This window comes from Bidens hawaiensis, unplaced genomic scaffold, assembly GCF_021521415.1.
Source record: "Bidens hawaiensis isolate Kalapana, Puna unplaced genomic scaffold, B.hawaiensis_p1.1 tig00018048_1, whole genome shotgun sequence".
Classification (NCBI taxonomy): Eukaryota; Viridiplantae; Streptophyta; class Magnoliopsida; order Asterales; family Asteraceae; genus Bidens; species Bidens hawaiensis.
The window spans coordinates 272,262-416,440 of NW_027492727.1; the positions used below are offsets into that span (position 1 = coordinate 272,262).

Genomic DNA, 144,179 nt, shown 5'->3' on the forward strand with positions numbered 1-144,179 from the left:
CTTTTGTAACCTCACAACGGTATGTGCGTAACCCGAAGGTGATATGCATTTAACGTGGCTTCGGATGGGTAACCAATGCTAGTAAGCGCGCCACATAATGCCTATACGTGAGAAACCCGGTATGTATAAACAATGTCTCCAATATAACTGATGCTTGAACGCACGTAACTGGTGGCGACAAGCAAGAAACAAAGATGAAATGTACAGTAATTTCAAAACCCAGTTTGTTTTGATGAGCCTGTTCCAACCCGAAACGTTCCCGAAGCCCGTTTTGACATGAACCCTTTCGATCTATACTCATCCAGACATGAACTACATTAACCCTTCTTGTATTAACATGTTCCAACCCTAACTCGTTCCAACACCATTAGCCGAACATGCCCGACCCGTTGTCAGTAATAACTGATCACATAACATGTTAGTTTATTAAAAATTAATAAACTATAGCAATACTATACTCAAATTAAAGAGAACAAAATGCTCATTTTTGGTGTAATTTTTTAGAAAAAATATTAACGTATAAAAAAGTTACGACCTTTTAAATGTTGTGGGGTAGTTGGTTAATAATTAAGGGGAAAATATTTAACTATCTAATATATTAACAAAACCTTATTGAAGTTAAATGACCATTATTGTAGATTATTTTGAAATAAGAAAAGACTATTTTACCCTTACATTTTTAAAATTATATGCATTTTTCCTTGTACTATATGCAACAAGAGTGGTACCTCTTAAAAGTTAAGAGTCCCTCACTCCTATATTATATATAGTATAGATATTAATACAATTATATGTGTTATTTTTAGATGTTATGACCGGAAACAAAACACCAAAAGAATCTACCGTTGATGGTGATGAAGATTATGGAGATTATGAAGATGATGAAGATTGGAAGTAGCTTTGAAGATGAACAATGAAGATTGAAACTAAACTTTTAGTGTTTTTTTATTAAAAACGTTGTTAAGTTTAAACTCTAGTATTGTTTCAAGTTTGTATTTGTTTGGTTCCACGTAACAAATGCCTATTTTTGTGTTTTGAATCTATTACGCATTTTCATTTTTTTAATTTTTTTGCAATGCCTACCGAAAAACCAAAACCGACTTTTCAGTTTCGGTTTCGGTTTCACCTAAAAACCGAACCGAACCGAACCGTGCTACGAGTATGGTTGTGGTTTCAGGTTTTTCTCGTTTCAAGTTTTTTATGCACCTCTAGTTTAAGTGAACGAAACTACGAACTGACGGGTTGGATCGGGTATATTCACAAACTGGGTGAAGTTTATAACCCGGATAGTATACCAAAAGCTTGACTACTTGTTAACATACACAAACCAACACCTTTTGCAATCGATAAATCAGAAAACTTTATTGCTCAAGACTCAAGAGTTAAATCCATTAAGTAAGTCTCAGTAAACAATTAGGTTATAAATATTTAAATAAAATGATCCAATTACAATTAGGTTATAAGCGGGCAACAATCTGCGCCGCCACTAGTTGAAAATAGTTAATATTATGCTCACTGTTCCACAAATCAATCATGTATAGCTTTGAATCGCATGATTATATTTCAGAAACATTGGATTTAAAGCAACTTACAAGCATGAATGTCAAAATGTTAAAATTTTACAGTAATTTATCTCCCCGTGTCTTCATTTATGTTGCACGTAAGGTGTTCGATGAAATGTTTGGTAACAGTTTCGTAATGTTCGTATGTAGATTGCACATAAGGTGTTCGATGAAATGTTTCGTAGCCGTTTCGTAATGTTTGTATGTAGATTGTACATAAGGTGTTCGATGAAATGTTTAGTAGCGGTCTTGTAATGGTCGCACACATATTGCACATAAGGTGTTCAATGAAATGTTTTTTAGAGGTCTCGTCATGTTAGTATGTGACTTAAGGTGTTCGATGAAATGTTTTTTAGCGGTCTTGTAATGTTCGCGTGCATATTGCACATAAGGTGTTCGTTGAAATGTTATTTGGCGGTCTTGTAATGCTCGCGTGCACATTGCACATAAGGTCAGCGGTCTTTTAATGTTCGCAAGTAAGGTGTTAGATGAAATGTTTTGTAGAGATTTTGTCATGTTCGTATGTGTATTGCACATAAGGTGTTCGATGAAATGTTTTGTAACTGTCTTGTAATGCTCGCATGCATATTGCGCATAAGGTGTTTGATCTGTCTTGTAATGTTCGCACGTATATTGAACATAAAGTGTTGAATAAAATGTTTTGTAGTGGTCTCATCACGTTTGCTTGCATATTGCACGTAAGGTGTTTGATGAAATGTTAGGTAGCGTGTGAACTCAGAGCGGTGTAGTATACCTGATTGGGAAGTTAATCTAGAACATAAGTTTGATCCATTATAGTTTAATGCCATTTCATTTAAGTAGAACAGTAATCACTACCGGTGAAAATAAAATAATTGTTTAGAGTGTAATTGCATTGACCTGTTGACCAATGTGAATCATAATACTCATCAAACAAGTTAGGAGGTGCGGGGTGTACGCTTGTTTGAGTTTATTATGGCATTCGGTATTAGAACCTCACTGGTTCTTAGAGGTGAAGACCCTAAGCAATGAGGGATCCAATGGTCGCTACTTTAAAGTTTCATGTATCCGGAATTGTTACATATGAAATTCGTAATTAAAATTAGGCGCAATTTTAATTAAATTTGGATTTCAAAAAGATAGCCGCATAAGGCCCTAATCCCGTACATACGATTTCTTCATCACTTTTGGTTATTTTCTTAAAAGCCTATGGTTTACGAAAATTTACACAAATTCACATACTTGTTCTTGTCTCATTCCGAGTTTTATCCAATTGAGAATTCGGAGAGCCTCCGAATTATTTTTAATCTAAAAGTGGAATCCCCAAGAAAGATGTGTTAATGATACTTTTATGAATACCAAAATTCTTATTTAAGCAAAAGCACTCTGTTTAACAGTATGATTTGCAGTATTATGTTTAGATTAAATTGTTTAAATAAATAATTCTTGTTGGGAATTGCAGGATTACTAGTTTACCGATCGTCTAGTCTTTCTTCATATTCTGCTATGCCAAGAATCATAGTGAGAAAAATCCCCATACTTAAATCTTATGCAGTTTCTCCATCTGAAAAGTCTGCTCATCACCGTTTGAAATCGTTCAAATTCACCAGCAATGCACTTGCCAATCAAGAAACATACAGTACCGATTCATCTGAACACATCAACGTTATTGTTTCAAAAGTTAAATCTGGAAGAAGCCATGATGAAGTTTTTAACTCTCTCATGCAAGATCAAGCTTGTAACACCATACCGATATCTCATAATCTTGTTTCTCAGTTACTGCATAGATTCAAAGACGATTGGAAATCCGCATTAGGCATATTCAAATGGGCAGAATCACGTAACACGTACACGCCATCGTGACACTCGTACGAAACAATGCTGGACATATTAGGAAAAATGAAACAAATGGATAAGATGATGTCATTAATCGAGCAGATGAGTCATCATCGTGAAGTAACACTTGGCAGTATAGCTAAGGTCATGAGACGGTTTTGTGGGGCGGGAAAATGGGAAGAAGCCGTAATAATATTCGATGATTTGCATAGATTTGGGCTGGAAAAGAACACGGAAACTATGAATCTGTTACTCGACACGCTCTGCAAAGAAAGTAAAGTCGAGCAGGCCCGCAAGATTTTCTTGGAGTTGAAATCACACATACTGCCTTCTGCTTATACGTTTAACATATTTGTGCATGGTTGGTGTAAAGTCAACCGGGTCAATGCGGCACATTGGACTACACAGGAAATGAAAGGGTACGGGTTTACCCCGTCTGTTATAACGTATTCGATTATTATCGAATCATACTGTCGCAATTCGAGTTTCGATAAAGCATATGAACTCCTCGATGAAATGCAAGCTCAAAACTGCCCTCCTAATATTATAACCTTCACCACCATCATGTGTTATTTGATTAAAAATGATAACTTTAATGAAGCATTACAAATACCTGAGAAAATGAAGTTATTTGGAATTAAGCCCGACGTGTTATTCTACAACGCGTTGATTCATACACTAGCGAAAGCGGGTCGGGTTCAAGAAGCGGTTGATGTATTTGAAGTCGAAATGCCAAGTTCCGGTATTATTCCAACCACATCTACATATAATTCAATGATTGCAATGTTTTGTCATAACAAGTTGGATCAAGAAGCGTTAAATGTTTTAAAAAGTATGGAAAGTTCCGAGCTTTGTCGGCCCGATATCCAGACGTTTAGTCCGTTACTCAAGATGTGTTTTAGAAAGGGTAAAACAGATGTTTTGTTGGGTAGTTTGTTGGATGAAATGATTAATAAGTATCATATTAGCTTTGATTTGGCTACATACACTCTTTTGATTCACGGGCTGTGTCGGGCTAATAAGTGCGAGTGGGCGTATGAGTTCTTTAAGGAGATGGTGGATAAAGATATTGTACCAAGATATCATACATGTGGTTTGCTTGTTGATGAACTCAAGCAGAAGTATAATTATGTTGCTGCTGATCATGTTGAAGGTTATATGAATCAGATGAAGTGATCTTGAATATTGAAGATTTTATGCATTTACGGTGACACAGAATGGTAAGTATGTGCATTACCGTAAATATTATTTTGTTGTTTTTGGGGTGTTTACTGCCTGGTTGGCCGGTTGGTTTCGGTGGAAATTATGGGTCGAACCACGAACTATAGTTTTGGGGAACGTCTGTTTTTACTGGTTTGACGGTTTGAATATATTTTTTATTTTTACCAAAATATTAGTTTGTAAATGATAAAGCTGGTTCTTTGTTAAGACATATACATAACTACATATTTCAAAATTGTAAAGAAAAAAAGAACATATTTTGTGTTGCATATCTAACCCTTAATAAAAAACGGGTCGTGTTCAGCTGTTCAGGTTAACTTGTTTGGTTGGTTTAGTTAAACAGGCTGGCCCGCCAGGTCGACCCACAAACGTGTTTATGGCTCATTTTAACTATTTTTGACAATTCACCAACCCGATTTATACATTTTCAACTTTATTATTACCCGTCAACTCGTATGACACGTTTAGATAAATGGGTCGTGTTCGGGTTACATGAATATAAGTGTGTGCAGGTTAGCCGTTAGCATTGATGCTTTTGACACGGATAAAATCATGGGCCGTGTTCGGGTTGGTAAATTTAACCTGCCAACCCAACACGCTTAGTACCCATAAGTTAAATGTCCGGTTTGGTTTACACAGACGGTTCCAAGTAGGCCTGTAAACGAACCGAACGTTCGGTGAACTGTTCATGAACCGTTCGGCGGGAAGTTCGTTTATTTATGTCCATTTACATACTAATAGAAAATAACTAAATATTATCTTGAAGAGTCATCTACTTAATGATGTTATATATGATCATTTGTGTTCATTTAAGTTTGTTCATTTATGTTCGTGTGTGTTTGTTTGTGTTCATTTGCATTTGTTCATATATGTTCATTTATGTATTCGATTAAGTGTTCGTGTTCGTATAAAGTTTTCGAACGAACGCGAACATGCCCTTGTTCGTGTCCGTTCGGTTCGTTTACAGGCCTAGTTCCAAGTCCCAAACCGGACCGTTAAACTGAACTGTTTGGATCACAAACCGACCGTCTTGGTTTTAGTTTAGATGGTCCGGTTGGTTTCAACGATTTATGAACACGGTACTGATCATGAACAAATTTTGATGTTGCAGGAACCAATATTCAGAAGGTTTGTTTTGGGTAAAGTGCAGATCTTATCTGTATGTTATTATTATTATTATTATTATTTTCAACTGATCATTAAAGAAGAGTCATGGAGACAACCACCATGTGTATTTTTATAAAATCAATAGAATTAATGTCTCTCAAATTTAGACTAAGGGGTGTGGGGGCTCTAGTGGGGGCTCCAGCAGAGCCAAGAACCAATAATATTATGACGTGTGGCAGAGAGAGAAACTGGATAAGGGGGGTGTTGGAGCCCCTGGTGGAGCCTCTGGCCCCTGGTGTGGGTAGCGCCCCTCTAGCGCCCATATTAAAGCCCCACATCCTCTCTCTCTTCTCCCGCTACCATGCTCACGGGTGGTGTTTGCGCCTCGGTAGCGCCCCCTCTAGCGCCCATTTGGTGTGGTATTAGCGCCTGGGGGCGCGAGCGGAGGGGCTCTAGCGCCCCCTTTGAAGCCCCCACACCCCTCAGTCTTAGTACATCTAAATGGTTGCAGCTGTCACGAGGCTGCATCTATAAATGTTGTGAATATTTCTACTTTTGGTAAGTTTTCAAGATAATACGACACCTTTTTTTTTGGCAAAACGTGTCGTGTGGTGTTAAACTGGTAGTGTTCAACAATCAACACGACACGTTTAATCCAACTATTGTCACTTAACAGTCTAACATGTGCATGTTTAATAAATAATAAGTGAGTTAAACGACACGGCAGATTGAACATGGATATAATTTGTCAAATAACATGAATGACACGGCATGACCCGTGTAACAGTGTTATTAACGTGTTGACTTGTTTATAACCGGTTTAAGACAATTATAAATTCATAATATTTATGAAAATCATATAAGAAAACATAGGTTATATGCTATTGATGATGAAAATTCAAATTTAAAAATGAAATGTGAAGTTGAGATATCCTCCGATTGTGGCCCAATGGTACGAGATTTGGGTTATCCAAGAGATCCAAGTTCGATCCCCATTTGTGACACTTTGGGTGGATATTGACAATGATATATTTGAGTTATTTCTTGCGAGGTTGTCAGTTCGAATCCCGAGCTCACCCGATGTTAGTCCACTGTGGGTTACGCTGGAGAGTTCTGTTATTGTTGGTAGCCGATTGTATGGTTTCCCGAGAGAACGCCCAAGTCAAACTCTAAAGCCAATGTGAGCTCGATTACAACAACATAGTCCGGCCAGTGTGGGGCAAAAGGGCTCTTCAAATTGGAGAATGCAATGGCCTAACACACAAGAAAATCGTCGTTATAAAAAGAATAAGAAAAATGTGAAGTTGAGAATAAGATGTCTTGTCTTACTACCTAAATTGTGTTAAGTAATTTATGTGAATTAATGAAAAGGCCAAGTGGCCAAATGTCATCATTCATATTGCCAACATAAACCAAAAAGTAATTTTTACATCTCCATCTATTTTTATTTAGTTGTTTTATAAAATGTTTTGACGACAAATTCAAAGGTTCAACTTGTTCCATAAATAGTTGGCCAACAATTTTTAACTTGTATTCCTACTTTCATAGGTTTTGCTTTGTGTTAATCCTTATTTTTATCTGTATAATTTAATTGCAAAACACCTCAAACATGTACATTCAATTCCTTAAACTGATCTTTATTCAACTAAATATCTGGAGTCCATATATACCACGCGTTCTCCTTTCTCGTATTTTATTTTTCTTCTACTAACAAAAAAGTATCTGAAGTCCATACAGAGTCACTTTTCAATTCATATACCAATGACATATTTTATAGAATAGGTTGCATTGCAAAATTTGTTAAAAAACCATACATTTTTTCTTAAATTATATGGTTTGAAATTATATAGGATTCCAATGTGATTATATATTTGTGTGTTATAATTGTATGTAGAATAAAATATTGTTATGTTATGTATTTAGTTAAGCTTTTAATACAAAATTTAGAATTTAAATAAATTATAACACGCAAATATATAAATTACCGTAGAGGGCGGTAAGGGTGGGGTGGTGTAGTGAAGATGGGCGGTGAAGGGGGGAAGTGGTGGGCCATGCGTTTTTTTCCTCTTTCTCTCCCTTCCTCGCAAACAAACACATACATATATAAATATATATAACATGGTAAATGAGCATTAAACTACAACGGAACGTTACGGGGAGGGGCTTTGAAAGCCCCGTTTCTTCTGTGGTGATGATGTAAAGGAGCGACGAAGCCCTCCAAAATGAACAGCCTTACAAGATTATAAGTGTTTGTTGTTAAAAAAATTAGTTTCAAATTATCTATACAGAAACAGAAGTCAATGTTTCTTCATTACTCATATAAAATTAATTAAATAGTGGCAATAACATATTAAAATACACAAGTAGCTAGAAGCCGCGTGAATGTTACAAATAATTTAATACTTAATATTTGTTTTTTTTTTTAAATATTCAACTTCTTCCAAATAAGTGCACCGCCCCCTTTCCTTGATTTTAATTTTGCTCTTATGTTTTATATTTTTTGGACATGTTAAAAGGACATATAACTCTATTATTATTATTATTATTATTATTATTATTGAGTAAACTGTGGTTTTTGTTTATGTGGTTTGTCCAAATCTACGGTTTAGTATAATACTTTCAAATTTGCAATTTTCGTCCATGTAGTTTCATTTCACTTGTAATTAAACCCGAATTCATTAACCCTGTTAAGTCGGGTCGTTAAAACCATCAGCATACCTCTCATGTGAGGGGCATTTTTGTCATTTTCACCCCAAATAAACCTCAGTCCTAATTCACAAGTCCTCTCATGTGAGGGGTCGGGGTGTATTTAGGGGGGAAAGAACAAAACTACCCCTCACGTGAAGGGCACGCTGATGGGTTTAACGACCAGACTTAACGAGATTAGTGAATTCGGGTTTAATTGCAAGTGAAATGAAACCACAGGGACGGAAAATGCAAATTTGAAACTATTGGATTAAAAACGCAGATTTGGACAAACCACAATAACAAAAACCGTAGTTTACTTTTATTATTATTATTATTGTTGTTGTTGTTGTTGTTAGGGATGAGCATGGGATGGCACCGATCCCGATTTTCCCGATCCCGAAAATCGGAAATTCTCGGTACCGGTAGCGGTACCGAAATATTCGGTTCGGTACCGGTACCGGGATAATACCGGTACCGAGAGTAAAAAATCGGGAAATATCGGTACCGTATAGTATCGTACCGTACCGGTACCGGTATCGTACCGATCCTGAAACTTAAAACTTTGGTACCGATTCGGTACCGACGGTACCAAATCGGTACCGATTTCGGTTTGTACCAATTTTGCTCATCCCTAGTTGTTGTTATTGTTGTTGTTGTTATCCAAGCTATGTAACAAAACCCGTCATGTTCCGACCACGTAACGTGAATTTGGTTGCCATCTACAACACATATTATTGGTCATTCTTATTTGGGTGGGATGGTAATGTGGGTTATAGTATATACTAGGAGGACAAGAGGTTTAATCCCTATAAAGTGTAACATTTAATCAGTAAAATAAAGGCATATAGTCGGGCCTAGCGAAACCAAGCAATTATTTTAAGCCTACACTTGATTAAGGTCTCGAAATTCAAAACAGACCACTAAATGTGGATATATTATAATAAGCAGAGTAAATTCAATATTAAGTATTGGTTTTGTAGTAAACTTGTGTGCTTCTTCACTACATGTCAAGAGTTCAAGTCCGGTTTTTAGCAATTTATTTGTTTTGTTTTTATCCACAATTGTTTGATATTTCAATTTAGTTCTTTAAAACTGTTGAGCCGACCTTTCAAAAAATAAATAATGATTTTAACGTGAGTTCACTAAATATTTAATTCGGTTATTTATTAAACTATAGTTGTAACCGAACCATAAAAAGCATTAAATGAATGTGAGTTAATGTTTATGGTGAATTGATTGTGCTGTTCACCATAAAATACATGATGTTGAATTTAAGAGATGATATAACATTAAATAAATGTGAGTTTTTTTTTCTCCAAAAATAAGAAGATTGGATGATTATTTTGGATTTTTCTAGGAAAAAAAGAAGACAAATATGCATTTATAAAATGGGAAAGTACTCAAAATCAAAATAAACATTTGATTTTATTAACTTTTCACCTAATTTAACGTATCAGAAGTTGACACTTGACGTCTTAGACACCGTGTACAATAAAAACAAACCACACATGTGTCTTTACAAGTAAAAAGCCCAAAAATCAAAAGGCGTCAACGAATTTCCCCAGATTAAAATTCAGCAGCCTATAGATAGCTAAGATCTCAATCCGTCGACAAAATTATTTACGCAACACGGTTTTATTGGTTCGTGTTATTGGCTAATGTCGCACTCGTCACTCATTCCTATTCGAGTTAGGTGTCAAGATGTCTAACATTAACGTTTATAAACAAAAATCAAAATATCAAATATTTATTTTGTTAAATTAACAAGTGAAATATCCATTTTATCTTTTAACAAAATTCCTTTAAAAATTTAGTCTTTGGTGTGTGTATGGTTCTATTTGGGTATGTTTTGGGTTAAAACTTAAAACCGGAATCGGATTCGTTTTTGTCATTTGAGCTTGAGAATTTTGAGACGAAAAGAAATTGACCCAAAATATATTAATATCTAACTGATTATTATACACTTAAGCTAAAATATTTTTGTTGCATACTTACTAAATTCTCATAGATTACTTAAAACAAATAGTAAAAAATAAAATTATATAAATTCGGTTAGCTTGGTTTTTATTATGCAAAACCGACCCAAAGTTGAACCATAAGCTTGGTTGATCTGTTCTAACAAAAACATAAATCTAAACCGTTAGTTTTTGTTTCGGCTCGAAATTTTTAGTTTTCTTCATTTTCGGATCATTTTTGTAGGTTTAATGCACACCATATATATAGGGGAAAGTTAACGTGCAAATAAAATTAACGTGCTAAACATAATAATCAAATAAAGTAATTATATATACAAGTAGAGTAATTATGTAATTATATCATAGAGTAACTAGACTCTCTTTTAAACGACAAACCGATACTACTGAAAACAACGAACCGAATTTGCATTTAAGATATTTCTTTCACACATAGATACATAATATTATCACCGGCAATGACGTGTGTGATCACAAGCACAAAAGAATCTCCTTTCCAACTCTGCAAAAGTCATCTTTTTTTATTCACCATGAATAATAATAATAATATGTTCATCAAGAAAACAAGAAACTTATATGTGGCTTTACTCCTTTTGTTTCCATCTGTCTAATTTTGTCTCTTTTCCCTCCATTTCTGTGATTCTGATCATACCTTCATCTTCAACCCTTTAAAATAAAAATAAAATTTTTGTCAAATAAATATTTATGTTATTATTATCATCATACCTTTGATACCTCTAAATTTGCTCAATTTTACTTTTTATTCCAAAAAACTCAAAATCTTGGTTTTCTTCAAAAACTTGATAAAGTTTGAATCTTTAATCAGTTTTCACTTAAAATCTCAAAAGAAATCAGCGTCTGGTTTTGGGTTTTTCTTGAATTTTAATAAAGTTTTCATCTTTCTAAAATTAATCTTTTTTTGCTCAATTTTTTAAAAAAAAAATCCAAAATCCTCATTTGGGTTTTTCTTGAATTTTAATAAAGTTATCATCTATAAATCTTTCCAAAATTAATATTTTTATTGCTCAATTTTATTAATTTTCAAAAAAAAAAATCCTAAATCCTCATTTGGGGTTGTTCTAAATCAGTTTCTGGTTTTGGGTTTTTATTGAATGTTAATAAAGTTGTCTTTTTTTGCTTAATTTTATTAATTTTCAAAAAAAAAAATCCTAAATCCTCATTTGGGTTTGTTGAAAATCAATTTCTGGTTTTGGGTTTTTATTGAATGTTAATAAAGTTTTCATCTTTCTTGTAAACCTTTACAAAAAAACTCTTTTTGCTCTTTTAGTCATCTTGTTTTAATAGCTTGTGTGTGTGTGTGTGTGTTTGATCATAATCTTGAAGCATAAAGACTCATTTTTTTTATCATAATTCTCAAAAAAATCCCAAATTCTCATTAGGGTTTTGTGTAAATCAATTTCTGTATTTGGGATTTTATTGAATTATAATAAAGTTTAATAAAGTTATCATCTTTTATGTAAATCTTTCCAAATTTACTCTTTTTTGTTTTTTTAATCTTCTTGTGTTAAAAACTTAAGGTTATTGTTTTCCAATGCCTCCTTCATTATTCCCATTAAGGTGGGAAAGCACAGGTGATCAATGGTGGTACGCGTCTCCGATCGATCTAGCGGCTGCAAACGGCCACTACGATCTAGTCCGAGAGCTTCTCCATTTTGACACCAATTTGCTGATCAAATTAACCTCCCTGCGCCGCATCCGTCGCCTTGAAACCGTGTGGGACGACGAAGAACAGTTCGCTGATGTGGCGAAAAACCGATCAAAAGTGGCTAAAAAGTTGCTTCTTGAAGGTGAGCCCAAAAATGGTCATGGTCATAATTCGTTGATTCGGGCCGGTTACGGCGGGTGGCTGCTTTACACAGCTGCATCAGCTGGTGATTTAGGGTTTGTTGAAAATTTGTTAAAGCGGGACCTGCTTTTGGTTTTCGGTGAGGGGGAGTATGGTGTGACTGATATATTGTATGCAGCTGCAAGAAGTAAAAACAGTGAGGTTTTTCGGGTTTTGATTGACTTTTCGCTGTGGTCAACGGTCGAAAATGTTGGGTCTGTTTTTAAGTTGGAGATGATGAATAGGGCGGTTCATGCGGCTGCTCGCGGCGGAAGCCTCGAAATCTTGAAGCAGTTTCTTGATGAGTGTGATGATGTTTTGATGTTTAGAGATTTGCAGGGGAATACTTTGTTGCATTCGGCTTCCAGGAGAGGTCAAACCGAGGTATTTTGGCTCATCAATCGGTTTTCGTTTATTAATTTTGTGTTTTGATTGTTAAGTTTGTGGAGTTAGGTTTAGTCTGAATCGGTTCGGGCCGGTTTTGGGTCAACCAACGAACATATTTAGCTAAACAGGTTGGGTTCAGGTTGACCCTTTTAACCTGTTTATTTGTAGTACTTTATTAAAATATATTGTGTATCAATATATCATAATTTCATAACTTTTAGAGTAATACAGAGTTTTTTTTAATTTATTTGTAATTTTTTTTCCACTACATATTTGTAATTTTTTTTTCTCTCTAAATTTGTAATTTTAGAGTAATATAGTGTTTTTTTTAAATAAATGATTGGAAGAAGAAATATTGGCCTCAACTACATATTTATAATTAATTTTTTTTCCTCTAAATTTGTAATTTTAGAGTAATATAGAGTTTTTTATAAAAAAAATAATTGGAAGAAGAAATAACCTATTTTGGATTAAACGGGCCGTGTTTAAAAGTTTTATGTCAGTTTGTGAATATTCATGTCTAAAACAATTTTATAAAAATGTGTTTGTATATTATATGCTGTTGCTATTTGTAACAAGTAGTTTTGTTGGTTGGATAACTGGTCACATTTTTTTCATGAAGTATATTGTTCTTAAATAAAAAAAATGATTTTTTACGCTAAAATTCAAAAACTAAAATGATATTAACCTCTTTTATAATTTAAATTTAAGTGTTTTTTATACACATTTGTATTTTTTTTTTTCAATTTGTAATTTTTGAGTATTAATATGGAAAAGATAGGAAGTGAACCTTTACCGAGCGTGTTAGTGTCAACCTGGGAATATTCATGTCGTGTTCGGTTGCACGTATCTGCAAGATTTTCAGGTTCATGTCGGGTTGACCCGTTCAGCGCGCTAGTTATCAGTAGGGGTGTGCGTGGTGCCGTTCGGTGCGATTTTAGGCTAAAATCAAACCGAAAACCTAAACTTCGGTTTTTGGATTTTTTGAAACCGTTCGGTTTCTGTTTTTTTTTGTTTTGGTTTTTCGGTTTTCATTTTCGTTTCGGTTTTTGTCATTTTAGGCCGAAAAAAAAAGTTAGCAAAAAATAATGAATTTAAGTATAAATAATTGTGTTAGTTGTTAACTTATAGACTATTATACATATGACCAAAAATATTTGAGTTACATATTTATTAAATTCTTATAAATTAATTAAAATAAAAAATAAAAAAATAAAAATTTAGGAATTCGATTCGGTTTGTTTTTTTCGGGTTTTATTACATGGAAAACCAAAACCGAACCGTTAGTTCGGTTTTTAGAAAAACATAAAACCAAACCGTCGGTTTTTGTTTCGGTTCGGTTTTTTCAGTTTGGATTTTTCGGTTTTTCCGGTTTCGGAATGGTTTTTATTGTTTCTTGCACACCCCTAGTTATCAGTTATGTGTGTGTGATTATTAATCCTGACAGTAACCTTAACATTTGCAGGTTGTGAAGTATTTACTCGAGTCATACGATATAGTCAACTCAACCGATAGTCAAGGCAACACAGCGCTGCACGATGCTGCATATAACGGTCACTTACACGTTGTCAAGCTTCTAATCTCATCGTCACCGTCGTTAATCACCTCAACAAACAACTACGGCGACACATTCCTTCACACCGCCGTCGCAGGGTTCCGAACACCGGGCTTCCGACGCGTTGACCAGCAGGTTGACCTCATGAAACACCTCGTGAGCGGAAAGATAGTAAACTTCGAGGATATTGTTAACATTAAAAACAACGACGGTCGGACGGCTCTTCACATTGCGATATTTGAAAACATCCATTCGGACTTGGTCGAGCTTCTTATGACCGTTCGATACATTGACTTGAATATCCGAGACGTTGACCAGATGACCCCACTTGATATTTTGAAACAGCAGCCGGTATCAGCCTCTTCCGAGATTCTCATCAAGAGGCTGATATCGGCTGGTGGGATATCGAATTATAACGATTATATGACGAGGACTGCCCTCGCGTCCCATTTAAGAACACATGGGATCGCGGGCAGTCCCGGAACTTGTTTCAGAGTTCCGGACGCCGAGATCATATTTTACATATGCGCCGATAATGACCAGGAGTCGATGTACTCGGGTGAGTTGACTCGGTTCAGCTCACCTGTCCGGTCAAACTCGGGCCCACTTTACCGGGAGCATGGAACGAGCGCGTCTGCGTCTGCGTCTGCGTCTGCAGCGTCTCGATGGTTAAAGCTTCTTTTCGGGTGGGCCCACAGGAAAAAAGACGATGATCGGGAATCTCTAGATTCTTTTCATTTAAGAAAAACTAAGCCCGAAAACCGGCCCGTTTCAATTCGAGAAAGGTATATGAAAGCAAACAGTAAACGGGTTTTCGGGCCCAGCCCGTCAACAAAGAAAAAGTTTTAGCCGGGCTAACGCAAGGCGTGTTACAAGTCGGTTCACCCTCGAGCCAGTTTTCTGGGTCGTCTTGGTCTTCGGGCTCAGGAGACGATGATGACGAGCTTAGGCCCGCGAACGTTGTAACCAAGGACTATGCACGGTCTAGCTCGGGCCCGTTGTTTAGCAATGGGAAACCAAAGCTCCATAGACGACAGTCTTCGTTGAGCAAGGTTATGATGAACCAGGTGTTCTGCTTCGGTGCGCATGGTATAGCCGTTGAAGAATCAGTTAAGCGATACAACCCGTCGAAGTTACGTTAGTTCAGCTGCTTGAACTGTTTTTAACTTTATATATATATATATACAAACTGCTTATATATGTGTATTCGGATCGGTCTCGGTGTTTGGACTTAAGTTCGTTGTCGTCCGGCCCGTTGGGCCTAACCCGGCCCGGATCCGTTTTTTCTGATATAAAAATGAGTATATTTTATATAACTCTCGAGTACGATATATTTCCTATATTCTTGAACACGATGACCTGAACACGACATGTATATTAGCAGGTTAACCCGAACGCGACTCGTATATTCGTGGGTTGATCAGAACACGACTCGTTTGACCCGAAAGTTCTTATTTTTATACTTTTATCACATATTAATACTTTAAATTTCATTTTTTTAACACAAAATATATAGAACAGTTATATTTTAATTATAAAATTTTAGGTTAATATCTTTTTAGTTTTACAATCATGCATAAAATATAAAATACCCAACCCGCGAACCCGTTGGGTTAATCTGAGCCCAACCGTTTAGCTATACAGGTTCAATCTGCGAATTTTGTGTTAGGTTTGTGTCGTTTCAGAAATTCACACCCCAATAAAAAAACAAGTCTGGTAAAAAAATAAGTGAGATGAGAATAAGTCATTTACAAACACTTATATTAAATGGTATGAGACATAAGATATAGTATTTGAGGGTTTACTAATTCAACCAAGCATCCAAACCTAATAGTTTGATTCAAAAAGGCAACTTGCGAATAAGTTGTTAGGTTGTTAGGTAGTAAACAATCGAGGGAGTCAATTGTAATAATAGCATAATATGAGGGAGTCAATTGTTATAATGGCATAATATGGAGAATGTGAATGTAAGTAGTGAATTGTACTTAAACGAAGAGATGATACGTAATGAATAAGCTTAATGATTTGAGAGTTTAATCTCCTTCTTTATGTGATTTCTTCTACTTCTCCGTCCTTAGCTCGTTTACACGTTTTGATATGTAACATAGCATAGGTTGAGAACCATCATTTTAATGTCTTTGCTATTTTAGTTTACATAAGAGTTAATATAATGATATTCAGTGTTGCAAAAATCCTGATTAGTCATCGATTAATCCCCGATTAATCGCTAGTCCTCACTTCACTCATTAATTTTAGGCTATTCGGCTAATTAATCAGTCAATGGTCAAATCCAGCCAAAATCAACGGTTTCCAGTCTAATCCGGCCAAAATCGGTGGTTTCTGGCAAGATTCTGACCAAAATTAGTGGTTCCGCGTGAGATTCCAACCAAAAATGGCGATTCCGCGTGAGATTTCCGAAAAAACCAGCGGTTTCAAGAGAGATTCCAGCCAAAATATGCTTGTGTATGTATAAAACTGAAAATTACATATAAAAATGTGCGCGTGTATAGATAAAACTGAAAAATATACATTAAGTCCGATCCGATTAATCGCTAGTCCCCACCCCACCGCCCAATTACCGACTCACGATTTTTACAACATTGTATACACCAATATCATACAAATAAATATATTTATACACAAAACAATATAAATTTCTAAAGAATTTTTATATTCTTTTCTATATTTCTATATCTAACTTAATTTACTTATCTTACTTATTTCTTTAAAATAATCTAACCAAAGACAAGAGACCCACAACATACTAACCAAAATAGCACTCACAATCACAAGTCACAACCATCCAAGAAGCCCAAGCCCACATAGGAACTAGCCCAACACCACCACCATTCAAGTAAAACACCATCAACTTATACACAAACAATGGCCCCAACACCCCTCTAACCATAGTGTAAACCCCATAAAAACAAGGAGACACCACCCGATACAACCGAGCTGTCGCGGCCACCTCATCCTTCTGGTAACTAGCAAGACTCCACGCGTTTTGAAGCGGGCTAGTGACCTCTGCTAGCATGAGGAGGATCAGTATTGCAAAACCGCCATAACCAACCACAAACCGACATGTTGTGAACACGTAGAGGACCGCCATGTGGTGGGCGATGAATAGATGGTCATTTGGGGTGGATATTAAGTAATGTGATGTGTCTATGATGAAGTACGCAATGTGGTAATCAAAAGCTAGGTTTTGGAGTGGTGTGTTTTGGGATGCAAAATGGTGTGGTGTTTTTGTGTGTAGGAAATTTGCATATATTGATAGAATGATTGATGGTATGCCATGAGCTATAGATATTAGACAACTTGATGCATCTAGTCTTTTTTTGGTATCCCATTTTTTAAAAAGTATAAAATAGCCTAAAAATATATAAAAGTATACATGAGAGTGAATATTGGTATTGATGAGCCACCAAGATTTGGAATTTCCATGGTAGTGGTATTTGCTTAAAAAACGCGTAGCTGATTTTGGACGTCAGCAGCACTGCAAGAAAAAAAAAACCGGTGTGAAGCAGCCTGGACGGTATTGTTAAGTTGCACAGTCGGAACCCTGGGCTTGTCTGGCACAGGCCAAAACCTAGTGGACCAAGCTGAGAAGCGTGAGCAAGGGTGTTTACGGTGGTTCGAGTCTTGTTTGATTCAAAAGGTGAAGATGGTTCGTAGAAGTTGACTTGTTTGACTGATTTAACCTGAAAAGTGGAGGAGAACGAGAGTTTGATCTTGAACCTTTAGCCAGAAAGTGGCTAAGCGGGTCTGGTTTGGTTCGGTTTGGTTTGGTTTGATAACTTTTTAAAACCAATGGTTGAAGGAGAATTAAAACTATATGACAAAAATATGGGTTTGTGGATGTTATTAAAGATTGTGTATAGCAAATATAACACGCATTAGGATTTTGCAATCTATAAGTTATACCATGTGCTCATGGAATATTCTTTGTCTTAAAATTTAATCAACTCTTTATCATAAGTCATAATATAATTTTGGACTTTATAGAAATAAAATACGTCGAACAAATGTTACGTATAGAAATAAAATGCGACGAACAAACGTTACGTATCCCCCGAAGTTATATCAACGAAAAACCAACTGGGTTAGACTATGTTTGGAAAAAAAATACTTAGTACAGGAAAATAGGTTAAAAGTTGGGACTGTGCTGCTATGTTTATTAAACTGGGTTTAGCGCCAGCCAATTGGTCAAAGTTGAAACTTTTAATTTAACCAATTTATGTGTCAACCATTGAATTTTATAAAGTTATCATACGACCCCTAGACTCTAATAATTTTTTCTCGATAAACAAATTACATTACTAGTTTCCATGGTTCAAACCCCCATCCCCCGTTTCCTTTTTTTATTATTATTTTCGTTATTTTTTCATATTTTTTAGGTTTATTTTATTCAAACTTTTTTATCTGCCTAACGATTCCTACAAAATTTTCACGTCCCCGTCACAGCGAGTGGGTTAGTCACTAGTTTATAACGAAAAGTAAACTTAAAATAAATATACTAGACAATTTTACGCGTTTAATTCATATAAAGATAAAACTATAAATGCATATAAATTAATTGCTAAAAAATAAATATATAATAGCTAAGCTCAAGCTTGAAAAATTATTCACGAGTCAAGCTCGATCTTTAGAAATAAAGCTTTAAACGAGTTGATTTCATGCTTAGACAAGCTTGACTCATTATTCTTTAATATTCTATAAATTTATTTTATGAATGCATAAAATATACTTAAAAACTAAATATTCAAAAAACATTTTTTTGATGATGATTGTGAGTTAAGTACTTGAGTACTTAACTTAGATGTTCTAGTGGAACATCGTAGACATCTTTTTAGTTAATTGGGCATACTTAGTATATTGTTGGTCCACACATGTGATGGGTGGCATTTGCACCCCACGAGTCCATGTGAAAGAAAAGAAGAGTAAATGAAGAGTAAATATATTTAGTACAATGTACATGAAGAAGCAAACCTTCTTCACGGTACCACCATAATAATGAGACGAGTATATTGATAATCTCAGTTCTATATCTGATTATAAAATCGTATCTTATATTTAGGCCAATATCTAATGAGTACCTTACTGCTAATTACCTATTGCCTATTGGGTATCATCGTGTTGTAAAAATCACTAGTCGTTAGTCTAGCGGTGGAGTGGGGACTGACGATTAATCAGGATTAATCGAATCAAATGTTAATGTATAACTTTCAGTTTTATATATACATACACGCATTTTTATATGTAATTTTCAGTTTTATATATACACAAACATATTTTTGCTGGAATCTCGCTTGAAACCGATGGTTTTTGCTGAAATCTCGCGCGGAACCGCCGATTTTGGTTGGAATTTCGTCGGAAACCGCTGATTTTGATCGGAATCTTGCCGGAAACCGCTGATTTTGGCCGGATTTGACCATTGACTGATTAACTGGCTGACTAGCCCAAAATTAATTAGTAAAATGGGGACTAGTGATTAATCGAGGATTAATCGGTGACTGGTCGGGATTTTTGCAACACTACTATCATGTATACTCAGGAATATTAAGTATATTTGTTAGTTTGTTAAAATTACTTTTATTGTTATTCTAGATTTCATGTATATGAAAAATATATTAAAATTCATCTCATAACAAAGTGTATCAAACTATATTACACAAGAATAAAGGAAGATGAAAAATACAGAACAAGGTATAACTTGGGTAATTGGATCGATATCACTTATATTATACCGTCTCATATCCGCAAAATTATTAAAACTCATCTTATCGCGTATCCGAATACGTTTCCTACTACCACTCTTAAATTTTCTCGGGTTTAATTTCTTTTGTTAGCTTTCTCTTTCTTTTTTCTGAACGACAAAATATTGCATTATACACAGTTTTTCTTTTTTCTGAACGACAAAATATTGCATTATACACGGTTTAAACCCTTAACCTCCTGTTATCTATGTATAGCCAAACATATTAAAAAATGTCACAAAAATTCATTATTTCTTTTAATAATTGTAAAATGCTAAACATGTCTTCTAATAATTTCTAACACATATTACTACAACAAAAAATAAAACAAAAAATCTATTTTAAACAATCACAATTCTAAATGGCCTACTACATACTTTACAAGCTATACAACAATACTTAAAATAACCAAATAATATTATTCAATCATAATTTTAAATGACCTAAAAACAATATGCAACTTGATAACATCCTAAACAACACCATCCACTATTTTACAAAATGAGATAACCTCTAGATACCAACCACAAGCATCACAACATAAAACTTCTTCCTCCTCTTCAAACTTTCTTTTTCTCATACCAAACATGTTTCTTTCTTGACACTTGCATGTAACCTCATTTAGCGAAATCGAATTATTAATCCACATTTCGCGTATAATTGTTTTGATTTTAGCTCGGCATTCGCGTAACTTCAAGTAATTAGATCTTGTCACCTTCATTGAATTTAGAATGTTCAAACCTTGTTGACCCGATTGACCGCCTCGAGAGAGTAAGATCATGCCATACACGTATGTCGCCTCCACATGTCCTTTCTCGGTTGCCCGTTTTAGGTACTCGAGTCATGTTTCGATTCTCGCACGGCTAAAGAACTCAATCTATAAAATTTGAATGTAAAAGTAAATTATATGGATGACTAACATTTTCTTAATTGGTAAACGGGTCGAGCCAAGTCATGTGTACTCAATAACGGCTCGTTAAAAGCTTAATCCGAGCTCAGCTTAAACGAGCTCGGCCTAAATTGTAGTTTGATTAATAAACCAACCCGGGCTTCACACATAAGCCTTTTATATATATACATAATTGATATTTTTATGCGTATGATTATGATATAATTTAACTAAATAATATATATATACTATGTATAAAAAGTTATATTATAAATATATAAAAATAATTGTATGTCTATAAATAAGGGGAACAAATAACTAATAAATAATAAATGAGTTGAGCCATAGCTTGAAAAGTTATTTACGAGCCAAGCTTTGAGCTTTGGATACAAAGATCCAAATAAGTCAAGCTCGAGCTTGACTGGGCTCATATACATCACTACAAAATTTAATGCCACAAACGGTTAACAATACAAAATTAAAAATCATTTCGTACCATTCCTTGTCTGAACATTGTCTCCGGGTTCCCTTTGTCAACACATCGATTCAAGAACAAAAGCAATTCCTCACTTGGAGGAAACCAATGAATAACCGGAAATTTGTCGATTGAAACATGTTCAAAGATGAACTCGTCTTCCGCTGCACCTAGAAAATCCCTACAACTAAACAACGACGACAACAGCGCGTTAACTTTTCAATCCCAACACTATTTAAAAAAAACAAACAAGTTGAACAAGTTGACTCATTGTCTAATGAAACCAATGTCACAACCCAAAAAGTATCTAGGACACTTCCTAGTTCCTAACATGTTAGAACCTCAAAACACATGTTCTGTCATTCATGTCATGTTTCTATTGATGGCCCCACAAGAACACTAAAATAAAAAAAAAAGGTTAAAGGAAGCTCTATATTAGGATAACATTATTAATTGTCCCACAACAATTAATTAGTTGGATGGATAGCACACCTATACCAAAATAATAATGCATCACAAAGTTTTTAGTTTTCTCAGGTCCCAAATCTAAATCTAACAATCTCAAATTTCTTTATCAATAGCACTTATAATATCTTTTTATAATTATTCATAATAATTATTATTATGAAAATATACTTAAGCTTATTTCAAATAAACTTTTTGTGGCTTGTAAAGGTGGCCCGTGGGTGTTGTGTTGTTGTATGGTGTCTGTGTTTATAAAAGTTTACAGTTCAAATAAAAAAAACTTTTTTTTACTTTATCATTAGTAGCTTAAAGGGTCGCCAATAGAAGCGTGTTTACATTCACTTAAATTACTTTCCCCACCAAATATTTGGTGCCAAATCACCACAAATACCTTTGTTAATCGAAAATTCGGTTGATCAACAATTGAATTCCTCTTGTTATGCCCATGATTACCATATATGGAGTATCAATTCTTTATAATCCATTTATAGTAATAGTTAAAAGTTTTTAGAGTTTTCTAAACGTGCCAACGTGCATTAAAAACATCATTCGAAATAGAATATTACGAAACCATAAACTACGTGATTTTGATATTATACGACGTCATCCATATGTACCATATATGGATGTACGGTTTCTTTTTCTTTAACCAAAATGTACCGTTTATGGATATATGATTTCTTTAACCACAGAAAAACGTTACAATGAGGGCTTTGCCCAAACTTTTTCAATAATGATATGGGAATAAATTGTTGTATCTCAAATCCAAATGGAAACTAGATCAAACCTATAAAACTGAAAGCTTTTGGAAAATTTGTAACCGAACTAACAATTTTCGAGATTTAAGTCCGATCATACTAGAAATCCGGGTTTTTTTTAAATAAAAATAAAAATTACTACTAGTTCTCTTTATGTTTCTCCAAAAATCTCCACTTTTCCAAAAATTTCCAAAATTGGCATTAATACTTTCATGATTTGTACTAATTCAAGGAAATATACTTATTAAAACTAGCGCTACGCTGTGCATGAAACCGAGAAAACTGATCCCAGCCCCCAAACCGAAGAAAACAAACTGATATAACCAAACTGAAACAAAATCAGACGGTTACCTTTCCTTTTGGTTTTGCATGTAATTAATTAAATACATTATAGCCCAAATGTATATTAATCAAATGAATTATTAACTAACAATAAAAATTAAGGCCTAAATTTATTCATATTGCCCCACTTTTTACCGCCAGAAATTTTCAAGCCCAAATTGCAAAACCAAAACCCAACCCAACTAAAAAACGAAAAACCCAAAACCAAAATTTCGGCCCAAAACTGAACCAAACAGACCCATGCACACCCGTATTTAAAACTACGGATATAAATTTAACTAAAAAAACGAAAACCCAAAACCAAAATTTTGGTTTTTGTCACAATACCGAACCAAACAGACCCATGCACACCCGTATTTAAAACTACCGATATAAATTTAACTAAAAAAACGAAAACCCAAAACCAAAATTTCGGTTTTTGTCACAAAACCGAACCAAACAGACCCATGCACACTCGTATTTAAAACTACCGATATAAATTTAACTAAAAAACGAAAAACCCAAAACCAAAATTTCGGTTTTTGTCACAAAACCGAACCAAACAGACCCATGCACACCTTTATTTAAAACTACCGAAATAAATTTAACTAAAAAAACGAAAAACCCAAAACCAGAATTTCAGTTTTTGTCAATTTCGGCCCAAAACCGAACCAAACAGACCCATGCATACCCGTAATTAAAACTACCAATACACAAAAGACAAAAATTACCTTAATTTAGCATTAAAAAGATCCGTAAACGAAGATGATGCAACACGAGCAAGAACATCAATCAACAAATCACCCGGAAGATCAATTTTTCGGGTCGAAGAAATCGAAGAAGCCGATGAATTACAATCTGTATCCATACTCTCCATATCTCCGATCAATCAAAATGATCAAAATTTATAATAAAATGATTAAAATATGTTACAAAAATAATTAATTAACTTGTTGCATGTAACAACAAGTGTTACAAAATTAATTAACTGTTTGTAACAGATTGTATAAATGGAAAATGAAGATATGAATATATGAATTTGGTATGTGTGTAGATACAGAGATGATATTGATATAATATATGTATATGTGGATGGTAAGAGAGTCTTGAATGGCAACCATGTTATGTTGTGTTCCACCGCTTAATGTTGACCAACTAAACGGTGACGTGTCTGGTTACTTTGGTATATTATTATAAAATAGTTTTTTTAACTTTTAAAGCCCAAATAAAATTGGGCCTATTAAAGCAAAGTGTATCGTAAGTTTGTAACGATCAACAAAGTCTGGTCACTCGGTAGTCAGTATATTCGATGGTAAAAGGTTATTCACGTTCGTGATTGCAGACAGTTTGGTGACGTTAGAGGTGCATAAATCGGGGTTTTCTAATAGTTGGTTTTGGGTTTGGAACTGGGTTTGTGTATGACTGGTATTGGAAAATCAAGTATTGGTCATTCTCGGGTCCGGTATTTTACCTATTTTTGGGTATTGAAAAAACAATATTTTTTTGTTTTTTCCGGTTATTTTTCGAAATTGATCGGGTTTTTTAAGGGGTTACACTTTTTTGGAGTATTTTTTCGGTATTTTTTAGGTGTTTTTCGGGTATAGATTGGGTTTTTGAAAAACCCGGTTTCGGGTTTGGAACCAGTTCCGATTTTTAGGTATTAGCGGTTGGATAGGTAGGACAAATAGGGTCTGCATCCAGGTACGGGTTCAGGGAGTAAAAACCCATGTATGAAAAAACTGGTCCTGGGTTCGGGGTTTTTTTTTTGCACCTCTAGGTGACATGGCCCGTCACCAATTATTTGGGAAACCTACTACTTAAAGCCCACTATGGTAAAACTCTGGCTTGCGCACGACATTTTGTCACGAACGATACTGGAGCCAACTAGCTTCCTTAAAAAAAGTCGTTGGGTTACCGTTAGAGCATTGCTTCTTTAATGCGGTGTATTTTTTATTAACGCGAAAATTTGTATGTAGAAAAAAGAAGGAATTATATATCTCTCTAAACTTGCAAAGTTACATACTTTCTTAAATCATGCATCATATATTATGCATTAAAAACTTGTGTTTTAAAAAATATGCAATACTGACATACGTTAGAAATATAACGAAACTCGGAGAACACACTAAGAAATATAAACACAAAAATAAATACAGATGCAACAGGTAAAACTACTGAGGTGGTTCTAATCCGCATCTTACATGTTTGCACGAATTAAAAACTCAACGACTATTTTGATATGTGTATGGATCAAATACAAATGACTTTTATCATAAGAAATTTATAAATAACTAAAGTAATTATGTTAACACTAATGTTATTATTATTTCTATGTAACTTTTGAACTATAGTAATTATTATTACACTATTTTATTTTTTAAAACATAATTATTCTAGTTTAAAATTGTTACATTAGTTATTTGCATATTTAGTAGATTAATTTTATTTGTACCGAATCTCATTTTTATATTTGTAATCTTAACATGTATAAAAATAAAACAAATAAAGTATAAGTTTCTAGTGATAGCTAAATCACTATATGAGATTAGATATATCTTTTAAATATGGTCCAACAACCTATCTAATTTACCGGTTCAACTAACATACTTTATCATCGGCCAACTAAATACGAGATTAACGTTTTAACTAAACTAACAGCTCGTCATTATAAACCAAGAGTTAACATCTCATATGAAAACTATAGAAAGCAAAACATTCTTTTCATTCTCTTCTTCTTTGTGTTTTCTTTACTCATACATATTAATTTTCGTAGGCGAATTTCGGAGGTTTGTGGGGTAGCCCGGGTTACCCTTCAACTTTGTCAACGAAGTGCGAATATTTAATGTTTTTAGCTCTATTAAGAAATCAGTATGTATATTATGTTTAGAAGTTTATTAACATTATCTAGAAGTGTTAGTGGCTATCAAGCATTACTATAAATCTCTTGAACTTTACGTGCATAGGTTCAAAACTTGTTGGCCGCATTTTTTTACCGTTACCAAATTTTTATTTGGTAACCCCTGAACTTCTCTTTTTAGATCCGCCACTATAAATTTTAATAGTCTGGATGTATGGTTTAATTATTTTGTCTAATCTTTTCATGCTCTCAAAGTAGAGTTGTCAATTTTACCAGAAACTCAAGATCCAACCCGAGGAAACCCGACAACCGGTACTTGAACTAATCCAACCCAAAAAACCAACCCCGTGAAAAGACTATCCCCAACCGAAGTAATTCGGGTTAATTTTTGGGTGTGGTTTATGGGTTTCGGGTTAACCCAAAAACCCCAAATAAACTTTTAGTTTTAAAACAGATATATTTTTATGTCAATAGGCTAAGCCTTAGCCACTAAAGTCGCGCTAATAGATTGTTTGTCATTTCACCTATTATGGATCGACAATTTATTGTTAATTTATGTTTTCCGTTTATGACTAATAGCAACCGTAATCGAACAACCAAATCACGCATGATTGAAGATTATTATGGCTGGAGTTTGTTATACTCTTCTTTTGAATTGTTTTATCAGGTTATGTTGGTTTATTATTCGGTTTTTACGTTACGAGCAAAGAATAATATGATGTTTTAATTTTATCATTGTCTTAAGAATATAAATTACAATATTAATACTTTCAACAAGTTTGTGTTTGATAGGTATGACTAATGTTGTTTTATTCACAAATCAACTCCTTGTTGTCTAATGAAAGGTGATTTGTAAGCAGTAAAATTAGTTTTAAAAAATGTTTTTTATTTTTTAATTGTGAGTGGTTAAATTTATCTAATATTTTTATTTAGTGATTACATCAAATTGTTTTATTCTCATTAAATTCATATCTATGTTTGACTTGTAACAACACAAAAGAAACCCTACGCAACAGCATAACGGCAATTCGTTCAGCATCGAGCCACAATACGAGAACTAAACAAAAAATGAGTTCAACACTCAAATACAACAAATTTACATATTTTAGACATATAAATTCGAGCTTTGCGACGGTGAACCAACGTGAATTTGGTCATTATTGAACATAAGGAGTAGTAGATGGATAACTAAAATAAGTTTCTTATTAATTTAATGTATATCTTTAAAATAAGACCCTTCGCTGTGAGGTGGCATCTTTGCCACCTCATCACCTTGTTAACAAAAAAATTGGGTGTTAACCCCTGCCACCCCTTTTACCGTTAACTTGTTAGCGCCCAAAGGGCTCAGAAGGTTGACGAGAGGGGTTCACCCCCACAAAATACTCCCATTAACAACTTATTAATTTTTTTTATATCTAGTAAAACCTACTTAACCAATAACACGTTTGTTAAAGAGTGAGTTCGTTAAAACATAATATTTACATGACTGTGACATGACGTTTTAACTATACATTTCTAGTTATTCATAACACAAAGCATAAAATAAAAGCTATTTAAAACATAGAACTATGAACTATGAACTATGAACTATGAACTGTCATTGCCTTAAGGTTTTTTGCCACACACATGGGTGCAAATTGTATAAATATGGACCCTAGTCTACTAAAACTAATAAATTATAGATGAATTCTTTGACTTTAAAATTTTTAATATCATGTCTATGTTTGTAAGATACACAAATTGGTCCTAGTCTATTTAAAACATTAAATTCCAACATATTATTTAAAAATATCTTAATTAAACTTATGAGCTATTCCGTTATTTTTATAAACTACTAATAATAATGACGTAGTTGCAAAATCATTAAATATTTATTAACAATACATCAAAATAAGGTGTGGGTGAATCTGCTTGAACAAAGCGAATCATGTTACCCGTATATAAGCTCACCAGTTTCTACGGTCGAATGTTAAAAGACAGAATAATATTATGATGTGACTTGCATAGGAGCAGGTTCGAAAGTTGGAGGGCGTCTAGATGAGATGCCTTACACGAGCAAGAGGTGGATATACTAGTTGTTATGGAGCTCAAGTCCATGGGCAAGGTTTGTGGCTGCACTCATTCACTCTAGAGTCTATACCGATCCAAATAGTCTTCTCTATTTAGAATCCACTAAGCATAACTAACTTATTATAACGTAGAAACCGATTGCAAACTCCTGTAATAATTGGTAAAACTGACTATTGTTTCCCTCTTAGTAGGACCATTCAAGTCGCCAAGAACACGTACCGTCCATAACGTTCCCTCACCATCTTTTTAAAAACCTTGTCAAATATAGTGAATGCCATTTTCATCACATGAATTAGGGGTGTGTACGAAACCGAAAAAATCGATCCGAAACCGAAAAATCTAATCCGAAAAACCGAACCGAAACAAAACCGACAGTTTGGTTCTATGTTTTTGTAAAAAGCGCACTAAAGGTTCGGTTTTCAATTTGCATGTAATAAAAACCGAAAAAACCAAAACGAACCGAAATCCTAAATATTTATTTTTTTATATTTTATATTAAGTAATTTATAAGAATTTAATAAATACGTAACTACAATATTTTTATCAAATGTATAATAATCTATTTTTTTACAATTAACAAAATTATTTATACGTAAATTCATTATTTTTTACCAACTTTTGTTTCAGACAAAAATTTTAAAGCTCAAACGAAAAAAACCGAAACCAAAAAATCCAAACCAAATGGTGTCAAAAACTCCAAAAATCAAAGTTTTAGTTTTTGATTTGGTTTTAATCAAAAACCTGACCGAACCGCATAACGCACGCCCTTCCAATGAAATCATTTCTTTCTATCTTTCTATTGTTAGAATAGATCTTTTTATAATGCGATCTATACATACGTTCAGACATTCAGTGTTACTTTATCAAAAAGTAAAGATAAAACGAATATAATAATAATGAACATTGGTTTTTATTGATCCCAACTATCGTCTTTTGGTTACTGCCGGTCTTAACTAATGAATTGGCCGCTAACGGTCCCAACTTTTAACATATTTGTTCCTAATGGTCCGCGACTAACAGAATTGGTTGCTGACGGTCCCAACTTTTAACGTATTTGTTCTTAACGGTCCGCGACTAACAGAATTCTATCGTCGTTAGTTTCAGGTCGCCGTAAAAAACGTTTTTGGCCGGAAAACACACATTTTTTTTCCCAAAAACTCAACAAGTTGTCCCAAATATCATGATAACTTTGTATCGTACCTTTAGAAACTTTTTTCTAGTAAAAGCCTTAATATTTAGGTCGCCGGAACCCTAGAACCATTGTTGGAATCAGTTGATGGTGGTTGGTTGACGGTTAGTCAATTGGTGGTGGTGGCGGTGTACATGTGGTGTATTCTGGCAAAAAATTGACTCTCAGCCAAAAACGTTTTACCGGCGAACTGAAACTAACGGTGTTAGGATTCTGTTAGCCGCGGACCGTTATAAACAAATAAATTTAAAGTTGGAACTATAAGTGATCAATTCGTTAGTTGGGACTGACAATGACAAAATAAAAATAGTTGAAACCAATAAAAACGAATTGTATAAAAGAAAAGATAAAACGAATACAGGAAGCAACGAAAGAAAGAAAGAAAGAAGCAAAGTAAAGCAACAGCTCCTCTTCTCCTTCTTCTGCTACTCCCACATTACCACATTACCATTTTCTCTTTCCTTTTATTAATATTAATTTAATTTCCTCTTCAACACTCCACCTTCATCACATTCACGTGATTTCTTAGGGTTTCTGAAACCACACCTTTATTCTTCTTCTCATTTCTTATTTCTTACTTCACCGACAATTAAACCAACCACCAGATCTATCACTCCAACTGCTTATTCCGCCTCATTCTCTCTCTGTTTTCGCTGTTTCTGTTATTCTGGTAGGTTAATATATTCGATTGATTTACGTTACGTTATGGTGATTTATAGCTTCGCATTTGGAATTGAATGTATATGAAGTGAATTAAGTGGATTAATGTTGAATTTGTAAGTTAATTAGGTGTTATTGAGCTGTTTCAACGGATTTTGACTTCCGTACTGGTAGGTTAATATATTCTGTTGATTTACGTTATGTTATAATGATTTATAGCTTCGCATTTGGAATTGAATGTATATGAAGTAAATCCGGTGACTACAGGTGGATTAATGTTGAATTTCTGAGTTAATTAGCTTTTAGTTATTTTGTTTCAACGGATTTTGACTTCCGTACAGGTAGGTTAACTTATTCAATTGATTTACATTACGTTATGATGAAGTGTAGCTCCGCATTTGGAATTGAATGTATGTGAAGTGAATTAAGTGGACCAGGTGGATTAATGTTGAATTTGTGTGTTAATTAGCTTGTTATTGAGCTTTAAGTTATTCTGTTTCAACGGATTTTGACTTCCGTACATGTAGGCGAATATATTCTATTGATTTACGTTACGTTATGTTACGTTATAATGATTTATAGCTTTGAATTTGGAATTGAATGTGTATGAAGTAAATCTGGTGACTATAGGTGGATTAATGTTGAATTTGAGAGTTAATTAGCTATAAGTTATTCTGTTTCAACGGATTTTGACTTCCGTACAGGTAGGTTAATATATTCTATTGATTTACCTTACGTTATGAGGATTTGTAGCTTCGCATTTGGAATTGAATGTATATGAAGTGAATTAAGTGGATGTAGGTGGATTAATGTTGAACTTGTGTGTTAATTAGGTGCTATTGTGATCTAGGAGCTGTAAGTTACTGAATTATTAGGTTTTAATTGAAGCTAATTGAATCGAATTTAACTTCCGTACTGGTAGGTTAATATATTTGATTGATTTACGTTATGTTTTGATGATTTGTAGCTTCGCATTTGGAATTGAATGTATATGAAGTGAATTAAGTGGATTAATGTTGAATTTGAGAGTTAATTAGCTTTTAGTTATTTTGTTTCAACGGATTTTGACTTCCGTACAGGTAGGTTAACTTATTCGATTGATTTACATTACGTTATGATGATTTGTAGCTTCGCATTTGGAATTGAATGTATGTGAAGTGAATTAAGTGGATCAGGTGGATTAATGTTGAATTTGTGTGTTAATTAGCTTTAAGTTATTCTGTTTCAACGGATTTTGACTTCTGTACAGGTAGGTTAATATATTCGTTTGATTTACGTAACGTTATGATGACTTGTAGCTTTGCATTTGGAATTGAATGTATATGAAGTGAATTAAGTGACTACAGGTGGATTAATGTTGAATTTGTGAGTTAATTAGGTGTTGTTGTGATCTAGGAGCTTTAAGTTATTCTGTTTCAACGGATTTTGACTTCCGTACAGGTAGGTTAATATATTCTATTGATTCATGTTACGTTATGATGATTTATAGCTTCGCATTTGGAATTGAATGTATATGATCTGAATTAAGTGAATCAGATGGATTAATGTTTAGTTTGTGAGTAAATTAGGTGTTATTGAGCTTTAAGTTATTCTGTTTCAACGGATTTTGACTTCCGTACATGGAAGTCAACATATTCGAGTTAAACTGAATGTATATGAATGAAGTAATGTTGAATTTGTAAGTTAATTAGCTTGTTAACAGGCGTTGCTTGTGATTTAGGTTGTGATTTTGACTTCCGTACTGGTAGGTCAACAGATTTTGCTTATTAATAGTGTGCGGTTGAAATTGGAGATAAGTTTTATGTGATTTCGATTGATTTACGTTACGTTATGATGATTTATAGCGTCACATTTGAAATTGAATGTATATGAAGTAAATCCGGTGACTACAGGTGGATTAATGTTGAATTTTTGAGTTAATTAGCTTCTTAACAGGTGTTATTGTTATATAGGAGCTATAAGTTACTAATTTAGGTTTTGATTTTGAGTTCCGTAAACAGATTCTCCTTACTAGCAGCGTGCGGTTGATTGATTTACGCTACGTTAGTCGCATTTGGAATTGAATGTATGTGAAGTGAATTAAGTGGATACAGGTGGATTAATATTGAATTTGTGTGTTATTTAGCTTGTTAACAGGTGTTACTGTGATCTAGGAGCTGTAAGTTACTGAATTAGGTTTTAATTTGACGGTGTTTGATGAATAAATTAAGTGGCAACAATGCCTATTTCATGTGATTTCGATTGAATTAAGTAACGTTAAATTTGTAAGTTATTGAATAAGGTTCTGATTTTGATTTCTATGCAGGTAGGTCAACAGATTCTTCTTACTAGCAGCGTGCGGTTGAAATCGGAGATAAGTTTTATCTTCGCCTGGATCTCGGTATGCGATTTCGATTGATTTACGTTATATTACGAGGATTTATAGCATCACATTTGAAATTGGAATTCAGATGAAGTAAATTTGGTGGCTGCAGCTGGAGTAATGTTTAATGTATAAGTTAATTAGCTTGTTAAGAGGGGTTGTTGTGATATAGGGTTACAGGAGGTGTAAGTTACTAAATTAGGTTTTGATTTGACTGTGTTATTACTATTTGTTGGATGAGTTAAGTAGCAACAATGCCTATTTCGCCGGCAATGAGATGTTCTCCAGGGAGAGAACCAAGAGGTGGTAATCATAAAAGAGGGTGTAGTCTTGAGAGTGGGATTGTTTTCAAGGAGAGAGATGACGATCTTGCTTTATTTAATGAGGTGCAAAACAAAGAGAGCGACAGTTTCTTGTTGCAGTCTAATGACGATTTTGAAGACATTTTTGGTAAGTTCTTTATTTTTTTGTGATGTAATATGCATAATAATTTACTTTTAAATGTAAGTTAATTAAGTTTAAGTGATTTATGTTCACCTTGGTTTTTAAATGTGCGCATCATGAGCACATTAATGCCACATCGCATGTTATGAGATGGGGCACTTATGCAGTTAACCAGTATTTGAACAAATTAGATCGTTTATTGCCACATGTCTTGAATTTTTCAAATCTGATTGAACAAACCTGACCATTGATTGAGCAATGGGTTTGAGTATGTGAACAAATCTGACCAGAGATTGAGAATATCTTATATTTTAGTGTTTAAAAGCTAACAAGTTCAAATATTATCTATAAATAGATTTTTAGAATTTATTTTTTTAAAAGAAACGCCTCACATATGTGATGCATACGCTTTGCACATTGGTTTCTGACTTTTTGGCATCAAAACGCATTGGAGAACATTGGTTTTTGGGATCAAAACACATTGAAGTGCCACCGCTTTTTAAACCAATGTGTTTGCCTGTTTACATGTGATCAAGCAGCTATTATATGTAAACATGAACCTTGTGCACATTTTGGAAAGAAAATAAGTTGAGATTTTGTTACTTATTATGGCTGACTTATGCTTGTTTTGTTGTCTAATTGCATTTTTGCAGTGACCAAGTTAAGACATTTTTCAGATCACAAGCTTGGAATCAATGTTGCTGCTAGAGGAGAAAGCAGTGATCTCCTCAATGCAGAAGAGGAAAAGAATGATTATGAATGGTTTGTAGTCATTTGCTTCGTATCTTAATTCCTATGCTTTTTATTATATCAACTTAATTACTTATTAGTCTTTATACTAATTTTATTATTGGAAATGTAGGTTAATGGTTCCTCCCGACACCCCTCTGTTTCCCTCGTTGGATGATGATACGCCTCGAGTTAATCCTGCACAAAGGGGTAGACCCCAAGCTCAACCCATTACTATCTCCAGATCATCAACAGTAAGTTGTTTACACTGGTCATACTTAAAGTTAATAGACAGTATTTGGTACACTAATGTTTTCATATGTAATTGTAATTATTTTTTATGCATGTAATGTGTACTTGATTGATTATAGATGGAAAAAAGTCACAGAAGCAGTAGAGGCAGTCCAAGCCCAAATCGCTTGAGCCCATCTCCACGTTCTCACGAACCCCCATTTCAACCCAGAGCACGTGCCACATCCGCACTTAGTTCCAGCCCACCACCTACCCGCAGGCCCATCACTAGATCAAGAAGACCATCTTCCCCATCAAGTAAACCTTCCTCACCTCCTCCACGGGCTTCTACACCAACTTCAAGACGTTTAAGTACCGGTTCCACTAGCACCACAAGGGGTAGTTTGGGGAATTCACCTTCACAAAAAGTAAAAGCGTGGCAGGTAAACATTCCCGGGTTCTCCACCGAAGCACCTCCGAATCTCAGGACTTCTTTAGCCGACCGTCCCGCGTCTTACGTACGCGGGTCCTCACCGGCTTCTAGAAACGGGAGGAAATCAATGTCACCTACTGCACCTAGAAGCATCGGCTCATCTCGTGGAAAAGGTTCAATTGCATCTGATGATGATGTTGAATCTCTACCGTCCGTTATTGTTGATGGGTCAGATCGGTCAAATTCAAGGAGAGTGAGCGGGTTTAGGAATAATAACTATAATAAAGTTCCTTCTCCTCAAAAGCCAAACAGAATGGTTACATCTAGCTCTGCTCCAAAAAGATCCTTTGACATGGCACTTCGCCAAATGGTAATTAAGTATCTGTTATGTTCTTTTCGGGCAAAACCGTAATTAACAAACTTTTAATTAGGACTTGGGTTTACATTAGATACCGACTTACAAGTTATTACTTATTAACAAATAACAACTAACCTTATTCTTACTGGTTTTAAATGTTATTTGCTGTTGTGGCACTGGAAGATGTCATGCCAGCCACGACATCAGATGCCACATATGCTAAAAAATGCTTATGGTACAAAAGTAAAAACAATTTATATACAATATTAAAAATTGAACTCTTCCATATTTATTTCTAAAAGTATTTGTTAAATGTCACATCAGTGGCAAATGGCTTATACATTTTCATTGAAATGAGTAAATGACAAATAAGATGCTTCATCCTCATCAACGTTTCTAAACAATAGAAAATATACATGCCTTTCTATCTGTTAAACAGCACATTTGGTCCCTCTGGCTTTTGATACCTTTGGCTCCTTGGCACCGGAAGCTATCCGTTTCCTAACCAGGGTCCAACGGCTTGTGCATAGCAATGTGTCGACTCCAAAGGGGCAGGGGTATGTCTTTAGCAGGTTAGGGTTTGCAATTCAGAAAGGGGTGGCGGCGCAGCTTGTTGCCCGCCTACCTGCTATGTTGATGTGATATCTATGTTTCTATATAATGAAAGAAATTAAAATTTTAGAAAAAAAAAATCTAATTTACAGTTTTCTAAAATCAGGAAAAAGTGTGAAGTTTGGTTCTTTTCTTGCAATTTCTGAGTAGTGAGTGCTGCTTTTAACAATTGGAACTATTTTTGTTGTTCAATGCAATATATGAGATGACATCATTTAATATTTTTTTTAATAACTTTGTGTAGGATCACAGAAAAACTCCCACAAAATATGTTCAGACCACTTCTCTCGAGTGTCCCTACTTCAAATTATTATGCTGGGAAATCAAGTCCTGCTTGGAACTCTTCAGTAACAACTAGCAGTAATGCAAGTTCGGATTTAGGCACTAGTGGGGCCCACGATATCGAAGAACATGAGCATATTGATGACGATGCAACCAGTGGAATTACAAAGGTCCTAGATTCTAATGTTAATGATGAAGAAATCTTCATGTTTGAAAAAGCCGAGTCTGTAAATGACGACACGAGGACAATGAAATGTGATACTGCAACTTCTGTAGTGTTAGAAGATTTCAACGGCCAAGATGATATGCTAGTTTGTTCAAGATGTGGTTGTGAGTACCCTGTTACAACACAAGCAAAAGATGATGTTAAACTTTGTCTAAATTGCCAAAAGTCAATTTCAGCTTTGACCGCCAATGATACTGTGACAAGCATAGTGTCGGTGGCTAGTTCCGAAGCAGATATGAGTATGTCAGACAAAGATCATGAATTTGTCAGCAACACAGTGAAGCCTCAGTTGACTTTGGTGAAAGATGAATCTCCGGAGTTGACTTATAAAGGTGAATCACAATCTGAGCAACATGAAGAATTAGTCCTCAATCAACTCAACCATGATGAAATAAGTCAATCAAGTTTAAGTTATAGTGACACAAGGGGAGAACAAATTCAACAAACTGTTGACTTTCCGAAGTCAAAGGACGAGTCTTTAGAAGCAAAAGGTATCTCGACAATTCTTGAAAGGTCTAGTAGTATAAAGGGGCCCGTTACACGAAGCAGGAATTTTTCAGCCAGTAGCATATCTTATGATGCTCTTTCATACATGTCCGCTTCATCTTCTGTTGACTTTGGGCCTCGTTTACAAAGTCAACTGAGTAGCAGGAGATCCGACATCGAAAACTACAATTATGACCCTGCGAATGCAAAACATCGACGCAGTATGTCATCTTTATCTGCAACTTCTAGTCATGCCTTCCATCCTTCCAGTGTTGGAACAAGCACACTCGATTCATTTGACGTATCTGTTGTTTGTGTGGAGAGAGATGCTGCTGACTCAGCATCCGTGGGCCTGCAAGAAAATCCAAATGAAAACGTCATGTGCACTGAAGATGTTGGTTCCGTTGAAATTCTGTTACCTGAACTTGTCAATGACGATCAGGTATCCGATGTGCGTGTGGAGAGAGATGTTGCTGACTCAGCATCTGTGGGCCCTCAACAAACTCCGAGTGAAAACGACACATGCACTGAAAATGTTGATTCAAAGAAAGCTCTGTTACCTGAACCTTTAAATGGTGAAGAGCCTGCTTCGGTTCTAAAAGATGAAGATTTGAAAAAATATATTAATGCTTTAGTGGCTTGTACTGTTGAGGAAGGTACAAGTCTAACTGCAGCTGCTGATAACAATGACGTGACAGAAGCTCAACAGGGTGCCTTATCAGAAGAAGTTGAAGTTGATCAAACTTGTTCATCTTCTCCCGCTTCACAATGTCACGTTTCACAACATCCTGAGAGCAGTATAGAAGGATTTCACGACCCTAATGTTTCAGATGCGGTTAGTAAAGATATGGGAGTTTCAGACATGGATATCAACACCGGAAATCATTCAAGCAGCATAAATGGTACATATATCTATACTATAAGTTATCAGTCTTTCTATTCTTTATGCATTCTTCGGTGTCGTTCGGTATATTGAAGATACAGGTGGCAAGATGGGTGGGTTTGGCAGGTTGGGTAACAGGTCAAAACGGGTTTGGTTTGAAACCGGTCCTTTTTCTGTAGGGTTGGCCAAGGTTTAAAAAGGCTTTCTGAGGCGCGCCTCGAGGCTTACGCCTCAGCAGCCTCGGTGGAAAAACGCATAAAAGGCTTAGCCTCAATAGGGTTTACTGAAACCTAAGCCTCGACCTTTGCGAGGCGGTTTGAGGCGGTGAGACTTCGAGGCGAGGCGTTGAGGCTTAAGCCTCACTAGAAGTTGTGGAACACGGAAATATGCCAAAAAAAATTATTTTCTGGACATTTTATTTACCCATTTAGTGCTTAGTATACTTAATTAGTGGGCCAGCCCAATATTTACTGTTAGTGTACTTAAAAAACATCATCGTTTAACTGTGTAATGGTTAGTGTTTAATTGGTGTGCCTCCTTTCACAACACCAAGCAACAGCAACACAGACACAACAAAAAACTACTTTATGATGTTTGTTTTCTATTAAATTAGTGGTTGAACTATTTTATGATGTTTGTTTTATTACTAAATAAGGTTTCATAATATTCATAATGTTTATTTTATGTTAAAGTGCGATTTTATAGATTATATATATAGTTTTAATACTTTTTAATAATGTTTTGAGGCTTACGCCTCAGTCCGCCTCGAGAGTCTGACGGAAAACGCCCCGAGGCTCGTTTCCGCCTTTTTAAACCTTGGGGTTGGCAAAAAACCCGAACCTGACAGAAAACGTGAAAACATTCGGGATGGGTAATTGGATATGGGATTAGCTTTAGAAAATTTTGCGGGTTTGGACTGTGGTAGGGGTGTTCTTCGGGTTGATTTTTTTTTTCTGTAGGGATGACAAAAAAACCCGAACCTCACAGAAAACGTGAAACATTCGGGATGGGTAATTGGATATGGGATTAGATGATAACCTGTTTGCCCGAGTATATTAATATATTATATAATTTTGAAAGTATAATAAATAGTATGTGGAGTTAGTTAGAAACTTAAATTGTTAATGTTATAGAAGTTTAGTTGAGTGTGTAATATTTCATATTGGTTTTTGAGATGACTTTAAGATTGATTTTCGTGTAATGGGTATCCCAATGGGTAATTTTAGACACAAAATCTCAAACGTGCATACCCGATACTCGCGAACCCTATGGGTATAGAGTTAATGCATGAAACATGATTACAAAATTTTGTTACTGACAATTTTTGATGCTATAATCGTTAAGAATTGGCCTGTAAACGGACCGAACGAACATAGAGGCATGTTCGTGATCGTTGATTTAACGTTAAACGAACACGAACACTTAATCGAACACAAAATTTGTGTTCGTGTTCGTTTTTTTTTTTAAATGAACATGTTCGTGTTCGGTTATGTATAAATGAACATAACTGCAAAGATAAACAAACATAAATGAACATATGTAAATGAACAAACTTAAATGAAAACAAATAAACAAATATAACACCATTTAGATGACTCTTCAAGATAATATTAAATTATTTTCTATTAATATGTAAACGAACGTAACAAACGTAAATGAACGACGAAACATGTGTTCATGTTCGTTCGTCTAATTAAACGAACACAAATGTTTGTTCATGTTCGTTTGTTTGTTAAATAAACGAGCATAAACGAACTTCCTGCCGAACGGTTGACCGAATGTTCGGTTCGTTTACAGGCCTAGTTAAGTATACACTTTTCGAACCCGATTCCCTTTTAAGCTATTTGCAGCATTAAACTATGTGCCGAGTCAAACTCTGAGACCAACTTTACATGTATTGTGTATAATGACATTAAGTTTTTTTGTGTCAGAAGAATCAACGGTTTTGGTTGAAGGCGAAAAAGGAACAAAAGGAAGAAGTTTGACTCTCGAAGAAGCAACCGACACAATACTTTTCTGCAGCTCAATCGTTCATAACTTGGCCTACGAAGCTGCAAATATAGCGATTGAGAAAGAAACCCCGTCAGAACCTTCCGTAAACAACGAGTATCAGCCACTTGTGCCAGCTGTCACTAAAAGTTATCCCGACAGAAAAGATCTTCAAAGCCGAAAAACAAGCAAACGGTCATCGAAATCCCAAAAAACAAAGAGAAAAACAACGGAAACCGACACCATAAAATCTCCTAATAACGTAAACACTGATGAGGAAACCGACTTACAGAAAACTCGTATTGTTTATTCTAAATAATAAAGAGAACACGAAACCGCCAACACTAGAAGCTAAATGCAATTGCAGAATAATGTGATAGAAAGAATGTGGTTCTTCCGCCTTTAACCCTCTTCAAGGCCATCTGCGCGTTTTTAACACCGGTTAGCAAAAAGATAATAAAATATATGGTTTGAGTATTAAGTATGATTATGATTATGATTATAATTTTTTATTTTTGGGTTTGATGGTGTAAGTATTGTAAAGTTAATCAGTACCATATTTTTGATTTGTTAGTGGTTTGTATTTGTATTGGTGTCACATAATATATAGAATAAGAATTAAGAACTACTACTTACACTGTGTTCCCGAGTTTCATTTAATGAGAGAAAAGAAAATGAGGAGAATTAAAAGAGAAAAGAAAGAGAGGGGGAGGAAAATGTGTCACTTTATTTCGTGTTCCCGAGTTTACGTCTTGTTCTTGAGTTTTTTAACCAAGGAAAGAAAAGGAAAGGAGAGGGAAGATAAGAAAGGGAAGGTAAGGGAAGGAATTTTTTTTTTAATTAATTGTGTTCTTGAGTTGGAAGGAAATTAGAGGAAAGGAAAGAATAACTATGATATTAAGTTGGATGAAAATAACACTTTTACAATTTTACCCTTAAGTTGGATGTTCTTAACTATGTTATTAGTGGGTAATGTTGTAATTTGGTTTTTTATCCTTAGTAATCAGCCCATTTTTGGGAGGACAATTTATTGGGAAAAAACATCAATTTAATCCCTCCTAATTCCTCCTACTCCTTTCCTTTCCATCCTAAAAAAAATTCAAGAACACTTATTTTTTAACTATCTTTAGCTTTCCTTTCATTTCATTTCTTTCCTTTAAAAAAACTCAAGAACAGGGCGTTAATGAAAATGGAAGGAAAGGGAAAGAAAATGTAGGAGTTAATAGGCAATTAATGATACAAACACATTTTCTCTCATAATCTCTCCAATTTGGAAAGATGATTATACACTTAAATTTTCTAGTATTTTCTCTCTCTTTCCCTCCCCTCCCCTCCCCTCCCTTAAAAAATCTCTGAAACATGATTCTTTCACCTTTTCTTCTCCTTTCCTTCCCCTCCCCTCTTTAAATAAGACTCGGGAACAAAGCGTTAGTGATTGGTGTTTTGATTGATTGTGTTGAATATTTTGTAACTTCGACATGATTGAAAGTATGACAATTAATTTGTGTTTCATGTTATTATTATGAATTGTGCTACGACTTGGCTTGGATTTGAGGTACGCAAACCAGGTATTCTCATGAACCGGAATCGGGGACTGTCAACAAAAGTTAAACCGGGTCCGAGTATAGTCGGGTATTTGACCGGGGTTTTTTTTCGGGTTTCGGGTAGGGTAGGGTCGGGTTTTGACCGGGGATTGGTGGAACTGGTTTCACCGGGTCGTACAGTTCCGGGGGGGGGGGGGGGACCTAAAGCCCGGTCCGTACCCCGCGGTTAGGGTCAGGTCAGGTCCAATTTCGGGTAGGAACCGTCGGGTTGGGTCCAGAACCGGTTCTTTTGTGCACTTCTTTTGGTTAGTGAGAATAGACTATTTGGCCGGAGCCGGCAAAGAGCTTTGGACCTACAAAACCGATCACCTTAGTCCCGTCATAGGCGAGGGTTGTTCCTGTGACCAATCTCTGGCCTGAGAATTAGTAAAACGATATGAGATGGTAAGTGAAACTAAAGTGCTGATAGTGTGTAGTGTAAAAGATGATTGTACCTTGACCGGAATCCTATTTATAGTTGATGTGGGTAACGTACTAACGTCACTCTCATTTGAGTGTGGGCCATTATGTTGAGGGTAACCGACTCTAATAGTGACCTTTTTTTTGTATTTGATTGGTTTAAAAGTTAAAACCTATAGCACGAATTGGACCGTAGATCTTGCGAGACAATCTTTGAACTGCCTTCTAATCGCGTGACACGTGGACATGAGTCACATGACCTTCGGCTGGATTTAAACTAACGGGTTGGACCGTATCCTGACTCATACAGTGCTTGGGCTTTACATTTTGCAGGAATTGACTTGGCCTTGTAATAACCGAGCCTTTGGGTTTAATTTGACCCATTTACGGACCATGAAGCTTTTATTGAGCCCACAATCATCGCTTATAGGACCGGGCTTTTGAGGCTAATTTTGGGCTATGAGAAGAACCTGTTTTGAAATTCAGTTATTTGATCCACAATTCCGCATCTAATTCACACCTTCTATCCTTAAAAAAAAAAGAATCTACCGGTCTGATTCGCCAGTTTCAAATCCGTCAAATACATATCCATTAAAACCGATTCAACATAAACCAGTTTGGTTCAGAAATGATTACTAGATCTAAATTTAACTATTAAAAGAATCTACATACCAAAACCGCCGGTCGGAAGAAACCGATGGCTGTTATCACCGGCAAGTATTATGCCGTTCTCACGATAACGTGTCGTGATTTTTATAATAATTTTGTTAAATTTATATCAGAATTTATAACAGAAGGTATACTATTAAAACTAGACACAAAAAAAATGTCAAATTTACTATATTCTCAAAAAAATTATGAAAACAAACACATAAAATTGAATGACATAAATGGTGAAAATTTTGGTAGACAAATGCACATGGGTCACAAAATCAGGAGTGGTCCTTGTCAAGTTGTCATCATCCATATAGACTGTTCAGTCATCAAATTCCTACCCACTGTATACTCTTTTAGGGTCACTCATTAACATGAATTTTAACTCAAAATTCACATAAAAAGATGTTATTTTTATTATATATTTATAACTATTTCAGGGAAAATTTAGTTTTTTTTTTGAAATGTCAATAGTATTTAAAAAGAAAACGAACAACTAGCAAGAAGCCCGAACATACAAGTAAATATAACAAGTAACCAGGTACAAAAACATATTATAAAGGAGATTTTATAAAGTTAAATTTGTACCATTTTTTCCATTCAAGGCTTGGTCTCTTGCAACGATGTTTCACCCATAAGAAGGAACCGGACTTGATGTCGTTGACTATTTTGGACATTTGAAAAGGAACATTATTGAAAACGACGTCGTTTCTAGCTTTTTAAATCATCCAACAAACCACCGTCGAGATAGACTGAACCACGTGACATTCCTCTTTGTTCTTTATGCTCTTCTTCGGGAAATCAAGAATCTCATCTAAATGTCAAAATTAACCCGTTTAGGTAATTTGACCAAATCATGTATAATAGACCACACCCACTTTGAGACACTACAATAAATCGGTGATTAGTACGGCTTGTTGGGTGATATGGAAGACAATTTCACACTAACAGTATTGGTTTTATTAAGTGTTAGATAAGATGTCTTTCGGGTTAAACACTTTTTCGTTTGCTTAAACTTAACAATTTCTTTATGGACCTGGGGCGTGACTTCAAAGCGGGTCTTAAAAGAGATTGAAGATCTTCATAAATATTGTATACCTCTAGCAATGTAGGTATGCTATCTATACTGATATGTTAAATGTTTTTTAATGTTTTATGTGAATGATTAATTTGTTCTCTCATGCTTATGTAGATACATCATACATCCCTCATTGAGTCATTGTTACTTCTAACATACAAAAAGGCCTAAAGGTAAACTTTGTTTTAGGTCCCATAACATGTTTGAGTAGTCCATAATCATTAATATATCCAAAAATTATAGTTGTGTTGTTTATATCCTTATAATTTCTCCAACAAAGGTGGGACCAAAAAATAATATAGGGAATATATATTGGTTTTCATTCTTCATCAATCATTAACTATACAAGACCATTAACTCGAGATTTTTTTCTCAACATGTTTAAACGATCATCAATTCAATTCAATGGAACAACATTCCCAATTTTTGGCAAGAAAAATAATTTTTTAAATGGCCGACAAAGATAAAATTGTCTAGGTACTCTGTATGGGGTGAACCAATGGCAAAAGGTTACTGTCAAGTGATCCAACTCAGTCGTACTGAGCCCTTAAGCGCTTCCAAGCTGTCTCCAATTCCGGGGATAACCCTCTCGCTCGAAGGTCCGCTAGTGGTAAAACACAGACGCCCTTAGGATCGAACCGGAGATCACAAAGATCTCAGTCAGTCTTCAGTCTTCATTGAGTCAATAATGCCCCCCCCCCCCCCCCCACCCCCCCCAAATGTTGTTTATGAGTATTGAATTTGGGCCTTCACTAAAAAACCTCAAACTTCCATCACATTGGAAAGGACCAAATATTTTTAATAACATATCAATCATCTTTATAAAAATAATCATCATAAACTATGAAGTTACAAATATTTAACCTTTAGCATAAGACCATCATGAACATTTGAAGATATACATGCATTTCAACAAACATAGTGGTCCACTCACTCTTACATGAAACTAAATGCTTGATGAGACCTTCTTAAAAGCTGTAGGGTATACTTCCCTACCAAGGTATTTATAAGAAAAACTCTCTTATATAAATATAAACTATTTTTAATGTTATACACAACCCTTTATAATATTAGTTATAATCATAAAACAATATTAACAATGTACTATGACAAATATGTAAGGTTTTAGTCTCTTGGGGTATAAAACTAGAGATCATTTAGTGTGGTTGCTATGAGCTTATAATCGAATTGAGATACGACTGCGGTAGACTTGAGATACGAGTGCGGTATCAGGTGAGAGCTGACCCTTTTACCCGAAACACGTACATAAAATTTTCTAATTTAGTATTAGTTTTTATATTCCTTGACTATATAGTACATTAATGTTCTCTTCTGTGGGCCTTATTATGTGAAAATGAACTTTTCTTTTGGGTACTTATTTCAGAATATTATCTAAGAAAAATGTTAATGTATAAATTAAATTAACGTGTTAGTTGTGTAAATCATGTAATATATATATATATATATATATATATATATATTATATATATAAAACTGGTGTAATTATATAATTACACTATGTTGTAAATATATTATACTATAGTTACATTATGTGGTGTATATAATTACAATACTTAATTTGCACAGTTAGTATATTAATTTAATTTGTATTTGATCGGAACCCAATTATCTATATATTACATGTTATAAAGTATGAATTTATTTTTTTGTTATATCATCATGAAATTCTATATTTAAACAATATATAGCGATTGACATGTTTTTTCATGTTTTAATTTGTTGGAGATGTTATAAGAACATAGTTATATAAAATTTAAATGGCAAAACTATTTTCTACTTCTATATATTAATTTTACACTGTTTAGTTTAGGCTCGTTAAAGTTTTTCTCAAATATAAAAAACAGCTAAAAATATGTGTGTAGACATATATTAATAAATAATAACTAATAAAATAATAAATGAGTCATGTTCGAGCCGAGCCTAAAGAAAATGACTCACGCTGCAAGCTTGAGATTTAGAAAAAAATGCTCAAAATAAGCCTAGCTCGAATTCGAACTTTCGTAAGTCAAAACGATCCAAACAGATCCGAGGTAAACTCGGGCCTGTATCGTTTACACTCCTAAACTATTAGTAATAATTTATTTTCATATGAATAAGTATTACTTTACCCAACGTCATCATACTGTAGGAAACTAGGAACAGGACTGGACCAGTACCACAATGCCCGAGTTTACCCAACGTCATCATACTTTTCGTAATTTATTTTCATAGTAATAATATGTGTCATGGAACCACTTCCCAATATTCAACGGATGGGTAGTACTTGTACTACTTATTAAAGTTTCCAACTTTCTATGTTCAAGACTTGATTTTTATTGTTGTTTTCATCAAGGTTTCATCTTATTTATTTTTATAAATAAAAAAAACAATATTGGTTTTAAATTACTCCAGTTATATCATATTGATAAATAATAGTCTTAACTTCACTTCAACTAAATTTTAGTTGTACCGTCGCTGTGTAAAAATGTTTTTTGTCAGAAAACTCATATTTTTCCTCGGAAAACTCAACCATTTCTTCTGAAACATTCTTGTAACTTTAGATCGGACATTGTTTTAGAAAAAGTCCTGGTTATTGAGGTTGTTAGAATCGTAGATACACCATCGGAATCGGTTGGTGGTGGTGGTGGTTGTTGTTAGGAGTGCAAACGAGCCGAGCTGAGCCCGATCTTGGCTCGTTAACTTACATAAAGCTCAAGCTCAAGCTCGGCTCGTTTCGAGCTATGTTTTCAAAGCTTGAGCTCGGCCTCGGCTCGGCTCGTTTACTATTTATAAATTATTTTTTATATAATTAGAATGATTTTTATATGTTAATCAATAATTATCACATATATGTATTTAAAAAATTATATAAATGACAGGCCCGCAAGCCTGATCAAGCTCGATAAATGAAGCTCAGGCTCAGGCTCGTTTATTAAACATGTTTACTTTTAGGCTCGGGCTTGGGCTCGAGTTCAATTGAGCTTTTTAACAAATCGATCTCGAGTAGCTCGTGAGCAGCTTGACTCGTTTGCACCCCTAGTGGTTGTGTTTTTCAGGATGAGTGTTCTGGCAAAAAGTGTGCGTTTTCCGGCCAAAAACCGTTTTCCGTCGATCAGCAGTCCTCCGCTAGTCTTAGACTGTTATAAACAATGCTGCACCTTTAGTTGAAACTGACACCAACCAAAAATAAAGTTAAGACTATAATTTACAAACACTACATAGTTGAAATTATTTATAACCAGTATTCATACCAAAATTTCATTTAATATTTTCTTCTTGTTTTATCCCACTGTTTGGTGGATCAGATCTCCATATCCATACCATTATTATTATTATTATTATTATTATTATTATTATTATTATTATTATTATTATATTTATAACCTGCAACTCTCAAAATCAATGGCTACTTTCAAGGTTTTATTCTCTGCACATTTGTTACTTTCATACTTCAAAAAAGTTACAAGATTCTATTACCCAATTGGTACCCACCCACATTCATCCTCTGTTTCTCTCAGGCATTTTATCAAACACCTTGCCCGCATATCTTGTTGTTAATAATCTTGAACTAGCTTCACTTCTGCATGTCTTATTCTTGCATTGTTTAACTGTTTTTAATGTTATTCATGTTTCACAAGTGTTAGTGTGATAGAAAGTAGTTAACTTTATAGTGTATACTTAGATCTATTAATATTTGAGTACTTTAGTTAGATATTGAGTTTTTTTTTTTTCCAATTAATATCTTCAATATTAAGAATTAAGATTTAATATTTGTTAGTTAAAATCTTGGATTTTTTTTATTTTTATTTTTTGGTTTCAATTAATATCCTCAATATTAAGATTTAATATTTGTTAGTTAAAATCTTGGATTTTTTTTATTTTTATTTTTTGGTTTCAATTAATATCTTCAATATTAAGATTTAATATTTGTTATTCATGTTTCACAAGTATTAGTTTAATAGAAAGTAGTTAACTTTATAGTGTACACTTAGATCTATTAATATTTGAGTACTTTAGTTGATATTTTTTTTAAGTAATATCTTCAATATTAAGATTTAATATTTGTTAGTTAAAATCTTGGATTTAGGGTTAGTGATTTGAGTCATTTGAATTTTTTTTTAAATAACTTTTAACAATATTGACCAAAAGATGAGGTCAATACAAGATAAGGGTTGTTTGAGCCACGTGTCAGCTCATGACCCTTCGGGTGGCGGTGGGCCCCGCGGCAGCCACCGCACCGCTCTAGGCAAACCGACACCGTCGAAATGGGACGATGCCCAAAAATGGTTAGTCAAGTTGTCTAGAGGCGGTGAAAAGAGCGAGCCGCATGACTCAAACGCTGATGACCGAAGGTTAATAAACTCGGGTTCAAAAAACGAGAACCCGAGCTGCGAATACGAAGAAGGTGATGTTGAGTCAATAAAAGTCAACTGTGATGAGTCAATGTGGAGGTGTAGTGATAACACGGGGTCGGTTGTTAGATCGATATGTGTTAGGGATATGGGGACCGAAATGACGCCTATCGCTAGCCAGGAGCCTTCACTGGCCGCTACACCGGTGCCAGCCACGACGCCGGCTGCACGCAGCCCGATAGCGTCCGGTTCCTCGACTCCAGTTAGACCAAGTGTGAACCGTGGGCCCACGTTTGATGTTGGTGGGCCCACTAGGTTCGGTCGGGAAAAGGTGGAACCAAGTGGCGGAAATGTGGTTGAAAGTAAGGCTGTAAATCAAGATTCTTCGAAGGCGAGTCCTCTTGAGACCCGAGCGATGGCTTGGGATGAAGCCGAACGCGCAAAATACATGGCAAGGTGATAACTCTTTCCCGACCCTTTTGTTGAATTCGTATGCTTTGCGTAAAAAGATATGATTCGTGTTCGTTTGGATCGTTTATATAAAATCTTGAAGCAAATGATTGTTTAAAGTCAAACTGTATTGGTTTGACTTTTTGACTATTAAAAGTCAAAGTAACCAGATTTGAACAAACATGCTATACATGCTGTATGAAATATGAATACTGATTATTATTGAGATAAATGTGACTAATATTCTTCAAATCACCCCCAAAACATATATCCAAACACCACCCGTTACACATGTATATGGCGTGTTAAGATTATTGACTATTGTTTTTGGTTGGTAGGTACAAGCGCGAAGAAGTGAAGATACAAGCTTGGGAGAATCACGAAAAGAGGAAAGCAGAAATGGAAATGAAACGAATGGAGGTAAATTTTGACATCTTATATATAAAATGGTATAAAATGGCTTATGTTATTTATATACATTCCGCCATACCGGGATCAAACGGGTTAAGTTGAAGGTTTATCTAAAAAGGAAACGGGTTGAAGGCTATATGAAGTGCATATATATATATTTTTTTTACTCCGTAAAATTTCATTTCAAATAAAAGGATCCAATTACAATAAAGAGGCAGGTAAGCGAGCAACAAGCTGCGTCGCCACCCCTTTTGAATGGCAAAACCGGTCCTACTGTAAACAAAATTATCGTTCTTGGCGTCGTTGAGTTACCGTGCACGACCCGCTGAACTCTTTTTAAAAAAAAAAATAAAACCTCCCAATACGCTTTTTTAGAATTAAAAAAAATAAAAAAGTAGAACTATTTTTGTGATAATATGATTTTAATGATCATATTATCCCATTAAGAACTTCCTAAATTTCCAAATTTGGATCAAACCATGTGCAACCCGCACTAAGGATGTATTTGGGATTTTGCTTATTAAAACTGATTATCTGATTACTGTGGTTCAAAATGTTTTTTTGTTTTTGTTTTTGTTTTTTTCTTTTGACATATAAACACAAACCGAGCTACATTTGAATAATGGGTAAGCGAGCAACAAGCTATAAGTACGATAACTGTAGAACAAATTAAAGTTACTCGTGGCAAATTGCTTATTTCAGAAAAGACAGAATTACAGAAATTGTTCTTTATGTTTACCTCAAATTTCACTGGTGGTCCTTTATCTTTCAAATTGATGTTTATTGTCCTTTACGTTTAAAAATGTTACACCTTTTGTCCTTTAGGCCTAACCCCATTAAAGACCCTCGTTAAGTTGTGTCATGTGCTGCTCACGTGAGGGTATTACCGTAATTTCAGATCCTGTTAATATTTCCCCTAATTATATTATATATTAAAAACAAATTAATTAAAATATTATAAATATATTATATATTATAATAAAACAAAACAAATCCCACCCAAGACCATTAACACCCCTTCTTTGCCACTTCCACGCATCCAATAGCATCACCGCCGGCCACCATCGCCGGCCACCATCATCACCGCCATCCACCCTCACACCAACACCAGCCACCATCGAACCTCCAACCGCCATCTCCCAAACACCACCATCTCTGCCTCCCTACCCCTTCTCTCTATAGTTTTCTTCATCCCTCTTGATATAAAGATGAAAGTCGCCGAAAGCTCCACCATAATACCATGATTGGGCTGTAATTCCAAAAGCTCCAGCATAACGACCGCCACCGTAGCCACCGGAAGCTCCCCAAGAACCGAGATTCACTCTCTTTCTTACTCGATTGCATCTTTATGTCTTCGATTTGATTCAAAGACTATGAGCGAGCTCCGATTGGGGTTCCGATTTGGCTGGAATAAGATGAACAGAGTCCGATTTGGGCGGAATAGGATGAATGGACTTCGATTATGGTCCCGATTTGGCCGAAAACGATGAACAGACTTTGATTATGGTTTTGATTTGGGCGGAAGACGATGAACGAGTTTCGATTAGGGTTTTGATTTGACCGGAAGACGAAGAATGGCCTTCGATTTAACTATGGTTGCATTCCTTTGTTCAAACTTAAGTGACTGGAGTTAAAAGGGTTGCGGCGGCACCGACGGTGGTGTAGGAGGTTGTGGCTGGGAGACAGAGGAAGGAGGAACAGTGGGTATGTTTAATGGGTATGTTTAATGTTTTCAGAGAGTCTCGGAGAGAGAAAATGGTGTTTGCCTTCTTCACCTGCACAACGACACCGATAATATGATGGTTCTGTGAAGATGGTTGTGGTGGTGGCGGAGAGAGAGAGAGAGAGAGAATGGGTTGGTTGGTGGCTGTGGTGGCTTGCCGGAGAAGATGGTGGTGGTGATGGGATGGTGGTGGTGTATGAACGGAAGAGAGAGATGTATTTTTTATTTTTTAAAATGTTTTTTTCTAATAAGTCGGTAAAATGACCAATTTACCTTCATGTGCAAGGCACATGACCAGACTTAACGATAAAAACTAACTGGGTTAGGCCTAAAGGACAAAAGGTGTAACATTTTTAAACGTAAAGGACAATAAACATCAATTTGAAAGATAAAGGACCACCGGTGAAATTTGAGGTAAACATAAAGGACAATTTCTGTAATTCTGCCTTTCAGAAAACAATAAGCTGGTTTTGCCATGAACCCATTTTGGCCTGTCTGACCCGCTCATTTTGTTAAATCTTGATTAGACAGGCAGAAAATTTTAGTTTTCATTTTTCCATGAACCCTTTTTGACCCGACCGTTTTGTTAAATCTTGATTAGACAAAGACGGAAAGATTGAGTTTTGTCATAAACCCTTTTCGACCCGTCTGATCCGCCCATTTTACATGAACCTTTTGACCCGTCTGACCCGCTGCATTTTGTCACAAATCATTTTTTGACCCATCTGACCCGCCCATTTTGTTAAATCTTGATCAGGTAAAGGCGGAAAGACTGAAATCTCGAGCGCAAGAAAAGTATACAAACAAACTTGCGTCGACACGGAGAATCGCTGAAGAAAAACGAGCAAAAGCCGAGGTGGCTTTGAACGAACAATCCGTAAAAACATCAGAAAAGGCGGATTACATAAGAAGAACAGGACACCTTCCATCTTCTTTCTCAATTAAACTTCCTTTAAATTCTTGCTGTTGGTAGTTAGTTAGCTAGTTAGTTAACATAGTAGCAAGTGTATTTATTTAGACCACTTTGTTTGTACCTTTTAGAATTCCAGATTTTATTAGTTTTATGGACTTTTTGTTTTGTTTCGTTTTATTAGTTTTAGGAGCCTTCACGGGCCGCTACACCGGTGCCAGCCATGACCCCGGCTGCACGCAGCCCGATAGCGTCTGGTTCCTCAACTCTCGTTAGACCAAGTGTGAACCGTGGGCCCACGGTTGATGTTGGTGGGCCCACTAGGTTCGGTCGGAAAAGGTGGAACCGAGTGGCGGAAATGTGGTTGAAAGTAAGGCGGGAAATCAAGATTCGAAGGCGAGTCCTCTTGAGACCCGAGCAATGGCTTGAGATGAAGCCGAACGCGCAAATTACATGGCAAGGTGATAACTTTTTTCGACCCTTTTGTTGAATTCGTATGTTTTGCGTAAAAAGACATGATTCGTGTTCGTTTGATCCCGTTTGGATTTTTTTTTTTTTTTATGATATAAGTATGCTTAGTTCATAGTGCTTTCCTTTAATGGGGTTAGGTTTCTAACAAAGCATAGTTGTTAAAACCGTTGAAACCGACCCAATGGCTCAATTGAAACAAGTCGGACGGTTTGAGATCCAAGCAGTTTCATTTACATGGTTTGGTGGTTGAACGGTTCAATCCGCTTGTTTGAGGGTTCAATCCAGTTTTATTATTTATGCAGTTCTTTTCGTTTTTGCGATACGTATATGTATTTATGTAAGATTTATTATGATCATGAACTGATTTTTTTTTTTTTAAGTTTCGGATACAAGCTAAAGTTTTTAAGAAATATTAATTCAAACTGTCAAAACAAAGCCGTTAAGACGTTGGACCAGCCGATTTGGCCTGCCAACTTGACCAAGATTACTTGATTTGTCGTTTCCTGAAATTGTTAGTGGATGAGCTAAAAAGGTTCGCTAAAAAGGTTCGCTAAAAAGGTTCGCTAAAACAAGGTAAAGAACAAACGTAACGAAAAATACGTTTTTTAAACAACATATGTGACTGGTGTTATTCTTAGTCATGTTCCGAGAGTGTTTGATTAGAATATCAAACGGTAAAAAATGAATATGAACACTCTATTTGTCGTACTTCAATGAAGATTTTGAAAAATTATTATCTAGAAAAGAGTAAATTATTTTTCTTTTCCTCTGTTTTTATTTTCTGTAGCCTTTCAATTAACATGGAACTTTTGAGCGAATAAACCCCTAACGTTAAAATTTGATTGTGGGTTCGGCCCCATAGACCAGGCCCGACCAGGGAGGGGGCGAGGAGGGCGACGACCCAAGGCCCAACCATTCCTTGGGGCCAAAACTTTTTAAAAAATATATGTAGATTATAAGTAGTGACAGTGGAATTGGAACCTTGTCTGCTCGTCACTTTTGTGCTCAAGTTCGATTCCATCTTTAACATTTTTATAATCATTTTTTAATAAAATGGATATATTATCAAATAAACATGTTAGAAATCCAAAATTTTATATAAATGAAGTTGTCAAAAGTTCAAAGCAACGCAAAAATATGTTTGATCGCGTGGTAACACTAGGTTTTGCCACATCAACCTTTTTATGTTTCTTTTACATTGTTTTACGAGGCTTGTGGAGCCAATAAGTCATGCAGAGTTCAAAAAGCTCGTGACTCGCTCAAATAAAAGTAGCTAAACATTATTAGACTGGAAACAACCTAAGCTGAGTCTGCTCAGTTTTGTAACCGAACCAAACTCGTCCCAAGCTCGGCTTAGGTCATGGATCAGCTTGTTTGCTTGTACGTATGCCACTTAACTTTAAAATCGAGCAAGAGCCTAGCTCAGCTACCTCATTTAATTTCGAGCTCGAGCTTGACTCTAAACAATCCTAAGACTATATGGCGACACCAAATTCGTGCCAATTCACAACAACAATAAACCATGTGGCGGCACCAGGTACGACCACATCAACCTAATTTTTTTATTCGTTTGTGTTACTTTTCTGGGCTTATTTATTTCCGTTTACAAACTAATTAATCTAGATATTTTAACAAACTTAACCCATAACAACCGAACAGAGGTGGGCAAATAAACCTGGTAATCGAACCGAAACCGAACCGGTTTGAAACCGATCTGGAACCGATTGAAACCGTCGGTTTGCAACCGGTTTGTAATTTTTTTCCATCAAATCCGGTTTCAAACCGGTTAACCGAATCGAAACCCGAATTAAAACCGATCGTAACTTGGTAAGAAACCGGTTTCATCCCGAACCGAAACCGATAATAAAGCGGTTTTAACAAACTTAACCCATAACAACCAAACTAGAGGTGGGCAAATAAACATGATAACCGAACCGAAACCGAACCGGTTTAAAATCGATTATGTAGAAACCGGTTTGGAACCGATTGAAACCGTCGGTTTGGAACCGGTTTGTATTTTTTTCCATCAAATCCGGTTTCAAACCGGTTACCCGAACCGAAACCCGAATCGAAACTGATCGTAAGAAACCGGTTTCAACCCGAACCGAAACCGATAATAAGCTGGTTTTAACAAACTTAATCCATAACAACCGACCTAGAGGTGGGCAATTAAACTTGGTAACCGAACCGAAATCGAACCGGTTTGAAACCGATTATGTAGAACCTGTTTGGAACCGTTTGAAACCGTCGGTTTGCAACCGGTTTGTAATTTTTTCCATCAAATCCGGTTTCAAACCGGTTAACGAAACCCGAATCGAAACCGATCGTAACTTGGTAACAAACCGGTTTCAACCCGAACCAAAACCGATAATAAATGGGTTTTGACTTTTGTTGATTAAACCGAACCAGTTTTAATTCTAAACCAGTTTGTGCACCTTTAAACTGAACCGAACCGAACCGAGAGAGTTTTAAATTCCGGACGTATCTTTTGATTGCCATCACACGACTAAGGGATCCAAATACCAATTCCAATACCCAAAATCAAATCTCTAGAACCAACCACCGTGTTCTGCCGCCACTGGTTTCTCACCGCCGGTGAGCCATAACATCACTCACAAACCGAAGCAATCGACCTATATAGGTTCAATTTCTCATTTCGCCTCTTTTTTATCATTCAATTTGATTCGATTCAATTCCTAGGGTTTTGTAATTCATCCGGATTTGATACAATTGAGTCCACCGGTTCAATTATACATTCATTATGTATCCTCGTGGTTGATATTATTACCCTATACGTGTTTCTATTGCTATTTCTCGTACGGTTTGATTTCTAGGGTTTTGTGGTTTTGTAATTGTTACGGATTTGGTGAAATTGAGTTGCTCGGGTTAATTCTACGGTTGATGTTACGGTATACGTATTGTGATATCTCGTTTTCCCTCTTTTTTATCGTTCGGTTTGGTTTTTAGGGTTTTGTAAGATCAGGATTTGGTGAAATTGAGGTGGTCGGGTTAATCGTACGGTGGTTTTGTATCATCGTGGTTGATTTACGCATCGGTGATTGTTGAATTACGCGTAGAGGATCGAAAACGCCTAAAATTTGGGGGTTAGGGTTTTTGAGGGGTGGATTAGTGTTCTGTTTTATACATGAGCAAGTATATGGCGGCGGGAAGACATGGAGGATACCGTGATAGTGAGGTTAGGGAGCGGGAAGGGGAATATGATCGTGTGAAGAATGGTGGTGACCAGGGGTATGATAGGGGAAAGAATCAGGGTCGGGGTAGGGTTAGGGTGAGGGATAGTAATAAAGATAGAGAGGTGGTTAATGGTGTTGGTGGTGGTGGGGGTTATCGTTCGGGTTCTAGGAGTTTTTCGGGTGGTGATGGTGGTGGTTTGAGGCGTGGTGATCAGCGTATCAGGGTTGGGGATAGAGAACCGGGTGAGTTGTCTAGTGAGAGTGGGTCGGATGAAGGTGTGGAGTCGGAAATGAATGGTAAGAATAATGAGGGTGTAAAGATGGAAAATAATTCTCAGTCTGATAGTGGTAAAAAGAGGAAGTTTTCGCCGATTGTTTGGGATAGAGATGATAAGGAAGCTAGTAATTCGTCGATGGTTAGATCTTCGCCAGCTAATGTTGTTCTGCCTCCTCCGCCTCCGTTGCCTAAATCCTACCGTCGATCGCCTGTTGTTCTTGCAGCTGTTGTTCAAAACTCTCCCGTAGAAAGTAATAAGATTTTGTCTAGAGGTAATACTCCTGTTGATACTGGCAAGCGTGATTCTTCTGGATTTGAACCACATACTATGAAGCATGATGATTCTCCTGGATTTGAATCCCATGTTGGTTTATCTTCTTCTCTTGTACAGGAAGAGGATCTTGGGTACAGTCAGGATGTAGGTCCACCAGAAGAAGATTACATGCCGACACGAACAATAAGATCTTCTCGGTGGGCCAGTGATGCCAATTCTTCATCTGATGAAGGCGAACTTTCTGATGATAATAAGATTCAACAGAGGAAAGGATCTGTTGAAATTAGATCAAGAAAGCAGTCGTCAAGTCCTGAGGTTGGGGAGCGTTATAGGGAAAGCTCTGAACGAGTTAGAGGGCGGTCTTCTGAGTCTGTTGAAGCAGGAATGAATGATTTGTCTGACAATGATTTGGAGAGGAAGGATTATATGGATATAGACGATGAAGACAAGAAAGATGGTACTGATTTGAGTTTATCAGAGTCTGATTCAGAAAATGGTGATGGATCTCAAGGTGCACCAGATGCTGGTGGCCCCTCTGTAAGAAGTGTGAATATGCTGCATGGTTGTAGAAGTGTTGATGAGTTTGAGAGATTGAACAAGATAGACGAAGGTACTTATGGGGTTGTTTATAGGGCCAAAGATAAGAAAACAGGAGAAATTGTTGCTCTGAAAAAGGTAAAAATGGAGAAAGAAAGAGAGGGGTTTCCTCTTACCTCTTTAAGGGAAATAAACATTCTACTTTCATTCCATCATCCATCTATTGTGGATGTGAAGGAAGTGGTAGTTGGGAGCAATCTCGATAGTATTTTTATGGTAATGGAATACATGGAACATGATCTTAAAGCATTAACGGAGACAATGAAACAGCCGTTCAGCCAGAGTGAAGTTAAATGCCTTATGCTCCAGCTATTCGAAGGAACAAAATACCTTCATGACAACTGGGTACTTCACCGTGATTTAAAAACCTCAAATTTACTTTTGAACAATCGAGGTGAACTGAAGATCTGTGACTTTGGATTGTCTCGTCAATATGGAAGTCCTCTAAAACCGTATACTCATTTGGTGGTTACTCTTTGGTACAGGTGAGAATCCATCATTTGTGCAATATTTCTTTTATTAAACTTAAATACCATATGTGTACTTTATTTTATTATTATGCTTGTATGGCAAGTTGTATTTGATTTTATACCAAAATCATCATGATTAGATAATGTGACTGATGTATATTATGCCAGTATAGTAAATGATATGTTTTTCATCAGTTTTATTTGGCGATTTAATACTTTAATAGGGCACCGGAGCTTCTGCTTGGAACAAAACTGTATTCTACTGCAATTGACATGTGGTCACTGGGCTGTATCATGGCTGAACTGTTGTCTAAGCAACCTTTATTTAATGGGAAAACAGAGTTTGACCAGCTTGACAAGGTAAGTTGACCAGCGAGTTGTATTTTATTGTACTATGATCAACACTTATTCACTTTGGACTCTCAAAATGCAGATATTTAAAACACTTGGCACACCAAATGAGACTATTTGGCCAGGATACTCCAAACTTCCTGGAGTCAAGGTGAACTTTGTCAAGCACCAGTAAGTTCAAACTTTCCTGAATTTATTTTTCAATGCAAATAAAAAGTTCACATTTTCATATTTTGCTAATGTTTTCCCAGGCTTCCAGCTTTGGGTGATTTTCTGGTCTGCCTTTCTAGCTTCTGTTGGTGACAACATTAAGTACATTTATAATTCTCTTGGTTTTATTTACTATTTTGCATTTTTTGTAGGTATAATTTATTGCGGAGAAAATTCCCGGCTACATCTTTTACTGGATCTCCTGTACTTTCTGATGCTGGATTTGATCTGCTGAATAAACTTCTAACATATGACCCTGAGAAGGTATTGTTTTGTACTTGGACGGTTTTATATGCTTATGAAGCTTTGTTTTTTTATACCAATTTGACATGTATCATATTTATTATTTAATTATCTGCAATACTCCCAGAGGATAACAGCTGCGGAAGCTCTAAACCATGAGTGGTTCCGTGAAGTTCCTCTACCAAAGTCTAAAGATTTTATGCCGACTTTTCCAGCTCAGCATGCTCAAGACAGGTATGTATTAACTGTAGATTTTAGAATTTGGTGTACAAATTAATGAAATTGCATAGTATAATTAGTATTTTTCTCTCCCTTAAAAGGTACAAAAATCCAAAAAGTGTTCTTTTTCTTTTTTTAATATTTAAGGTAATAGACTTCAAATTATTTCTACTTTGGGTAGTCAAATTTATGCTTCTTTTCAAGCTAACAAAATTCCATTTTTTACCTTGGATCGTTGGGTGTTTTCTAAAATGGTTGTTTTTACATCTATGTTTTGTTTTCTGGAAAATGTCAAACTATGTTACCCATGATAGAATTTTAAGGAAAACTGGTTTTATATGCAATCAGCTCATAAACGAAGCTTAATGTCTTGGAGTTGTAACTATTTATTTATTTGGCTACTTCAGGCGTACACGAAGGGTAATGAAAAGCCCTGATCCTTTAGAGGAGCAGCGTAGGAAGGAGCTGCAACAAGCTGAATTTGGGACAGGTGGCTTATTTGGATAGGATATAGAGTTTATGTGTCCGGTTTCAAATTTATGATGTACTAAAAACTTGACATTGTTGAGGTGAGAGTCCATGTGCTGAGGTGGCATTGGCAATATTGGTTAGGGGTGACTACCATCAATGCTGCTTCCAGCAGGCACCCTTCATCATCTTGGAGTTGACTTCTGCTTTTACTCTCAACTTGATACATAGCAGGTTGACTTCTTTGTGCAAGATGTTAACTTTTTACCATTTGTTTCTTTGGAACTTGTGTATGTAGCCTTTAAGATCATACTATGTAACATATTTTTAGTTGGTTACTGTATAACATTTCATGGAATTGTTTTTTTTCCCATATAAGTTTTTACTTTCTATATTGTGCTTTATCGGGTTTTTTAATCTTCGTATTGTGTTTGCAAGAAATTGTCGGTGTAGCTTGGAGTTGGCGTTCTTAGCTTTTCATTGACGGAGTATATTATCAGAAATTGTGCTATTTCAAGGTAATGTCATGATAACATGAATTCCTTAAAGAATTAATGATTACCTTTTATCATTTGTTCTTTTGGAACTAGCTGGTATTTTGTTGTTTTATGTCTAGAAGCCAAGTGAGATTTTATTCTAAGCTTCACAAACCTATGTGGTTCGATACGATCATACGGGTAGTTACTAAATTTGATTAGGGTTTAAAGTCATATGTATTTAGTAAGTGATGACTTGTTAGTTTTCCCGTTATGAGTTGGTTTTCTTCTCTTTAGAACCCTTGTTTCTCAGTTTTTTTTTTGTTTAAACAAGTTAGTGAATAGTTATAATAATTTATAAATGGAGATTAGGGTCGAGGTTTAGGCGGAGTTGACTTCTTTGGGAACCTACATGTTAAATTGTAGGAACTTTTTAATACTATCTTTAAAGTTTTTTGTTCTAGTTAAATAATTTTTGGTTTGGTTCATATATCAAATAAATGTCAGATCTTTAAGTTGCAAAAATAGGTGCTGATCATCACATAAGGTGATTTGGGGGCAGGAGTAGTGATACAAGTAGGTGTTTAGAATTATCAAGGGGTTAAGGGTATTTTTTTAGTAATCAGTTATTAGCTTGCTTAAATGTTTTTTTTAGCCTGTTTCCGTGGTTATCATGTTTCTTGCTGAACTGGTTATAAGTTAATAGGAAATAGAGGTCAGGGGCCGAGGTTTAGGCATCAGGGATGGTAGAAAAGCCCAAGTAATCGTAACTTTAGAATGGTCGAGGTAATTAAAGGCGTAACCCGGGCCATTCTAGTTTTAATTTGTAGGCTGCTGCGCTTGACCCATACTTGTTTACCCTTATCTAAACAGGATGTGTTTACATAATGTATAATCTTAATAAGTATAATACGTTATATTTTGAAGATAAGAACTCGTTTACTTATTTAAAATGTAAAATTGCTAGAAGTGTTTCTGGGTATTTCGTATTTTAAGCTTGTTTCTGCAACAAAATCAACCAGACGCGTAATTAGTAGCGGATCCTCCTCATGGGTATGGTGGAATATTATGCTCGGGTGATGGTGGGATATTATGCCCATCGAAATTCGTATTAGTTATAGTGAGAAATTTAGACTGTTGACTTTTGGTGATTATTTGTTATTTTGTGCTTTTGCAAGATCATTTGTAATATTAGCTGATCAGTTTCGAACAACTTGCTGTAGAAGTGAGGAATTCTTTGATTGAATTGACTGTTGACCAATCGTTGATGGTTAACTCGGGCCATAGATATTGTTTTTTCCGCTTGATTGCCACTGTATCATAGATCTGATTTATATGCTTTTGAAATATAATGGTCTGTAAAAATGCAACTTTCATTTTCTTGAAATTTTATGACATATATCTGCAACTGTCACTGCAGTATGAAAAGCAAGTAGATTGTGGAGGTCAACCTGTGCAGCCCGGAAGTTTTATAGTTTTCATGTATTTTGTCTGTTATTCAGGTACTTTTTATAACTTAACATCTCTACACCTAAAGGTTAAGTTTCTACCATATTAAGGCCGTTAAAGCCTTCTCTTCATAATAGGCGGAGATGCTGGTTACTTCATAAAAGGGGTTAAAACCGATAAAATTATAGAACGCACCAAAATCGTACATGGAGGATGGGTAACAGGTGATCCTGCAGGATCGAGTCAAATATATATATATTTTTGGGTTATTCCTGACCCTCGTGACTCGTTTAGTTTACGTTGTAACAACCTTACTGCCTAGTTTCCGTTATAACCAACCTTATAAACCTTTGCCTCTGATCGACTTTGTGTTCTGTCTGAACCTGTTTGACCAACTTTTAAGCCAGTCTGTTTTGACATCCAAACTTATTTTTCAAGGTATATGAACTAGTGTTGTAGAACTCGTGGTTGACCAAATTTTTCAAAAACTTAAAATGATTTTGACCAAATTTGACCATTTTTTTTCAATCGAAGTTTGATTAATTTAAACCATTTTTGGCTGGTAATGACCTTAGGTGAAGTCGAATTGGTAGCCCTCAAATTTCTGGTTAATCAGCGTCTACTCGTGATGTTTATAACACTAATATAAATTGGAAACCTCTGTCAAAATTGGTGTTAAATATGGGTTTCGTTTGGATTTTTGTTTTGATTCGAGGACTGATGGTAAACGTGTTTAGTATTTGGTTATATGTAGGCGAAGATATTGAAAATGACATATTTAAGACTAATGAATTAAAATCAATATCAGTGATAGTTAATTATAACCAAGAATGTCTCTTCATGAACTCTGACTTCGTGACTGTATAGCCGATTTAAAATAAAAGTTGCACCCGCCTCTGTTTTACTAAATGTGCTCCCTTCACCTTTATTGTTCATGTAGCCTCTCTGTGCCCATAGATATGTAATCACATTCTGTACGTTATACCGCTCTCTATGCTCATATATACATGTAATCATCCTTTATAGGCTTGTATGTTGTATTGTTAGAGGGTTTGAGTTATGACATTATATATGTGGTGCATTAATTATCCACCTCCACCACTCGGTCCAAACATAGATCTGTAATTACAGTCTGTACGTGATACTGCTGCCTAAATGCTCATGCATATACGTAATCATCCTCTATAGGCTTGTATGTTGTTTCTATACCTTTGTATTCTTAGGGTGTTTTGAGTTATGACAATGTATATGTAGTACATTAATTTACTTGCTCTAAACCAGTGTCGAACTAGTGATTTGGTCGTGTGCAACCACTTGCAAGTCATGAGTAAGCTCAAGTATTATACGAGTCGAGGCTGAGCTCGAATTTTGTAATTGAGTAGATTGAGTTGAGCAGAGTTCGCCTGTGTATACCTGAATGAACCCGTAAGTGAACGTGACTAGTAAACAATCCTTTTTTGGGTGATGAATATCGTTGATAATAGGTATATCTTGCATCCTTTTATCGATGGATGATTAATATATACTTTAAAAACTAGTTTTGGAGCTTTCTTTAGGTTCATTATGTATTGATTATAATTTAGGTGAAAATATAAACCAAAACATACTTTAGATGTGATATTATAAAATTTATTGGGTGAGAATGGTGCGAGGAAGAAATGGTGTTAGCTAAGGCTTGGGTCAATACACTGGAAGTTCTAGTAAACGCGGAACATCGAACTTCATCATACATCGGATGAACGAGGAACGTCGAACTTCGTCATTTTAGGGTAATGTTCTAAAAATTTCAAAGGATCGAGTCTCAGGTTTGGCAGCGATGCCCATCAAGCTCGAAAGCTCAAAATGGGAGGACATGAACATGAAAATAACTGATATTAACGGGGATACAACAATTTTATGAGCCGTTAAATCAGATTAGGATGTGTACAATGTGAAGTTGAAAGAATATACTAGCAACAAATGCTTTGTTCTCATGGGTACCGAGTATTAGCAATCTTCCAATAGACCGAGGACCACAAACTCAAAACATGTACTCAAAAGTCTTTGGAAGCATAATTAATTTGTTATTTAATTAATTAAATGAAAATAATTGTTATTTTATTATTGTTTATGCACATATATTCAAATTAAAAAGTTAAAAATGGATTTGGGATGGGCAAGATGAAAAATGAATGTAATTCTAATGGTTTTGTTTTAAATGGTTTTGGACTTGGAGTGGTATAAGATATGAAAAATGTGATATGATTTGACGCTGATGTTAAATGAAGAAAGTCCGATGAAATATATAGAAATGATGTATAACTCTAATTCATTCGTTTTTTTAAACGACAAATTTCTTACTACCGGAAACTTAAACTCATGGCCTGTGTGTGTTTAAGAGGTTTTGCCTCTGTCACCGGAGAAACTTCTTACTACCCGGGGCTTGGAATTAGTTTATTTGATTAATTTTAAGTTATTTAATAAAATATATACTAAATTTTAATTTATTTTAACTTGTATAGGGACTATTGGGCCCACCGATTTGGATTTGTACTTGGAAGTTAGAAGTTGGAATCATGAGTCTACATCTTCTTTCTTAAATATCTCTCAGGTTTCAACCCACTCATACTCAAATCCACACAACATATATAGTACCATATAAAGAAAACTTCTACACTTTCTAATTTAACCTGTTAAGTTAATTTATGGTCAGGCTAAACGTAACCCGCTCTTTAGCTTTCATTTCCTTTTAACATTTGTAATTGATGTGTTAAGTTAATTTAGGGTCAGGCTAAACCATCATCCGCTAGCTTGCTTCATATCACCACCAACCTCTTTCTCTCTCGTCTTTTCTCCCTCACAAAACCGTTCAAGGTGATGACGGTTTCTTCTCTCTTTTTCATCTGTCTATTCCTTTTCTTATTTTTGTACCCATTAGTCCTTCACCGTGGGCAATGTAGGGGTAAGTTGTGCGTGGAACACCGCCGAGGGGCAACGGGGGGGGGGGGGGGGGGGGGAGGGGGTGCAATGCAACGACATGCGGCTTGGGAATATCGGTGGGACCATATGATTTTCTCCCTCTTACACACACAGAGGCTTCATAAGAGGCGCTTCGAATCCTCGTTTTTTATGCAGCGATGACGTGAAAAGACGTAGAAGCCCCTCAACAGTGAACGGTCTTAAAAACCTCTAAGAAAAACCGATTTCCAACACGTGTACCATACCACTTGTCATCTGCTACCCATCATATTCAACACATGTGTTCAAATCCTTCATATCTATAATATATATAAACGAAAACATAAAAATCTTACGTGTCGCGATGTGGTCGCTCCCCCTTTTTTTGGAGTCACCAGATTTGCTTGATTTTTAGATGGTGGCTTCTCATGCATTTGACCCGAATTCACGGGTATGTGTCTTACCAAACCCAGGTTTTTCTTAAACGGGTTATAACATCTCATTAAATTAAAAATTATTCTCATCAAATTATTGATGAGAAAATCCTCTAAAATAGGATATACTAAAAATTATTATATGATTTTTTTTAAAAGATATTATTTATAATTAAGAAACAATTTTATTAGTAAAAAAATAAGCGGGTCTTGGGTCTCACCAAACCCAAATAACTTTTAAACCAGGTTATAAAATTTTAGTTGTTTGTGAAACCCTTTTATTATCAAACTCTAATATAAATTTTCTTACAATAAATAAAATTGAACTCCAAAAAAGTATATAAATATTAAAAACGAATTAATGAATAATGTAAAACAGCCCCCGTAATACAGAGGATAAAAACTAATATATATATATATATATCGATTAATATTTCCAAACTTATACGTGCACATATTTTTGTGGCCAACACACCTCTAATAATATTTCCAAACTTATAACATCATCATCTTCACTACTACTAATAATAATAATAACAACGCACAAATTATCATCAAACGATAATGGCGATTAATCCACGTAACGGTTTCTGTTCCACAGCCTCAAACCACCATTAATACTTCTACCTTCACAATCAACTCACTCATCAGTAACTGACTTCATCTTCAATCTCCAATCCACCACCACCGCAACCGCAACCGCAGCGTTAATCGACGCCGCCACCGGCCGGAGAATCAACTACTCCGATGTCAAGCTCTTCGTACGGAACCTCGCCACGTCACTCCGTCAACCGCCGTTGTCTCTCGTTAAAGGTACGTCAGCTAATTTCATTATATTATTATATTATATTATCTCTCGTAACTGTTTATATATATATACGTTCGGATTTTGCATCTATCGATCGCTGTGTTTCATTCGGTGTTAACTATCGGATCGGATGAGTTCGAATCGATTATCATGACGTCAGCATCGTGTTTATATATATACGTTTTACGGTATGAGATGTAATTTTCATACATCACTCCCATGTTGACCTGTCTATACGGCTCGTATAGGCTACGTATTAATGACAATACGAATGAGACTAAAGAAAACAGTTTTTTTGCAGCTTATACAGTATAGGTATTTAATTGATCGAATAGCACCTGGTACACCATAAAGCCTATACGGGTTGTATACAGCTATGCGACCGTATAGAAAACTTTTACAGAAAAAACTTTTACAGAAAAAACCGTCATAATATAATCTTAAACGAAGTTTCTCGGGGTACAACCACAAATTACTTAGCAAAGTAAGTTAGGTAAATTTTATTTAAATTAAATTCAAATTATCCTATTATATTATTCAACCTTTAAAAAATTTTTACTCATCTTCAAGTTTATATGTAAATATAACCTCGTAAGGTAGTGTGTTTACGCTCTCTCTAATAAGGATAACAAAACACATTATAAAAAGTGTCTAAATTTCTTTTTTTTTTAAATTGTCTACAAGGCTCGTATTGGGCTATACGAGGCACCGGAAACAATGAACAACAACGTCCGATACAAATTGACACATTTCAGGTGCTATACGACAAGTATAACCCTATACGATTTGTATAAACAAAAAGTGATGTATGAGGATCCTAAACCTTTTTAAATATTTGAAGTATATGAAAAGTGATTATCTAAAGCATGAAATACATTTCTTGAAATGTAGGTACATCCGCTTTCATTATCTCTCATAACTGTTCATACGTTCCGATTTTGTATCTATCACTGTTTTCGATCGGTGTAGTCGTGTCTCCGGCGAATCCAGCCGGTTTGGTTAACGAGATTTCGCGCCAAATCCAAATATGTTAACAGGCGGTAATTTTCGCAGCCGCGGACGCCGTTCGGAAGGTATCGGAAACCGGATTTAACATTCCGGTAGTCGTAATCGGCTCCAACGAGTTCGAATCGATGATGACGTCACTACCGGAACATGATGAAGTCGGCGTCAAAGTATTACAGTCCGAAACCGCATCGATTTTGTACTCATCGGGTACTACGGGGAATACTAAGGGAGTGAGGTTAACGCATCGGAATCTGATGTCATCTGTGGCCGGAGCGATTACCGGACGAAAACCTATGTCTTCTCAGGTAGGCCTGTAATGGAACTGAACGATCACAAACGAGGGCATGTTCTTGTTCGTTCATCTAACTTTAAACGAGCACAAACACTTAAATATATTTTGTTCATGTTCGTTTATATAAAAAATGAATATGTTCGTGTTTGTTTAAAATCTAAACGAACAAGCATAAATGAACGTAAATGAACACACTTAAATGAACAAAAATGAACAAATATAAGATGGCTCATATAGATTATATTTACTTATCTCTGTTCATACATAAACGGAACATAGTGTAATTATAGTGTTGTGTAATTACATCATAATATATTTATATAATTAAACTACTTGTAAATATAATTACACTCATTGATTATCACAGTTAGCACGTTAATTTAATTTATATGTTAACTTTTTCCTATATAAATGAACAATAAATAAACATACATAAACAAACATAAAGAGACAAACTTTCACGAACATAAATGAATGAATGAAACATGTATTCCTGTTGAAAAGTTCATAAACAATTCACCTAACGTTTGGTTCGTTTGCAGGCCTATTATGCAGCGGTGTGTTTATGTACGGTGCCGTATTTTCACGTGTACGGATTCACGCTATGTATGCGTACAGTGGCAAGTGGTGAGAGTTTGGTGTCGGTTGCTAGGTTTGATTTAAGGCTGGTGGTGACGTCGGTCGAGGCGTTTAGTGTTTGTTATTTGGTGGTGGCGCCGCCGGTTGTGGTGGCGTTGGTGGATGGGAGTAATGAGGAAGTGGTGAGTGGAAGCTGTTGGAGGTCGTTGGAGACGGTGTTTAGTGGTGGAGCGCTGGTGACGGTGGCAGTTATTCGAAAGTTTAAACGAAGGTTTCCGAATGTGGCGTTGGTGCAGGTTGGTACTTTGCATGGTATCTTAGAGCATTCTCAGCAGCGTCTATATCTTCCTTCTATAATTACACTAAAAACACTACATTTTATCTTTCATTTTCAATTAAATAATAATTTTTTATACTATTATCATTATCCTTTCTCTATTCTCCGGTTCTCCACTCACAACCATTTTTTAAAAACATTAAAAAATTATAGAAGATGAACAATGTTTATCCAAATTTACTCATCAACAAAGTTTCTCTATCTGCTCAACTCATAACCACTTACAAGTACTCTATATAATATGGAGAATCCATTCACAATAATGTAGAGGACATGTTGAGAATGCTCTTACTTAATAGATATTATATTATAATCATATTAACTAGTAAAATTTCCCGTACGATGCGGTGGGAATTCAACTTAGGCCGTTACCGGTTCGTTAAGGCACCGGCACTTAATATAAAAATTCGAAAGGACATCGGCATGTGTTTTACATCGATTGATAACCATGAAAACGAATAAAGTCATGATACACCATAAGGATAAAGGATATTGGCACTTGTTTTATATTGGTCGGAAGCTATATAAAAACGAATACCGACCCTTTGTTAGTATTAGTTTGGTTCACAAATTTATACCGGAATGTAGAGAGAAAAAGTTAAACATACTTGCGTATTTTGTTTTTAATAAAAAACCAAATTTAAAAATAAAAACTTTGCGGCTGAATTTCAAAGTACAAAAATTAAACCAAGAATTTCCATTAAGTTAGAACTTATATTTATAATATTCTCCATCCTTTAAAACAGTTGCATGTTAGTTTGTTGTATTGAACCTTGAGTTTCCATCTGAAGTTAGTAATAAAATTTACTAATTAAACATGTATGTAAATATCAAGGATTGACAATTCTTGCAACTCTAAAAGAATCAATAACATGTAGAGATTGGAAAATGGAAGAGAACCTAGACAATTCTTATGTCGGTTGTGGACTTGTGGCCACAACCGATGGACCCAAAGACGTCGGGTTATTAGAAATCTAAACACTGAAAAACAATGACACCTTCTCACTACGAGCACCACTATATATAAATCATTATGTAGATCCTATAATTTTCTACTTACATTTATTTTGTAGTTAAAGCATTTTATTGTTAATATTGTGTAAAATAATTTTATAATTATTGATAACCAAGTGATGATTATAAAAAAAAAGTAACGAGTTTGCAGTTATCCAATTTAGCATTTTACCTCTATTAAAGACACATTCATTTAGTCTAAAATTTTACCTCTAGTAATCTGTTAAGAATTGTGAGAATACCATATTTCACTAATATTAGAGTAAATGGCAAATAATCAAAATTACGTGAGAGAGAAAGTGAGATAGTTATCTAAGTATACCGTGTATCACATTTAAAGTAATACATACAAATGTATTATACGGTTTCAAAGTTCACATCATATTATTTACTGGTTACGAAGTAAATGCACCTCTCTCTATATTTACTTTTTAAAAATGAGGTAAAATAAAGGGATAAATCAGTCAGTATAATGATAAAAGAATTGAAGGCTCGCTCCACGCTACTTTTAGAATATGTTTAGCTATGGGAATTTGGCAATTGTAGTTAGGGATGGTAAAAAGTTATCAACCGGACAAGACTGAATCAAGTGTAGAATGAATTTTAACACACAATAATATAATTTAATAAATAGTGAAGACTGAAGGCTCAACTAAAACGATATAGGGTCGGTCATTTCTAGTTATCAAGGTCCTCGGGTTGAATTGGCCTAGACTCGGTTGACGCCCTATTTTTATCGTAAGTCCTTGATATTTAACCAATAATATAAGTAAAAAAATTCAAGATTTTGATCTTAATTAACACTCCATCCTAAAATATGGATGAAATCATGTGAGTGCAAGAAATAGCAAAAAAAAAAAAAAAAAGAAAAGAAAAGAATAAACATATGTTTTTTTTTGACTAGATAGAGATAAAAATGAATAATGAAATACAGTGAGCTTTTAAAATGATCAATTTTTTGTGTGTGTAATGTTTGTTTTAGTTAAATTATCCATGGTTGAATATCTTACAAAATCACATAGTTTGTTTTTCTTTCAGATTAAAGTGTTATGTCCATTACTAATTATGATCGAATAAGACATTAGTTTTCAAGAACGATATGTTCTAATTTGTGAAAGTTAGTGTTTGAAATTCATATACTAGATGATTCATTAATATAGGTATTTAACAGGTGAAATAAGCCATCACATTTCTTCGTGAAACGTCATGACGGTTTGTATTAATAAGGCTATGTGGTATACTTAAACTCATCTTAATTCCACATAAGCTTCACATCACTTATTTTTTTCTCTTTCACTGTATGTCATCCAAAGAAAATGGTTTAACATATTTAACCTATAATTAAAATAACAATTCAATTAGCAATTAACACATATTGTTTCTTTTAACCCGTAAAAAACATAATCCATAGGCATTTTAACACACCTAACACTAGTGAAGAGTGGTTTAATGCATATTTAAAGTGTCATGTCATCTTAACTTATGTTGGGTGTTAGAGTATACCCCATGGCCTAATTGTCATAAACACTACAGTTACGTTAATTTTGCCATCACAATTCTCATTTGGTCTTAAATGAATCTCAATTACCAAATTTGTTCACCATGGAACCTCCAGAGTTCTAAGGGATGAAGCCACTAGACTATGGGGGTTCCAAGGGGTCACCACCCGCTAAGAGGATCGGAAAAATAAAAATAAAAAAATTGAAAAGAATTTACATGATTTCGTTAGAATATATATTTCTTTAGAGCAATTGTTAAAATATATTAACAAAACACATTTACGTTTGATTTTTGAAATTTTAAAATAGAGTTTACTTGTCTTGACAAATTTGGGTCAAAATGACTTTCTTGGTCGCCTATACGTGACGAACTAAACCAATACCGGCTGATCAAAATAGGTATCACTGTTGGTATTAGGGTTGGTATCGGTATTTATTTTTGTTGTTTTCAATTAATATGAAACACGTGTTGATGTCCTTAACAATATAGGTACCAGTGATGGTATTATCAAGACCGGTATCAGTGTTCGTTTTTATGGTTTTCAATTGATGTAAACTCAGCCCCAACGTACGAGAACGTTTACTAGTTTATTTACAAGTAAATGACATCCTCAATTACAAACTAAGTAATAAAGTTTCAAAATGTAATCCTCAGAGCATTCACAAGTGAACTAATGTCTAATGTGATTGCTTTATGGTTTTACTTGATGTTCATTAGACATACGGATTGACCGAAACCACAGGTGCAATATCGCGAGCTACAAGTCCATATGAGAGCACAATAGTAGGCTCGGTTGGCCGGCTCATAGCTCATTGTGAAGCAAAGATAGTTGATCCGAACACCGGGGTTAGTTTGCCTCCAATGAACCATGGTGAACTATGGGTTAGAGGTCCATCCATCATGAAAGGTAAAAGATATAGGAATGCGTAAATATATTAAATCAAACTGCTGCTCAACTATTTATAGTATTAAAGTAGTTATAATATAATGTTACTATAATTAGAAAATACTGAAAACTTAGTGAGGTCCACCCCCCCCCCCCCCCCTTGCGTAGTTCTGTAAATAAACCCATTTTATCCTGAAATTTTGTATACATGCAACCCTCCCACCCACACACACACACACTGTTTTTGTCCTACCTTCACCACTGAATTTATCCTTATGTCTCTACAATGAATGACAAATTGACAACCTTTTGGCAAGAGTAGGGGATTTAGAGAAAATTAGAGTATCATTAGGTAGGCAACACACTTTTGAGATGACAAGTTTTGCTAATTTTTTGTTTTTCGTGAGATGACAAGTTTTGCTTATTAAAGTAGCAGACTTGAAGGAAAAGAATGGACTTTTTCATATATTTATTTGCTTCCCAACTCCCAAGGCACTTTAGAGAAGTAAGTGAAAAATTGTCATTCTTCCTTCGAGTCCACTACCTCAACAAGTAGACTTATCACCTTAACAAAAGTTAGTTTAAGTTCACTACTTGAGGTAAACGAATTACCTAGACGCAGTCAAATATCTACTCCGACCTAAAAACACTATAATTTTCTATAAATAACCTACTCCTACAAAACAATTCAAAAGAAGGACGATCAAGACCAAATTCGTGTTGTAATTCATGATTTATATTATTGAACCAAGCCGGTCCATGTGTATCCATTATCGAACCATTGAATTCGAACCTTTGAAAACTATTGAACTTTTGATATGTTTATTATTTTGTATTAAACATTCTGGAAGTGAAAATTCGGTTTTAATTTGAGTGATCAGGGTATGTTGATGATAAACAAGGTGTTAATACAATGGTGGACTCGGATGGATGGTTAAGAACCGGGGATCTTTGTTTCTTCGACAATGAAGGATTCTTATTCGTTGTGGACCGGTTAAAAGAGTTGATCAAATATAAAGGTTATCAGGTACGTTTTACTGTCATGTATATAAATCTTTAGATGAAATGTACAAGATATAAATATGAAAAATACAAATTGAAGTACTAGGTTCGAATTTAGCTTCCACTACTTATCTTAACCCTTTGAATGTCACTTGAACATTTTAAGCTATATTTTGCTTGGTCCCACGTGTTAGCAGGATATTGACGGGGTTATGTGAATGCAGGTACCGCCAGCTGAATTGGAACAAATTCTGCATTCACACCCCGACATTACTGAAGCGGCTGTTATTCCGTAAGCATTTCATTTCACCAAGACCGTCTCCGAGAATTGTGAAAAAAAAATCGGCCAAAAAGCGAAAAGGAATTTGGGCCTTAAATTAGTTGAGTACTTGGGTAATTGGGTTTAAACATTAGAAAATACATTTTTTTTCAAAATAAATATATATAATTTAAGAAAAAACAAAAATCGAGCCTATCAAGATGTCGGATCGGGGTCGGTCGACCGGCCCTGCCTCATAGCCGGCCTTGCATTTCACTCCTTAATCTTAATGTCCACAAATATATATATATATATATATATATATATATTTAATAACAAATATATAATGGCATGTGTGATTTTGTAGGTATCCAGATGAGGCAGCAGGGCAAGTACCCATGGGGTTTGTGGTTAAAAGAAGAGGAAGCACCATTAATGAAACACAAGTGAAAGATTTTGTGGCTAAACAGGTAGGATTTTTAAATTTTAATAGTTTATTAAATTTTGCTTTGAATTAATGGGATAAAATCATGAAATATAAATTAAGTTTCTGTATTGTCCCATAAAATAAACATTTTTTTTCGAGTGGTTTTCGTCATTGTGGTTTGTCTAAATCTTCGGTTTTAGTTCAATAGTTTCAAATTTGAGATTTTCCTCTGGTTTCATTTCACTTGCAATTAAACCCAACCCCACTAACCCAGTTAAGTCTAGTCGGTAAACCCATCAGTGTGCCCCTCACGTGAGGGGCAGTTTTATCCTTTTTCTCCCCAAATAAAACTCAATCCTAATTCGCAAGCCCCCTCACGGGCCTGGGGTGTATTTGGGGGAAAAAGACAAAAATGTCCCTCACGTGAATGGTACGTTGATGGATTAACTACCAGACTTAACGGGGTTAGTAGGGTCGGGTTTAATTGCAAGTAAAATGAAACCACAGAGACGAAAATCGCAATTTTGAAACTATTTGACTAAACCGTATATTTGGACAAACCAAAAGGACGAAAATCGCATTTTACTCTTTTTTTTCTTAACTATCTTTTAATGGTTAACAAACACAATGTAATCCTACTGTTAAATTTATACTTTTATCCGCCATATGACTTAAAACTCTCAAACATACGCGAGAGACATTCCAACACACTTTGATGCCGCTAGGCCACATTGGTCCATTGTTAGTAAACCCTTTTGTAATTGTTTAAATTAAATAACATGAATGTAACAGTTATGAAACATGGTTATTATTATTATTAACTGGCTTTATCTTCAAAATCATTTCCTTCTTACACTTGGAAAGAATAATCACTGGACAATCAAGATTTATATATGGTTATAGTTTTAAGTTTACGAAAACGAAACAAATATTTGAGTGGTATTACAGTATGGTTACTTTTACGTGACGTGTTCCTTAATTTAACTGCTAAACTATTATCGGTTGAACATATGAACTAGGTAGCACCATACAAGAAACTAAGAAGAGTTTGTTTCATAGATTCAATTCCAAAAAATGCACCCGGAAAGGTATTGAGGAAAGAGTTGATCAAATTGGCTGTTAACTCTAGGCTTTAACTGGTGTTCGGGTTGACGGGTATGAGATCAAAAACCGGCTATGGGTATCATTCTTGAATCATAATAGATCTTGGTAAATGAGTATATAGTTTTATGTTGTTGATAATCATGCATGTTTTTCTTTGTCAAAACATATAGTTTCATTCCATTCCATGTATTTGCTACATGCTTATAGTTTCTTTGTGACTTAATGGTTTTAAGTCATGATCGAAGCCACCATATATGAATCGTAATCCTCGTTTGTTCGTTTAAGGTTTGTTGAAGACAAAGGAAAGAACAACGAAAATGTAAATGGGATCTGGGAATCAGGGTTGGGTTTACTTGGGGAGAAAAGGGACAAAATTGCTGCTCACGTAAGGGGCACACTGATGGGTTTAACAACCAAAGTTAACGCAGTTAGTTGGGTCAGGTCTAATTGCAAGTAAAAACAAAAGTATTAGATGAAAACCACATATTTAAAATTGTTGGACCAAAACCGTAGATTTGATCAAACCACAAAGACGAGAACCGAAATTCTTTTTTTATAAATAACACTCCTTTTAAAAATAAAATAAAATTGTGTGAATAAAACATAAGAGACTTGTTATGAAACAACAGTAAAATATTCTGATAATAAATAACTGATAGAAATATTTTATTTCATCATTTGATAAATTAGTTTGTGACAACTAATATTTGTTTAAATGAAAAACTCATACATACACAGCCTACCTACACGTTACGTTAGTATGAAACGTGTTAAAAGTAATTATTGACCTAAAATGATAAATAAAAAAAACATTCATTTATCTAAATATAAAAAAGTCATTATTGTGAGTTTAGGTCACCATAATAAATAGATCTAGTCCAAAACTAAGATTACGAACGATTACAGGATACGATCAGGGGATTTTAAGCCAGCAGACACGTTCGAGAGTCTCCGCGGAGACATGTGCCAACCCGCTTCAAACAGGTCAATAATGGGATCCTTTGGATCCCTAGTCCGATCCAGATCTAGCTTCTCGGAGTGAAGGATTTCATCAGTACTGCTGGTTGTTCGTGCACTATAAAGAAACTCACCAGTGGCATCTTCCATGACTTCATTTTCTGCGTTCATGTCGTCGATAACATCCTTGAAGTCACTCAAGTTACTTATCGTGTTTGAAATACCCATCAAGTCACTTTCACCAGATTTCTCATCAAAAAATTCTGGTTTCGTCACCTTTTCATATTCAAAGGACCCTTTAGGTTCTACTTTGTACCCGTGACAAGCGATATCAACCACGATCTCCTTCTCGTCCTTTTTAAACACACGATCAAGAAAAGGCACCCGTTGCAAGAAACTCGGTACATCATGATCAAAGAAATCATCAATTTTTAAAGGAAAAGATTCCGAGGCTTTAACCATAACATCAATTCTGTCAAACACACGCGCTGATGATGGGAAAACAGACTCAATAAGATACTCGATCACCATAATATGATCATCAAAAAACGAGAGGATCGCTAGACCATGATGCCCGACCCCATCCAAAAATTTCGTCTTTTTTCCCGTTGGGTTTGGGGACACATGCATTCTTTTAAGGATTTTTTGGATTATGGACAAGATTATTGTTGCGAAAGTGCATAACACGCGACTCCTACGAGGAGTCATTGTGGTGTCGTGAACGGGTTTTGGCACGTTGGATGGAAAACCGCTAAATGCTAAGAAATGTGTTCGTATAGAGATTGAAACGAGACCCATAAAAAATTATTTGGTGAAATGAAACCATTGATTAAGGTAACGTTTTGTTGTGGATATAGACACCGAGGAAGACATGGTTTGTTGGAAGAGTCTAGGTACGATGAAGATGTCGGAAAATTAAGTGCCAATGGATTCGGACAATGTTAGAAGACCGAAAATCATGAAAGGATGTCTTTATATATTTATATATACACTATAAATCTCTTGATAATTAACCTTTATATTTACTTTTTAACTAATTTTTTATATGGTGTATTGCGTCTGGCAGGTCGGTAAAACTCAGACGGTGGTAAAATCTAAACGTTGAGCCGTTAAGTCGACGTGAATTCGGTCGGTTTCGGTGACGTGCGTTATTGTACCGGAATTAAAAAAAATTATAAAATTGAGGTGGACCAATGTGGTGGTGTTGGTCGGTAAAACTCGAGCGCTGGTAAAACCCGACCGTTGTCGATCCTGTGTGTTGAGGCGTTGAGTCTACGGGAGTTTGGTCGGTTTTCGTCATGTTTATTATGATACCGAAACTAAGAAAAGACGTTCGGTCGGTTTCCGTTACATTTGTTGTTGTTACGGTGACTAAACTAAAAGACAAAAATAAAATTTACAGACAAGTTCGGTGTCGCCAAGTGGACCAATAGAGCACTTACGGCACCAAACTTCTTATTTATTATATAGTAATAATTTTTTTTTTATTATTTTCTTTACTTTATGACTAACATTGAATTATTTATTTCAATTGCCTTGATGTTATATACCATGCTAACCTAATGTTGTATGTTGTATAGAGTCGGGTACAAGTTCGGATTGTCCTGCGGAGTGGGATGAGTTGGGTTGGGTTATACTATGTAAACCTTGATTTGTGAGGATTTGAATTTGACTCGACTAAATTAACTCGGTTCGTTTGTAGTTTTACAAATTTGGACTTTAATGTAATAAGATGTCGTGACATCAAAAAACATTTGGCATAATGGTATCTGATGGTGTAATATATTTATTTAAAAAAAGATATAAAATAAGCTAGCATGATACTACTATGTATATCTCTAAATATATGGAAGTGGTATTAATGATGTGAGTAGAGCCTATGCTTGAGTTCGTCTATGTTGTAACTTGACTCGTTTATTAATATAGGTAGATGATGTTATGTAAGAAGCAGTATATTTGATCATAAGTTGTATGTGTGCCGATGTTTTGCGCAATCACATATATATTTTTTGGTTTTCGCGTCGTTACCATTACGTATTTATCGGTCAGTGACTGAATTCGCCCAATGGCAATGTCGCAACGCGGCGAATTTTGTTACCAAGCTATATATTAAAAAACATTGTCGGTGGCAATGGTAATCTACCAATAGGCGACGTGCAAGGACCAACTTCTACCACATCATCTATTGTTTATTTATTTTTATTAGATACGCTAAATTTTCTATAATAAGCTATACGAGTTCCGCTAATATTTTTATCGCATATGAGTGTTGATGCTGTTTTGAACGTTTAGTAATTTACTTTTTGTGTTTCATGTCGGTACTTTTGTGTGTGTTTGTATATATATATACTTTTTTAAAAAAAATGTTCTCACTGGGAATATCTCGTAGAATAGTAACCAACTTTCAAAAGTGTTTCAATTAGGTCACTCATGCATATTCTTCTTAAATTGGGTCACTAAATCTTCAAATCGAGTCTCACCGATTTTTGTGTGCGTCAAGAAAGAAATGAAGGATAAGATGTGGGGGTCGAAATTTGCAATATATGTAGTTATATTAAAAAAAATTAAAAAAACGTTAATTATTTTAAAATTCAAAAATAAAACATAAAATTCACGTCACCATTCAACGTCAACATAAAAAAAAAAAAAAGATTCACTGTATGAAACAAAAAAGAAAAACAATAATAAAAAAATGTTAATGAGTTTTCATCATTCTTTTCAACATTGACAGATTAAATTTTCTTTTTTTAATTTTGTGACAGTATTGTAACAAAATTAACCCGTACCGATCGAAATTAACCTGTATCAACCGAATACATGTTAATGCACCGAAGGGTTACCAAACTCATTTGAAACTCTGTATAAAATATCAACCGCGCACGAGAGACCACGAAGAAGAAGATTCACCATGATCACATCGAATTCGATTCTCTTCCAATCACATTCCACTTTTAGCTTTCAAATCACTCATCCTTCATCTCTGATCTCTCTACAGGTAAATAATATTAAATAAATTTCAATTTTCATCAATTAATTCAGCTTCAATTCCGTACGTTCATGTCAAAACCTAGAAAACTATCGTTCGCCGGTGATCATTTCCGCGTAATCAGTACGTTCCGTTCGATCCGATTGATTACGTATTGTTTGTTACCTGCATATACGAATGATTTCTGTTTGAATTTGTTTATTGATGACGTATTGTTTGTTACGTGCACATATATATGAACGATATTTGATAGAATTTGTTTATATTATTCGTGTCAAAACCTAGCTAATTATCGTTCACTGTACGCTCTGTTCAATCCGATTGATTATGCATTGTTTGTTATGTGCATATATGAATGATATTTGATAGAATTCGTTTATATTATTCGTGTCAAAACCTAGCTAATTATCGTTCGCTGTACGCTCTGTCCAGTCTGATATAAACGAGCGATTACGGGGTGTTTGGGATTCCTTCTTTAAAATGTTTTTTGCTTTTTGGAGAGGCAAAATGTCCAAAATGCCCTCCAAAAGCACCTAAAAGCATCAAATTGGTGCTTTTAGGTGCTTTTGGAGGGGCATTTTGGACATTTTGCCTCTTCAAAAAGCAAAAAACATTTTAAAGAAGCAATCCCTACGTATTGTTTGTTATGTGATTTATACTTGTTCGAGCAAGCATAGATGGGCGATGTGTCGACCTCACTGGGTGTCCCCGTTGGTGGGGGCTGAGAGACAGTGGCTTCGTTCCGGAATAGGCGGTTTTGAGGGCGGAATCTAGGAATGTTGCTAAGCACGAGGCAGCGTGTTTGGAGAATCAGCAAATGTTCATTCCATTTGCCTTCGACACATTTAGCTCCCTAGCTCCCGAGGTGGTTCGCTTTTTGGAGCGGGTGTAGAAGGTGGTCCACAGTAACTCGCAGAGCCCGAGGAACCAAGGATTGATATTTTGTAGAATATGCTTTGTGATTCAAAAGGGGATAGTGGCGCAACTAGTTGCTCGCTTACCTATTATCCAGATGTAGCTCGGTTTGTGTAAAATAACTAAATAAGTTATCAAAAAAAAATTATTTAAAACTTTATAAAACAAAATACTATAATATTCATGTCAGAACCTAGAAAATTTGCGTTAGCTGGCGTTTTACCTCTAATCAGTACGTTATGTGTCTATCCAATCTATGCGATTGATTACGTATTGTTTGTTACGTGCTTAGATGAACAATTTCTGTTTGAATTTGTTTAAATTCATGTGCAGTTGATAACGTATTGTTTGTTACGTGATTTATACTTGTTTGAGCAGCATATATGAATGATTATTGTTTTGAAATTGAGTTATGAAGTTTCAGTTTCAATTTTCGTCAATAAGAGAGCTCGAATTTCGTATATTCATGTCAAAACTTAGATAATTATCGTTAGCTGATGATTTCCGCGTGATCATTATGTTCTGTTGTATCCGATCTGTGCTAGTGATTGTGTATTGTTTGTTACATGATGTATGCTTCTTCGAGCAGCACAGATGAATGATAATTGTTTGAAATTGTTGTATGAGCAGGCATAACATAGACAATTAGTAATTTTAGTATGTTCAGTTCAATCCGAGCTTTATACTTCTTCTAGCAACATAGATGAACGATTTTTGTTAGAAATTGTTTATATTCATGTCAAAACCTAGGAAATAATCGTTAGGTGGCGTTTTCAGTGTGATCAGTACGTTCTGTTCTATCCGAGCTGTGCAAGTGATTACGTGTTGTTATTACGCGATTATTCTTCTTTGAGCAGCATATGTGCAAATGAGTGATTACGGATTGTTTGTTACGCTATTTATACTTCTTTGAGCAGCATAGATGAACAATCTGACTGAAATTGTTTTACAGGCATAACTGGAGACGGAAGATGCTTGTTTCGATCTGTTGTACACGGTGCCTGTTTGAGAGCAGGAAGGCCGGTTCCAACGGAGAATGTTACTAAGGAACTTGCTGATGATCTTAGAACCAAGGTATTAAGCAATCACAGGCTCACAGCTCCTTATTGTATTAATTTGTTGTAACAATTAATCTGATAGTATGACATCGGTTTCGATGTTTATGTGAATTGTAGTTTTGAACACTAGCTATTTAACATCAATTTTGAGATTGAAATGAGTATAAATGATCGACTTCACTCTATATATATTTATATGCGCGTTCGTAGTTTATATAATGATATATACACTCTTTGGATATTGATCAATGTTTTCATTTGATAGGTTGTGAAGGAGTTGATTAAGAGACGGTCTGAAACCGAATGGTAAGACAACTTTTTGGATAGTGATTAGCGTTTTCATCTATTCAATTATATATATATTTGTAATGATTGGTTGAAAGGCATTTTGATCCTAACTTTGGGTTGCGGCGCAACTTGTTGCCCGTTTACCTGCCACCTCATTGTTATCGTCCGGATGTTTTTAATGTATATGGTATGTTGATTAAAAAATAAATAAATAAATTTTAACTTTATTACATATGTTTATAATCTGTTTTAGAAACTGCTTCTTTTGACCCAAAACAATTGCAGTTCAAAATAAGTGATTGATTACTAATCGTATATGATTATATACAAAACTTCTCTTGTTAATGACGTATCGTGTGGACCAAACGCAGTGGTATGAATGTTTTTAAATGTGCATTAGTCGATACGTAGGTAACTTTGTGATTTCAGGTTTCTTGAAGGTAATTTTGAGACATGTCTCGCATATGCAACGGTCACATGTTTGGGGCGGCGAACCAGAGCTGCTTATGTCATCACATGTCCTCAAGTATGCATTCTAGTTTATGTTTGATTTGAACATCGAAGCACTTTAATTTGATGCAACTCTACATGTTCTTGCCATGTTTAAATCACAACCAGAAAAGGTGTTTAGTTATTTACAAAACATGTATGTCCATAATGTCAAAAGTCAAAACCTTAATGCACTTGAAAATTACTCTAATTTGACTCACGAGAGCTAGAGACGGGCTCGTTTCGAGTTCTTTTTCTAAAGCTTGAGCTCGGCTTGTGCGTTGTTTTTTCAAGCTCAGGCTCGGCTTCTTGATTATGCATTATTTAATTTGTATTTGTTTTAATTATTTTTATATATATAAGAAAAACCTTAAACGAGAAATAGCTCTGCTCAAGCTTGGCTGTGCAGGGCAAAACTTAAACATAGAAGTCCAAATTAGGTAAAACTTATAAATACCCAAGGCTTGAGCTCGGACTCGATAACTAAATGAGCTTTATTTGTGGCTCAGGCTCGTTTCGAATATTTTTTTGATTCGAGCTCAGGCAATTTGCGAGTGGCTCGGACATCTCGGCTCGTTTGCCTCCTTATGCTAAAGCACAAGTAAAATGATTCTGATGCGTTTGATTTTTTAAGGGTGCCTATAACAGTCTATATGCGGGATAAAAGGACAAATTCGTTTAAAGTTATAGCGGAATATGGACAGGAATACGGGACGGAGAACCCGGTCAGTGTTCTTTATCATGCTTATGGACACTATGATCTCTTAAAGAGCTAAGCTGAAAGTTACAAGGTATGGTATATTCTTGCAGCACTTTTGACTAGATGCTAACATGTTATTTAACTATTATTTTCTCTTAAGTTTCAAGGGTATTTTCGTCATTCAACATGTTTTTCGTTAATTCGTTAAAGTTCATATTAAATGAAACAGGATCCATAGGGTGACCTAATGAAAAATATATGAATATTTGGATGGCCTCCGGTTCGTCATCCATTCTTTCGAAAATGTGCATAAAAACCATAATAGAGGCCTTTCGGGATTAATAACTAGGAATTATCTCGTTAACTGTTTTTCGTTTCTTGAAAATTGCAAGTTCTATTTTTAAAATGTTTTCAAGTCGTATGATACATAAAAACACTTTATAAAACTATTTGGATGATCAAACACAACAAGTTTTACCCTTGCGTTAACGTTTCGAGTTTTTCAGGTAAAAGATAACGCAAACGTTTGCTTGAAAATCCAGATGAGCGGTTTGGAGTTCAGCAAAACATTTGACAAAGGTATGTAACCATTTCTGGCCTATATGCATACTTAATTTTTGGCTGGATCATTCCCATTGAAGTTGTTGGTATATTTGTAATATTTGTTATATTTCCCAATTATTTCAATTATGTATTTTTCTAATTATACCTGTAATCCATGTATTTTGTGTCCCACCAGCATTGTAAGGTTCGGTAGGGTTTAATTGTATAACATAATATTGTACATTATGGTATACAGTGTAACCCTACAATGGTTTAATTGTATAACATAATATTGTAAACCATGTTATACAGTATATATAACCCTACAATGTAGGTAGACAAAGGTGTGACAATGGCCGTGGCTTTTGTTTAGAGTAAGCTAGTTTATTTGGTTACAAACTTTATATATCTTAAATATATATAAACGAAACATTTAAAAACTCTCTGGTTGCTCCCTACTAAACGAAACCATAAAAATCCTACGTGTCGCAATGTGGTCGTTCCCCCTTTTTTTGGAGTCACCAGATTTGTTTGATTTTTAAATGGAGGCTTCTCATGCATTTGACCCGAATTCACGGGATATGGGTCGCATCAAACTCATATATTTATTAAACGAGTTATAACATCTCATTAAATTAAAAAATAATCTCACCAAATATTTGATATAAAAATAAAGTATGGATATACTAAAAATCCTATAAAGTATGGATAATTAAAAACCGCTACTAACCATTCGACTACCGTGAACATCCTACTCACCCTAAATAACATGGATGATCTAGTCCTAGATAAGTAGGGTTGTTCAAAAAGCTCACGGCTCATGCCTCGCTTGATAAAAGCTCGAATAAAACTAACTAAAAAAACTTGATTTGAAACAAGCTGAGCTTAGTTGGCTCATTAGTGTAGCCGAGCCAAACTCGACCTAAGCTCAGCTTGTTGGCTCGTTTAACTTCAAAATCGAACCCGAGCCTAGCTAAGCTACCTCGTTTAATTTCGAGCTCGAACCCACCTTGACTTGTCTCGGGATCGACTCGTGAACAGCCCTACATGTGAGTGTGTATGTAACATATTGATATCACATATTTAATCCTTTCTTTTTTAAAAGTTACACTAATGGTCTCTGTGAAGCTACAAGTGCAAGAACTGTACATCTAGTTTTGTAGTAAAATACAAAACAGAAAAAACTACATAAACATTAAAAAAAAAGTAACTGAAAGTTTTCATTTTACACCTTTTAACCAGTGTTGTAGAAATCACTAGACGCTAGTCGGGCGATGGTGTAAGGACTGGCGATTCATCGGGATTAATCGGATTGGAATTTATAGGTAAATTTTCAAATATACACATATTTTCCAAATTTTACGTATAAAAGTTTCAGTTTTGACTAATTAATCGGCGACAACTCGGTGGGGTAGCGACTAGCGATTAATCATGGATTAATCGGCGCCTGGTCGGGATTTTCACAACACTGCTTTTAACCATAAGAACCAAGAATCTTAACATTGGTACACCGAAAAACTCTTGTTCCGCCTCCAAAAACTCCACGCCCGCCCCATCTTCTTCCTCGACGTCGACTTACTCAACACTTTCCGCTCATCACCACCATCGCACCGCCCTTCATTGCCCTGACCGGAATTTTCTAGAGGTGGGTCCCTCTGCCTTTGCTCCCGGAAAACCATCAACAACTTTTGCGCCTTTTGTTTCCCTCTCATCGTCCCGTTAACCGATAACGCCACCAAAGACGGTATTACCCCTTCTTGCAGCACCATTTCACAGCACTTATCACTCGCGGTGCACAATATCAACAAACACGCCGCAGCCTGTTCCTGGGCCTCGGGCTCGCCCATGTCAAGCAACATGGACAACCCGCTAACCAGGCCCGGGCTCGTTAATATCTCGTCTCGGCCCGAGTTAGTCACGGCCAGGTTTATTAACACGGCGATGGCTTTCTCGGTCCATGAGTTCGGGCCCGGGTCGGTTAGGAACGGGAGTAGAGCGGGTATGGTTCCGCACGAGATGAGTCTCGGGATGTTGGAATGGTATGATGAGAGGTGGTAAAGAGTGTGAAGCGAGTCGGATTTGCATTGGGAATCGAACGGGCCTTCAAGGGAATTGATTAGGAACGGGACTGCCTCGCTGGACCCGATGATGGGTTTGGCTTGATCTAAACATGAGAGGTTTAGGTACAATGCGATGGCTGCGTTGACCGATTTTGACTCTTGGATCATTTGCAGTAGTATAGAAAGTATGCCTGCTGCTAACATCATTTCTTTGTTCCTGAAAGAAAAACAAAAGATAAGATACGGCCCATGTAACGGGTCAAAACTGTAACTTTCGGTCTGAAGTGAGCATCGTCGCGCTTAATCTCGAACGGTCAAATGGGTCAAATATATTTACTTTCCAACAATGACAGAGTCAAACTATAGGTGTGCACAAAACCAAAATAATTGAACTGTAACCGAAATAACTGATATAACTGAAAATACTGAGCCTGATAAAAAACCAACAGTTTGGTTTTATGTTTATTAAAAAACCGATTTTTCGGTTCAGTTACAAACCGGAAAAAAAAAACAAATGTGTAATAATCATTTAATTATTAACTAACAAAAAAAGTAGGCCCAAAGTTTCATGTCCAATCCATTATTTAGGCCATTTTTTGGGCACAAAATTAAAAAAAAATTAAGTAATTCATAAGAAATTAATAAACGGTGTAGTCCAAATGTGTAATAATCATTTAATTATTAACTAACCAAAAAAATTAGGCCCAAAGTTTCATGTCCAAATCCATTATTTAGGTCATTGTTTCGGCACAAAATTAAAAAAAAAAACAAATTTAAGTAATTCATAAGAAATTAATAAATGGTGTAGTCCAAATGTGTAATAATCATTTAATTATTAACTAACAAAAAAAAAATAGGCACAACGTTTCGTGTTCAAATCCATTATATAGGCCATTTTTTTGGCACAAAATTTTCAAGCCCGATAGGTAAAACTGAACCCATTGTGAAAACCAGATACATAAACCAACGGTTTCCAAAAACCGAAATTTCAGTTTTGTGTTCGAGTTGAGCCAAAAATCGACCCGTGCACATCCATAGGTCAAAAGCATTAAAAGACGCCCAAAGTCTATTTAATGCATACAACCTCGTATAGTATTATCGACCCAAAAACATACCTATTATTATCGACAGCAAGGTTAAACAGAGCCATTGCTCCGCTTTCTTGAGCAAACTCGTTTTCTTCATGCAAACCCAATTCCAAAAACCGCAACAACGCTTCCACGAAACCATTTGCACCCATATAGATCCGGGCCTCTTCGTCATCTTTCAACAACCGTCTTATTTTTTCAACAACCCGACACTTTTTCCTTAAATTCTCCTCGGTGTTCAACACCGTCAAGAACTCGGTATACGTCTCAAACACATCCGCCACCGCCACGTCATCATCACCGCCACCTTCAACCTCCTCAATTACACCACTTTCCTCAAAAGGCAAAGGCGCCACTTTCATACCCGTATATTTACACAACCCGCCACTTTCCACCGGTTTCGAGTTTACCGATTCGCTTTCCGACAGCGAGAGGCGCCAGTAGTTTAAGTCGAGTGACTCGGGCGGTCCATCGGGAACTATAACCCCGTTATGTTCACACCAGCTGGTCACTAAACCCTTGACACAATAATTAGGGGTCAAACTGAGATGACCCAACTGTTGTTGAGTTTTCGGGCAGGTGTTGTGCCCGTCACTAAACCATTTCTCGATGCAAATTCTCTCGTACGTCTGCCCGGATGCAATAATGACTGGGTCATACATAAGTTGTAACGAAATCGGGCACCTTAGCTCTTCGGGCGGGATCGGTACCTGCCCGGACCGTCTAAAATTCGGTTTGAAATTAAACGAGTTTAATTTCGAAAGTTGTCGCTCAAACACGTGGGTCCCGGACCCGCTATACCCCTCAAAAGAACCGTGTATTGTAGGCGAACACGGGGTCGAGCCTTGTGAATCGTTATCGTCTGAGAAGTCGCTTCTAAATAATTTAGAGTATTTTCGCATTAGGTGTAGAAGATACGCGACGATTGATTCTTTTCGTTTATCTTCTTCGACTCTTGCTTTTTCCACGAGTTTCTTGAGGGCCCGTCTTTCGCGAAGGGCGGCCCGCGAAGATGTGATCCCGAGCTTAGATGCAGCTTGGTGGAATATTTCTAGTTCATTGTTGTCACTGTTGTTGCTGAAGTTTTTACCTTGTTGAAGTAATCCGATTATTTCATCGCCTATTTGTTTCTCTAATGGATCGAGTGAAAACTCTATTCCTTCGTGTTCGCCTAAAATGTCAGAAATCTGGCACACGGGAATTCATTGTTAGATTTTGATTAAAAAATCTAATTTATAATGCATCATGGTTTTTGTTGAAAATACGTCTGCGTGTATAAAAGTTTTCGATTTGGGACAATGCATCATGGCTTAGCTAAAAGGCAAAGTGGTAAATAAAAAACAAAAAAACAGCAAAAAAGTTTGCAGGTCGAAAGTCACGCAAAATGTATTTTAACGCAAACAACTAATCTAGTTTTACGCATAGTTATTGTTAAAATGAGTTATCATAAACACATTTAAACAAAAAACTTATATTTAACAAAGAAAAACAAAACTAAATTGGATCAAAAGTGTTTCAAATCAGCCCAAAACATCAAAATTTATATGTTTTGACCCGAACCCATTTTGACATGTTACACACCCAACGGACCACTTTTGCACATCAACTTGACCCGTTCACTTATGGTAATTGGTAAAGGAGCAACTTTAACAAGATAGAAGCAAAAGACTGCTTAATCATGGTTTTAATTAATGAATTATTGGTCGTTTTTCAAAGATAAACGATATACGCATATATATATATATATATATATATATATATATATATATATATATATATATATATATATATATATATAAGAACAGGTTCAAGAGGGAACTCAAAAAAAATGGGGAACTGGGGAACTCTTCATTTTACATGTAAAAAAATACCAAAAAAATTCATTTTTCATGTAAAAAAACATTTTTACATAATCTTTTTAGAGCTTTTTACATATAAACACATGTCGAAGCCGTTTCCAAAAAAAAAAATTTCAGTTAAAAAATGGTTAAAATTTTTTTTTTTTTTACAAAATTACTTATTTTATTGGAATGTCTTCTACATGTATTTATAAACAAAAAGTCCAAAAAAGTTTATGTTAAAACTAATTTTTTACATGTGAAATCGAGCTTTATATTATTTTTTTACATGTAAAATGAAAAGTTCCCCACTCTTTTTGAGTTCCTTCTTGAACTTGCCCTATATATATATAGATATATAGTAACGGACACAAATGAGCACCACTAAAGATATCTAATATATATGGTTAAAAAGCGAATATAAAAAGGTTTGACAAAATATTTGTATATTATATAATATTTAATACCTGACGAGCTATAGTTTGCGGAACTATATCTTCAACCCTTCTAAGACCATCTTCAAGAGCTAATCTTGCCCTTTCAAATTTTAAAACAACAGAATCTCCGGTTATTGCCTGAAAAGTATTAAAGTATGAGTAAAAAATAGAAAAAAAAAAAAAACATTTACGCAGTCATCGCAAAATAAAACCTTTACCAAGTAAATTTTGCTGCATTCTGCACAATGCTGAAGGATCATTTTTGTTTTCTCTAATGCTATGTGCAAAGAACATAATGCTTGAATCCCCGACGTGCTTCGGGGACGAGCCGCTTCTAACTCGGGGAAAACACTTAATACTTTGACATAAAGCAAAGACAGTGTTTTGCACATCTCTCCATGTAACTACAATTAAACCGGTGTTTGTTAGTCGTTACATATAAAACCGTCTTTTGAATCTTTTTAAAGGAAGCAATAAATCATAAAAAGAAATTTGTTTTTTAAAACTACAAAAAAAAAAATAAAAAAAAAAATAAAAAAATCAAGGTTCTTATTGTAGCCATTTAGGTCCCACCATCCACTCATAGTTAAAGATTCCAACACATATATATATATTATGTTGGTGGTGTTTATGATTGCTTAATAAAAGGTTATTATTCTGCTTATTGTGTTTTTATTGTAGATAAGCATACTTTAGTGTCTGGAATTTAAAAAGAAAGTGATTATGCTTGTCTGATTATTTTAGGGGTGTGCAAGAAACCGAAAAACCAAACCGAAAAAACCGAACCGAAACAAAAACTGACAGTTCGGTTATATGTCTTTGCATATAATAATAACCGAAAAAACCGAACCGAATTCCTACATATTTGTTATTTTATATTTTATATTTTATATTTTATATTTTATATTAAGTAATTTATAAGAATTTAATAAACATGTAACTCAAATATTTTTGGTAAAATGTTTAATAGTCTATTATTTTACGATTAACAAAATTATCTATACCTAAATTTTGAAAACTTTCTTTTGACCTAAAATTTTCAAGATCAAATGGCAAAAACCAAAAAAACCGAAACCAAAATGAAAACCGAAAAAACGAAACCAAAATGAAAACCGAAAAACTGAAACCAAACGGTTTCAAATACTCCAAAAACCGAAGTTTTGGTTTTCGGTTCGGTTTTAACCAAAAACCGTACCATGCACACCCCTAGATTATTTAAGGGTGACATAAGTTGTTTTTAACAACAAATATTGCGTGTTTCAAACCAGTTATTCTAAACGGATTTAAAATTACGAATTTACCCTTATGGTGAAATGATTTAAAACTTTTTGTTTGAATAAGCAAATCTAAACATAAACACCACTTACTAGATATGGTTCATAAACATTTTCATGTTCAAAGTACAAACTACAAACAAACATCATTTATTATTATCGACTTATCGTAATGAATTAAATGAACAAGTCACGTTAAAACGAAACCTAGATTTACCTTTGGCTCACCGAGAGCAAACAAATTCTCTTCGATCTCGGAATTTTCCATGATTTACATCCACCGAAAGACGATTGTTCTTTAACTCCAAATAACCTGAAATGATCTATAATTAGCATACAAAATCATTTACATTTCTACTTTTTTTCTCTTTATTCAGTTCATCATAAGTATCATTAAATCTGGTTTAAAACAAACTCAAATATTAACAGATAATTATTATTATTATTAGTATTTAATAGGTAACAATCACTTGAAGACTTGACCACTAATATACATCAGGAAAAAAAAAAGTAAATTAATATAAATCTATTTGTAGTAACATTAGCAGTAAATTGCAGAAAGCAAAATCAGAATCTAACATCAATAGAATTTCATAAATTCAATCAGTTAATACTTAATACTTAATACCAAAAGGTGTTGTTTCATCTGTTCAGATATTCGGTTTGTTCGGATTTGAATACTTTTCATCCATACCCGATATCCGAACCGATCCAAATTCATATACCATTATATATCGGATGCAGTTATTAACCGAACCGAAAATAAAAAAATTTGTTTCACCTGTTCGGATATTCGGGTTTGAATTTTTTTTATCCATACCCGATATCCGAATCGACCCAAATTCAAATACCATTATTATTAACCAAACCAAACACCAAAAAAATGTGTTTCATCTGTTCGGATATTCGGTTTGTTCGGGTTTGAATACTTTTTATCCTACCCGAAATCCGAACCGACCCGAATTCAAATACCATTATTATTAACCGAACCAAAAACCAAAAAAATGTGTTTCATCTGCTCGGATATTCGGTTTGTTCGGGTTTGAACTTTTTTTATCCATACCCGAAATCCGAACCGATCCAAATAAACCAAATTTTGGATGCAATTATTAACCGAACCGAAAACCAAAAAAATGTGTTTCATCCGTTTGGATATTCGGTTTGTTCGGGTTTGAATTTTTTTTATCCATACCCGATATCCAAACCGACCCAAATTCAAATACCATTATTATTATTAATAACCGAACCGAAAACTGAAAAAATAGATTTCACATCAACAAATCTAAAAACTTCCGATCAGTAAATTAAACTTACGAAATCCGAACTGATCCGAATTCAGATACTTTTAAATTAATAACCGAACCGAAAACCGAAATACATCAGCAAATCTACACAAACAAATCAAATAAAAGTAAATAACCCACATGAACACATTCTCATAAATCTCAACAACCAACAAATACAAATTAAACCCAAATTATAAACCCATTCAGTATAACCAAATTGGGTCAAAACCCAGCTCAATAACAACGATTCAATGGCTAAAACCTTACCAGAACGAACATATAAGCTTCATCAAACGAACATTTGAGCTGAAATGAATTGGGTATTCGAATGTGCAATCGTATCAGTTCAATTGATGCAATTGGGTACGTTAACTGGTTGATTCAATTGATGTAGAAATTGAAGAACAGAGAGTATTAGGGTTTAGATAATAATAATAATAATAATAATAATAACAATAATAATAATAATAATAATAATAATAATAATATGAGTGAAGAAGATAGACGAAGGTGGCTTTAGGTGAGGTTAAAGGGGATATTTTGAAATGAAGAAATTGAGATCGAATAACGGATGATTATTATTATTATTATTATTATTATTATTATTAAAGAATTGTTATGTTATGTTTTGGTTGAATTTTGACTTTGATGTGTTACGTTATGTATAGGTATTTTTTTTATGATTTTAAACATTGTATTATATTGTCTTATTTCTAGACGGTTGTGAAATTGTATTTAAATAAGTTTTTTTTAAACGATGACTTTTTGTGTTTAAACTATTACACACTTAAATTTGGAGAGTCTTGTTTTCCTACTTTGACTAGACTATGTTGTCTAAAACGGGTCCCACTGGCTTCAGAGTTTGGCTTTAGCGTTTACACGAGGAATTATACTGTCAGTGTCACTTGATAGTCGTTGTACTGTCACGGTGAGACGAGAACCTGAGTAGGTTCAGAATTCGAAACCATTGGAAGTGAGCATAAATTGTGGCTTGGGTATAACTTCGTTTTCCTACCACCAGGCCATAGGTAGGGTAGAGTAATGTATTTAGATAAGTATACATGATTGTTTTTAATATGATTAGATAATATATTAGTTTTATTAAATTATTATGAAAAAACAGTTGGCTGTTATTTATACGGTTAAAAGTGAGCACAACTCATCTCGGGTTATAAATTTGAACGATTTAGCTCAAATCAACTTCAAAGTTATAATAGTCTTCTCTCGATGTGGTTCAAGTCGATAGCTTTTCAACGATGCTAAAACATGTTGCATTTAACTTGTCAAGATTTATTAATCTAATGTCGGTATATAAATAACTTTGTTAACACTTTAGTTTAATTTTCATATGATTAATATTATATTAAAGTACCCTAATTTCTTTTTTGTTATTTTGTTTTTGGGATGAAAAGGTTTATGTTTATATGAAGCCGAACTAATACAATTTTAATCTCTCTAACATCATTATGTACATAATTTAGACTCGTAGTTAACGAGGAGAAGAATCTATGATCACCTCAACTAAGTTCCGATTCATCATGTAAACAGAAAGTTAAATAGTAAACAACAATTTTTTTGTAAATACATACTTTTAGTATGCATAAGATTGTATTTAATAATAGTATATGTGTCACAATCTCAATCATTATCTTTAATCTTTTGAATTTATTTATATCATTTTCACTCGATCTAATACTTTATATTACTTATTTATTAGATTTATTATTGATCCTTGTCTTATAACATCCAAACTGAGCAAACATAATAGTATGAGTCAAACCTTTTCAAAAGGTTAACAAATTGTTTTTCTTTAAATAACTCAAAAAATACAAAATATATTTTTTTTATAAAAATATAAGGTACTTTTAATTAAAATATTAATATAAAAAATAAAAAGTGAAGAGAATTTTCCCGCTTTTGTTTTTCCCCGTTCATAGGACGACAGTTGCCGACCTCCCAAGGTTGTCGGTTAACAGATCTGTCTTCATAACTACGGTTCAAAATGACCAAATTGCCCCTGGACTATTGTACATTTACATTTTGGAAATTTGGAATTAGATTTATTTTTTTATTTTTTACTTAAATTTCACATATTTTTGGAATTAGAATTTTGGGATCTTTATGATCTTCAACTCGATCACGAGGACGTTCGGGTTTTATCGTCAGTGAGTTTTTGGGTAGGTTTTTCTCATAACTGGGAGATAACTAGGAGGTGTTTAAGGGCTTGTACGGTTGGGTTGGGCCAGATGACGTGACCTTTTGCCATTGGATCGAAAACAGATTCCGGGTTTAAGGGCTTGTACGGTTTGATATGTTTAGTGGTTTGATTTTGTGACATTAGCATCGAAATAGATTTTGGGTTTGCGTTTAGTTTAAACAGAATTCTGGTTTGTTTCGAATCGAATAAACGGACATTCTTAGCTAGATGGGCGTGGCAATGTTAATTTAATCGGTTTCACGGGCTAACACATTCTAATGTGAAGTGTGAAAGTTAATTTTGTCACCTTAGCACCTATGTGTCGCGATTTGCTCTTTTCATATCTCACGTTACATTGATCGCATAACACATAGCCTTATAAATCACGTCATCTCAAGATATACACAATTAACTTGTTTATTTTTTTACCAATTTGTTATTCTCTAACAAATTGTGTTTGTGAACATTAAAAAAATAAAAAATTATCTATTATATAAATACATGGTTATGTAGATAGATTTATGTTAGAAACGAAGTTGTATCAAAATCAAATATATTTGGCATCAATAGAAAATTTCAACATTCGGATAAATTTATAAAAACGAAGTTGTTTTCAAAATAAAATACATTTGGTATCGTAAACTAGCTATCACCAATTTAACCGAAAATCGATACAACCAAACATCATCGGTTCTCATATCGGTATTCAATTTTTAGCTTTTCGATGTTAAGAAAAGTCAATTCAGTATCGTTTGATACTCTTACACTACCAGTATTGAACAATTGTTGCAGTCCACACGTTCATCTACTTCTTACTCTTAAACCTACATTAACTTCATGCCATAATTTGAACCAACGTCTTCTTGCTAAGACTGTTTGTTATGCACTAACACTCATGGCGTGATCATGCCTCATCAACAATTTTAACGTCGGCACACCACGCACGGTCATGTGGATGAGTCCTCCCATGTTAACATGTTAGCGCCCTAGATGTTCTTTGAAAAGTGGGGTACATCTTAACGCACCAATTTTCTTTTTGTGCGTTTTTTTTTCTTTGTTTAATTGATAGTTATTCCACAACATATTAGTGAAGTACTTGACAAGTTAATGCCTTATATCTACTTATCATTAATATTACTTTTATAATTAGTTTTACTAGTTATATCATAACAGATAACCTAAAAGATAAAAGCCTTTATCATCCAGTCTTGTAATAATTTATTGATTGATTGTGTTATTCCACACTTAGGACCCCATGCCCCTCATTCTTCCATTTCAAATGTCTCATTAAGGTTTAAATACTTCAATTGGTGGTAGCATTTAGTGAAAGTGTTTATTATAGATCCAAATAATATGGCCGAATTTAAAATGGCATATTCTTGGAATTAATAATTTCTACAACTTACTTATTTTAATGTATTATTTTATATTTGTTTTAGAATGAAGGGGTGGTTCAAATTTCATGGATGATTTAAACAAATAAATAATAACATACACGAGAAGTACACGTGGTTATGGTCGTCGTCACTCAATTTCCAAATTTCAAAGCCAAAAATACACTTGCCCAAACCTCCAAGATCCGTAATCACCGGTTGTTTTATTAAATATTAAAAACTTATTTATCCTATTATTTATTCATTTAATTTTTTAATGACAACTTATTTCCTCTCACTTGTATCATTTTTGGTGGATTATGACAATAAAATATTTGAGATGGGTCTTGTGTAAGGTTGTCGGTTCGAATCTCGAGCCCACTCTGATTTTAATCTCACCGTGTGTTACGAAGAGAGTTATGCTCTTGTGGTGGCATAAAGACTGTCGAGTAGCAACTGACGATATGGTTTGTCGACAGTCCCAACTTTGAACAAACTTTCCTTCAACGATCCCATTCTAATTGAAAGTCAACCACAACAAGCTCCAATTTTCTAGGTCTGAATCTATATGTCAAATAAATGGACTTGGGTGACAAACTTCCCTTGTTGTGGGGGTTGGGTTTGTGGGCCCACCCTCTCTCTCTCACACACACATGCATATATACATATATCATATATATATATATAGAATTATAATATATTTTAATAAAATTTGTGAAGGTTTGTTGTAGAAAAAGTTAGGGTTTTTGAGAAAAGATTAAAATATGATGTAGCGATTTGTGATTGTTTGTTGTTGTGGATGCTTTTGCTTATGTGGATTGGCACATAAGCAATTGGCGTAATCAAAACCTTGCAACATAACCAGTCAACATCATCAAAATTGACTTTTTTTTCCCACATACGTAGTCTAAGTAAGCAAAGATTAATTGTGTTAACTTTCGTTAGTGTGGGACCATAAAAGAAAAATATGTTCAAAATTAAGACTATCTACAAACATTTTATGAGTTAGATCCGATAATTAGTTAAAATTGAGATTATTAAATTCAATTTTTCACAAATATTATCATTACTGAATATTAACTTTGTAGATGGACTTTTAAGTTTTAACAGACTACTAATTTTTCATATAAGACTAAAAGAACCATGTAAGTACGTTAACAATTGTATCAACTAGACAACTATGATCGTATAGTCATATAACCTTCAATACTCTTTTCCTCGTTTTATCTTTATAGATTGTAAAAATGTTTATACGATTCTTATGATACTCTAATTAAAGCGAGTTATGTAATACTTGGGTTATAACTCTAAGATTGATAACGTATTTTTTTAGGTTAATTTCATAACCGGACTAAGTGTTAGTTTTCTGTAAATTTTAATGTGCTCTACCTTTGTAAGACTGTACATTTATCTCATCGTGCTCTCATATTTCTTCATATAAAACGTGTTTCGTATCGAACGTGCTCCAACTTTAAAACCGTGTATAATTTAGATTTTTGTTGTGAATCTATTTTAGTTGTAAGTATAACATATTATTATTCTAAAATTGGTTTTAATAAAACACATCACATAATATCTAGTTATCATAGACTATATTGTCATGTAATAATAATATCATGTAACTAATTTTGAAACGCGTTTGGAAGCAAACGCAATCAAGGTCTAATCACATGGCAAGCATATGTTTGGTTACATGCATTTCCTCCTCACCAATGGGGTTCTTTTGGCCACGTGTGTCAACAGTAACGGCTGTTTAAAAAGTTTGCTGCACGCTTAATAAAAGCTCGAATAAAACGAGCTAAAAAAACTTGATTTAAAACAATCTGTGCTGAGTTGACTCATTTTTGTAACCGATCCAAAATCAACCCAAGCTCGGCTCATTGGCTCGTTTGACTTCAAAGTCAAGCTCGAACCTAGTTAAGCTGCCTTGTTTAATTTTGAGCTTGAGCTTGAAACCAGCCTAGCTCGACCCGGGAACAACCCTTAACAGAAGACTAAAAAATAAGTGCCTTAAGAGGTTTGTTTTTTTTTCTTTTGACTACCAACGAACCCAATGATTAAAGGGGGTCTATATCCTGGGATCACAGATAACATTGTTTGGTTCAAGTCTACCATCTTTTGTTTCAAGAAAAATGCGTAGCTAAAAGATCCACCGTAATAAAACATAGTTGAGATCGAATTTAAACTTGAGACCTTATAGTCTTCAACCCAAATCTCCACTATTATCTGTTAAGTCAAAGCTCACTAACAATACCTATGTGATTATAACTAAGAGATAATAATGATAATAACATCTTGTGTTATGGTTAATGAGTACATCTAGCCACACACTCTATAACTTAGTTTTCAAATTACACAATTTTTTTTAATAAACACAAGGCTCGAACTCTCATCATTTAACATAAAGCCTTATCAAACATTTTGGTATCACTATGTCACTATGTCAAATGTCTTTTTAGTGGGTAGTCTTTTACATGTGTATTAATTTGCTTGGCTCTTTTAATTAACCATTGTACTTTCAAAGTTTTTTTTGCGAGGCTAATCCTAGCCAACTTGGCCGGCTAATCCTGTTTGCTTCTCATCATGGTTCATACCGGCAACTCCTTTTTTTAAACGACTTAAAGTCAAGTTCAATTTTTATTGAATTGGGTAGTCAAAACGTCTATTTTAATAATTTTTTGTAAACATTTCACTTTCAAGCTTCATTTAGAAAGGAAGGTTTTGATACAAACACACACTAGCAAGCATGCATGTGAGCGTGGTATATGTATAGAGATAGAAAATCATAAAAAGTAACTATTTGTCTAGATGTGTTATAGATTATAGTCATATAAATAAAAAACTAGGTCTATCGTGTTGTCAGTTGCAGACTTTCTTTTATTTATATCGTGTTTTAGTTCCAACAATACATTCTACAAAGCATATTGTAAATGAAGGAATCCCAACGACACACGCTACAAGAATTTTGTATAAAGTTTTCACTCATGCAATATTAGCAAACATACATTTAGCCTACAAAATCACACATGCAAGAAATGAACTTGTGTATTATTTTTTTTCTTCATGTATTTAAGACAAAATTAGTAACATAAGTCTCCTATAAAAAAAGTTCGAACTTTGAACACACAACCTGAAGAAACGTGGATCTACTCACTGGTAGCAGATCTACTTTCCTCGGGTGTGATTATACTATTTCACCGATGGTTCTTCTGGGTCTGTGTTCTTCCACCTACAAAATGAACAGCGCCGTTACTTACCCCTCAGAAAGGGACAGAGGGGTCCTCTTTGGGGTAACCCTCCGGCGTGAGAATCAGTATATTTGTGGAGAAGATAATAATGTGTGTAAGAGAATCTCAAGAGTATTGCTGAATAGCTTAATACCCTCTGATTGTGAGACTGTCTGTTTGTATGTAACTGACTGTGAGTGAATGTGATTCAATATGATTGAATGTGTTATCACTGCTTGTAACTGTCAATGATTGAGTATGAATGTGTCATCAAAGTGGAGTTGATGCTGTATTTATAGTGCTAGGGTTACCACCGGTTGGGCTCAACCTCGTTGGCTTCCTCCAATCACACTGCGCCACGTGTCCTCTGGGACACCTGGCGCTTTCTCGTTGGTTGTAATCACGTGGTAACACATGTGTCATGCTGAGTTGTCGACCTTTCATTTGGCAGCTATCAACATCAGCATATTCTTTCTCCTTAAAAAGATGCCTTCTGGAAGGTTGTCTGATGTGCACAATCAAGGTTGCCCTAATCCTGATTTGGATAAGGACGAGGTTGATTATGTGCACGTATGATATGCGCTCACCCTGAGGATGCGCGGGGTCTTCTCTTTATTCTCACGCGCAGATATTTCATGCGCAGATGTGATATGCACGAGCATGTGATATGCGCCGCGCGCTGATGCGCTGCGCGCATATGTGATGCGCGAGCATATGTGTGCCTGGGCAGATGCGATATACACGGGCATGTGATATGCGCCGCGCGCATATGTGATGCGCGAGCATATGTGTGCCTGGGCATATGATGCCTGAGCATGTTTTGTATGCGCCATGCGCATAGGTTTTGGCTTTGTGCCTTCATAATGTCTTTATCTTGTGGGTTGACCCGCCTTCCTCGGTGTTGAGGCGGGTACATACCTCTTCAAGCCCCCCCAGTCTAATGTGTGTCTTATCTCGCGCGAGCGCGGTAAGATGGATATTAGACTTACTGATTTTTGTCTTTTAATGGGGTTTTGTCGTTTTCCTGGTTGCTTCCATCGTTGCGCGAAGTTCTATCCATTTGGTTGAAAACGAAGGGTCCAAACACGTGGTTAGTTGGTGGTGACGTGCGCCGTAAACGTGTCAGACGTTTCGTGTGCTCGAGGTGCTACAGTTGCCTTTCATGTCCCCTCACACAGCTGTCCTGAACACGTGTCGCGCTCGCATTGGTTAGCACCTGCGAGTGGGGGCGCGTCTCTGTTCCGTGGCAGGTCGGTTACATTTTTATGTCCCCTCAACAGTGTTAGGGACACGTGTCGCGCCCTCATTGGCTTGCACCCGCGAGTGGGGGCGCGTGAAATCCGATCAGCTGCCACATTTCTCTCTCCTGGGCCTATAAAAGGAGGCCCTTAGGAAATTTTTTATCTTCATCTTCATTGTTGATAATTTTCGAGTTTCTGCCTTTCATATTCTGAATTGAGTGTTTTCATCTTTTCGATTTCTCGATTATCTGCTGCTGCAGTTGTATGTCTGATAGTTCAGACTCGTCTAGCCCCTCAATCACCTCTGTTGCCTCTCGAAGACGCCGTGTGAAATCTGTGGTGATGTTGACATTGAAGCAAAAGGGGAAAGGGAAGAGGGTTGTTGAGACCACATCGGAGGAAGTAGGGAGGACCAAGGCCACCAAAAGGTGGAATGAAATCCTCTGCAAATTGAAGCAGGCCGATCTCGACAACCTCATCGCCTCTCAGGGCTTTCCCACCCTGTTTGGCTGCATGTTGCCTAGGTCCGGGCAAACGGCGGCGGACCCGCCTGCCGGCTATATATCCCTATATAGCCACTTTTTCACCCACTGCAACCTTCGTCTCCCGATGACAAGGTTTGTGGGTGCACTGCTGAAGTTCTATGGGATTCATATATCCCAAGTCCATCCGTTTGGACTCGTGCGCGTGACTCACTTTGAGTTCATGTGCAAATCCCAGCGCGAGGAACCCACTCCTCGGCGCTTTCAATATTTTTACAAGCCCAAGATCCAGGACAATTGGATCTCTTTCATTCCTCGCAGTCAGAAGGTGAAGTGCTCCACTGTTTCATTCAAGAGCCTTCATGACTGGTCTGAGAGGTTCTTTTACATTAGGGCTGGTGTGATACCCATCCGTATGACCATGCGCTCTATCTCTTCTGCGCCTGCGGATGAGGGTGTCCTCAAGAACCCAACTGGCGCCTGGGTTAAGAAACTGACCGCCGAACCATCCCCCGCGAAGAAAATTTGCGAGGAGGCGCTGGTGGGGGTCGGCATGAGTAAGCTTTGGGCCGACAGCGCGCTTGAGCCCGTTATCCAAGTCGACGGGTTGTGTAAGTTTATTTCATTGCTTTATTTATTTTTTCTGCGCGAACATAATTCTTTTGCTGATATCACTTGATTTGTTTTTGCGCAGTCACCAAGGATTATGTCCTTGCCGCTTATCATGAACAAGTGGAGGGTGGCTCCGTCGCGCTTGGCGCTGGGGAAGTTGGTTTCCCAGATCGCTTCGATGACATGTTCATCCCAGTGGATCTGGAATTTGACTTTGACAGTGACGCGCCTGGTAAGCCTTCGCACTTATGCTCATTCCTTTAGAATACCCAAGTTTATTAACAATTCTGTTGGTTGTTTTTGTAGATGCGCTTGAAAACTACGAGCTAGAGCTCGCGGAAGAGGAGGAGGAGGAAGAGGAGGCGCCCCTACTAAAGCGCAAAGCTAAGGGGAAATCTGGCGCAGGGGCCAGTAAGAAACAGAAGAAAGATGACACCCCTGTCGCTCATCCCCATGCTCAAACGAAGGGACCTAAGGAAACCCAGGTGTTTACCACAAAGGTTTCTTTAGCTTCTCTGCCTGTGAGAGTAGGCATACCTCCTGTCCACTTGAGGTATGGTGGCGTCGCCTCCTCCTTTCGCGCGGCTGAAGAGAGAAGCAGTGCCGCGCCTGCAACAGGTATACTTTATTTATCTTCATCTGGCTGAATTGTTATTAAACCTTTCATCCTTTGAATGTTTGCAGAACCGGCGACGGTAGCAGATGAGCCACAGGCGCCACAAGGTGCTGAGGCTGCGCCGGGGGCTGCTTCGGAGTCCCCTGTTCTACCCTCTGAAAAGGGTAGAATGAATTTTATGGCGATGTTCGCCGCGCGAACAGAATTGCGCCAAGGTATGTTTTGCACACTTGTCTTCTTTATTTTTCTTTTGGATTCAGTCATAAACCATTTTTCCTTGTTGATTTGTTCATAGGAGTTGTAGCTGGCGTACAAGTTGCTGGCGACACTCCTGGCGCCGTTGGCGGCGCCGCTGGTTCTGGTCCTGCTCCTGCTAGTGCTGATTCTCCCCTTATTGGGGTTACAAAAGAGCAGGAAGCCGTATTGCGCGCCGAACTGGCGGCGTCGAGACCTCCCTCGCCTCCTCCTACGCGCAGCCCTCTCCGCGAGGCTGGTTTGGAGCCCCCCAGGTCGTAGGAGAAGAGGCCTATTCAAGAAGATGAGGAGGATGAGGGGGCTCAAGCTGAGAACTCCTTGGGAGACCGCGCCAGCCCTGCGATGCCACAAGTCTTCGCAGCGCATACTTCTGGTGGGGCTGGCGCTGACTTTTCTGCTTCATCCCCGCAGGTATGTTTTAATTTGTTGCTCCGCTGCGCGTACCTCCATATAAGTATGTTTTATGACTTAGAACATTTCTTGTGCTTTGTAGGAAGGTGACCACGTTTATCGCCCGAGATGGAATATTAATGAAGAAAGTTCCTTCCAATCCATGGGCGTATGCGAGGACTTCTGGGCTCATGCCGTGCCTCCTACTGAAAGGAGGTATCAGGAGGAGCGCACTCGCGCTGACTTGCTCAACGATCACATTTTCGCTGGGTCAGCTTTCTTTGCTGCCTCCCAAGAGCTTCATCGCGATTATATTAAAGTACGCGATGCTCTTGTGGCAGCCCAGCAAGAGGCTAAGGTGGCTGCCTGGAACCTTTCTGATGCTCGCGCACGAGCTGAGAAACTCCAGGCGGAGCTCAGCGAAAATAGAGCAAGTGCCAACACCGCCTATATTAAGCGCGGGCATGAGCTCCAAGCTGCGCGGGAGAAGCAGCAGTTGGCGGAGGCCGAAGTTGCCAAGTACGCGCGTAGAGTGCGTGTCTTGGAACAGCAGGCTGAGGACCGTGACCAAGCTATCGTCCAGAGTATCACTGAAAAATCATCACTGGAGAGCGAGGTTGCGCGCCTGAAGAGGGAGTTGGCGGCCGCGCAGGCCGATAGAGATGAGGCCTTGGCGACGGCGGCGTCCAGCCAGGAAGCACTTGGTGCTGCGCAGGCGGAGAAAGAAAAAATCTTGGCGGCAGCAGCGTCTGATAAGGAGGAGCTACAAAAGACTAAGGAAACTGTTGAGTTATTAAACTCCCAGGTTCCTGTCCTCGAGACGTCTGTTGCTGGCCTCGCGCAGGATCGCCAATGGCTGGTGTCACAGGGCATAACTCGCTGCGCTTTGGCGATGAAATATTCCGCCGAGTTTCAGGCCCTTGTGATGGACTGCAATGCCGCCGCGCGCTTGGTGGGCCGAGCTGAAGGGTTTACGGATGGGTATGACTATGGCATGTTGAAGAAGAACCCATCCGAGTACCCTTACAAGAGCGACGCGGCCTGCGCGGACATGGCCGCGGTGGGGGAAAAGTACATGAATACTCCCATCCCCATCCTTATGCAGGTACCTTGACCTTAATGAGTTTTACTTGACTAATTTTTCCAAGTGTTTTGTACTCAATACTTTTCTAATGATTTTGCAGATAGCTGCGCTTGCTGACCAGCCCGACCTCGGCGCGCTAAAGAAGTTGCTCGATGAATGCGAGAGGGCTGGTGGCGATGATGGTGGCGCGGGGGATGTTGCCCCTGCCAGCGGCTCTGGCGCTGCGAATAAATCTGCTCCTGCCACCGTCGTGATAGAAGACTCCAATGAGGAGGAAGAACTTGACTATGGTCAGTTCGGAGATGAGGAGCAGGCCGCGTCAGATGCTGCGGGAGATGATGAAGGTGATGAAGTGGCTGACGTCGACGTGGAGACTTGAGAAGCCCTTCATCAAATTTTACATATTTAATTTTTTATACTTGTAATTTGTAACTCATCATACTTGTAAATTTCAATCCAATGGAATGAAACTTGTTTTCTCTTTTTCACATCTTGCGCATTTCCATTCATCTCTTCATGTTTGCTTGTATAGATATAAGATATGCTTGCACGTTAAAATAAGAACAAGGTTGTAAGGAAATTATTCACTTAACCTCTGTTCTATTTTGTTTGTGGTTTCGCAGTATCTTGTTTATGCTGACATGCGCGCTAACTTTTCATTATTTCTTTTTTGCGCGTCGTTGTCGCGCGGTATTTATATGGAAGTATGAGTTTAGCCATTACATGTCAGCGTGTGTTACTCAGATATCCACTATGATTCCGCGCGCGACCTCGACCTGAGACCTTAACATGATATGGCATGTACTTTGCCTTAGTTGTGTTTAAGGATTTTTATGATCAGGCTGCGCGGGATGTAAGATGGATGTTTGTGAGTGTTTTGAGCTAAGGCTCTTTGTTTTGGGCTAAGACCCTGACGTTTTTAGAGTTAAGACTCATTAACGTGTTTGAGCTAAGGCTCGTAAGTTTGGGCTAAGGCCCTGGCGTTTTAGAGTTAAGACTCGTTAACGCGTTTGAGCTAAGGCTCGCGCATGTATGTTTTACTTCGCTTTATTTTGCTTTGAAGTCAATATAGTGTTGTCATATTATTCCAAATTAATAAAGGAAGTGTGAAACATGTATGCAAAGGTAATAGAACAAATATTGAAAGATAGCGCGACAAATATTGAAAGATAGCGCGAATCATCATTCATGATGGCTTAAAAGCCTTGATTACATATTTGAACTTTTTACATGAAGCATTTTCTAAGTTGTGCCGCGTTCCACGCGCGCGGTATCTTTTTTCCATTCAAATCTTTTAAAGTGTACGCGCCTTTCCCCAAATCTTCTGAAATTTGATAAGGTCCCTCCCAATTGGGGGACATTTTTCCTGGGGGTATTGCGCGACTAGCTTCATTGTTTCGAAGGACAAAATCATTTTTCTTGAAGTGGCACTCTTTAACGCGCTGATTATAATATTTTTCCAGCTTTTTCTTGTATCTGGCTTCATTGATAATAGCCGCTTCTCTGCGCCCTTCAAGCAAGTTAAGGTCCAATCTTCTTTCGCGCTCGTTATCAGTTTTGCTCATCATGAGTACCCTATGGGATGGGCATCCAATTTCTGCTGGGATCATAGCCTCTGTCCCATAGGTTAGGCTGAACGGGGATTCGCCATTGCTAGTTTTGCTTAATGTCCTGTGCGCCCACAGGACATTAGGTAACTCTTCGACCCAAGAATGGGATTCTCCCTCCAACCTTTTCTTCAGCCCATTTAGCAAACTTTGATTCGCGCGCTCCACTTGGCCATTCCCCTGAGGGTGGTAGACCGACGTGAAGATTTGGTTGATGTGCAATTCTTTGAGCCAGCTTGATATCTTCCTGTCAGTGAATTGTTTGCCATTGTCGCTCACAATTTCCATAGGAAGGCCAAAACGGCAAATGATGTGGCTCCAGATAAATTGCTTCATCGCCTCAGCTGTGATTTTTGCTAGTGGCTTGGCCTCAACCCATTTTGTGAAATAGTCTATCGCCACTACCAAAAATTTCACTCGCCCTTGCGCTTGCGGCAGGGGCCCCACAATATCAATGGCCCATTTGTGGAAAGGCCATGCGGAGGTCACTGGAATCAAGTTGTTCTTTGGACGCATGGTGTTTGGCGCGTAGCTCTGACATGCCTTGCATTTTTGGATTTCTTTTAGCGCATCCAAGTACATGCCTGGCCAATAGTAGCCTGAGCTCATTGCCTTGGCAACCACCATGCGCGGACCAGCGTGTATTCCACAGATTCCTTCATGAATCTCCCTAATCACATAGCTTGCTTCTTCAGCATCCAGGCATTTCATGAGCGGTCCAAGATAAGAGCGCCGATATAATGTACCATCAAGTAGTTCATAGTTCTGCGCCTTGTGTCTTATCTTTCTCGCCTGTGCGCGATCATCCGGTAACGTCCCCTCCTTCAGGAATTCCATTATTGGAGTTATCCAGGATGAAGGGGTTGTATGAATTACAAGGACCGATTGCGTTTGCACTGACGGGTTGCTCATCACTTCCACCCTGACATCTTTGCCAAAGTGATCAAAATTAGTTGATGCCATCTTACTCAACGCGTCAGCGGACTTGTTTTCGCTGCGCGAGATGTGTATGATTCTGAAGAAGTCAAACTGCTCAACGAACTTTTTTGCCTGCTCTAGATATAGAGGCATTGTGTTCTCCTCGGCGTCATATAGGCCGTTGACCTGAGCAGCTACCAAGTAAGAATCAACATGGGCCTCTAGCCTTTTAACTCCAAACTTGCGCGCAATGCGCAGACCAGCCAGCAGGGCTTCATACTCAGCCTCATTGTTGGTACTCTTGAAGTCCAACCTAATAGCATAAGTATATTCATGATTATCAGGGTCCACCAGTTTGAGGCCTGCGCCGGACCCTTCGCTGTTGGAGGCTCCATCAGTGAATAGCCTCCAAACATCTTCTTCATCATTTGCTCACGGAGGATCTACCTCGCGCTGAGCTTCTTCAATCTTTCCCTCTGGGATTTCCGTGATGAAATCCGCCAAAACTTGACCCTTTATCGCTGGACGGGGCTTATAAGTGATCGTGTGTTCACCTAATTCCAGCGCCCACTTTGTCAGCCTTCCGGAGAGCGCGGGGCGTCGCAAGACTTGCTGGATGTTGTAACCAGTCAGAACTTCAATAGGATGACCATTGAAGTATCTATGGAGCTTGCGCGACGCGTGTGTTAGTGACAAAACTAACTTTTCCATGATGGAATAGCGCGTCTCAGGGTCTGTGAGCACCCGACTCACATAGTATATTGGCGTTTGGATCCCCTTGCGATCCACCAATAATACTGCGCCGATCGCGCGGTCTCCAGCTGACAGGTACAATGTAAGGGTTTCGCCAGGAAGTGGAGCTGTGAGCGCTGGCAACTTTATGAGACATTCTTTTATCTCAGTGAAAGCTTGCTCAGCCTCAGGCGTCCACTTGAATTGGCTCTTCTTCAAACAGTTCCTCAAGGTGTTAACGAATGGAGTAGATTTGCTGGCGTGGTTCGCTAGGAACCTGTTGATTGACACCAATCTACCATTCAGCTTCTGAACCTCTTTCATGGTGGATGGTGAAGGCATGTCAAGGATGGCTTCCACCTTTTCAGGGTTCACCTTGAAACCATCCTTAGTGACCATTACACCAAGAAATTTCCCTTCTTCTGCGCCGAAAGTACATTTGCTCGGGTTGAGCTTCATGTTAACTTCCGTTAGGCGCTGAAGAGTTTCCTCGATGTCTTTGAGCATTTGTCTCTCCTCCCTGCTCTTGATCACCAAATCATCAACGTAGACTTCTAGATTTCTTCCGATTTGTTCACTGAAAACCGAATCCATAAGTCTCTGATAGGTTGCGCCCGCATTCTTTAAACCAAAGGGCATTTTTGTGTAACAAAAAACACCCTTGTCGGTTCTGAAGGCAGTCTTGTCTTCATCCTGTGGTGCCATTTGAATCTGGTGATAGCCTTTGTAGGCATCCAGGAAACATTTGAGCTTGAATGGCGCCACGGAGTCCACCTTTGCGTCGATGTTTGGGAGGGGGTAACAGTCTTTCGGACATGCTTTGTTGAGGTCCTTGAAGTCAATACACATTCTCCATGACCCGTTGCTTTTCTTTACCATCACAGAATTGGCTACCCATGTCTGGTATCGGATCGGGCGGATGATGTTTGCGCGCAACAGGTCCTCCACTTGCTCATTCATGGCCTTCGCCTTTTCATCCCCCATGATTCTCTTTTTCTGAGCAATTGGCTCCACCGACTTGAACGTGTTAAGAGAATGTTGCGCCAAGTCTCGCGGGACCCCCGTCATATCGGAGTGTTGCCACGCGAAAACCGACGTGTATTTTGTGAGCAACTTTTTCATTCTCAATCTCGTTTCGTCTGAAATGGTAGCGCCAATTGTGACCGTTTGCTCTGGGAATTTTGGGTTTAAAATCCACTTCTCTGGCGCATTGTCAGCCATTGGAAGTTTCATTCTCCCTTCCCGCGGCGTGCTTGTCACTGCGCACAAATGATCGCGGTAAACAAATGTTACGCCTGTTGGTGTAGGGAACCCCAATGCGCCGTGCGCTGGCGACGGTACAGCATTAAATTGGGCAATCGTTCCCCTACCCAGGATCATATTGTGGCATGACGTGGTGGGCAAGACCAAGAAGTTGACAACTTCGGCTCGCTTGTGCTCATCATCCCCCATAGTTAGTTCAAACTGAATCTGGCCTAGGGGATGTATGATTTCATTTGAGACACCACAGATTGGTGCGTTCACAATTTCGAGCCGCGCTTGGTCTGCCGGGTCTAACTTTCTGAAACACTGCTCATACATAATGTCAGATTCGCTTCCAGTGTCCACCAGGACCTTTGACACTTCGTAATGAGCAATGTGTGTGGTGATGACGAGAGGACTGCTTATTGAAGGGCCTCCCCTGATTCTTGGGAAGATGACTTGCTGCTCGCGCCAATCTCCGTGGATTTGCGCGCTTCTCTTTTTTGACGTCTGCCCTTGTCGTCCCCCCTCAGCCACACAGATTCTTTTGTATTTCTTGCTGGCAGAGGCTCCTTCCGGTTGCTCATCTTCTATTCTTTGGTTTTTTACCAAGTGAGCCAGCCTGCCTGACTTTACATCCTTCTCGATCGCATCCTTTAAATGATGGCATGCGTCGGTGTTGTGGCCCGGGGACCTGTGAAATTCACAATATTTGCCACTGTTTTGCGGTCCCTTGTAGTGTAGTTGCTTGGGGGGCTTGAATTGGACATTCTCAGTACTTAACACCTGTGAAGGTGTTTTAGTGAGGGGTGTCCATATTCTTGGCAGAGGTCTGCTAGGGTCTCTGCCGCCCTCCCTCTTGTCACCCTCCCCGCGATTACGAACTTCTTTTTGGGGCTGGGGTGAGGTTGGTTGCGCTTGTTTTTCCGCGGAAGAAAAACTTGTTGGCTGCAACCTGGACCATACAGAGTTCTGTTTGGCCCTCTTCTCTTTGCTGCGCGGTGATTCTGCCTGATGCGCTCTTTCTCTTGCCCTATCTTGGGCAATCTATTTCTCATTTCTTGCGAAAACTCGCGATGCCTCCATTAACTTGGCCCACGTGGTGGGCATACCATCTTTGCTTACGAGAGCTCGGCGGAGTTGATCACTGCGCGCGCCTTGTATAAAGGCCACGCGCAGGAGCTGCTCAGTTATACCCCCGATTGCCAGGGATTCCTGATTGAAACGAGTGATGTAATCTTCAATCGTTTCATCATTCCTGCGTATGCAGTGCATGATGTCATCAGGATCGCGCGTGTGCCTGCGCTGCTGTACGAAGTGGGCTTGGAACTTTTCTAATAGTTCCTTGAACCCATCAATTTGCCCTGTCGGCAAGCTCTCGAACCATACCCGCGCTGCGCCCGTGAGGCAGCGAGCAAACATATGACACCATGTTGGCATCGTCCAGCTCTCTAGGTTTCCCGTGTTATAGAAACCTTGCAAAAAGTCATCTGGATCTGTTGTGCCATCATATTTGCCCAGACCACTTGGCATCTTTGTCTTGTGCTGGATGGGAGCCTGCGCGATGCGCGCAGTAAACTTTGAGTGTTTTACCAGGATGGCTGGTCTGTAGGGCGTGGTTACGTCCACTTGCCCTCTGACCGGTGGGCTGTACGGCATGTGCAGATCCAGATCTGCTCTGGCTCCAGGCGCCATGTTCACAGGCGCGCGGAGCTGTGAGCCTCCTGCATGAGTATCCCGTGTCTTCCTCATGCTATGCACTTCTTCATCACTGAACTCAGTGTGTGCAGTGTGAACAGAATGTCCTTCTTCCGGCGCGCGCGGCCTCTTTGTAGTCTGCTTATCAAAAGCTTGCCTTTGTGTTTGGTCGGCTAGCTTTTTCTGCTTGACCATTTCATTGTATTTTTCCATCAGACGCCGCTGCTCGTTTATGAGCCATTCATTTGGATCATTTGTTTCCTCTTCTGGACCCATTGGTTCTTTCAGTTTCGCGCCGGCCATATTTTGTAACGTGAGATCGTCTGGAGGAGTTTCAGTCTGGCCGTGAGGGGTTGTGACGAAGGGACGGTTGCTGGTGGTACGTGTAGAATCACGCGGAACCCTCAGAACCTGCTGTCCGTCGTTAACACCCTCACGTTCAATATCCTCCAGAGCTTGATCAACGTTACGAACTCCAGAAACCATGGTGATTGATTTTTTTTTTTTTTATAGATCTGATGAGATCTGATTGCCGTTTGTAACAGTGGATGGCGCCAATGAAGAAACGTGGATCTTCTCACTGGTAGCAGATCTACTTTCCTCGGGTGTGATTATACTATTTCACCGATGGTTCTTCTGGGTCTGTGTTCTTCCACCTACAAAATGAACAGCGCCGTTACTTACCCCTCAGAAAGGGACAGAGGGGTCCTCTTTGGGGTAACCCTCCGGCGTGAGAATCAGTATATTTGTGGAGAAGATAATAATGTGTGTAAGAGAATCTCAAGAGTATTGCTGAATAGCTTAATACCCTCTGATTGTGAGACTGTCTGTTTGTATGTAACTGACTGTGAGTGAATGTGATTCAATATGATTGAATGTTTTATCACTGCTTGTAACTGTCAATGATTGAGTATGAATGTGTCATCAAAGTGGAGTTGATGCTGTATTTATAGTGCTAGGGTTACCACCGGTTGGGCTCAACCTCGTTGGCTTCCTCCAATCACACTGCGCCACGTGTCCTCTGGGACACCTGGCGCTTTCTCGTTGGTTGTAATCACGTGGTAACACATGTGTCATGCTGAGTTGTCGACCTTTCATTTGGCAGCTATCAACATCAGCATATTCTTTCTCCTTAAAAAGATGCCTTCTGGAAGGTTGTCTGATGTGCACAATCAAGGTTGCCCTAATCCTGATTTGGATAAGGACGAGGTTGATTATGTGCACGTATGATATGCGCTCACCCTGAGGATGCGCGGGGTCTTCTCTTTATTCTCACGCGCAGATATTTCATGCGCAGATGTGATATGCACGAGCATGTGATATGCGCCGCGCGCTGATGCGCTGCGCGCATATGTGATGCGCGAGCATATGTGTGCCTGGGCAGATGCGATATACACGGGCATGTGATATGCGCCGCGCGCTGATGCGCCGCGCGCATATGTGATGCGCGAGCATATGTGTGCCTGGGCATATGATGCCTGAGCATGTTTTGTATGCGCCATGCGCATAGGTTTTGGCTTTGTGCCTTCATAATGTCTTTATCTTGTGGGTTGACCCGCCTTGCTCGGTGTTGAGGCGGGTACATACCTCTTCACAACCTCTTAACTTACAATCACATTAAACATTGTTTCATAGCACATTTGTTGTTTTAGTTTCATGTTAGACTTATAATTTCATATAAATGATAAATCAAATACCATAAGAAACAATTACCACCACCACTACTATTATTATTATTATTATTATTATTATTAATTTGTGAAAACAAAGATCAACTTTTATTTATATGTTGTCTATCATCTTTTCTAGTTGACAAAGAGTGGATTAATAATGTAATATCATTTAAACAAGTGTTTGACTAACTATTAGTTTACTCTATATGGTTAAATTTCACATATTTTGTCATCATAAACATGTTTTAGATCTTAGTTGACAGAAAGCCATTTCATAATGAAGACGTTATAATATTATTTTGGCCGCATGTTAAAAATAAAGCAATGTGCTCAAAGGGTTTGCTTTTGACTTTTCATTTTACCATATATTAATTGACTAGATATAACCAGTGTAATATACGGGTAATTAGAAAAATACAACAAAAAAGGTTAAATTTAAAAATATATGTAATAGTATTAGTAAACCTTATGGATTTATAAGATTTGAATAATGACAAATAAAATTTTACAATTCATAAATATATAAAAACCTTATTTATTACAACATTTAAAGTTACATTTGTAACTTTGTTAGTAATTATATAAATAGTAATAGTATTAGTTGACATCTTATTTTGCTACTCTAGTTAAATGATATGTGAAAGAATGATTTTGCTTTAATAGTATAGGTAGAGGTAGATATTTATAAAAGATAACACAAAAATCGTGGGTTGATGTTTGGTATAAATAAGTTAGGGTCAGTTTCAAATCAAACCCGCGAACACATTTGGCTAAACGGTTAGATTCAGCTCAGCTCAACCTTCTAGATTTGATAGTTGACGCGCTTGACAAATTTATTTATTTTTTTAAAAAAAATTGTTTATGTAATAAGTTAAATTGGTTAGGTATCTTATGCCGAAATTTAGAAATTAAAAAAAGAAGATTAGTATAAGGTTTTATAATTAAAATGTAATGCTTTGTATAAGTTTGTATTTTATTTTGTTGTAAATGTGCAAATTTAAAGTATTAATATATGAAAACTTTATGGTCAAAATGATCACGTTTAAGTCAACCCACGAATATGTAGGTCGTGTTATGGTTCTCGTACCCGACATAACTTTCGGGTTCAGTTCGGGTTTGTGTCAAATTTTTATTTTGTATTAGGTTGATGAGCCAACCCGCAAACATGACTCCTTAAACACCTTATATATACATAATACATGTATACTATAATCCTATACTTAATATTTTGAACGACTAATGGAAAAAACCCGACTACCCTGGGTACTTAAATGACAAAAGATAACCTTATACATCAATGATCGTATATAGCAAGCACTAGGTAGTCCTAGCTCACGATCTCATATTTCAAGAAAAACCCGTTACCCTAAGACCTATTATAATAAAACCCGACTGACATCAAATTTGAAGTTTATAGATTGTGACATCTTACCCTCCTCAGACCCTACCATAGCTTGGCTATTGGTGGGATATACTGAGTACGATGATGATGATGATGATTTCAAGCCCAAATTTTCGTTTCCAATCTAATACCACCTGAACTAAAAACTCATTGGCAATATACTAAACAAGACAAAATAGTACTTCATTTTAGAAGAAATATTCAAATAATAATAATAATAATAAAAAATATAAATATAAATATCAGTGATTTCCAAATCTGATACTTCTAGTACAAATGTTTATAGCCACGTAAAGTTAGCTTTTTGTCAATTAAAAAAAAAAAAAAAGAATAGCTTTCTTATGGTCAACCTTTGTTGCATTAATTATGCCAATGAAAATGGAACAAAAGATATTATCGAACACCTACCATCTTAACACACCTACAAATTTTAGTACAAAAATATAATTAGGTTTTTGGCCCCCACTTAGCCAAAAGCTTATACTCCTACTACTTTTACTTTTAATTCAAAATATATACTTTTATGATAGTTTAATCAAGATATTTAATAGTAAAATTAGTACCATGCTAATCATTCAAAATCAAAACCAATTTGATTCGTTTCTTTAACAAAATTGAGTTTAAATTAAATGAATTATTTGACGACAAAAAAGGTACATATTTGAAAATATCAACATCACTAAATCATTTATAACAAATTAACAATGAAGATAAATTTTTTTAATTTATAACTATAACACCCCGCCCGATGCCCGCCCGTATCAATAAATATACTATTAGTTTTTAATTGTTACGTAAGATGTCTATGTTGACGTATTATGTCTATGCCACGCTATGTACAAGTATATTGTGTATTTTTAATAGCTCTTTGGTTAATGTTGGTCATGTGGGGATGCGTCGTTTTGTATAGAAAGTGATTTTAATGACTTATCTGAAAAGTTTATACTAACTCATAGTATATTACATTCTTGTTCCGTGTTGGTTCAACGAATACAAATTATTTTGTAAATTTCGCTAAAACATTGAGTTGAGAGCTTACAACTGATTGGAAAATCTTAATTAAATAAAATAAAGTTAATTTACCTGTTGTTTTTCTAAGTTATTTTGTATGATGGGATGAATGTTACGAGTATTTCTCTATAAAACTTGAAAGGTCCTTAGGTTGGGACGTTGGGTTTATGAGAAGACATGGTGTTAGGTTTATTTTCTTGAAAGTAGGTTAGATGTATACATTAAATTATTTGTCATGTTACTATATATGTTGATATCTCACGTGTTATATAAGTTGTATTTGATTACTAGGAGTGTTATATTAAAAAAAACTAATTGTAAACAGAAGACTACGAGATATACAATAATACTTGTACATCCAGTGTTATCTATTACATTTAAGTTAATACATGCAAAATAATAAAAATAATGTATATTTAACACTCTTTGATCATATAACAATCACTAATTATAATTTATAATGTATAATCCATATTTTTTTATGATTAGAAGGTGGGATTATATGATAGCACATTAGTGATAAGGATGTGAAAATGAAAATTTATTATGTATTTGTGGAGGCTTGATAATCAAAACCCAGATAATATCCGATCTACTTCGGTACACATAATTTACCTCTTTTATTTTAATCATGAGACCGATTGGTGGGGGCGTTCAATGATGACGTACACCTGATTTTGTATGATTAGGTCTCTTAGGACACCATTGTAGTTTGTTGGTCATTTAAGGGCCATGTATCACATTTTGAATATTTTCATATTATGTGGTTTTGTGCTAGGTATATGTCAATGAAAAGTTAATATATACAATAGTAAAACAATGATCAAATGTAACAATAGTGACTCCAAAACGAGCATATTACAATTTTTTTTATTTGCAACTAATAAATCATAGAAGTAAATTTATAAATACATATACATATTTTTTAATAAAACATGTAACAAATTATATTGCATATTATAAAACATGAATGACACGTGAAAACGACCCATGAGTTTTACACTTTTACCCCAATAATAATGACGATAGTTTAAAAATCAATGTGTGGTTCTAGTCACCTTTTAGTTTACCAACCAATTTTGTTGTTATTTTTTGTTTTTTCTTTTTTAAAAAATATTCTTTTTCTTTGTATTTTAACCAAGATTATAGTTGCACCTAGTGGTGGTGTAAATGGATAAAACTGATCGTAAATTACTCAAGATCAACTTCTTTAATGCTCAAGAGAAGTCGAGCTTAAATGACTTCGATACTAAATTGCAGCTCACTTAAAAAACGAGCTTGGAAATGAGTTTCATATATCGAAGTTGATTATTTTTGTGAATCGCGATCTTAAACAAACCTATTATTCATATAAAGTAAATAAGTGTAATAACTTTTTTGCTTTTGTATAATAAATATGATTAATATTATTGTACGTCTCATAACCCTTTTTCTCTCTTAATTTTAATTAGCACATTAGTAAAAAAAGCTTGATTTTCCGATGGTGCAAGGTGCCTCCGAGTTATGCATTTAGTGTTCAAGATTCGGTGGAGCTTCACAGGTATATGCCGGCTCCAAAGGATAAAGCTAAAACTTTTCACGCGATTTGCCTAGTTACAATGTGGTGTCTTCGGAAGAAACGAAAAGAGCTAGTCCAAAATGGGGTTCCATTTCATATTCAAAGCCTATACTAAGAGATTATATCTCTTAAGTTACCTTAGGATAAAGTATAAATACGAAAAAAAGGGTTAACTTGGGACCTTGGAGGATTGGTGTAGGTTTCGGTTGTATTTCGATGTTATTGTTGTATGGTTTCACTTTTGGTGGTGAGGCTTAGTTTGTAATTTCTTTCTTTGCCTCCGTTTTTGACGGTTCTAACATCTTGATAGTTATAATAAAATTGAATTGGTTGTTAAAAAAAATAATAAACAAAAGCTTTATCATATAAAAAAAGAATAAGTGAATAAAAGAAAATAATAGCTTTATCATATATATTCTAACATAAATTTAGAGCAAATCTTACAATAATATGTTATTCAACAAAGTACCAAATATTTATACTCTAGTTGTGTGTATATGTATTTAATATTATGAGAAAATGAACTTGAGTAGCTATATCATGAATGTTGGTAGGGTATGATCATCAAGTTAATGTGATCCCACATAAAAGTATGATCGGAACACCATCCACATTATTTTCATGAGGTTTATTTCCAACTTTCAAAAGTTTTTGGGTCAAAATATGGAACAAAAATTTGAAATTAGTGGTGGATTTTAGTCAATATACACATATACATACACACAATACAATTTATATATATACATATATACTTTTATTGCAAAACCAATAATATATAAATATATTATATATTATGTATCTATAATTTTGATTGACATAAAAAACTTTTATGTAACATATTTATATTTCTATTTGGTTCTCTCTCATTACCTAGCTATCTTTTCTCTCTTATAATAGAGGTTCAGTTATGAAAGACTACTTAATCATGAGTTTATAACCATAACCGAATGGTTGGTTAACCATCGGTTAATCGATTTTAGTTAAGTTAGGTTTAATTTTCCAATGTATTTTTCATGTTTGTTTTTTTTCTTTGTTCTAGTTAAAATTGGTCAAGTTACAGCGTACCAAACTCAACTATGGAGTTACGAAGCTATCTGTTCCAAGCTATGTTATATACAACCGCAACATAAATTTAAAAGTTCGAAGCTAGAAATAAATGTATAAAAGATAGACAAAGAAGTATAAAATTTTTTAAAAAATAAACATACAAGATTAGGTTTGGTTTCGGTTATAGTCGACTAACAACGAACATTATTTTTAGCCATAAACAAATGTTCAGTTAATCATATTTACTTAAACCATAATCATCAGTTTTGTTCGTTATAGTTAATTTTGGTTTTCGATTTTGGTTCGAGTTTTACTCACCCTTATTTTTTTATATGTTGCATACAACCGTATGATGTGGATATCACGGTTCTCAATATAGCACTAATGCTTGAATAAACATGCCCATATATCATACACACACTATATTTGATTACTTATAAATAAATCACAAATTACAAAAACTTGTATTAAAAGGTTCCAGAATAATACAAAAAGCTGGTTTGCCCGAGAGGTTAAGGGGGAAGACTTAAGATCTTCTGCACATAAGTGCGCATGGGTTCGAACCCCATAGCCAGCATTTTAATATTACTATTTTTTGTTTATAGCTTATTGCTTAACTACCTAACCTTTTGCCCCTGTTACTTTTTACTATATTTTAAAGTGCTACTTGTAGTATCATTCTTACATATCAGGCCCATGTACTTTTTAAAATATTTTGATTTCTTTTTGTGACACAATGTTGCGAAAAGACTAGCCGTGCCGTCTCACATTACTACTAGCCGTGTCGTCTCACATCATTGTTGTACGTTTGCTTATACAAATAACTGAATACCTGAAGTAAATTGATGAAATACCAACGAGTTGTATTTGAAAAGTGACATCGAAAACACGGAAATCTTAATCAAGGACAAGTTTGTTTTATCATACAGGCGTGGGGTGTTGAAAAATACGTGTTTGGACCCTTTTCGTTTGGGTTGCAATGCTGATATGTTGGCGGATTGATGTGTTAAATTAATGGACTGAAACATTTACTATACAATTTTTATTGTTGAAGATGCCAACGCTAACATTAGCACAACTTGTGTGACTCATTCATCTAAACGAGTCAAACGGGTTGGCATGTTGTAAATAGATTAACATAGTGCAATGAACTTTTGAACAAGTTAAAACTGAGATGACGGATTGTGATAAGTCGGTTAAACTAGTTGGGATAATTTCCTTTTGTTTTTTACTCCTAACTTTTATTGGGTTAATGATTCAACCAATTTAACCTTAATAAAACGAGTTAAACATGTTAACACAAACGAACACTCATAGTGTAACCACGCTAAATAGGTCAACTTGAACTTGGTACGAGTAATCAAACATACTAACGGGTTAATAATGACAATAAAAATCTAATTATTTTTGGTTTTGGTTTTGGACTTGCCGTGAATGATCATCACTAGTTTTAACTAGTTATGGTTTATCTAAGGCCCGGTGAGGGATATAAACTCAACTTTTCATCATCACTACTTTAGTGGGGTGCCGTGTTATGGAGGTTTTCCTTAAAAGTTTGCTTCATATGGAGATTATCAGTTTGAGTCTTGAAAGGATCAATTTTGTCGGTACCCTTACAAGGCCAAGAGTGTTGTTAACAAAAAAAACTCAACTTTGTAATAATAGTGAAAATAATAATAATTTAACATTCAAATAATATGTTATATGGGCGTGTAATTTTATTAGCAGTTTAATAAAATTCATTTAGTTTACTAAAAACTAAACAAAATGTAGCAAAAAATATTAGGCATCAGCCTTGTTTGTTACACCACTAGTTGTGGGCCTTCATAAGGCCTAGTGAGGGGAATACACTCACTGACACCAGCGAACCATGTTGGATGACGGGTGAGGGTGAATGTCATTCAGCTCGACTGAAAGAAAGGAAAGGGATTTGTTTATCAACTCATTTAGTTGAACATAGTGAAACTAAGGAGAGGAATGGATTATTCGCCTTACCTACATGCAGGTGACATTTCGCCGGATTGTAGGAAGGATAACTGATCATTTGATCAGAAAACTAAGGGAGCTGGGCATAAAGAAACTGGAAAAAGGTTTCTAAGCAAAGTTTCCGGGCCGTGTCTCAGTCCCAGTGTGGCTGATCATCCGAAAAGACCAGCTAAGCATCATTGGCTTGGTCAGCCTTTACCTGACCAACTACCTAATACTACGCAGGCTCATCAAACAGCGCTCAAGTTTGCCATAAACTCATAGCAATAGTAGTGATGAATATTTGTTGTGTAATTTTATTTAAGTGATAATTTTTTTACAAAAATATGCAACAGTTTAATGCAATTGTATTTTTTTAAACAACCAAATTATTATTTACAACCACTCCAAGTGAAGATCGAACACCCAATCTATGTTTTCGAGTCATTTCGATCCCAGCTAACGAATATTACTCAATTCGACATTGCAACTAGAGGTGCACAAAAAACCCGAACCTGGAACTGGACCCGAAAAAAATACCCGGAATCGGTTTTGTTTATACCCGGGTTTTTAATACCCGAACCCGTACCCGTAGGGTACGAATAGGGTATGCATTTCAGTACCAAAACCCGTACCCGGAACCGATTTGTACCCAGTAATACCCGAAAACCCGAACCGGTTCCATACCCGAACTGGGTTTTACAAATATCCGGAACCGGGTTTTTCAAATACCCGATATTACCCGAAAAATACTGGAAAAATAATCCTAAAAGACGCAACCCTTAAAAAAAATCCAATATATATCCGAAAAATACCTGAAAAAAGCCAGAAAAAGCCCGAAATAGGGTATTCAAATACCTGATTTTAGAATACCCGGTTCTATATCCGACCCGGACCCGATACACAGGGTATGGTTTTAAGAGATAATACCCGAACCCGATTCGGCCCGGGTGTTACCAATACCCTATTTTTCAATACCTGGTCATACCCGAACCCAGGTATTTGAGAAACCCGATTTATGCACCTCTACTTCATATAATATTATGGCCCATCCCAAAGTTATGCAACTGGCCCAACTGATAATAAATTCCAAGCCGACCCGGCCTTACCCGATCCAATACCACCCGGGTCAAATATCCGGACCTAATGTTATATTGTTGTTCAAGAAACCAATTCACTCTTCAAATAAATATATAAATACTAATAATAATAATAATACTCTTCTGAATCAACGATCTATTATTCTATACTCTCTCGATTGATTTACAGGTACAATCTCCAGTCGATTAATAATATTATTATTATTAACTTCTATTTGCTCTTTAATCTGATTATTATTTCGTTATTATTATATACGCATTATTTTGGAATTTGATCAGATTCATGTCTTAATACTTAGGGTTTCGTTACGTAATTTACTTTTTGTTTACTGAAATTGTATGTTTACAGGTATCATGTGTGCAATTAGGTTTTACTTAGCTGATTGATAGTGTAGTTCTAGTTATAGTAGCTAGCTTTTCAATCTGATTATGTTATTACTTATTAGTTATATATGCATTAATAATAGTTAGGGTTTCGTTACGGAATATACTTTTCGTTGTCGTATTCGCTATGAATTCTGTTATTTTACAGGAATTGGATGTTTGAAATGAAGTTGATTATGTGCAGTTAGGTTTTACTCAGCTGATCATATTATTAGTTATATGCATTATTTGGAGTTTGATCAGATTCGTGTGTTAATAGTTACGGTTTCGTTACGTAGTTTAGGTGCAGTTAGGTTTTACTTTCAATGACTTTTTTAAATCGAAGATAAGAGCTCGATTTGTCTCGTTTACCTTACAGATAGTCGGCTCGTTTCAAGCGCTACTTTTAAAGCTTGAGCTCGGTTTGTGAGTAGTTTTTCAAAAGCTCGAGTTTGATTTGTTTATTATTTATTAATTAATAATTTTTTTGTATATTGTTATAATTATTTTTGTATCTTTTTAATCATAACTTTATATATAATGTGTAGTTATTTTTCTTGTAGTTTTATATATAATTATTATATTATTAAATCTATCTTATAAAATTACATAAGTATACCAGGTTCGCGATCTGGCTCGAGCTTGATAAATGAAGCTCGGGCTTGTTCATAAACAAGCTTATTCTTAGGCCCGGGCTTGAACTGGTTTAAGCTCGGTTCGATTTGAGCTGTTTTGCGAGTCGATATCTAGTAGCTTGCGAGCAGCTTTGCTTTTATATCTCCACTCGAAGAGATATGCATGTATCTATTTCTAGACTGATCGGCTTATGTAATAATTGTAGTTTTCTGTTGTAGTTGTAGGCATAAGAAGGTACTTTACATGGTAAATTTGAACTTCTTTTAGCATTGTGCTTGTCTTTGCTTTGGAGCAAACCTTGTGCTTGCCAAATTTGATGCAAAAACGACAAAAAAGCGCATGGTAAATGTTTTTTGGGATTTTGAGAGTGCAATGTGTTTTTGAAAGCTAATTTCTGGTACATTGGTCATAGATTATATACATTCATGTATCTATTTTTCAACATGTATTTGTCAGAGTATAGTTAGCTATTGTAGCCGTGCTTTCAGCAACTTATGACCCTTGTAGTTGCAATAGTATTGATAAACTATACCCCTACTCGAAAAGATCTGCTTGATCGACTTATGTAACAATGTTTTTTTGGGATTTTGAGAGTGCAATGTATTTCTTTGTTTTTTAAAGTAAATTGGTAAACTGGTTACAAGTGTTCTCACATAGAGGCTTGCTGCCTTTTCATCACCATACAACTTATTTATTCAGCATATGCTATGATGTTTCTTGTAGTTATCTATCTTTTCTTTTACTATTTTATAATTCTTGTGCGAATCGAAATTTGGAATGTCTACATGTTTAACTATTATCAAGATTTCACTTTAGTTTTTGATGGAATTAAACTATTTTGTGTACAATTTAAAAAATGTAGCTTCCATAGGGACAAGAGTTAAGAAATTAATCAAATTATTGATGAATTGTTGTTTCTAGGTGGAATCATGAAGCTTGACTTTAGTGGACTAGAATCGAGTGCACCACTCTACCGTGGAAGTAACGAGTTGTTGTCTGATGGGCTCTCAGGTTCCCCGTCATTTGATCTTCCAGTCACATCTGATGTGAGTTTTTGTACCTCATTATATCCTACAATTTAATGCATATTTTTTTAGTTATAAAATTGATGAATGCATTATTATGCTAAAAACTCTCTTGAATCTTTGCTTCAGTTTGATGGATTCCAGAAGAATTCTATCCAAATGGTAAAGCCCGCAAAGGGGACAACCACCTTGGCTTTTATCTTTAAGGAGGGTGTGATGGTTGCTGCTGATTCCCGAGCTAGCATGGGAGGCTATATCTGTATGTACTTATTTCTTATAACAGAAAAGTCAATTTATCCTTTATAATATATTATGCAATTGCAACATATGCATTCATTTTTTAACTTTCAACTTTCTATAACAAATTTTATATGATTTAACATAGCTTTTTATTTGCTGTGCTTGAGTAACTCAGTAACCTTTACGTCTTACCACATAAAACATAGCTTAATTGTTTTGCAAAATGCGTTTGGACATTTGCTTATTGTGTTAAAATAGATTGAATATACTAACTAGAAAAATGATATTTAGCTCATTGTGTGTATATCTACCCTCTGGAGACCAAGTTTATGATACATAGGATAGCTATATTAATACGGTGTGTGTAGATGCTGTATTTCTAGGCCTGTAGTGGTAACCAGGACACCAACAATGTCTTGAGGCTGAGGTCCAGTCTCTCTCTTAACTATCTGTTTTGCTACTATCTATACTTTTGGCAAATGGCTGGAGATGGAAAAATGGGCTAGTTAGGCGGGTTGGGTAAAAGTCAAAAGTGTGCAAGTTGCAATAGGCTGTTTTTGGTTTAAGTTGACACAGTTTAGGTTGGGTTGACCCATAAATATCTTGTTTCTTCATTTAATTTGTTTCTATAAACAGCTAATTCGTCATAATATAGTTAATAGGTTTAAAATATTTAGTTCTACAGTTACAATGTATCTTTCCCTTTTAGCTATTTTTCTTTTCATCTGGTCTATTAAGGATTGTAAAAGTGAATGGGATTAATATCTGAATATTGTTACAGTTATAAAGCATTAAAATGTCTAATACATCTTTCTGTTTTTTATTTCAGCATCCCAATCTGTGAAGAAAATCATTGAGATTAATCCCTATATGCTGGGTACAATGGCCGGTGGAGCTGCAGATTGCCAGTTCTGGCACAGAAATCTAGGCATTAAGGTAATCTTGTTGTGTTGCGTACATCGTTTTGCTATAGTTGCTGGTTTTTAGATTTCTTTTGCGCGTTGAGAAAAAAAAAACAAACTTCTGAATTTTTTTTGATAAAACTTAAACCCTTTAGACTTTCAAAAAACTTGACTTATGGGCTTAAGGTAACCCGTAGATGTAACAAGGACAGAACGATGACATTGATGACTTGTTGGTGACTTTGACCACGTTGACCCTTTTCTGGCCATAATGATGATGTGTCCTGGAAATTTATTTTTGGCAGACAACTTTGAAAACTACCTTAAAATCGAAATTCCTGAAAGTTAAAAATGTTTTTTTTAAATGAATTTTGTTACTCAAAATAACTTTGGGCCAAAACTTGTTTTCTTTTTATTTATGTTTTTGCTCTTTTTAAAATATGTTAGCGTCCCATACAACCTACCCTTTTGTGCCAGATCACCTTAAATGGAAAGAATATGTATATAATGATTACACTGTGGCTAAACTAATTTATATTTCAGTGCCGTTTACATGAATTGGCAAACAAGAGAAGGATTTCAGTGACCGGTGCTTCAAAAATGCTAGCAAATATATTATATTCTTACCGTGGAATGGGCTTGTCTGTCGGGACAATGATTGCAGGATGGGATGAAAAGGTACGCACAGTCAAACATCCAAGTATTGTTTTATGTACTTTAGTTTCATGTTTGGCATGTTTAAGGTCGTTCTAAAGTTTTACATATTTTACATTTTGTAGGGCCCGGGTCTGTACTATGTAGACAGTGAAGGAGGCCGCTTGAAGGGAACAAAGTTTTCAGTTGGGTCCGGTTCACCATATGCATATGGTGTGCTAGATAGCGGGTGAGCACCGTACCTGGAACAGTTACACATGTGTTTAAAAAATCTGTTTTTAATATGAAATGTTAATAGCTTCAAAATGCATAAAATACTAGGTCTGTAAATTAACCGAACTGAACGAACAAGGGCATGTTCGTGTTCGTTCATTTAAATTAAACGAAAACGAACATGAACACTTAACCGAACACATATTTTGTGTTTGTGTTCTTTTATTTAAAAAATGAGCATGGTCGTGTTCGTTTATGTCTGTAAAGTTCTAAACGAACAGTTCACGAACATAAATGAACGTAACTGATAAACAAGCATAAATGAACATATATGAAGTATGAACAAATGTAAATGAACATAAACGAATATAAATAAACGAACCTTTACGAACTTAAATGACATTGTTGAAGTTTGATTTATTGACATATGGTTTCATGTTCATTCGTTTAATTATATAACCGAACATAAATGAACTTCCCGCCGAACAGTTTACCGGACGTTCGGTTTGTTTACAGGTCTATAAAATACCATCATAACATTGTTGAAATTTGATTTATTTACATATGGTTTCATCTTGTCTTAATTAATTTCAATTTGGTAGGTACAAATATGATTTGACAATCGATGAAGCGGCTGAGTTGGCTAGAAGAGCCATCTATCATGCAACATTCCGTGATGGAGCTAGTGGCGGTGTTGCTAGCGGTAAACCACCCTTTCCTCTCAGATTCGTTAATTCTTTTAATAAATAATAAGCGTCAAATATAACTAACTCGTTTATAAGTGTAGAAGGGTTGAAATTACAATGTTAAATCTATGATATAATAACCTTTTGGTGTTTTTTATTTTTTTATTTTAGTTTATCATGTGGGCCCGAACGGATGGACAAAGCTATCGGGTGATGATGTTGGCGAACTTCACTATTCGTACTACCCTGTTGAACCAGCCGTCGTTGAACAGGAAATGACCGACTCAACCTGAGTCGAGCGGGTTTCTGTCGGTAGTCTGTTAAAAACGTTCCGAGTGTAATGTACTTCTGTTATGATTTAACGTTTCCAAATACATTATCTTGTTTCTTCTTGTTTATTACTAGAGTTTGACATTCTCGTTGTTCCTTCATCTAAAAGATTCGAACACTTTTATTAGTACCTTGAAGGGCTAATGTCGTAAAATAGTTGTGTGGTTAGATTGGTTTATCCGTTGTGTAGGTTTATATATACTGAATCGGGTTGGTCAACAAAAGTAAAAATCGGTTTATCAAAAGCCCGGTTGGGTTATAAATTGGTTGAGCATATTAAATCGATTCAAGCCGATTTAGGCAAAAAGAACCCCGGTTTTTTGGCATGTTTTTCAATACGGGTTGGATCCATGTTTACAAACTGGCGGGTTCAGTTGGGTTCAAATTGGATTATTTTTTTGTAGTTGGTTGGGTTATAAATGGAGTTGGAGGGCCCAAACCGTTTTTTTACACTTCTAGTTTGGTAAGCTCAGGAATCGGTTCTGGGAATAGTCAATAAAAGTCAAAACCCGGTCAGGTATAGTTTCGGGTAGGTTTTGACCAAATATTTTCAATTCCGGTTTCGGGTAGGTTTTGACCGAGTTCTAGAACCGGGTATCTTTTACAAAAAAAACTGGTTTTTTTTTACATGTCTTTCAACTTGGGTCGAGTTGCGACTTGCGAGTTAAGTTGGGTCCAAACTGGATTTTTAGCGGTGGGTTGCGTTATAGACGAGTTTGGCGGGTCCAAACCGTTTATTTTACACCTCTAGGTTATACAGACCACCATCAATCTGACAATTTTGATATTGTTCACATGTTAGAACAGCCAATAACTTATCTTGGATTGTTGGTTGCTAACAAAATATAATTCACAGCTTTTACTTCTTTTGTTGGAGATTGGTTAGGACCAGATGTTGGTTTAAGTTGTGTCGTTAAATGGGATTTGGGACTACGGGTGAAAAAAATGAACAAATCGATCAACCTGTCTAGACTAAAACAAAGTTTGTCGGTTTGGCCGGTTTAAGATCCAAACGGTTTGGTAGTTTGATGGCTCCGTCCGGTTTAAAACTTGAAACTCTTTGCGTAAATTGAAGCGTGTTTGACTTTTATTATTTGCATATGCATTTTATATAGTATATGTTGAGAACGGTTTATTTACACAATGTAATTTTACTTCTAAATCTATAATTTTGTCAATAATTATTAAACCGTAACTTTTTATCACTTGAAAAGTACCGTCTTGATAATGTTGGGCTACAAGCCCTTTAGAACCATTATGAAATTAATCTTTTTCTATTATTATATTTATATATATTAATTACAAACTTTGGTGCCGCTAAGTGCCGATTAGGCACTTGGCAGCACCATACTGGTCCTTGAATTTTTTTATTTTAGTTTTAGTTTTATGTTATGGTACTGTGACAAACATAACGGAAATTGAACCAATTTGGATAGACTCACAACCTTTTGTTTTAATTTCAGAACCCTAACCAATGTGACGGGAATTAGCCGAATTTGCACTCAACTTCCAGGACCGGCGATGCTCGGATCATTCCAACGCCCCAGTGTCACCGTCTGACACCACTCAATTGATCCACCTCAAATTTTATATGTTTTTGTATTATTTAGGTTTTTAGTTCCGGTATCATAACACTAGTTAGAAATATTAGGGATAGATTATGAAGGGACTATATGGTGGTAGCCGTTTGAAATTAACCTTAAAAGAAATTAAAATTATTAAATCTTGATTAAATTTAATAATTTTAACGGCCACTTTTTATATTTTTCTTTAAAAGAAAGCCATGTGTACACAAAATCTGCTGTGGGAATTGGACAAACAAAAACGACAGTGTATTCTGGATTTTATACTTTTATAGACAAACACAATATATAACTTTTTAATCTTAAGGGGACCGTAAGCAAAAAATAAAAATAAAAAAATTGTACCATTGATTATTAATATATTTTTATACAGTTCCAAAACAAAGCCAAGTTAGAAAAGCTTCCATTTTTTTTTTCAAATTATCTTTATTTTTTTCTTTTATGCTAATTTCGTAATTAACGATCATGATGATACCAAAGACCAATTGGTCTAGCAGAGCCTCATGACTTTTCTTATGGGAAGTCGTGGGTACGAGTTTCTCCTTAAGCATTATATTCTAGGTTGAGTCAGAGGGTTTTTTTAGCTTTAGGTTGAACCAAACAAGTCCTTGCTCATGTTTATATGTTAAGCTTTTATCAGATATAAATAATCGGTTCAAGAAACACTAATCGGACATAATTTATTGTTCGTGTTCCTTCATTAAGAAAATGAATTTGTTCGTGAACGATTCACAAATATAAATGAACGAACACATGCTATGTTTTTTTATTTAGCTAGCAAGAATTGTCAATGTCAACAGTTCAGTGACTTCAGTCTAACTATCAAGTTTGCATTGATGTTTTTTTTAATAAAATTCATATCCATGTCTAATTTCACATATAAATTAATCTCACAATGCTCATATATTTTTGTTTTATACTTCATAGTTAATAATTTTGGTTCAATCTATAAGATAAGATTAGAAGAATAATTAAGAAGTATTAAAAATTAATACTTTTAGTGAACAAACATAAATAAAAAACCATTAACGAACATAAACAAATGTAAAGAAACACCTTATCAAACGTTCACGAACACAATTGAAAGATCATGATCTATGTTCGTGTCCGTTCATTTTGTCAATCGGACAAAATTCCTTGTTCATGTTTGTTCATTTACTAAACAAACATAGACGAACTTTCTATCAAACTGTTTACGAACAATTTCCTAAACATTCGGTTATTTTGCGGCCCAAGTTTACCAGTGGAGGCAGTGAGGTTGACATCTTATAACTATAAAAGTGTATTTAAATAATCTAAAGGAACAGGATGTTTATAATTACCTGAAGAGGTAGGTCCCAGCAGAGCCCAGTTGGACCCGCAAGACTCACCTTGAACAGGGACGTCTGCGCAACGACCAACTGCTCCCGCAGGACCCACCATGCTCAGAGAAAACCTTACGCGCAGTACGCCAGCTGTGCCCGCAGGGAAAGCCTCCCAATGGTGAAGTACCCAGCCTGTTCCCGCAGTTGCGGATACAAGCCATCAGGGAAGGCTACCCGCACTAACAGCAAGGCTACACGCACAAGGCACTAGCTACTTCAGTAGTCACATGAAGGAATGAGCAAGGCGGGAATACTCCCGCCTAAATGAGCCAGTCCGTATGCTTCTGGAAGATCTTTTGTACTATACCTACTAAGGTATGGGCAGAACAGACGATCTGACCAGAACAGCCCATGAACCAATCACAGGGTGACAGCTCACCGACAACAGTACGAGGAGGAGCACCCTCTAGTACTGTTTGTCATTATTAGCCGCTGCCTACTCACCAACCCTTACTATGGGACGTGCGCAGCCTACAGTTGGTGGAACAGTGCATAGCCGGCAGTAAAGGAACAGTGTACAGCCGACCTTGTTACTGTCGGCCGTAGTCTATCCACCAACCAGCATGGCCTGTGCGTAGTCCACTGTTGGTGAAACAGGAATACTATTCAGCCGGCTGTACCTTCTAGGAAACCTACCTCCGGCTATAAATACTCCAACACCTTGGAATGGTAAGGACATCATCTGATATCTCATTCTTATCTAGCAATCTCTTAATATACACTTATATTCAGAGCAATCTAGTCTGATTCTCACGCCGGAGGGTGGTCACAAGGAGGAACCCCCCCTTCTCAGTGACGAGCTTACGGTGTCTGTTTTGCAGGTCACCTGAAGAACAACCTTCTCTGCTGGACCTCATCCTCGTGGGAAACATTACTTAACCCCCAGATTATCCATAATCTGCCCCGGGTCACTTAGTGTTTCTTCATTGGCGCCATCCGTGGGACAAAAACTGGAACTAATTCTTAGTTTTTTTCAAAATTTCTGAAGAAATGGTTAACGTTACTCCGGTCCCAAGGCCAGTAAGTGACCAAGAAACCCCGGTGACCACAACCCCAGTAACTGGGAACACCGGCGGTTATACAAATCTTACGAACACTACCCCGGTTACCCAAGCCGGGGCAAGTGCAGTAAATATTCCACTGGGGTTCACTGATGCCCAGTTGGAGAAACGAACGAGGGTCCCTCGCCAAACACTAGATCAAGTTAAGGCGTGGGCCGAAGCACGTCAGAAAGAGTTCCAAGCTGAGTTGGATGAACGCTTGCGTTCAGTTCAACAGGCTGACGAATTCGGCAGTACTCGCCAACATCTCAATATGAACAGTGAGTGCGAGTACTCAGACGATGAGCGGGAAGAATCCGATACCGACGCAAACCCTCGCCATAAGGCAAAAGGGAAGCGTAAGGAAACGGACTTCCAGCCGACAAGGACTTTTGGGGAAGCCTTTAAACCAACAAATGCGGAGAGAAACCCGCGTGACTTCTCCAAAACCTTTAGACCAACTGCTGCAAATGCAGGAAAGTCTAAGTTCGCAAGGGACATTGCGGAAGCAATCGCCCCGAGAAGTGCCAAACAAATGTCCAACATCGGCACTTATGATGGTCTATCCGACCCAGACGACCACTTGAACAGATTCATTGCGGGGGCAACCGTCAGTAACTGGACGGAACCCACGTGGTGTTATATGTTCCAGATGACTCTGGTTGGAGCGGCCAGGGCATGGTTCGATCGTTTACCGGTCCACCACATTTATGATTGGGCGGACTTTCAGAACAAGTTCAGCCAGCACTTCAGCCAGTAAAGGAAATATACTGAAGAACAGTGGACAATCCTCAACTGCGTTAGAGAAGAGGATGAATCTTTGTTAGACTTCATCACTCGCTTCAACTCCAAAAAGCTAAGTCTCGGCAACATAAGTGAAGATCCTGTTCGCGCCGCTTTCATCCAGGGCGCCGAATACCCAGAGCTTATCCGCACATTGACGGGTAAGGATGGCATGCCATCAACATGGGATGCCATCATGACGGCGGCCAAGTGCTTTGCCGAGACGGAGAAGCAACTGGGAAGGGATCTTCCCCAGAGTACACACCTCTACACGCAGAGGACTAGAGAAAACAATGTTCGGATCGCCCGGCAGAACAAAAAGAGGAAGCTAGGTATCTGGCAGTCAAGGGTAAACTTTGACACCTCATCCAGCTCTCACCCTCTTGTTGGCGGAAGAAATAACACACCCTTCAAGCCAAAAACACCGGTGGACGCCACTCACCAAAAGCGTCACGGAGATATTTGCCACTGAAAAGCTACCATGGCCAAAAGCTCCAATGATCCGGCAGCGACCTAATGCGGATCAGAGTAAATCCTGTGACTTCCACGGGACAAAAGGTCACAGTACGAAAGAGTGTACATCCTTGAAGGATATTGTTGAAGCATTCGTCAAGGAACTCCTTGACGCAGGCATCGTACGCGTTAGTAGATATCAAACATGGGTTGCAAATCCTGTTATGGTACCGAAAAATAACAAACAATGGCGCATGTTCATAGATTTCAAGGACTTGAACAAAGCATGCCCCAAAGATTGTTATCCGTTACCCGAAATTGATCTTAAGGTGGATTCGTTGGCACCGTTCCGCCTTAAATGCTTCCTGGACGCGTATAAGGGGTACCATCAAATCCACATGGCCGTTGATGATCAGGACAAAACCGCTTTTCGGACGCCCGATGGCACATTTTGTTACCAAATGATGCCATTCGGACTTAAGAATGCCGGGTCCACATACCAACGCCTGATGGACAACCAGTTTGATGCCCAAATCGGGAGAAACTTGGAAGTCTACATGGATGACTTGGTCATCAAAAGCCCTGACCCAGAAGCGATGTTGAAAGACATCGAAGAAACTTTCAACACGCTCAGGAAGATAAACATGAAGCTCAACCCGAGCAAATGTGCCTTTGGAATGGAAGAAGGGAAGTTCTTGGGGGTCATCGTCACTAAAGATGGCTTCAGAGCGAACCCTGAAAAGGTCGAAGCCATTATCAAAATGGAATCACCTACGACCATCAAACAGGCTCAGACACTGAATGGACGACTAGTAGCACTTAATCGCTTTTTGGCAAACCACGCGGATAAGTCGTTTCCCTTCGTGTCAACGTTGAGAAACTGTTTAAAGAAAACGCACTTCCGCTGGACACCAGAAGCGGAAGCAGCTTTTCATGAGATTCGGTCACGCTTAATCCTATACCTTTCCGCAACAGATAGAGCAACCGGGGCAGTCCTGCTAGTAGAGCGAAAAGGCATCCAGATGCCAATCTATTATGTCAGCCGTATCCTAACAGACGTAGAAACCCGGTACTCTACCCTCGAAAAATTAGTCTTAGCACTTATACACGCTTCACGCAGGTTAAGACGATATTTCCAGGGTCACCCAATCACCATTCTCTCCAACTTCAAACTTGCAAACGTTCTAGGCAAACCCGAGTTATCGGGACGCCTAGCCAAATGGGCAATTGAGTTGGGGGAGTACGCGATAAAGTATAAGCCAAGACCAGCCATAAAAGGCCAGGTTTTGGCCGACTTTATTGCGGAAGTGCCTGCATCGCGGGAAAAAGAGTGCCATGAAGAGGCTCAACCCTCTCCAGCACAAGACATCAATGATGTCTAGCGACTCTACACTGATGGAGCAGCCAGTAACGAGGGTTCAGGCGCAGGGCTGAAACTAACCAACCCAGCAGGCCAAGAATACACTTACGCTATTCGACTGGACTTTCCAAGTACGAATAACGAAGCCGAGTATGAGGCATTCTTGGCTGGGTTGAGAATTGCGCGTAAGATGGGAGTGAAAAACTTGGAAGCCCACGTGGATTCCATGTTAGTAGCCAATCAAATCAACGGGACGTACACGGCCGTGAACGACACAATGGCCCTGTACCTCGCACAAGCAAAATCCCTTATGCGCGATTTCAACTACTGCAAAGTCATACACGTCAAGCGAAGTGAAAACAAATCCGCGGATGCGTTAAGCAAGCTTGCATCATTAGCCTTCACCCACTTAGGAAAGGATATCCGCATTGAACTCCTCGAGACACCTTCGGTCCCGCACAAGGAAATTTGTGTCATCCAAACCGGCACGGAAACGTGGATGACACCAATAATAAAATACCTTGCGGCAGGTACACTACCAGAGTCAAAAGCACAGGCAAGAAAACTACGCTGTAAAGCACTGAATTATCAACTCATCGATGACATCCTTTACAGACGTAACTTTCTTGGCCCACTCTTGAGATGCGTGGACAACCAAGATGCTGACTACCTCCTAAGGGAAGTACACGAAGGCATCTGTGGAGTACACGCAGGTCCCCGCGCTTTTGTAGCTAAGCTAAACAACGCGGGATACTTTTGGCCGGGGATGCATACGGATGCGCTGGCATACATCAGAAAATGCAGGTCTTGCCAGCTCTACGCACCCAACACGCACCGCCCGAAGAATGAACTTGTTCCAGTCACCTCTTCATGGCCATTTCAGAAGTGGGCCATCGATGTGACAGGCCCATTTCCTACAGCAGCAGGAAATGTTCAGTTCCTAGTGGTAGCCATCGACTACTTCACCAAGTGGATAGAAGCAAAACCCTTAGCCCAAACAACCGCGAAACATATCAAAAAATTTATTTGGGAATTTATTATTTGTCGTTTTGGACTTCCACAGAATTTGGTGAGCGATAACGGCACCAACTTTGCTGACAAGAAGCTACAACAGTGGCTAAAAGAACTTCAAATCACCCACACCTTTACCTCAGTGGCACACCCGCAAGGTAATGGTGAGGTGGAAAGAGCAAATAAGAGCATCGTTGAAGGCATAAAGAAAAGACTCTTGGAACACAGATCCGGCTGGGTGGACGAGCTTCCGCACGTCCTTTGGGCAAACAGAACGCTGAAGAAGGCCAGTACGGGAGAAACCCCGTTCAGTCTCACTTATGGCACTGAAGCCATGGTCCCGGTCGAAATTGGCTTACCCTCACCAAGGGTCTTGATTCAGCCAGAAGACAATGATGCGGAAAGACGGTTGGACCTTATGCTAACCGAGGAACGCAGAGACTTAGCCGCAGTGCGTGAAGAGAACTACAAGCGACAAATGCAAAAGTACTACAACACGCGGGTAAAACTCTGCAACTTCAATGTAGGAGACTACATACTGCGTAACAACGAGGCTTCGAACCAAGAACGCCCAGGAAAGCTGGCCCCGGTCTGGGAAGGGTCATACATTATCAAAGAAGTCCTGGGAAAGGGCGCATACCGGCTCGAAAGGCTCGATGGCACTCCCATCCCAAGAACATGGAATGGAGCTCAATTACGCAAATGTTATATGTAGATCAATTCCAAACTTGTAAAGAAAAGGCCTAGAGCCACTTCTAATGGAAATGATTCTCCTTTCACAATGTGTTGATAGCCTTACCTTTATACTTATGAACTTCCCACACTGATGTGCCGGTATTCACCGCATAAATGGGGGAAGAAGTAAGTCGTTACGTGTGGAAGGCGGCAAAACCCGCATAAACACAACGCTAAAAATCTCAAGTTTTAAGGAAAACCTACACGCAGGTCAGATGTAAGTAAAGTTTAGCCTTCCTTGTAAGTGCAAGTGACGGTCTTACCCGCACAATCACGAACAAGGAACCAAAACTTCAACCTATCATCTACCACGTCCAAAGGTTAACTTATTCTGAACACTTAGAAAATTTCAAATGAAAAGATGAGGAAAACTTCCACGCAGGTCAGATATAAGTAAAGTTAAGCCATCCTACTAAGTGTAAGTGACGGTCATACCCGCACAATCATGAAAGAGGAAGCGAAACAAACTTATAATTTATCATGTTAAAAAGTAAACTTATCTAAGTACTAAAGAAGTTGCTAAGTTACATCAAAACAGGCGTAAAATAAACAAGGCAAAGAACTAACACAATCTTTATTCCATCAAATTCAAATATTACAAAGATTGCTGGGTGCATACCCGCATACAAAAGAAGCTATACAAAAACAAAAATCTACGCTAATGGTGGAGAGGGATCTTCAGGATCATGCTTCAGGACCACTTCCACTTGGACCCGCACCATCAGTAGAGCGTGGCGGTTCAAGGAAAGCTTTGAGAATAGCTAGCCCATCATCAGCAGCAGCGACTTCGTTTACCTTCTCCACCACCGGATGCGGGAAGGCGGCATACTGATTCACTGCTTGGTCATAAACAGCTTCAGTATCCACATTATTCAAAGGGAAGTTGGAAGGCGGGATGCCTTTCTCAACAAACCCTAGACCAAGCAGGAAGCCGGCCTTTTCCCCATCCTCATGAGAAGCGTTGAGGGCTGTGCTCATGGCATCGTCATAAGACGTCTCCGTAAAGACCCAATGCACAACCTACAAAAAAAAAGTATACAAGTATCAAAACCTTTTCTATTTACAAAGAAAAGCGTAAAAACATGAAAAGCTTACCTGAGACAACGCTTTTCGAAGAAGCCATTCCTTGGCAACCAGAGCTTCTTGGAGGGCGGCTTGAGCTTGGGTACAGGCGCGTTCGGCTTCATTTTTATTCAGGTTGGCAAGCAACACTTCCTTTGCAGCAGCCTCTTCGACGCCCTTTAGCTTCCGCTCAGTGTGGTCAAGCACGCCCCTCTGGTCCAGGATCTCTTGGAGCTTCTTCGCGTCCTCCATCGCCAAGGCATCATGAGCCTGTTGGAGCGCCTCTAATTTAGCTTTAAGTTCCTCATTCTCGAGGCGTAGAGGCTCAGCAACAGCTTCAGCCTTGGTGGCCCTTTCAGTTGCGTTCCTAGCAGTTTCCTTAGCCAGCCGAAGCTGTTCGTTAACAGCTTGGGCAGCCTTGGAACGGGCCTCGAGACGGGCCTGAACCTCAACTTCAAGGGCCTTGAACGCCTTCTCCTTCTCTGCAGCCGCGGCGGAGAGCCTCCTATTCTCCTCCCGGACAGCCCGCGCCTGAGCCACTTCTTGAATGCGAGCTGCTTTTAACTTGTCGTTTTCACGACAAAGTAGCTCGACGCGCGGCTGCATCCGGGCTAAGAGAACCCGAAGCTCATTGGTTAGCCTACCCTCCTGGTAGCTAGCCATGGCTTCCCCCAACGCACCACTGGGAGCTGCGTGACGAGCCCAATCCACGCACTCCACAGGGGTGCGAAGGGTTGTTCCTCGGCGGATGTTCCATCGTGGAACATACACTTCATTGGAATCCGACACTGCAAAAAACAAAAAGCAGTAAGGAAAAGATGATAAAAAAAAAATAAAAAAATAAAATAATGGGCCAATAGAACCCTACGCACTTGTAGGGTCAATAACAGGCCGATAGCCGCCAAACCCGTCACCTGAACCCAAGGGAAATCCGTCCAAGAGGTCAGGTAGACGGGAAGGAGGCAGAGGTTGGCGAGAAGCCCCATGCATACCTGAAGGATCTGCCGTCGATGCCGATGACGGAGGAGGCATGGTGAAGTCCGCCGCGGTCGCCGTTGCAGAGTCCGCAGCAAAAGTAACCGCCGGCTCAGTGAAAGATGCTGTAAAAATGGCACTGACAGCCAGCGGTGACGTCATCACAGCTGGAACAGTTGGCTCAATGGAATGAGCAACTGAACCAGCGGAAGCAGGCGCAGCCGCCTGGGTCGTCGCCTCAGGAAGGCTGACCAGGCCTACCGTCATTGGCGGGGGAGTACTCTTCCCTGCTCCACCCTGGAATGCGTCAACATCCACGCCTGCACAAAGAAAAGTATTAAAGATGGAAAACTATGAAGTTAAAAATAAAGTTTGTACTTACGGGTTTTCTTGAGCCTGAAAGTACGGACAGGCGGGGATGAACCCGATGGAGCCGGCCTCTTTGCGCCGCTCACCGCGTCATCCGGGGCTCTCCTGAGGTGACAGTCGTCACAGCCTCCGGAGCGGTGGTCTTCTCACCACCGGGGTTCCCCGCCACCTCTTCGCTCTCGGCCTCTGAGTCAGACCGAGGCACTGGATCGGCAGTGGAGGCCACCTTCTCCTTCCCCTTCACGCCGGCAGCTTTCTTCTTCCGCACCAACGGAGGACCATCTGCGGATTCCTCATCAGAACATACGATTAGAGGAATTCCAGCAGAGGTTTCAACATTGAGGGGTCGAGGGTTGAATATCGCCTTACCTGGCCGCCTGGCGCTCAGGATCTCGTGGCCTAGCGGGTAGACCTCCACAAACCGATCCCTCGTTTGCTCCAAGATGGGCAACTCGCTCTCATCGAGAGCACGAGTACCCATCCGAGCGGGACCATCACTCTCCCGCGGCTGCAGGAGAGACTGCAACCCCTCTGAAATAAACAGGAAAGAAGTTAGAAGAGATTCTAAATCAACAAAAAGAAACAGAGCATACCATAAGGAACAGAGTTCAAACCGTATTCGAGGATGATCGGGATCTTTCGCGCATCGGCATCCTTCCACACCCGGCTCATCCCGAGCATCACCATCCCGGACTCCACAAACCGGTAAACCGGAGATTGGACTCGGGATATCCTCGAGAACCATTCCGCCTCCTGGTAGTTGGAGGCGTGAAGGCTGGGAAGTGCTTGCCCATTTTTGAATTTCATGGCAAGGGGGATGGCACGGGCGGAGATGAAGAAGAACTCCCGCTTCCACGAGCGAAGACTGCGCTCGGTTGCGCAAATCTTCAAACCCTTTATCCGGGTTATCAGGGTATACCACCCCTGGATGCACCTCCAAGAGTAGAAGGTCATCAGGCGGTCGACAAAGGGCTCAATGCCCAGAATCCGGCATACCCACTCGAAATGGCGAATCTTCGCGATCGCCATCGGGTGCACCTCGGTCAGGTGCACACCGTGCCTCTCTAGGACACGGTACACAAACTTTGTCAACGGGAACCTAAGATTCCCGTAAACAAAGAATGCAACATATACTCCGATCTTGCCTCTGGGGGCATCATACACCGTCTGATGGGGTTCAGGAAACTCAGGCTCGAGAGACTCGAGCATGAACTTCCTGACGATGTACTGGTACAGATCGATAGGCAGAGCACACTGGCACTCGCCAGCAGTACTCTTGTCATCGGTGAACACCCCAGCCTCCTGGGCTGTAGCTTCGAGATCGTGAGAAGACATCTTACGGATGAAAGAAAACGATTTCGAAAGAATGCTCGACTGAAAAGTTGAGTATTCGCCGGAAATCGCTTTGAAGATGAAGAGAAAAGTGAAAGTGTGGATTACAAAGAACCCTCTCCCCCTTTATATACTAATCGCAATTAATGCGATGAAATTAATGCGGAGGAGAGAGAAATCGAAGGTGCAATGAAACTATGACACGTGGCAAAAAGCAAGCTGGCAACAGCTGTTGAAAGGACGTGTACCATTAATTTCGCGGCCACGCGCCCGAAAAATTGCGCCCACGCGCCTGAAAAGGCGTCTGGAATGACCATGTACTGTCACGTCACCATAACTTCCTGCACGTCCTGACACAGTCAGAAGAAACCGTCGCACGACGTTTCAGAGGTTTGGACTGTTCTTATCCTTTCACCAACTCTTCGAATTTCAAAAAAAAAAAAAAAAAAAAAAAAATTCAAAAAGATTCAAAAGTAAGCGGGAAAATACCCCTTACCTTGGCAACCAAGTAACCATAAGACGGGTGCGGGTACAGTGTCAAGGCAAAACCCTTCACATACTTAGCACCCGCAGGGAATTGACGCCAGGAATACCTTGGAAGTAAAGTAACCGTAAGACGAGTGCGGGTACAGTGTCAAGGCAAAACCCTTCACATACTTAGCACTCTGCAGGGAATTCAAACCAAGAAGGATCTTCTGGGCCATGCTTGCGGAAACGGGAATAACATCCCCGCATGATGGGAACGTCGAGAACTATATTGTTTGAAACTCCAAGATGGAATTGGTGGTTTTAGCATAATTGATCAATATGTTGAAAACTACCAAAACCCCATGGAGAATCCACACAAGTGGGACTCAACGCTCCTGACTTGCGAGGAGGTTACAAACCTACCCGCTTCATACCCAAAGATCAAGCAGGAAAGTCGGGAATTTCTGCGTGACATCAGGAAAACCGCGGGAAGAATCCCCACGGAAAACCTAAAAACTAAAAATCCTTTTCAAAACCCCTTGCTAAGTCCAAAAGTTCACCTCACTTATTAATAATTCATGAGAAGAACATTGGACTGGGGGGACTTGAAGAGGTAGGTCCCAGCAGAGCCCAGTTGGACCCGCAAGACTCACCTTGAACAGGGACGTCTGCGCAACGACCAACTGCTCCCGCAGGACCCACCATGCTCAGAGAAAACCTTACGCGCAGTACGCCAGCTGTACCCGCAGGGAAAGCCTCCCAATGGTGAAGTACCCAGCCTGTTCCCGCAGTTGCGGATACAAGCCATCAGGGAAGGCTACCCGCACTAACAGCAAGGCTACACGCACAAGGCACTAGCTACTTCAGTAGTCACATGAAGGAATGAGCAAGGCGGGAATACTCCCGCCTAAATGAGCCAGTCCGTATGCTTCTGGAAGATCTTTTGTACTATACCTACTAAGGTATGGGCAGAACAGACGATCTGACCAGAACAGCCCATGAACCAATCACAGGGTGACAGCTCACCGACAACAGTACGAGGAGGAGCACCCTCTAGTACTGTTTGTCATTATTAGCCGCTGCCTACTCACCAACCCTTACTATGGGACGTGCGCAGCCTACAGTTGGTGGAACAGTGCATAGCCGGCAGTAAAGGAACAGTGTACAGCCGACCTTGTTACTGTCGGCCGTAGTCTATCCACCAACCAGCATGGCCTGTGCGTAGTCCACTGTTGGTGAAACAGGAATACTATTCAGCCGGCTGTACCTTCTAGGAAACCTACCTCCGGCTATAAATACTCCAACACCTTGGAATGGTAAGGACATCATCTGATATCTCATTCTTATCTAGCAATCTTTTAATATACACTTATATTCAGAGCAATCTAGTCTGATTCTCACACCGGAGGGTGGTCACAAGGAGGAACCCCTCCCTTCTCAGTGACGAGCTTACGGTGTCTGTTTTGCAGGTCACCTGAAGAACAACCTTCTCTGCTGGACCTCATCCTCGTGGGAAACATTACTTAACCCCCAGATTATCCATAATCTGCCCCGGGTCACTTAGTGTTTCTTCATTACCCAAATATCTTTTTAAGTCATTGTCAAGACATATCTTTCGACATATATATAAAATATGGACTAAATCCTTAAAAAATCAATTTACCAATGCAAACAAATCGTTCATTGTCAAGACATATCTTTCATTTTCTCCAAAACAATTTTTTTTTGTAATTAACAAAAATAACCTATATATATTCTCACAACATACCCTTTAACATTTATATTTTCAAAACAGACTTAACTATTTTCTCTTAATATTCTTATATTGTTAATTTTATTAACACTTCAACTTGTTTAACCCATGCTAAAAGCAAGTCCATTTAATAAACGAGCCTGAGCCCGAGCTTTAATAATAATAATTATTATTAATACATATATTATAAATAATCAAGGGCGAAGCTTCAATGAGGCCCGGGGTGGCCCCGCCCCCCTGTTTTTTTGCGCAGTAGTGTAAATTTACCCGTTTTCGGCTGAAAATTTTTATACATAGTGTAAGTTTAGCCTTTTTCAGCCGAAAATTTGAGCCCGCCCCCCCCCCCCCCTCGTTTTTTGAGCTCGGCTCCCCCGGTGCCTCAGTCCAAGCTTCGCCACTGTAAATAATATATATTATGTTATATATAAAATTTTAATCGAACAACTATATAAAACTTAATTAAGAAATAGTAAACGAGCCGAGCCAAACTTGAAAAACCCATAAAACCACAAGGACTCGAACTCTTTCAAGTTAGGGTGAAAACTCGATCTTGCCCTAAAACTAATTAACATCATTAGCTTACGGGGGACTCAAACCGACACACTTTTAAACTGCAGAGACTCAAGTGCATCATTTTGATACATACGAGCACATTGTGTCTGTACACCGTGACCACAAGAACGCAAATAGAAAACATCTCTAATAATAATAATAAAAACTGCAGCTTTATTATATACTTCCTATTCCTCTTTTTGTTGTTATTTGCTTATGTCAATGTCAATAAGGTGCCCAGTGCATAAAAAGTCTTCCAACTACATGTCAGATATTGGGACACCATTGCTTAAAAAAGTAAAAAATAAATAAAATAAAAACACTATCTTTTAGCTTTGCTTTAAGGTTAACTGATCATCCTTAACCAATCCATGTGATCCACATTGTTTGCCACATTCACTAGTTTTTTCTTGTATTTTAAAATCTGTAAATGAGTTCTTATATATTTTAACTAAAAGTTTATAATTTAAAAAAATTACTGTTTAATAACCTTATTTGGATTGAACATTCTTAAAAATAGACTAAAAGACTTACCAAGATATTTTTAATATTATTAAATACTTAAAGTTGAATTATCATTCATAAATTTTAAAAATTTAACTTTATCCAATACTTAAATTAGAGGGCCATAATTGTTCATCTTATGGTTTCATGGTTTCGATTATAATCTAAACAGGTTCTTGTCGATTTAGTCAATCTTTCGTCAAATTCATGAACACGTTTAGTTGAACAAGTCCGTTGGGTTAATCCATAATAACATTTTCTAAAATTTGGTTTTTGTTCTAACTTAAAACGGATATATTTAAATTGTAAAAGATAAATATATACAAGCATCTTGTTTTACTAAATAATTATTATTTTATATAAGTTTTTTTACTTTTATGTGTTAAGTTTGTCACAAAGGAACATTAATATCCAAACTAAAACATATTCATATTTAACACGTCATGTTCTTTTCAATCCATGAAAACTTGTGTCATGTTCGGATTAATATGCCTAACATAACTTTTAGGTTCAGATCAGTTAACTCGTAAACACGACCCATTAAACGCCAGTAAATTCAACAAGCCAATAATACATTAAAATGGTTTATAAGGTTTGTGCAAGTTATTGGAGTTGACCTAAGAGGCTAAGATGATCCAAAAGCTTTTGATTATTTATTTATTTATTTTTTTACATGAATGCGCCTTTAAACATATGATTAGATTTCTCCCAAATTAGATTAATGAGGGGAAATAAATATATGTAATAACTGAATCTGTAGATCCAAAAATAAAAAAAATATGAAAATAAAATTTTAAAACATTAGTAGGAACTGAATGCAAAGATTGATATACTCACATGCACGATGAGATATAATAGTAATAATAATAGTGTTATATTATTATTCTTATTATTATTAATTTTATTATTACTACAATTATTATAGAGTATATTTTTCCAAGCATTCATGAAATTAATGTCATTATTAGGACATTGAGTACGTTTAGCTTCAAAGCATGTTTTCATCATTGATACAATTGTCATTCACTTCCCCACTCATATTTGTTAGCTTTTATATTTTTCCTATTATTAAAAAGTTAAAAGAATACTTTTACAACATAAAAAGTATTCGGATTTAAACACTTCAAAGATCTAAAAATGGACATATTTTTAATCCAAATGTATCCAAAAGTCTTGACTTTCTCCACCACTTCAATTACCGAAGGAACTTTTCTGAAAATAACAGATTCATTCCCCGCCTTTCAGATTCATCAACACGCCGTCATAATCACACCTTAAAAAACTTTTCTCTGTTTATTTGTTACAAACAAAGTTGACTTATGAATGTTTATTAAATCCCGGACGGTAAACGCGAAAACCGATGAATTTGACACCACACGCTAACCGCACTCCAAACCGCATTAGTGAGTAGACAAGCTTATAACTTTTTTTATATGAGTTTCACAAAACCTTTTTACTCCTTTTATTAAATACTCATCACTAAAAAATATTATTTTAAGATATGATTTTCATATTATTTGAAAATCCATTCATAATGGAAGTGAGTATGGATGGTGTTAGTTGGATGAAAGTGATGGGTATACAAATATCCAACCCAAGTAAGCCTAACAAAACAAAAACAATATGAAAGACATGTATAGTATACACAACTAGCTTTTGGGGGGCACGCAATTAAAACCTCACCTATTTTATGTTTGTCTAATTATTGCACAACTAATGTTTTGTAACTTTGTTTGCTAGTATTAATCATGTATAATCTTTTGATCTACTTTTGTTTTTCACATTGGCGTTTATAATAACCGTTGTATATAAAGAAGTTTTTACAAACGCCAACTTGTTTTGTAAACTTAGTTTGTTTCGACTTTTCAAGAACTTTACAACATTTTATGCGGTTCAAGATAAATTTTGATACAAATATCAGCGATTTACAATAAATGGTACCGTGTAAAAAGTTTTAATATACGTAACGAAAAAATCGTAAATCTTTTAATAATTTCAAAATTACTTTATTATTTTTGGTTCATAAGGTATGTCAAACTAACTTGTGATTTTATCAAAAAAATCATTTAAAAAGGTGTTTAATATATAGCATTAAGCACCATGTGTTTTGTCTTTAAAACTTCATGTGATACGATTATTTTAAACGTTATGTGTGAATTTGAATTTGGTTATGCCTGTTTTTAATGTTGTTGTTTTATAAGAATATTAAATTTATATTTATATCTTTATGGTAAATGGCCTAATTAATTTGTTTGAAAATGACCATCATTTTATAAAACAAATGGATCTTTTAATGTGTCAATTTAATAAACACATGATGACATGAAAGAAGGAGGGGGGGGGGGGGGGGGTTGTTACCGTCGATCATATCTTTTTGGTACCGAGTCTCATGGAAGGAGTTTCATTCCTCCCGTCCCAAAATTCTTTCTTCACCCGGAAATTCCACCCCACGTCTTCTTTGATCATCATACTTAACGGGATAGCCACCCCGCTCCGAAGTGTTTTTCTTCGATACCACATGAGGTGAGGCGGTGTTCCCACCAATACTGTTGCGACACCGCCTCCGGCCTCTCTCACACAAGCACTCCATTCGCCGCCCTATCTTGAAGTTATACAATGTAAATCGTTATATGTATCAAACCAAAATCATTAAATGTTGAAAATAACATAAATAAAGTACCAAAAATATATATATGTTTATTTTGAAAATAACTTTTCAGTAGGCCTATAAATAATATGTTTTTATAACTAACATGTTACATGTTTGTTTAATTTATTACTAGTCTTACATTTTTTAAATTTTGCTACAATTATTTTTTAGTTGTTTTGACCTCATGTGTGTTTTACTAGACCCATTTTCAGCATGTTTTACTAAAAAAACATGGAAATTGACCATTGCTTTACAAAAGCATAATTAATATATATTTTAAAACATATCCATGTTTACCATGTGTCTAAACATGGCTCAAAATACATGTTTCGTATATGTAAGACAAAACTATCATATAGGTAAGACAAAACTAGGGAGGTAAACAAGCAGAGCCGTTTGTGATATTCTTGAAATCGTCTCGCTAAAAGTTTAAAATAAGATGGACGTAAATGAGCATGAGTGTGAGCTTGAGCGTAAGTTGAAATTTGTTCGATAAAATGCATGAATTAACTTTATATGACAAGTTTGTTTAGACTAATACAAGCCAAAACAGTTAAAACAGGTGTAGAAATATATTAAAGTAGCTACATAATAAGCTATATTATAAGTATATATAAAAAAATTATAATATTTTATGATTTTATGTTAATTAACACTATTCATTAAGTATAAATAATTTAAAATAACAAGCGAGGGAATAATTAATTAACGTGATTCAAAATTGAAATTAATTTACTATAATAAAACACATAACAAAGCCAAAAAAATGTCAAACTTATCATGTACGACTATACAATGAAAAATTAGATACTTTTAAATCTTTTATATGATTAAAAAAAGAAAATAAAAGTTACGAAAGGAAGTTTATAAATCGTAATTACTCTATATGAGCTTTTAAAACAACGTTTAAGGTGGAATTTTATAAAACGTTAGTATCGTGTTTCCTTTTTTTTCCTTTTAATTTCTGACGTATAACATCTTTCGTGTCAAAATTCTGTCGGAAACTTCCTACCCATATTTTTCTGTTGTTAAGTTGTAGTAAATTTGTCGAAAAAACTACGGGGTTTATTTTTTCGAGAAAACTTATTGAAAATTGTTCGAGTTATATAGTAACGTTAGGCTAAGGGTAGTGGAGCTTGATCCAACTCCAAGTGCTCCAATATATTTACGCCACGTAGGTGTTGACGTGGCACATGATCAAGCCCCAGAGGGTGTAGTGGGGCTTGATTGACCACCCCCAAATTTTTGATCCACCCCATGGCCAAAGACTCGTTCGAGCCCCGTGGACCAGTTCACAGCGGCCGTTCGCGCCCCGTCCACTGCTAGGAATAGTGGTGTGCACGGCGGTCATGTCGTTTACGCCCTACCGTCCGCGCCCCACTACCTACACCCTTACATCAATTTGAATCATCAAAGACAAACCCTTCGTAAGATTCTAAACTATTATCACTTTCATTTGGCGTAATGATGAATTGGAAAGTTATTTTTAGAAAAGAATTTAATGCTAAACTAATTTTATATTTATTGAAGTTTTACATGATAATAAGAATAATTCAACAAAAATAATTTAGTTTTCATTTTTCATTAAATATTAGAAGAGTGAGACAACGAGACTCTCCAACTTGAAACGAATTTCCATTAGTATTATAATATAAAAGTCGAGTTTTTTTTTTCTTTTTCTTTTTTTTTAATATGAAATATTTGATACAGAAATTGATAGCTAGTAATGAAATACAGTCATAACCAGCGCCAAGAACATGATAAATCACCCGGATGTCCTGGGTTTGAATCCTGATTCCGACCGGATTTTACCAGAGCATTAAAACCAATCGTGCCTTCGGGCGGGGTGAGCCAACTGGGTTTTACCGGGATCGCCAAGCCAAACTCGGTGCCAGCGTGGATCCCGATCATGTCAATATAGTTGGCCTGAGTGAAGTGGCGGGGCGCGGCGTGTTCGCGTAGTGAGATAACTTAACTGTGAAAGTTACCGATCGAAAAAAAATATATACAAACAATCATGGCTGGAAAGAATTTCGCCTTTTTTTAGTTCTAATTTGTTTGGTTATATTTTTAATAACATGTTAATTGTTAAGTTTAACATGTATAAGAATTATTATTTAGTCAATCAATATTCAATAATATATTTGTTTCAAGTAAATAAATGTATAAATTCAAAATAGTAGGTCACACCTCATAAAACTAGGATGTGACATCATGAAACATAACAAATTAAATCAGTGTAGCCACCATACAAGGTGTAGTCAAAATTACGAATTGATAACACTCAACCAACTATTTGCGACAACACACCCCAAATCATTAAATATTTGCATTATACAAAACTTACTTGACACATTTTAGGAATGTAAAAAGTAAAAACTATATACATTATACAACTAACATAGGCTTTCAACAAAAATGGATTTTTTTTCCTTACATTATGAAATTCATGATTTTCTCATTGAGTTTTTAACAAGTTTTATAAAACTAATAACACAATATATATAAATTAACAAATAGCTAATTAAACTACATAAATAAAAACATTATTTTTTACATTTCATGATTTTAACAGGTCATAAAATTCTCATTTGGATTTTTAGCATGTTTTATTTTGAACAAGTAACACAAAACATAAATTAATAAACAAATTTTTGATTTCAAAAGATAGAATTATGACAAACTCAACTAACTCGACAACTTGATCTAAATTGCTTCATGTAAAGGGTAAATCAAGTTAATAAAAATCTCGACACTACGCCAACCCAGGCCTAGCAAGACTAGTGTGCAGACCTTCGTCACCCGAGAACATATTCATATAAGATTCGCATAGTTCATTGTTTTGAGGTCTCACGCAAAATCTATGGCAATCCAAAGTCGTTTGCTGGGGTTTTTAACAAATTAATGAATCTATGATTATTTGAAAAGTTACTGTTTTTTTTATCACAATGTAGATATACAAAGAGACAAGGAGCTTGACACAACTCATCATCCTAGCAACCAGCGAATAAAAATTCATCAACTTGATTCCCATTCTAAGAATAAAATTAAATGCAAACAAATACAATAAAAAACACATGATTAGAAAATATTAAACGTAAATGAGTATAAATTTTAAATGCAACATTAAAAGTAAAAAATTAATTACACATATTATTTTATAAAACAAAAAATATTCACTTCATTAGCATTAAAACACAATTATACTTTATAGACACAAATACAAAGTGATACAAACACACATTTAAAGCCTCCTTTGCTTTCCTTCTACTTCTAGGAACAATACTAGTGGGACCCACGTACCAATCTCCTTCATATTATCATCTCTCCCCCTCTTATTAAATACCACCACCCACCACCACCTCCAAAATCTCATTACATTATACAAATACCAAAATACCACACTCTCACAAACACCCTTAACCATGATTGTAAACATCGCGTCTAGACGTCGAGTATTCAACGAGTAATTCCTGAGTAATCCCCGTCTAAGCCGAGTTCTCGGTGAGCCATCCCTGAGTACTCTCCAGTCTCCAACTAAGGCCTTCCTTGCCGAGTTCTCGGTGAGCCATCCCTGAGTACTGTCCGACTAAGACCGAGTCCTCTCCGACTAATTACACATAAGGGCATTTTTGTCATTTTACACATTCTAACTATGTCAAACTTGAAGCTTCACCTTCACATTAAGGGCATTTTCGTCATTTTACATCTTATTATTATTAACCATGTTTCCGGCCTAACTTCCGACGGACTCTCATTACTCTCAATCAAGTCCGCCGTGGACGGCGGCGACACGGTGTTCTCCGACTGGAACGAAAACGACGTCACTCCATGTACATGGAGTGGAGTCACGTGTGCTAACATCACCGGAGTAAACGAGTCACGTGTCGTCGGAATCGCACTCGCCGGAAGGAATCTCCGGGGGTATATTCCGTCGGAACTGGGTAACTTAAAATATCTCCGGCGACTCAATTTACATAATAATAACTTCTACGGGACGATTCCGAACCCGATATTCAATGCCACGTCACTCCACAGCTTGTATCTGTACGGAAACAATCTCTCCGGCGAACTTCCGGCGTCAATTTGTAACCCAGTTCGTATCCAAAACATCGACGTATCGAATAATAATATTACGTGTGGTGTTAAGAAGTTTATGGCTAATTGCCGGCAGCTTCAACGGTTGATTTTGGCGCGAAATCAATTTTCCGGCGAAATTCCGGCGGGTGTGTTCCCGGCGTTGGCGAATTTGGTTCAATTGGACTTATCGGATAATGGGTTTAACGGGTCGTTGCCGTACGATATCGGTCAACTTAAGTCGTTGACCGGGACGTTGAATTTGTCGTTTAATCGCTTTGTCGGGAAGTTGCCGGAGATGTTGGGGGAGTTGCCTTTGACCGTTAATTTTGACCTCCGGGGGAATAATTTTTCCGGCGAGATTCCGCTGACGGGGTCATTTGCGAATCAGGGGCCGACGGCGTTTTTGGATAACCCGTTGCTTTGCGGGTTTCCGTTGCAGAAAACGTGTCGCCGGAGCGGTGGTGCGCCGGCGGGGGTTTCGGGAAGTCAAAATGTTGGTGAGATGGTCAAAGATGACGTGGCGAAGAAGGGGTTGAAACCGGGGTTGATTATTTTAATATCGGTTGCGGATGCTTTTGGGGTTGCGTTGATTGGGTTGTTAATTGTTTATTTATATTGGAGGAAAAAAGATTCGAATGGTTGTAGTTGTACGGGTAAAGGAAGATTTGGAGGGGATAAAAAGTCAAATGTGTGTGGATTTCCGTGTGTCGGTGGGTTCCCAAACACGGATTCCGAGGTGGAGTCGGAGAAGGGGGATGCCACTAGCGGTGGCGGTGTTAGTGGTGGTGGTGGTGAAGGTGGAGGTGGGCAGCTTGTGGCGATTGATAAAGGGTTTAGTTTTGAGTTGGATGAGTTGTTGAGAGCTTCGGCTTATGTGTTGGGGAAAAGCGGGTTAGGGATTGTGTATAAAGTGGTGCTCGGGAATGGGATTCCGGTGGCGGTGAGACGGTTGGGGGAGGGTGGTGAGCAGCGGTATAAAGAGTTTGTAGCGGAGGTTCAGGCGATTGGGAGAGTGAAGCATCCGAATGTGGTGAAACTGAGAGCTTATTATTGGGCTCCTGATGAAAAACTGCTTATTAGCGATTTCATTTCGAATGGCAATTTGGCTTCGGCTCTACGCGGTACATATGAAAGTCTCCCTTTTTTTATTTACTTTTTTCTAGTTTAAGAACATTGTTAACCTTAAACTTATTAATAACAGGTCAAACATCTACGATTCTTACATGGTCAACGAGGCTAAAGATAGCGAAAGGGACTGCGAGAGGGTTAGCGTATCTACACGAATGTAGCCCGAGAAAATTTGTACATGGAGACATCAAACCCTCAAACATTCTCCTTGACAACGAGCATCAACCATACATATCTGATTTTGGTTTGAACCGTCTAATTAACATCACGGGAAACAACCCATCGTCATCGGGCGGTTTCATGGGTGGGGCCCTCCCATACTTCACCCAAGCCGAAAAAGTCAACAACTACCAAGCACCCGAAGCCCGAGTGTCATCCAACCGACATACACAAAAATGGGATGTCTACTCTTTCGGTGTAGTTTTGCTTGAATTGCTAACGGGGAAGTCACCTGAATTTTCATCTCCGACATCCTCGACGTCGATCGAAATCGCGGATCTAGTGAAGTGGGTCCGGAAGGGGTTTGATGAGGAAACCCCTCTTTCCGATATGGTGGACCCCATGTTGCTTCAAGAAGTGCACGCAAAAAAGGAAGTGCTATCGGTGTTTCACTTAGCCCTCATGTGTGCTGAGCGAGACCCTGATATTCGACCCCGAATGAAAACGGTATCCGAGAGTCTTGAAAAGATTAGATCATAAAATTATTTTTTTTTCTTTTATAATATTGGCATATTATTATTATTATTATTATTATTATTATTATTATTATTATTATTATTTTGGTTGTAATGTAACAGAAAGTTATATTTTTGGTGATGGAAAGTCACACATTGGTGGTTGACAAAATTCTCTTATTTTCTAAGGAAAGAAAGATACATTTTGTGGGAGTACTGTGTTTAGTTAACATTCTTCTGTTGGTTCTATGATTTAAAGTTGAATATGCTATAGAAAATATTTTGGATTATATATCTTGGTCATTTTTCCTTTTTTAAAAATATTAAAAAAATATTTATGCTTCTGAATAAGGTGTTCATGTTCCGTTTGGACGATTTTTAGGTCAAATATAACCATGAACACCTCTAT

The 144,179-nt window shown here is 36.9% G+C and overlaps 9 protein-coding genes, 1 long non-coding RNA gene, 1 other non-coding gene and 4 pseudogenes across 25 annotated transcripts; 11 read left to right on the forward strand and 4 right to left on the reverse strand.

Moving 5' to 3' along the window:
• Positions 1–3,039: 3,039 nt before the first annotated feature.
• LOC143555336 (pentatricopeptide repeat-containing protein At3g04130, mitochondrial-like) lies at positions 3,040–5,761 on the forward strand (annotated as a pseudogene). The gene is made up of 2 exons (XR_013139180.1): positions 3,040–4,597; positions 5,710–5,761. The product of XR_013139180.1 is annotated as a pentatricopeptide repeat-containing protein At3g04130, mitochondrial-like (transcript).
• Positions 5,762–11,608: 5,847 nt separating this feature from the next.
• Positions 11,609–15,296, forward strand: LOC143555344 (uncharacterized). Its single transcript, XM_077044909.1, has 3 exons — positions 11,609–12,596; positions 14,065–14,956; positions 15,031–15,296. Exons 1-3 carry the CDS (start codon positions 11,919–11,921, stop codon positions 15,294–15,296), a joined length of 1,836 nt encoding a protein of 611 aa, XP_076901024.1. The 5' UTR covers positions 11,609–11,918.
• A 1,520-nt stretch (positions 15,297–16,816) lies between these two features.
• Positions 16,817–17,615, reverse strand: LOC143555337 (TLC domain-containing protein At5g14285 pseudogene; annotated as a pseudogene).
• Positions 17,616–20,287: 2,672 nt separating this feature from the next.
• LOC143555356 (putative F-box protein At1g67623) lies at positions 20,288–23,849 on the reverse strand (annotated as a pseudogene). Its single transcript, XR_013139186.1, has 3 exons — positions 23,550–23,849; positions 21,296–21,461; positions 20,288–20,787 (listed from the first exon to the last, which is right to left on the reverse strand). The product of XR_013139186.1 is annotated as a putative F-box protein At1g67623 (transcript).
• A 5,481-nt stretch (positions 23,850–29,330) lies between these two features.
• On the forward strand, positions 29,331–34,260 carry LOC143555359 (uncharacterized). Of its 6 annotated transcripts, XM_077044926.1 has the most exons (7): positions 30,633–30,673; positions 30,973–31,034; positions 31,900–31,974; positions 32,069–32,406; positions 33,054–33,162; positions 33,263–33,383; positions 33,501–34,260. In XM_077044926.1, the coding sequence occupies exons 4-7, from the start codon at positions 32,211–32,213 to the stop codon at positions 34,203–34,205; spliced, it is 1,131 nt and encodes a 376-aa protein (XP_076901041.1). In that variant the 5' UTR covers positions 30,633–30,673; positions 30,973–31,034; positions 31,900–31,974; positions 32,069–32,210; the 3' UTR covers positions 34,206–34,260. The 6 variants fall into 6 exon arrangements, with proteins under 6 accessions (XP_076901038.1, XP_076901041.1, XP_076901043.1 ...); XM_077044923.1 differs by lacking the exon at positions 30,633–30,673 and adding an exon at positions 29,331–29,589 and having other exon boundaries at positions 30,993–31,034; positions 31,900–32,406; XM_077044928.1 differs by having other exon boundaries at positions 31,900–32,406; positions 33,078–33,162.
• A 769-nt stretch (positions 34,261–35,029) lies between these two features.
• On the forward strand, positions 35,030–39,242 carry LOC143555358 (uncharacterized). Of its 2 annotated transcripts, none has more exons than XM_077044921.1 (2): positions 35,030–36,659; positions 38,575–39,242. In XM_077044921.1, exons 1-2 carry the CDS (start codon positions 35,033–35,035, stop codon positions 38,946–38,948), a joined length of 2,001 nt encoding a protein of 666 aa, XP_076901036.1. In that variant the 5' UTR covers positions 35,030–35,032; the 3' UTR covers positions 38,949–39,242. The 2 variants fall into 2 exon arrangements, with proteins under 2 accessions (XP_076901036.1, XP_076901035.1); XM_077044920.1 differs by having other exon boundaries at positions 38,572–39,241.
• A 7,271-nt stretch (positions 39,243–46,513) lies between these two features.
• LOC143555338 (uncharacterized) lies at positions 46,514–50,360 on the forward strand. Its single transcript, XM_077044903.1, has 3 exons — positions 46,514–47,172; positions 47,505–47,586; positions 50,058–50,360. The coding sequence occupies exons 1-3, from the start codon at positions 46,514–46,516 to the stop codon at positions 50,271–50,273; spliced, it is 957 nt and encodes a 318-aa protein (XP_076901018.1). The 3' UTR covers positions 50,274–50,360.
• A 3,342-nt stretch (positions 50,361–53,702) lies between these two features.
• On the forward strand, positions 53,703–59,106 carry LOC143555360 (cyclin-dependent kinase G-2-like). 4 transcript variants are annotated; one of them, XR_013139187.1, is made up of 8 exons: positions 53,706–55,508; positions 55,718–55,853; positions 55,927–56,015; positions 56,207–56,318; positions 56,425–56,531; positions 56,924–57,218; positions 57,423–57,502; positions 58,881–59,106. XR_013139187.1 is itself a non-coding variant. In XM_077044929.1 (6 exons), exons 1-6 carry the CDS (start codon positions 53,827–53,829, stop codon positions 57,021–57,023), a joined length of 2,226 nt encoding a protein of 741 aa, XP_076901044.1. In that variant the 5' UTR covers positions 53,706–53,826; the 3' UTR covers positions 57,024–57,274. The 4 variants fall into 4 exon arrangements, 1 of the variants encoding a protein (XP_076901044.1); XR_013139188.1 differs by lacking the exons at positions 57,423–57,502; positions 58,881–59,106 and adding an exon at positions 56,096–56,109 and having other exon boundaries at positions 53,703–55,508; positions 56,924–57,004; XR_013139189.1 differs by lacking the exons at positions 56,924–57,218; positions 57,423–57,502; positions 58,881–59,106 and adding an exon at positions 56,096–56,120 and having other exon boundaries at positions 53,703–55,508; positions 56,425–56,496.
• A 3,738-nt stretch (positions 59,107–62,844) lies between these two features.
• Positions 62,845–71,539, forward strand: LOC143555345 (4-coumarate--CoA ligase-like 9; annotated as a pseudogene). Its single transcript, XR_013139183.1, has 8 exons — positions 62,845–63,093; positions 63,980–64,401; positions 64,931–65,263; positions 68,536–68,725; positions 69,586–69,731; positions 69,931–69,998; positions 70,333–70,435; positions 71,412–71,539. The product of XR_013139183.1 is annotated as a 4-coumarate--CoA ligase-like 9 (transcript).
• Positions 71,540–72,191: 652 nt separating this feature from the next.
• Positions 72,192–73,477, reverse strand: LOC143555339 (uncharacterized). The gene has a single exon (XM_077044904.1). The coding sequence runs from the start codon at positions 73,159–73,161 to the stop codon at positions 72,397–72,399; it is 765 nt and encodes a 254-aa protein (XP_076901019.1). The 5' UTR covers positions 73,162–73,477; the 3' UTR covers positions 72,192–72,396.
• A 1,993-nt stretch (positions 73,478–75,470) lies between these two features.
• LOC143555340 (uncharacterized) lies at positions 75,471–77,769 on the forward strand. Of its 2 annotated transcripts, none has more exons than XR_013139181.1 (3): positions 75,471–75,562; positions 77,307–77,428; positions 77,678–77,769. It is a non-coding gene; the product is annotated as an uncharacterized LOC143555340 (long non-coding RNA). The 2 variants fall into 2 exon arrangements; XR_013139182.1 differs by lacking the exon at positions 75,471–75,562 and adding an exon at positions 77,080–77,139.
• Positions 77,770–80,641: 2,872 nt separating this feature from the next.
• LOC143555361 (U-box domain-containing protein 45-like) lies at positions 80,642–87,787 on the reverse strand. 2 transcript variants are annotated; one of them, XM_077044931.1, is made up of 7 exons: positions 87,683–87,787; positions 86,347–86,442; positions 85,074–85,259; positions 84,886–84,993; positions 82,969–83,767; positions 82,608–82,935; positions 80,642–81,709 (listed from the first exon to the last, which is right to left on the reverse strand). In XM_077044931.1, exons 2-7 carry the CDS (start codon positions 86,395–86,397, stop codon positions 80,929–80,931), a joined length of 2,253 nt encoding a protein of 750 aa, XP_076901046.1. In that variant the 5' UTR covers positions 86,398–86,442; positions 87,683–87,787; the 3' UTR covers positions 80,642–80,928. The 2 variants fall into 2 exon arrangements, with proteins under 2 accessions (XP_076901046.1, XP_076901045.1); XM_077044930.1 differs by having other exon boundaries at positions 80,643–81,709; positions 82,608–83,767.
• Positions 87,788–112,274: 24,487 nt separating this feature from the next.
• Positions 112,275–112,357, forward strand: TRNAL-UAA (transfer RNA leucine (anticodon UAA)). The gene has a single exon. It is a non-coding gene; the product is annotated as a tRNA-Leu (tRNA).
• A 4,416-nt stretch (positions 112,358–116,773) lies between these two features.
• On the forward strand, positions 116,774–120,072 carry LOC143555342 (proteasome subunit beta type-5-like). Its single transcript, XM_077044906.1, has 7 exons — positions 116,774–116,890; positions 116,999–117,128; positions 117,939–118,045; positions 118,555–118,689; positions 118,791–118,894; positions 119,481–119,581; positions 119,736–120,072. The coding sequence occupies exons 1-7, from the start codon at positions 116,774–116,776 to the stop codon at positions 119,855–119,857; spliced, it is 816 nt and encodes a 271-aa protein (XP_076901021.1). The 3' UTR covers positions 119,858–120,072.
• A 21,412-nt stretch (positions 120,073–141,484) lies between these two features.
• On the forward strand, positions 141,485–143,820 carry LOC143555363 (receptor protein kinase-like protein ZAR1). Its single transcript, XM_077044932.1, has 2 exons — positions 141,485–143,089; positions 143,170–143,820. The coding sequence occupies exons 1-2, from the start codon at positions 141,544–141,546 to the stop codon at positions 143,793–143,795; spliced, it is 2,172 nt and encodes a 723-aa protein (XP_076901047.1). The 5' UTR covers positions 141,485–141,543; the 3' UTR covers positions 143,796–143,820.
• Positions 143,821–144,179: the final 359 nt, after the last annotated feature.

Bases quoted from the DNA above. Each gene is read 5' to 3' on its own strand.
- LOC143555360 (XM_077044929.1), top strand. From the start codon at position 53,827: ATGAGCAAGTATATGGCGGCGGGAAGACATGGAGGATACCGTGATAGT. The intron at 55,509-55,717 runs GTGAGAATCCAT...ATACTTTAATAG, and splicing joins GTGGTTACTCTTTGGTACAG to GGCACCGGAGCTTCTGCTTG. The intron at 55,854-55,926 runs GTAAGTTGACCA...CTCAAAATGCAG, and splicing joins AGTTTGACCAGCTTGACAAG to ATATTTAAAACACTTGGCAC.
- LOC143555338 (XM_077044903.1), top strand. From the start codon at position 46,514: ATGAGGTCAATACAAGATAAGGGTTGTTTGAGCCACGTGTCAGCTCAT. The intron at 47,173-47,504 runs GTGATAACTCTT...TTTGGTTGGTAG, and splicing joins CGCGCAAAATACATGGCAAG to GTACAAGCGCGAAGAAGTGA. The intron at 47,587-50,057 runs GTAAATTTTGAC...AATCTTGATCAG, and splicing joins TGGAAATGAAACGAATGGAG to GTAAAGGCGGAAAGACTGAA.
- LOC143555361 (XM_077044930.1), bottom strand. From the start codon at position 86,397: ATGGAAAATTCCGAGATCGAAGAGAATTTGTTTGCTCTCGGTGAGCCA. The intron at 83,768-84,885 runs GTATTAAATATT...CCCGTGTGCCAG, and splicing joins CGCAAACTATAGCTCGTCAG to ATTTCTGACATTTTAGGCGA. The intron at 81,710-82,607 runs GTATGTTTTTGG...TTTTTCTTTCAG, and splicing joins CTTGCTGTCGATAATAATAG to GAACAAAGAAATGATGTTAG.
- LOC143555363 (XM_077044932.1), top strand. From the start codon at position 141,544: ATGTCAAACTTGAAGCTTCACCTTCACATTAAGGGCATTTTCGTCATT. The intron at 143,090-143,169 runs GTACATATGAAA...TATTAATAACAG, and splicing joins TTTGGCTTCGGCTCTACGCG to GTCAAACATCTACGATTCTT.
- LOC143555342 (XM_077044906.1), top strand. From the start codon at position 116,774: ATGAAGCTTGACTTTAGTGGACTAGAATCGAGTGCACCACTCTACCGT. The intron at 118,690-118,790 runs GTACGCACAGTC...TACATTTTGTAG, and splicing joins TTGCAGGATGGGATGAAAAG to GGCCCGGGTCTGTACTATGT. The intron at 118,895-119,480 runs GTGAGCACCGTA...TCAATTTGGTAG, and splicing joins TATGGTGTGCTAGATAGCGG to GTACAAATATGATTTGACAA.
- LOC143555359 (XM_077044923.1), top strand. From the start codon at position 32,211: ATGCCTATTTCGCCGGCAATGAGATGTTCTCCAGGGAGAGAACCAAGA. The intron at 32,407-33,053 runs GTAAGTTCTTTA...GCATTTTTGCAG, and splicing joins CGATTTTGAAGACATTTTTG to TGACCAAGTTAAGACATTTT. The intron at 33,163-33,262 runs GTTTGTAGTCAT...TTGGAAATGTAG, and splicing joins GAAAAGAATGATTATGAATG to GTTAATGGTTCCTCCCGACA.
- LOC143555339 (XM_077044904.1), bottom strand. From the start codon at position 73,161: ATGACTCCTCGTAGGAGTCGCGTGTTATGCACTTTCGCAACAATAATC.
- LOC143555358 (XM_077044920.1), top strand. From the start codon at position 35,033: ATGTTCAGACCACTTCTCTCGAGTGTCCCTACTTCAAATTATTATGCT. The intron at 36,660-38,571 runs GTACATATATCT...TTTTTGTGTCAG, and splicing joins TCATTCAAGCAGCATAAATG to AAGAATCAACGGTTTTGGTT.
- LOC143555344 (XM_077044909.1), top strand. From the start codon at position 11,919: ATGCCTCCTTCATTATTCCCATTAAGGTGGGAAAGCACAGGTGATCAA. The intron at 12,597-14,064 runs GTATTTTGGCTC...TAACATTTGCAG, and splicing joins CCAGGAGAGGTCAAACCGAG to GTTGTGAAGTATTTACTCGA. The intron at 14,957-15,030 runs GTAAACGGGTTT...GCGTGTTACAAG, and splicing joins AAGGTATATGAAAGCAAACA to TCGGTTCACCCTCGAGCCAG.